The sequence below is a fragment of the Apodemus sylvaticus genome, chromosome 7 (genome assembly GCF_947179515.1).
Source record: "Apodemus sylvaticus chromosome 7, mApoSyl1.1, whole genome shotgun sequence".
Classification (NCBI taxonomy): domain Eukaryota; kingdom Metazoa; phylum Chordata; class Mammalia; order Rodentia; family Muridae; genus Apodemus; species Apodemus sylvaticus.
This window is the reverse complement of record NC_067478.1, coordinates 126827443-126971621: the sequence shown is the minus strand read 5'-3', so window position 1 is coordinate 126971621 and position 144179 is coordinate 126827443. Positions and strand designations below refer to the sequence as shown.

The 144179-nt window shown below is 40.1% G+C and overlaps 2 protein-coding genes across 2 annotated transcripts in view; one reads left to right on the top strand and one right to left on the bottom strand.

Annotated features, from left to right (window-relative positions):
* Positions 1-39717: 39717 nt before the first annotated feature.
* Positions 39718-99457, top strand: Pgr (progesterone receptor). The gene is made up of 8 exons (XM_052189740.1): positions 39718-41353; positions 42913-43064; positions 62363-62479; positions 78750-79055; positions 89087-89231; positions 91167-91297; positions 95953-96110; positions 99252-99457. The coding sequence occupies exons 1-8, from the start codon at positions 39738-39740 to the stop codon at positions 99405-99407; spliced, it is 2781 nt and encodes a 926-aa protein (XP_052045700.1). The 5' UTR covers positions 39718-39737; the 3' UTR covers positions 99408-99457.
* A 26829-nt stretch (positions 99458-126286) lies between these two features.
* The window catches only part of Arhgap42 (Rho GTPase activating protein 42), a 220999-nt gene continuing 203106 nt past the window's right edge, over positions 126287-144179 (bottom strand). The window contains exons 18-24 of the mRNA XM_052189140.1: positions 142020-142179; positions 140738-140882; positions 139043-139426; positions 138350-138506; positions 135295-135357; positions 130032-130111; positions 126287-129557 (exon numbers count right to left, since the gene is read on the bottom strand). Coding sequence (XP_052045100.1) covers positions 129469-129557; positions 130032-130111; positions 135295-135357; positions 138350-138506; positions 139043-139426; positions 140738-140882; positions 142020-142179 — 1078 coding nt within the window. The 3' untranslated portion in view covers positions 126287-129468. The remainder of the gene's footprint in view (positions 129558-130031; positions 130112-135294; positions 135358-138349; positions 138507-139042; positions 139427-140737; positions 140883-142019; positions 142180-144179) is intronic.

The window sequence follows — 144179 nt, the reverse complement described above, 5'->3', positions numbered from 1 at the left end:
AGCTCTCTTCTGGAGGGACCTGTGTACAAAGGGCTGTGGAATATCCCCAGCTCCTGGGTGCAGATGGAGACTGAAAGGATCCTGTCTTAGCTGTCCCTCTGTTCCTGTGCTCTGTGTGCTCCTAGCCAATTCTGCTCTGGACAGTTTAAAACAATGAACGGCCTCTTCTCATCTGAACCCCTGTGCTGGAGCAATGGAGTAGGTCTTCTTTTAAAGAGCTGCACATCTAATGCCCTGTAGTAGGCCTCTCAGACAGCACTCCTAAGCCAAGGCTTCAACGGAGCTAAGCCAGCCGACTGAGCAAGCCAAGGACTCTCCTGGGATCCAGCTGGGGTTCTCTCCTCCCCACTTTCTCCTGTCCTCCACACCATTTTCCCTTAGACTCTGGGCTAGAGCGTGCAGCCAAACTCCCTGTATCTGCCTTGCCCAGTGTTCTGAGCCCTGACAGGATGCAGGACACCATTTTGACCCACAATGGTTGGCATTTGTCATAATAAATGTAATTTACCTGTTTTAAAAAGTCAATATTCACTGTGATCATATATGTGTATATATAAATGCCTATAGCCTTTGGGGGGCATGTGATTCTGCATCTAGATCAAACCTCTATTTAATGTAAGGCCTGAAGGACAAGACTTGTGAAATGAATTAATTCAGCTTTCCTTCAACCTTCTAAATGCCTGGATCCCATAGGACATGTGTGCCCAAGGCAGGGACAGTGCTGAGCTTGTACGTCTGCTTCCTGGTGTCTGGTTATAGGGCGCAAGACTTTTCCATTTGAAGTCTGTCTTGACACCTGTATTCCTCCCTGCCTCCCTGCAAGTCTGTCCCAGCTTGTCAGCCCTGCTCTGACTGTGATACTCTAGCAGTAGATGGGACTGAAGTGTATCTCAGTTCTAGAGAATTATTACTTGTCACGGACTTTGTAAAATAATCCTTTTATTTTGTGTTCACACAATGATGACTTTAGCATGTTGATTGTCATGTTCCTATCATGCTTATGTTTAATCCTCCTCACTGCAATACCTAGCTCTTGCTTAGTGTCCTTATTTGAGTATCTGATCAGTGCTATGTAGCTGGGTTACAACAGTAATTTGAGATTCCTCTGTTATTCAAATCTTGGTATCTCTGATGCAATTCCTAGGCTTCCTCCTCAAAAACAAAACTATAAAACTCCTCAGGAACAGTGTGTAACAGAATGTGGTTGAATCTGCACCATAAATTCCCTTCTAATATCAGTGTAATTTACTTATGTTATCTCTACTTAATCCACCCTTAAGGCCATTAAAACGTAAAAGATGATTCAAATATTTGTTTTTCTGTAATTCATTATTTATTTTTTACTGAAGATGAATACAATTATGTTATCTCTAAACAAAATTAGCACATTCAACAGAGTACCATAATCAAGATCTACAGTTGGTCATTACATCAAGGACAAATGTTTTGGCATGTTTTAAAACTATTGATTCACACTCATGACACAAATCAGGCTCCTGTTTATGCACAGAGAATAGTTACTCAAATTAGATAGGGAGATATCTCTAGCTCAACACAGACACCAAGAACTGTATCAAATTCTGTATCAAAGCATATTTTAAATGATATATTACATAGCTTTGATAATGTTAACAAGACTAAGACTTCACTCCTACTATTGAGACTAATGTCCTATAGGATATGTGCTGGTAATATGCTTATTTTTCAGTAATATTTACCAATGACTTAATGACTCATTTACTAAAATGGAAAATATTTCCTCAACAGTATACACTTAAGTCAAATTTTCAAAAAACTAAGCACCATACAAAAAGTTATAAAATTTCCTTTTCAAATGAAATAATTCTGATTACGAGTGTATGGTAATTATCCTCATATTTTAAATTATTTAACTCATCACATAGTGATTAATGTGATTATTATTTGTATTTATAAAAGATTACCTAATGAGGAGTCATAAATTTGTATTTTGGGTAAAATTGATATCTCACGTGAAGTTGTAATGAATTATAAAATATGAAAAGTAGAGAATTTTGGAAATTATGCCATAGTAAAATGAAAAATTTGTTATCCAGCATTTACTCTGTACTTGATAAGTCTTAAAATTTCTCACTTAAGCCTATTATTTGGAGAAATAACTGTACCATTTACACAAGTGGGTTTGATGCTTAGTAAACAAGAGTAGCTGTTCATCTTGGATTTGTGTTTTGTGTTACAGCAAGATAAGGATACTGCAGAGAGTTAATCTAATTACACTTAAACTGACCTTGTTTGTAAAACAAAACAAAGCAACCCTGAAGCACATAGCACATGAGGAATGATTGCCTAATTGTTTGCAAACCCTGGCTTTTCTGATATGTCTCAGATGAAGTTCTGTGATGCACACAGGGTAGCAACTGCTTATCTTGGCATTTGAGTTTACATGAAAAACTATTACACATTCTATCATTATCAGCATGATGCTCTGTGCTGACTCAAACTCCAGCTTTTGAGATAGCAATACTCTATACCATCCATGCATACTCTATGCCCACAGGAAACTCTCCTCCCCCGATGCCAGCGTCTTTCTAGTCCTCATGATCTAATTTTTGGATCATGCCCACTGTCAAAATTTATACTTTTTAGATGCACAAAACACAACCTTTGTTATCTTTTGGTGGTCATCAATGTACTTTTTTCAAGCAGGCTAAACATTATTCTTATAACCTTTCCCATTCAAAAATAGTTCTATACCTGTATTCATAAGGCTGAGGCAGGAAGGGCTATGAAAAAGGACAAAACTTTTGAAACAGACAAACAAACAAACAAACAAACCAGATTCACTTTTGCCTGTGTTTCTAAACATCCATGTGTGCTCAAGGATGCACTGAAGTTTCCTCTGCCATGTAATTCTCCCTCTGTCTTCACTCACATCCTTGAGTCCTTACTAATCCACATGCAGTCATAAATGATATGTCCCATGAGCATTTCTAAGCATCACTTTGAAATCTTGCATCATGCTCTGGTTTCAGCCTTCATTTTTAAAAAATTCATTTACATGGTAAGTGTTCCTTGGAAATGTGGCTAATTTAAATAAGAGGATGTAGTAAAAAATGAACACAAATGATTATTTCCAAAGACATTATTAGTTTATTTTTCCAATATCTCTAGTACCAAAATATCAAATATGCCAAACAACTGGGGAAGAGAAAAATATGCAAGTTATATGACAATATAAAAATATTTATGATTTTATTTGAATTTAATTTGTTAGTTTGTTTTTAGTGGTAATACAGACTGAACCTACAGCCTCACATGTTTGGCTAATGTTTTACTACTATGTTTTAGCTCCAGCCCCAGTACCAGTGTTCTAGATTCTTTTTAGAAAAATATAGTGGAAGTGAAATAGATCATGAAGGAATAAAAATAACTGGCTTTGGAGATGTTATATACAACAAATATGTTGTGAGAATATCGTCAGTATGCCATGTGGCAATCTCTTGACTCTACTTTTCATCCATGAAATATCAACCACAGGACAACTCAGGTAGCATACTGTAACAGCTCTCTTTGGTGGCATGAACCTTCAAGAGCGAGTACAAAACTGAGGTGGATCAGTCAATAGCAGCTTTATTCAGGGCATCAGATTTATATTCCGAGGGCATTCTGAGAGCTACACAGGTCATGTAAGCAGAGTTCACTTCAATTCAAGGGTAAGGCCACATGACAAGCAATCTAAAGTAAACCCACTCCTATCTATTATACCTGGGAGGGACTCAAAAGCACACTCCAACAACAAGCCACATGATGGAGGAGCAGACATAGCAAGACTTTCTTTTCTTCCTCTGCAGGTTTCTCACAGGTTTTCAAGAGTTTTTTCTTACATAGTTTTATTCATGGACCATGTTCTAAAAACATGCAAAAACTATAGCAAGTGTACAGAATGGCTAGATGCCCCTGGTTCCTCCCAGAAACCTTGACATAACTAAGGATGTCAAAATGTGCACATACTTTTATTATTTTATAATAACTACATGGGCTGACAAAATGACAAAACAAGAAAAGCCACTCTCTGCCAAGCCAGAGTGCCTGAGTTCAATCCTCCGAACCTACCTGGTAGAAGAGAAGCAGCTCTCCCAAGTTTCAGTCTGACCTCCATATGTGTGTGTGGCTCCCCACAAATAACAAAGTGGGTAAGGTAATAAAAATTAAAACAATAAGCACAAATACAATTACACAGTTCCAAGATTCACTCACATGACAATGCACTACATGCCCTTAGCTTCCCCTGTGGGATTTTTCTTGGATTCCTCATTCTCTACATTTTATGTGTTGAAGAACACATTGTTATAATTTACTTCAGAAATACATTTTTTTCACTGCTTTGGCTATAATACTTGACAGTCACAAGCAGTACCAGTGTGTATATATATTTAGCCCCTCATGTTATTTGATGTTTTGAAATAAGTTTCTATTTGGAATGGCCAAGTTGAGCTAATTGACATGTGTTGTTTCATATGCTTGGCATAGAAGAAACGTTAAAATCTACCCTCAGTGATTTTTTTTCAAGGATATGAAATATTATTAACTGTAGTCACCATGTTACATAAACATATTAAACATATTCTTGACTCATTGAAGTTTCATATTGTTTATTTATTTTACTTTATTTCTTGTTTTTTTTCAAGATATGGTTCCTCTGTGTAACCCTTAATATCCTGGACCTCTCTTTGTAGACCATGCTCTCTCTCACCTGAGCTCCTAATTACAGATGTTCTCTTAGTTTCTGCTTATTTTTGTTCTATCTCTTTGTTAAAATACTTCACATCAGTGGGGTTTTATTTCATCCTCACCAACTGTAGAATAGATAAAATACGAAATTAAATATTTTTACTCAAAGAAATATCTAGGCAGCTTCACTGAGTTATTTGGAGTGGTAAGAAGCTGGAGGTAGTAAGTCCATGGGATGTGTAAAGCATCAACTGAGCCAGCAGTGCCCATGTGCCTGTTCATGCTCTCATGAGCACAAGTCCTGGGAAGCCAGCACAGTGGGGTGACAGTCCATGGACTAGTCATCGGATGTTGTTTCCCTCTTAGTTCAGTTTATCTTCTTTTCTAAATAGCAATTTCCTAGTTCCCCAATTTCATATTTTCATTGAATGCTTGCACCATTCAGTCTTATGGTGACCTGGATTCTTGATGTCCTTTTTCTTCGCAAAGGTGGTTATGATTAACACTATAAGCTGTACAGATGGCTTGAGTTGATTCTCCAGTGTTTGGAGTTTCATCTTCTCTGACATCTTACTCACATTTGTCTTCTGTTCCCAACTGAGAATACAGTCCATTCAGGTTCTGTTCCCACATCCTCCATGCTTCCATGGGTTTATGTTACCGACTCACTGTTTTCTGCATACATTAATTATGTGATTAGATTGCTGTGTCTTCCTCAGGAATTAGATGGTTACAATAAATTAAAGGACTTAGCAAAATTTTCATATAACTAAACATAAATTTAAAATGTAGGTTCAGAGTGTACTTCAGGAAAGAGTAAAAAAACAACCACTGGATAGCACCTTGAAATACTGAAAACTTTGATAAAGATTTCTTTTTGGATGTTGTAAATGTGGAATTGAAGCAATAAAGTCAGCTAATCTCATCACATATATTGAAGGTTGGTGTTCATTATTAACGTGACTGGATCTAGAAGCATCCAGGAAATAAGCTTCTAGGCATGCCTGTGATAGATGGGGGTAGATTATAGTGACTGGGTAAATTGAATTGGGAACTTTAACACTGGGGTCACCATTGGTGGACTTGGAGTTTGGACCGTAGAAAATGGAGAAAGCAAGCTAAGCACTATAGTCCTCATTCTCCAGTTCCTGATTGTAGATGCCTTATTACTAGTTGCCCCAAGCTCCTCCTGCCAGGATTTCCCTGCCAAGATGAAATTTAACCTTGAACTGTAAGGCAAAACTATCCCTTCCCCTGATAAGTTCTTTTTGTTAAAGTATCTTATCACAGTAGCAGGAACAGCCCAAAACAGACATCAAATTAAAACCTCACAGAAGAGCTATAATGTTCCCCAGGGATATACCTTGGATATACATAAATCAATTTATAATGCTAGAACTGATATTAAAAGATTGACAACATAATTAAACTTTATAATTAATGGTCACTTCTTATCTATGAGCAACATGCCACAAAATCCTCTAGTTGCTGCTTGAAACTAAAAACAGCACCAGGCAATGGATATGTGTGTGTGTATATGTGTGTGTGTGTGTGTATACATATACATGTATGTGTGCATATCCTGTATTTCATTTTAATTATAGATTTCCAGATCCACATACATTCTTTCTCTTAATTTTTTTATTTTTTTTAAATTTATTGATATATTTTTATTTACATTTCAAATGATTTCCCCTTTTCTGGACCCCCACTCCCCGAACGTCCCATCAGCCCCCTTCCCTCCCCCTGTTTTCCCACCCAACCCTTCCCACTTCCCTGTTCTGGTTTTGCCCTATACTGCTTCACTGAGTCTTGCCAGAACAAGGGGCCACTCCTCCGTTCGTCTTGTACCTCATTTGATGTGCGGATTATGTTTTGGGTATTCCAGTTTTCTAGGTCAACACCCACTTATTAGTGAGTGCATACCATGATTCATCTTTTGAGTCTGGGTTACCTCACATAGTATGATGTTCTCCAGCTCCATCCATTTGCCTAAGAATTTCATGAATTCATTGTTTCTAATGACTGTTTCTAATACTCCATTGTGTATATATACCACATTTTTTGCATCCACTCTTCTGTTGAGGGATATCTGGGTTCTTTCCAGCTTCTGGCAATTATAAATAGGGCTGCTATGAACATAGTAGAGCATGTATCCTTAATACATGCTGGGGAATCTTCTGGGTATATGCCCAGGAGTGATATAGCAGGATCTTCTGGAAGTGAGGTGCCCAGTTTTCTGAGGAACCGCCAGACTGATTTCCAGAGTGGTTGTACCAATTTGCAACCCCACCAGCAGTGGAGGAGTGTTCCTCTTTCTCCACATCCTAGCCAACATCTGCTGTCTTCTGAATTTTTAATCTTAGCCATTCTGACTGGTGTAAGGTGAAATCTAAGGGTTGTTTTGATTTGCATTTCCCTAATGACTAATGAAGTTGAGCATTTTTTAAGATGCTTCTCCGCCATCTGAAGTTCTTCAGGTGGAAATTCTTTGTTTAAGTCTGTACTCCATTTTTTTATAGGGTTATTTGGTTTTCTGGAGTCTAACTTCTTGAGTTCTGTATATATATATATTAGATATTAGCCCTCTATCTGATGTAGGGTTGGTGAAGATCTTTTCCCAATTTGTTGGTTGCTGATTTGCCCTTTTGATGGTGCCCTTTGCCTTACAGAAACTTTGTAATTTTATGAGGTCCCATTTGTCAGTTCTTGATCTTAGAGCGTAAGCTATCGGTGTTCTGTTTAGGAACTTTCCCCCTGTACCAATGTCCTCAAGGGTCTTCCTCAGCTTCTTTTCTATTAGCTTCAGAGTGTCTAGCTTTATGTGGAGGTCCTTGATCCATTTGGAGTTGAGCTTAGTACAAGGAGACAAGGATAGATCAATTTCCATTCTTCTGCATGCTCACCTCCACTTGAACCAGCACCATTTATTGAAAAGGCTAGCTTTTTTCCATTGGATGTTTTCAGCCCCTTTCGTGAGGATCAAGTGGCCATAGGTGTGTGGGTTCATTGATCCGCCTGCCTGTCACTGTACCAATACCATGCAGTTTTTAACACTATTACTCTGTAGTATTGCTTGAGGTCAGGGATACTGATACCCCCAGAATTTCTTTTATTGTTGAGAATAGTTTTAGCTATCCTGGGTTTTTTGTTATTCCAGATGAATTTGAGGATTGCTCTTTCTAACTCTGTGAAGAATTGAGTTGGGATTTTGATGGGTATTGCGTTGAATCTGTATATTGCTTTTGGCAAAATGGCCATTTTAACTATATTAATCCTGCCAATCCATGAGCATGGGAGGTTTTTCCATTTTTTGAAGTCTTCTTCCATTTCCTTCTTCATAGACTTGAAGTTCTTGTCATAAAGATCTTTCACATGTTTGGTAAGAGTCACCCCAAGATACTTTATACTGTTTGAGGCTATTGTGAAGGGGGCCATTTCCCTAATTTCTTTCTCAGCCTGCTTATCCTTTGAGTATAGGAAGGCTACTGATTTCCTTGAGTTGATTTTATAACCTGCCACTTTGCTGAAGTTGTTTATCAGCTGTAGGCGTTCTCTAGTGGAGTTTTTTGGGTCACTTAGGTAGACTATCATATCATCTGCAAATAATGACAGTTTGACTTCTTCCTTTCCAATTTGTATCCCTTTGACCTCCTTATGTTGTCTAATTGCCTGAGCTAGTAGTACCTCAAGTACAATATTGAAAATATAAGGAGAAAATGGGCAGCCCTGTCTAGTCCCTGATTTTAGTGGGATTGCTTCAAGTTTCTCTCTATTTAGTTTGATGCTGGCTACTGGTTTGCTGTATACCAAATACCAAAATTAAATCAGGACCAAATAGATCATCTGAACAGTCCCATAACCCCTAAAGAAATATAAGGGATCATAGAAAGTCTTCCAACCAAAAAAAGCACAGGACCAGATGGTTTCAGTGCAGAATTCTATCAGACCTTCAAAGAAGACCTAACACCAATACTCTTCAAACTATTCCACAACACAGAAACAGAAGGAACACTACCCAATTCCTTCTACGAAGCCACAATTATGCTGATACCAAAACCATACAAAGATCCAACAAAGAAAGAAAACTTCAGACCAATTTCCCTTATGAACATCGATGCAAAAATACTCAATAAAATTCTTGCCAACCGAATCCAAGAACACATCAAAATGATCATCCATCATGATCAAGTAGGCTTTATCCCAGGGATGCAGGGTTGGTTCAATATTCGGAAATCCATCAATGCAATCCACTATAAACAAACTCAAAGAAAAAAAAAACCTCATGGTCATTTCATTGGATGCTCAAAAAGCATTTGACAAAATTCAGCATCCTTTCATGCTTAAAGTCTTGGAAAGAACAGGAATTCTTTCTCTTAATTAAGCCTAGAGTTTTTGTCCTTTCACTCAAAAAATTAAAAGGTAATTTTATGCCTTTTCTCTACATTTCTAAATTTATAGCATCCTGCACTTTGATGTCATAATTTAGTAAAAATAAGAACCACTAAAACATAAGTCCTCTGGTACTTCAGCATTTAATTGGATAACTAAGAGAGCTATGTAGTGATATGCAGCTGTGTAGTATACACAGAGGGAATATACAGGAGACGGGAAGTGGGGGAAGGATCATGTCCTAGACAAGACAGAGAATGTGATTTCACTGTGTTCTTAGAGAAAAATGTCAATTTAAAACTTACTAATTTTTTATTTTTGGAACTTTCCTGGTAGTATTTTTGGATTATTGTTGACTGTGCTAACCAAAGTTATAGATAAATGGAGTCAGCTCTAGCCACAACTTACTTGAATGGATGGGATCTAAGCTATACACAAATCCTTTGATGAATCAAAAGCAAGGATTTTCAGTGCTCGTTTGGCTCTTGAAGAACTACTGAGGATGTGAATCACATTATCTTGATCCCATGCATCCAGCAAGGGATTCATAAGGATATGTTAAACTTCCTACTTGCTTCGAGGGCACATTAAACATTGGTTTCATCTTTAAAAGACTGTGATGTAGTTGACATAAATTTAAACACATTTTTGGTTTTCCTGTGACTTGTTCTGTGCTTAAAGATATAATTATCTATTGGCCACTATTACAAAATCCAAACAAATCAATATATATATTATCCAAAAAAGTACAGACTACCCAGGATTTAATCCATAAAACTCAAGAGGGTTAACAAGCCAAAGGGCCCATCTGAGGATGCCTCAATTCCACTTGTGAGGGAGAAGAAAGCAATCATGGGGGTGCAGATGGAAGAAGGAACATGGGTGGGAGAGGGGAGGTGGAGGGAAAGGGGAGATATGATCAGGTATTGGGAGCGGAAACATAAGTGAAACCCTGAGGGCCAGCAGATGAATGGAAATATGCAATCTTTGGAAGTGGGATGTGATGGGACCCTCTAGAATGTACCAGAGACCTGGGTAGTGAGAGACTCTCTAGACTCAAAGTGAAGGACCTTAGATAAATGCCCAACAATGGGAAGAAGGAACTTGTAGCATCCACCTCCAGTAGAAAGACAAGGCATCAAGTGGATGGATGGGGTTGCCATCTCACACTCAAAAGCTCTGACCCAGAATTGTCCCTGCCTAAAAGTACTGCAGGGACAAAAAAAAATGGAGAAGAGCCTGAGAGAAAGGAGGTCCAGTGACCAGCCCAAATTGGGATCCATCTCAAGGAGAGGCTCCAATGCCTTACACTATTACTGGTGCTGTGGTGTACTTGCAGACAGGAGCTTAGCATGACTGCCCTCTGAGAAGCCCAATAAATAGATGACTAAATCAGATGCAGATACTTACACCCAACCAACGAACTGAAGTCAGGGATCCCTGTGGTTGTACTGGGGAAAGGCTAGAAGAATCTTAGAAAGAGGGTAACCCCATAAAAAGACCAGTAATCTCAAAAACTCCAGACCCCTGAGATCTCTCAGACACTGAGCCACCAACCAGGCAGCATACATGAGCTAGTCTGAAGTACCAGACACATATATAACAGATAACTTCCTAGGCTGGCCTCAGTGCGAGAAGATGCACCTAACCCTTGAGAGACTAGTAGGTAAAGCCAATCAACAACCTTGACAACCTGAGTTTGGTTATTGGAACCTTTGTGATAGGAGATAAATAATTCCTACAAGCTATTCTCTGACCTCTATATCTGCTTCATAGCACTCATGCATGCACTCGAACCCATATGTGCAAAGACATGAAAAATAATAAAATGGGGTGGGAGAGATTCACCTAGAAGATTGAAAAACTGTTTAAAATATTTGCTATTCTCAACAGATCCATCAAGACATGAACTTTAGGGGCTGCAGAGATATCTCAACAGTTAAGAGCACTTGCTGTTCTTGTAGAGGACCTGCCCTGATTCCTCAACACTCACACTGTGGCTTGCCACTGTCTGGAATTCTACTTCTAGGGGGTCAGATGCCCTCTCCTACCTCCTATGCACCAGGAATGTGCATAGTGCACTTACATACACACAAACAAATACTCATAGGCCGACATAAAATAAAAATAAGTCCTTATGCAAATAACTAAACTATTACTCATTCTTTATTGAATCAGCACAACAATAACATAAGGAAGAAAGTAATTTTAGAATTTTAATGATCAATCAAAAGATTCAGACAGTCTTCTGTACTAAGACTTTGGAAGATGAGTTATCGCATTATCTGTTCTATTAAATCAGTGCACACACTTCACTTGCACCCCTCAGTCTGTTCAGTACAGAGAAGAGTGGATGACACATAAAAGAAATGTAGTGAATGGTTTTTGAATGACTTATGCTTATGCTTAGCTACACTACTTAACACAAAAGCATCTTCACATAGCATCATGCTTGTAGTTCAAGTGAGCAATTTGCTGTGCTTACAACTTTTGAAATAGCTAGAAGCTATTTCAACTAATTTAATAAGGTAGTATAGATGAGAGGCAATATATACCTGAGTACAGCAGGAGTGAGAAGAAGAACCTACTAAATAACTACTTAGGACATAAGCCCTTGATAATAGTTTAGATGTAAGTAGAAGAAGGGGGTGTGTTCTAGTTTCATGTTGCTCAACAAAAAGGCAAGTTGGTGACTTACAATTACAAGTTATAGTTCATCATTGTGGAAAAGTCAAGCTGTAGCTGGTCACATGACATCAAAGATCAAGAGCAGAGAAGAATAGATGAATGTATACTCATTTGCTCACTTGTTGGACTCAGTTTGAGATAGGTTTCTCTGATCACAGAGTCAAGGTCTTCTTGGCTAGAGCATGGTGCTGCCTACAATGTGAAATCTTCCTACATCAACTAATTTAATAAGATAATTTCTCCACAGACCTAGCCCAGAGATCAACTTAATGTAAACAACTTTTCATTGAAATTCAATTCTCAGGTCATTCTAGGTAGTGTTAAGTTTATAATTAAAGATAACAACTATAAGGTGTATTATAATTAAGTACTTATTGGTTAGCTCCCATATGCTGAGTGCTACGCTCAGTAGTATAGAATGGTGATCATATATTTTTAAACTTAACCCTGAGAGAGTAACGTTGAGGTAGGTAATTTAGTTGATGACATCTGGGTCTCTGGTATGTGTTGTTTTTAAAACAAAATCCACAACGTTTGATTTACCAAATGAGGACTTAGAAACCAGACACTGTGGTGAAAACCTGCTATCTCAGAGGCAGAGACTTCCTACTGGTGTCCCAGAAGGAAAAAGGCTTCCATTCAACTCAAAGATCCTCCTTTCTCTGTCCTGGGTTTTCTTAGCTCATTCCCTGTCAACCGGTTACTTGTTCTGACTCTTGACTTATAGTTGGATTTTTTACCCCTTGTTTATAGAAAGCTCTTGGGTTAAAGACTTGTTAGGGCTGAGACACACCACAACAAGAAACAACATTTCCAGTCTACAATCTCCAGATTCACAATATGATTAAATATCTTGCAACAGGCACAGATCACTGAATGGCAATGTTGCTAGCAGAGTTACAAAATACATGACACAGGCAGGCAAGATAAGAATATGAAGTATTTCTCATCTAAAGATTGCAAATCCTGAGCCAGAAAGTAGAATCTCATTATCAGGCTAGGCAGCCCTCTCACTACTGGCCAAAGCAATGTCTCTTTTCATATTAAGTCAAAATAGAATGTATCAGTCTATAATTTAGAGAACTTTAATCATAGACTGCCCTAAAGTTATCCCATCCCACAATCCATTATAATTCTGAATAAGCTCTACACTGATCCATCTGATGTCTGTTGGAGTTATTCTGTCAAAGCCCCCTCATTGTGCAAAAGAAAGACACTCAAGGCATTCTCCATAGCTTTTTTTTTTAATCAAGGGTCATTATCTAATTAATCCAATGCTTTACCCCTTACCATCACAAATGTTTCAACACATTTTGTTTGGGGAACACTGACATTCACATCACAGATCGAGTAACATGTAAATGGCTCATAATAGAACTGAAATAACTAAATGTAATTTCTTTAAATGGATGTTTAAGATAAAGTGTCCTTAAAACTAATTTTTGATGATAATATAATCCTTATTCACCTGAAAAAAATCGGAACAAACACTCCAAATTAATGGGGAAAAGTATTTTTTTCATTTCCAAAAGCATTTCTTGTCTTACTACATTTTCATTTCTATTATTTTTTAATTATTTTATAGATTTCCATTCCAAATGTTGCCCCCTCCAAGTCCTCCCTGCAGAATTCTTCCCTTATCTTCCTCTGGTTTACCTTCAAGAGGGTGCTCCTTACCCTGAGGCATCTCTACAGGATTAGGGGCATCCTCTCCCACTGAGACCAGACAAGGCTACATACATGGCTAGAGGGTGGGGTGGGGAGTATTTTAAAAACTTCATTTTTTAATGGATTTTTGATTTCTTAAAGGGAATAATTTCTACTGAGGTGGCTTCAAGTGTTGAATTCCCTGGATTGAATTTAAAATATGATCTGTCTTGTTAATTTTTGAGAGTTACAAATATCTCCATAAATCCAGCTCTCCCTGAACTAGTGTTAAATGCTGAGTCATAGCAAGGGTAGTGATTAAAATGGGAAGTACTGAAATGACTCTCCTATAGATAGAGAGCAAAGTGCAGAAACTAAAGAAAAAGTGCAAGGACTGAGAGTCAGGAGTCACATAGATCCATAAGACAAGATGGAACAGGGTAACTTGAGGTTGCCTACACTCACGTGGTCTAAAAGTACAGAAAATGTTATTCAATAGGAAAGAAGACATATCTTAGGCTGCAAGATGACTCAGCACATAAAGATGTTTCTTGCCAAAGCTGACTGCCTGAGTTCAGTCTCTGGGACTCCAAAAATTTGTCTTTTGATCTCTTTATACAGAGCCCTGATATATGTGTATACACACACACACACACACACACACACACACACACACACACTCATGTATATGCAGACATACCATATAAGAATAGTATTTAAACAAGGTATTTCTATGCAGTTGATAAAGGTGTGCCCTAAACATTGTGTTTGAGAAAGCTGTCATGACATTTGTGCAGAGAAGGGAGCATAAATAGGAAGAATATAGACAGGGATGCTGATGCTAGGATATATGCTCTAGGAATCAAGATATGACCATGCAGTGCAGCATGGGGAAAAGCAGAGCCTAAGGTGGGATTGAAGTGAAGTGTTCTGTAAGGCATTGCTCATCTTATAGTGCTCCCATGGGACTAATAAGAAGATGTCACTCTTGAGAGCTTTCCCTCCACACAGACTGCATAGCAAAGGATCAGGATTCTGAAATCATCATAAGCAGCCTCTAAGGTCTGAAACAGCATAATGGTAGAAAGAAAAGTGATAAATCCCACGTCTTAACACACTGTGTGTATATGAGAACCTTTGTAAGGTCACGGTAAATCTTATCATATTAACTAAAGTGTGGTACAGTCATCAGAATGCTATGACTGAATTATCCAGGCATAGCCATTATTGCATCAAAAATTCTAGCTTTTCCAAATTACTAAGAGAGGAAATGGAAACTTAAAAAATAAACATAAAACATAGCCTAGAAATAATAACATTCTCTCATGGCCAAATGTCAAACATCTGACATTTATGCGACTAAATTAAGCCAAAGTTCTCATTTAATCAAGTTATGCTTGTTGAAGGAGACACAGGGATCTAATAGACTATGTGTGAGAAAACTGTTTAATTTTAACAAAAATATGACTATAGTGATAAATGTTAGAACTACTCTAGTCAGGAAAATGCCTTTCTTTATATAAATATCTCCACAAGTAGTCAGCTCTAAACAAATACACAAGTGATGTTAAATAGAAGAAATAGGCTGTACTTATATGAATGTGCGTGTGTGTGTGTGTATGTGTGTGTGTGTGTGTGTGTGTGTAATAATAGTGAAGAAGGCATGAATTTGAAGGGACACAGGAGGTGTTGCAGGAGAGGAAGGGGTGACAATGATGTAAATATAGTACTCATGTTTAAAATCCTCAACCAAAAATTTTTTTGAAAAATAAAATATTTTAACTTTTTATTATTAGCAAAGAAACAATATAGGTAAATACTTGTGAGTACTTTTGAAACAAGATCAAATGAAGCCGTGTTTGCATGGGCAGTGTTGTTTAAACAGACAAAGAAGAAATGACACCATTCTGCTGCCCTTAACACAGATGGGTTTTGTGTGGGCCAAATTTATAATGTTCATAGCAGATGGGAAGAAAAAAAAAAGCTTTTAAAAAATTTCTGAAATAGTAGTATGATCATGTAAAAATATGTTTTACTAAAATATATGTGCCTCATGTGGCTACTTTTAGAGATCCCATTGAGTGTTCAAAGTGTAATATGTGTGCTCTTGAAATAAATCTATGTAACTAAAATTAAAGATGTGAGACAGAAAAGAATGTTCTAAAGTGGCTATTGACAAGCACATAGAATCACACTGTTGGATGTCTGTGGTTATGTCAGAAATAGTAATTGTCAAGAAATTCTTAATTGAAAATATTAATCTGCTGTCAAGTGTCATATCTTGTAAACATCTTTTGCCATCTTCTTAGCTGCTTCTTATTACACTTGTGTGTTTCTTAAATTATATAACAATTTCATGGGCTGATATAGTATCATTTATTTTGTCCCTGATGTCTACATTTTATGACTCTGAGAAAAAATTATTTTCCATATTTGTATCTTTTTTAAAGATTTATTTATCTATTTATGAGTATACTGTAGCTGTCCTCAGACACCACAGAGGAGGGCATCAGATCCCATTACAGGTGGTTGTGAGCCGTCAAGTGGGTGCTGGGAATTGAACTCAGGACCTCTGGAAGAGCAGTCAGTGCTCTTAACCTCTGAGCCATCTCTTCAGCCTCCCATATTTGTATCTTAAAGCACATAGTTTATTCCCATTGCATCATATCTTCTATATGGGTCTTCTGCCCATTTGGAGTTGATTTTTGTGTATTGTGAGAGAGGAAAGAGAGAAGTTTATGTCATTTATTCAACCAACCTACATTTTTTAATTAGGACATTTATTCTGGTTATGTTCAATGTTTTAAATATATATATATTCTATGACATGTGAGTTTCTGACTGTACTGTCCATGTGCTTCTTGTTCTCCGCTTGCTTGTCTTTGTGGTTTAGTGCTGTTCTGGATAATGTTTGCTTCCTTTTTTCTTCTTCATATTCACATTCTGAGACATTCTCATGCTTGGTAATAGCTCCTTGTTCCTAGATCCAGGTCTAGCATTGTAAGGTTAGTCCAATGGGAATGAAGCCTTCGATTTGCTTATCTTGTGAAGACTTCATGTCTGCTGGGTTTCTAAAGGGGAACTTTGCTGAATACAGTCCCCATTATTGCCATGATTTTCTCCTCTTCCTTTTTAGGGCTTTGACAATGCATCTCCTTGTGTCCTAAAAACTCTGTTTTGGTTTCAGTGGGGACCTTTGTGGGAAGTTGGAATTGGTACTGTTCTTTTGCTTAGCACTCTTTCTCTGTCTAAACTTTGAACAGTGCAAAATATTTTTGGCCTCCAGAAGCTGTTCTATTACTATTTTCTGTCAAGTCTTTGGGGTCTTGGAGTCTGAAAACCTAAATGGTCATAAGTGGGGAAGTTTGGAGATATTCCATTGCCTAAGATGTGAATGCCCATTTCACCTGTACTGGACAACCCATAATCTCTCTATTTGCTAAATACATCTTATTAGATTTGGGGATTTCTTCATTTTGCTTTTCTTTGCATTTTGTGTAACTGACATATTTTAGGAGTTTGCTTTATAGTTCAGGAAATCTCTCTTCCACTTGGGCTGCTCTATACTTGAGGTCCTGTGCTGTGTTTTTGAGTCTTATCAGTGGAGTTCTTCCACTTGAGGGCTTCTGTTTGGCTGTTTTAAATGATCTCTATCTCACAGCTGGATTTCTTATTTGGATCATGAATCACCTTCCTGGTTTACTTGAAATGGCAATCTTCTCAATGCAGCTCATTGGGTTTCCTTAGAATCATTGTTTTGGTTTTTATAACATAATTGTTCCACTTTCTCCCACTTTGGGGTCTGGGCAATGGTGATTCTTGAAAAGTTCAGCCTACCTTTCTTTTATTTTCATGTTTTTATGGTTTCCTAGTGATATTTGCACATTATGATCTATCATTTCTATTAACATTATAGTATGGCTTTTGTAGTAAAGACTACTACAACCTGTTTTGGAATGGCACATTGCTACAATGTGTTGGTCTACTTTCAATTGGGCTCAGTGGTGCCACCTCCATAAGCCTTCCTCACACTGCAGTCAGTGGCTTTGGAAGTGGTGAATGAGAGTGTGAAAGACCAGAGCAATGTGGAATGCATTTCAGCATCTTATGTAAATGTAGCATGGCACATACTACACCAGACCTTCCCTAAATCCCAATTCTGTGGGCTGGGAGATTCACACAACCCTAGAGAACTTGAGCCAAGGGTCAGGGAGGCTTAGAGAACTGAAAGTTTGTATGGTAAAATCTATGTCATCACATCTTGGAAGTCCCATTCTTCACTTGATCTTAGCCAAAAGGCCAAGAAGCAATTTGGAAGTCCCATTCTTTTCAATCATCCTTTGAAGTGCCTTCTTTAAAATGAGATTAGGTTGATCTGACATTCCCTGACCTGCATCTTCTAGCAATAATGATCTCTTTATGCTGCAGAGAAAACCCACAGGTTTGTACTCTGGATTTCAACTGACTGTAAATTGGTCTCAGCCTTTCCTTGTTTTGCCAGTGTTGAAGGAATTTGGCAAGAGCCATTTGATTCTTTTTTAAGTAAATTCTTTTTTTTCTTTTTTTTGTTTCATTCGATATATTTTTATTTACATTTCAAAAGTACTTCACAGAAGTCACATAAGCCCACTTCCCTCCCCCTATTCTCCCACCCACCCCTCCCACTTCTCTGTTCTGGTTTTGTCTTATACTGCTACACTGAGTCTTTCCAGAACCAGGGGCCACTCCTCCATTCTTCTTGTACCTCATTTGATGTGTGGATTATGTTTTGGGTATTCCAATTTTCCAGGTTAATATCCACTTATTAGTGAGTGCATACCATGATTGATCTTTTGAGACTGGCTTAACTCCTCCACTGCTGGTGGGGTTGCAAATTGGTACAACCACTCTGGAAATCAGTCTGGCAGTTCCTCAGAAAACTGGGCATGTCGCTTCCGAAAGATACTGCCATTTGATTTTAATGCCCTTGTAATTCCTTTCTTCTCCTCCTCCTTTTCCTCCTCCTCCTCCTCCTCCTCCTCCTCCTCCTCCTCCTCCTCCTCCTCTTTCTCCTCCTTCTTCTGCTTCTCAGATGCTTGGTATGCAGAGCAAGCTTCTTATTCTCTTCTACAAGTTTACAAGCCTCATTCTGGTGAGCAGAGGTTTTAACTAGCAGATCACTGTCGCATACCCAGTACCATGTTCCACCTACCTTCAATGATAGTGTTGGCCTCACATTCAGATATCAGACGATCTCATTCCCAATCCATCTTTCCCAGAAGTCCTTCTTTCTCAGACCACAGTTATGGTTGGTGAGAACCTCTGGCAATCAGGACCCAAAAGGAGAATGTTAATTAACGAGTATTTGGAACCTTGTTGGCAGGTTGGAGAAAACAAAAATTCACTTGTGATGTACATTCAACAACAAGGGCCAAGGGGATAAAGAAGCCTATCGTGTAATCTTAGACAGACTCCAGATAAGAAATGCTCACCATGATTCACAATTGCCCATGACAAAGACATGAGCATGATGTGTAATAAACAGTCATTGAATGTCTTTTTATTTAATAACTGCTAAATTAATAGAAGTGGAAAACCTTAAAACAAGAAGAGTCAGTGTCGTGAGCATTTACAAGCTGCTTATAATATTTACAGCCCATTTTTTTCTTGCACACTGAATTGGACCACTTTTCCCAGCCTGCACTGCAGTTTGATATGGCTAATTAGCTAAACTCTGAATGGTGTAAGGTCACTATAAAGGATAATTCCTGTTTACAGGCTTGGTCTATGTAAAACTGCCCATTTTCTTTACCTGGAGGCTAAATACAGAGGACTCATGGTACCTGCAGGACACAATGAGGCCCAAGGTACAGAAAGCCTCTGAGGGCCCCTGTTCACCAGCAATGGACAGACTTCCGGTGAGAGTGAAGTTTAGTTGGAGAATTTGGTGACTTGTTTTCAGCAATAGCATTTTCCTGATGCTTTCAAGGTCATGTATATTGTAAAGAGTGCTTTCTCTGGAGAAAATGTACATATAGATGAATAGAACAGAACTCATCAGGAAAAAGGAAAAAGAAAGCATATCTCTAAAAGAAGAATGAATAGTATATAAGTTAGTTTGAAATCATCAGGGAAAGACCCTTTAAGTAAAATGAATCCATTAAAATGGATTCATGAATGAAGTTGCCTACTGAAATGCATTAAGCAGAGACAACAGTGAAGAATTTGACAAAACTCATCTTAAGAGAGACATTTTCCCAAGATGAGAACAGAGTGGCAAGGGGGCACGTAGACTGAAGTCCTCAGTAAACTGTACTGTAGACTTCATTTAACTCTGGGGCAGGACCACTTTAAAATGTTTTGCCTAGTCAGTATATTACAGGATTTTTCTACACTGTGCAGGATTCACAATATCTCTGCAAATTTTCCATGCAAATAAAAGTAAATATGCTTCTTAATACCTCAGTGAAGCCAAAGGATGTGCTCATATCAGTACTAAATAATAAGATGAAGTAGATGATATGGAGAAAGAGGAACACTCCTCTATTTCTGGTAGGATTGCAAGTTGGTACAACCACTCTGGAAATCAGTCTGGCTGTTCCTCAGAAAACTGTACACTTCTGGGTATAGAAGATGCCCCAACATGTAATAAGGGCACATGCTCCACTATGTTCATTAAAGCCATATTTACAATAGCTGGAAGCTGGAAAGAACCCAGATGTCCCCCAACAGAGGAATGGATACAGAAAATGTGGTAATTTACCCAGTGGATTATTAAAACAATGAATTTATGAAATTCTTAGACAAATGGATGGAACTAGAAAATATCATCCTGATTGAGGTAACTCCATCACAAAAGAACACTCATGGTAGGCACTCATAAGGCACTGATAAGTGGATATTAGCCCAGAAGTTCAGAATAACCCAAGATATAACTCACAGACCACATGAAATTCAAGAAGTAAGACCAAAGTGTGGGTACTTCGTTCCTTCTTAGAAGATGGATCAAAATACCCATGGGAGGAGATACAGAGACAAAGTGTGGAACAGACACTGAAGGAAAGGCCATCCAGAGACTGCCCCAACTCAGGATCCATCCCATATACAGTTACCAAATCCAGACACTAGTGTGGATGCCAACAAGCACTTGCTGACAGGAGCCTGATATAGCTTTCTCCTGAGAGGCTCTGTCAGTGCCTGACAAATACAGAAGTGGATGCTCACAGCCATCCATTGGATTAAGCACAGGGTCCCCAGTGGAGGAGCTAGAAAAGGGGCCAAAGGAGCTGAAGGGGTTTGTAGTCCCATAGAAGGAACAATAACATGAACCAACCAGTACCTCCAGAGCTACCAGGGACTAAAACACCAACCAAAGAGTACACATGGAGGGACCCATGGCTCCAGCCTCATATGTAGCAGAGAATGGCCTTGTTGGACATCAATGACAGGAGAGGCCCTTTGTGAAAGCTGTGAAAGCTTGATGCCCCAGTGTGAATTCCAGGTCAGGAAAGTGGGAGTTGGTGGTTTAGTGAGCAGGGGTTGGGAAGATGGGATGGGGTGGTTTTGGATGGGAAAGGAGGAAAAGAGATAATATTTGAAATGTAAATAAAGAAAAATATCTCATTAGTCATTAGGGAAATGCAAATCAAAACAACCCTGAGATTTCACCTCACACCAGTCAGAATAGCTAAGGTTAAAAACTCAAGAGACAGCTGGTGTTGGCGAGGGTGTGGAGAAAGAGGAACATTCCTCCACTGCTAGTGGGATTGCAAGATGGTACAACCACTTTGGAAATCAGTCTGGCTTTTCCTCAGAAATCTGGGCATGACACCGGGAGGACCCTGCTATATTACCCCTGGGCATATACCCAGAGGATTCCCAGCATGCAGTAAAGACACATGCTCCACTATGTTCATTGCAGTCCTGTTTGTAATAGCCAGAAGCTGGAAAGAACCCAGGTGTCCCTCAACAGAGGAATGGATACAAAAAATGTGGTATATTTATATAATGGAGTACTATTCAGCCATCAGAAACAATGAATTCATGAAATTCTTAGACAAATGTATGGATCTGGAGAACATCATACAAAGTAAGGCGACCCAGTCTCAAAAGATCAATCATCAATCATAGTATGCACTCACTGATAAGTGGATATTAGCCTAGAAATGTGGAAAACCCAAGACATAATCCACATATTAGTTGATGTCCAAGAGGAACGGAGGAGTGGTCCCTGGTTCGGGAAAGACTCAGTGCAGCAGTATAGGAGAATACCAGAACAGGCAAGTGGGAGGGTTGGATGGGGGAATAGCGGGAGGGAAGGGGGCTTATGGGACTTTTGGGGAGTGGGAAGCCAGGAAAAGGGAAATCATTTGAAATGTAAATAAAAATATATTGAATAAAAAAAGAATATATCTAATAAAAAAGAAAACAAAAAAAGAAAGGAAAGAAAGAAAGAAAAAAGAGAGAAGTTGTTTGGGCTTTAGATATCAACACAAAAATGTTAATTTGGTCTGTGTTTTATTTTATTGTAAGAAGTCTGTTCTTGTGCAAGTATTGTCAGAACAAAGTAGTAATAAAGAAATTTTATGCTTGAAAAAATAGGAGTAGATGTACTAACAAAGTATCAGATTTACAGTAATTGTGTATTCTTTAAATTTCAATGCCAAATCCATTATTTACAAAAATATTCTGAATTTATTATTTACTAGTTTTTGGAAAAAATAGTTTAACTTTTTTTAATGCTTATTTATTCACTTTACATCAAAATCACATCCAACCTTTCCCCCATCCTCCCAGTCCACCCTTCCAAATCCCTCCTTTATTACCCTCTCCCGTCTCCACAGAGAAGGGGGAGCACCCTTGGGTACCACCCACCTCTGACAGTCCTGTGAATTCAATAGCAGAGAAGAGTCAGAGAAATCTCCCACTCCACTTTCAGAAGACCCACACGAAGACAAAGCTGCACATGTGTTGCAAATGTGTCGGGGTCTAGGTCTAGACCCTACATGTTCTTTGGTTGGTGCTTCAGTCTGTGTGAGCCCTGTGGGCCCAGGTGAGTTGACTCTGGAGGTCTTCTTGTGGTGTCCTTGAGCCCTCTGGATCCCTCAATTTTTCCTCTATTCTTCCACAAGACTCCCCACAGTCCACGTACTATTTGGCTTTGGGTCCCTGCATCTGTTTCCACTGGCTGTTGAATGAAGCCTCTCAGAAGACAATTATGCTGGGCTCCGCTCTGCAAGCACAGCAGAGCTTCATTAAGTGTCCGGGGTTGGCTTCACATGGGATGGGTCTCAAGTACGGTCAGTCATTGCTTAGCCTTTCCTTGAGCTCTGTTCCGACTTTATTCTTGAGTATCTTTTAGGCAGGACAGATTTTGGGTTGAAGGTATTGTGGGTAACTTGATGTTTTCCTCCCTCTACTGAAAGTCCCACCTGGCTACAGGGGGTGACTGCTTAAGTCTCCATATCCCTTGCTGTTAGGAGTCTCAGCAAGGGTCACCTCCACCAACTCCTGGAAGTCTCCATTTCCTTTCCTAGGTCTCCTGCTAGTCCCAGAGATGCTGGCCACCAATTTCTGTCCTCATTTCAAGACCTCTCAGCGCCCTCTGCCTGATCCCCATCCCTGTTCCCCTCCTCACCCCCTTTCCCATCCAGCTCCCTCCCTCCCTCCACCTCTGATATCTATTTCATTTTCCCTCTGAGTGAGATTCACACACTCTCCCTTGGGCCTCCTTATTACTCAGTTTTGTTGGGTCTGTGGATTGTAGCATGGTTATCCTGTACTTTTTGGCTAATGTACACTTACGATTGAGTACATACCATGTGCATCTTTATGAGTCTGTCTTACTTCACTCAGTAGGATATTTTCCAGTTCCATCCATTTGCGTGCAAGTTTCATCATATATTTGTTTTTAATAGCTGAATAGTATTCCATTGTGTAGACTATACCATATTTTCTTTATCCATTCTTCAGTTGAGGGACATCTAGCTTGTTTCCTAGATGTTGGCTACTATGAATAGGAATGGGGAAAACTAGCTAACTTTTAAATACTGGTTTGTATAAATTGAGAATGAGTCATTATCTCCTCAAAATACCCAAAATTATGGAAATCTAGAACCTTTATAGAAAGAAAATACCTTCACATTTATTTATTATAAATGGCTCCCTACAGATGCCAAATTTTCCTGGCAGAAGTAAGCCACAGGAGGAAAAGCCCTTGAAGGAAAGCACGTTTGTTACAGTTCATGGAAATCCATCTACTCCCCCTGCCTTATACAGCAGGTGCTTCTTAGTTGGGGCTGCATTTTGGGGGAGTGTAAAAACAGGTATTCATGTCTGTCAACCAAGCAACTAGAGGTTTGACTTCTCTCTGTACCTTCATTCAGAAACTCCACTTTGAGTTTTCCTCTATACATATTTCTTATTGTTCATCTCAAAGTCTTGAGATTTTTTTGGTTTAAAAAACAATAGGTCAGGCTGGTCTTGAACTCATGATCCTCCTGCCTCTGCCTCCTTCAGCAAATCCTACTGGCATGCACCACCACAACTGACAAAGGATGGTCTTGTTAGACACCAAAGGGAAGAGAGGCCCTTGGTCCTGGAAAGACTTGATGCCATAGTGTAGAGAAATACCAGGACAGGGAAGCAGGGGGTGGATTGATTGGGGAAGGGAAGATGGCTTATGGGAGTTTCAGGGGAGGGGGGACCAGGAAAGGGGACAACATTTGAAATGTAAATAAAGAATATACCTAATGAAAAAAAAATAAAACCAGCGCAAGACACTGTAAAGCAACAAACAAACAAACAAACAAAAACAAAAATCAATATGAATCAGATTATTAAGGAACTGAAGGAATAAAAGAAAAACTACATTATAAGAGACCTTAGTTAGGATTTTAATTGTTTTGAAGAGACACCATGACTAAGGCAACTCTTAAACGGGACACCATTTAATTGTGACTGACTTACAGGATGAGAGGTTCAGTCCATTATCATCATGTCTGCGTAAACATGGTGCTAGGGAAGATAAAAGTTCTACATCTTATTCCGAAGGGAACCAGGAGAAGACTGTCTCTTGTGTAGTTTTGTCAAAAGCATTTGACAAAATTCAGCATCCTTTCATGCTAAAAGTCTTGGAAAGAACAGGAATTCAAGGCCCATCTAAACATAGCAAAAGCAATATACAGCAAACTGGTAGCCAACATCAAACTAAATGGAGAGAAACTTGAAGCAATCCCACTAAAATCAGGGACTAGACAAGGCTGCCCCCTCTCTCCATATCTTTTCAATATAGTTCTTGAAGTTTTAGCTAGAGAAATTAGACAACATAAGGAGGTCAAAGGGATACAAATTGGAAAGGAAGAAGTCAAACTATCACTATTTGCAGATGATATGATAGTATACTTAAGTGACCCAAAATACTCTACCAGAGAACTCCTACAGCTGATAAACAACTTCAGCAAACTGGCTTGTTACAAAATCAACTCAAGCAAATCAGTAGCCTTTCCATACTCAAAGGATAAGCAGACTGAGAAAGAAATTAGGGAAATGACACCCTTCACAATAGCCACAAACAGCATAAAGACTCTTACCAAACAAGTGAAAGACCTATATGACAAGAACTTCAGATCTCTGAAGAAGGAAATCTAAGAAGACCTCAGAAAATGGAAAATTTTTCCATGCTCATGGATTGGCAGGATTAATATAGTTAAAATGGTCATTTTGCCAAAAGCAATATACAGATTCAATGCAATCCCCATCAAAATCCCAACTCAGTTCTTCACAGAGTTAGAAAGAGCAATTCTCAAATTCATCTGGAATAACAGAAAAACCCAGGATAGCTAAAACTATTCTCAACAGTAAAAGAACTTCTGGGAGAATCAGTATCCCAGACCTCAAACATCACTACAGAGCAATAGTGATAAAAACTGCATGGTATTGGTACAATGACAGGCAAGTGGATCAATGGAATAGCACTGAAGACCCAGAAATGAACCCACACACCTATGGTCACTTGATCTTCGACAAAAGAGCTAAAAATATCCAGTGGAAAAAAAGATAGCCTTTTTAACAAATGGTGCTGGTTCAATTGGAGGTCAGCATGCAGATGGATGTGAATTGATCCATTCTTATCTCCTTGTACTAAGCTCAACTCCAAGTGGATCAAGGACTGCCACATAAAACCTGACACACTGAAACTAATAGAAAAGAAACTGGTGAAGACCCTTGAGGACATCGGTACAGGGGAAAAGTTCCTGAATAGAACACCAATAGCTTATGCTCTAAGATTAAGAATTGACAAATGGGACCTCACAAAATTACAAAGTTTCTGTAAGGCAAAGGACACTGTCAAAAGGACAAAACAGCAACCAACAGGATCTTCACCAACCCTAAATCCAACAGAGGGCTAATTTCAAATATATACAAAGAACTCAAGAAGTTAGCCCCTAGAGAACCAAATAACCCTCTTAAAAATGGGGTACAGAGATAAAGAATTTTCACCTGAAGAACTTCGGATGGCTGAGAAACACCTTAAGAAATGTTCAGCATCATTTATCATTAGGGATTTGCAAATCAAAACCACCCTGAGATTTCACCTCACACCAGTCAGAATGGCTAAGGTTAAAAACTCAGTAGACAGCAGGTGTTGGTGAGGATGTGGAGAAAGAGGAACGCTCCTCCACTACCGGTGGGATTGCAAGATGGAGGTAGCACTTTGGAAATCAGTCTGCTGGTTCCTCAGAAAACTGGACATGACACTTCCGGAGGACCCTGCTATACCTCTCCTGGGCATATACCCAGAGGATTTCCCGACCTGCAATAAGGACACATGTTCCATTATGTTCATAGCAGCCTTATTTATAAAAGCCAGAAGCTGGAAAGAACCCAGATGTCCCTCAATGGAGGAATGGATACAGAATTTGTGGTATATTTACACAATGGAATACTACTCAGCAATTAAAAACAATGAATTCATGAAATTTTTAGGCAAATAGTTGGAACTGGAAGTTTCTAAGTGAGGTAACCCAATCACAAAAGAATACACATGGAATGCAATCACTGATTAGTGGATATTAATTAGCCCAGAAGCTCTGAATTCTCAAGACACAGTTAGCATATCAAATGATACTCAAGAAGAGGGAAAGAGAGGGCCCTAGTTCTGAAAAGAGTTGATCCAGCATTGCAGGGGAGTACCAGGACAGAGAAATGGGAGGGGTGATTGGGAAATGGTCAGAGGGAAGAGGGCTTATGAGACCGATGGGGAGGGGGGAACCGGGAAAGGGGAAAGCATTCGGAATGTAAACAAAGAATATAGAAAATAAAAAAAAAAGAAAAAGAAAAAAAAAGAAAACAAAAGGAAGAGGGTCTCAAGCCTACTCCCACAGTGAGCCACTTTCTCCAACAAGGCCACGCCTATTCTAACAAGGCCACGCCTACTCCAACAAGGCCATACTTCCTAAAGGTGCTACTCCATGAGCTGAGTGTATTCAAATTACCACAGTAAGGAAAGGATATCTTCTTTTTTATATTAAAATCTTCAATGAGATTTGAATTTAGCTCTGAACACAGCTCATATTTCCTCTCCTGTACATATTTGACATAAAAAGTAAAACTGGTCATGAATATTTTTGTGTTGTTTAGAGATTTGAAATGGAAATACATATAAGCATTTTGAGGCCAGATCAAGTAATCTGTTCACAAATCAGCTATCAAGGTAGAATATGGTATTTGTTAGGATTATGAATCAGTGCTTAATTGCCATCCTATAATGCACAAAGTCCTGTAATAATCAGTAGCAAAAAAGACGTATGTACATGATTTTTAAAGGAAAAGACGTGTGGTTTTGAAAGCATCGTGCTGCGACTTGTCACAGATCCGGATGGAGCAGACCAAGTGAATGCTGAAGACAGGGCTAGTGCAGCACAGTATACCTAAATATTCCTCACACAGTTGTGTGAAAATGGATTCGTGAATGAACTTGAACTTGATGTCTTGATAGCTCAGCAAGAACATTCTTCCTCTCCCTCCTCACCATTACAAGGAGGGCTTTCATGCATGAGAAAAGATTTTACTTATTTTAAGTCAAGCTAGTGATTGTTCTCTTCTCTTCGCTGATTTTAATCGCCCTTGTAGAACATTCAAACTGAACAGAAAACATTAACATTAGAATAATTTTGGTTACAATTTATTTATTTATTATTTATTTATGTATTCATTATTTATTCTCTTTCTCTTTCTCTCTCTCTGTCTCTCTCGCGTGCGCGTGTATGTGTGTGTGTGTGTGTGTGTGTATGTATGTGTGCGTGTGTGCGTGTGTGTGTGTATGTGTGTGTGTGTGTATGTGTGTGTGTGTGTATGTGTGTGTGTGTGTATGTATGTGTGTGTGTGTATGTATGTGTGTGTGTATGTGTGTGTGTGTATGTGTATGTGTGTGTGTGTGTATGTATGTGTGTGTGTGTGTGTGTGTGTGTGTGTATCATAGAGTGTGAGTAGAGCTCACAGTGGAGCTGGCACGAGTCAGTTCCCTCTGTCCACCAAGTGGGTCCCCAGGACTAAACTTAGGTGGTAGGTTTGGTAGGAAGCTCCTTTGCCTGCTGAGTCATCCTGCTGTCCCTAGAATATCTTGCATATCATTTAAATGATTGACTATTTTTCTAGTTATGAAAATAGTTAATATTCGCTTAATCTTATTGATCTTGTCATCCAGAGGTAAGCCCGTCTGCATAAACAAGGAGCTGTGCAGCTCAGCCCGCACACACTCTGCGGTGGTGAGGTTGGCACCACATCATTGTTCTTACTTTGCTTTAGCAATGATGCACTTTTATTTCAAAATTTAATAGTTGAAGAAAACGTGCCTAGTGAGACTGGTATAGGAAAAATATGTTAATATATGATATTTTAATGGCACCCATAGCTGAACACAAGCTCATTCGTCGGAGCTCCTTCTGGAAGGCTTCTGTTTTGAGGGATCCCTGACGCAGAGGTCTCTGCTAGCACCTCCATCTCCAGAGCTGCCTGGAAGTCATGGTAGCCAAAGCCAGAAGGTAACATGTTAGTTTTTAAGTCAGGACAGGAGTAAATCAGAAACGACAGGATTACAATCTGTGCGTGCCAGAAGAGGGAAAGGGGACCCATCAATGTGTGAAGGCTCGACTTGAGAGTTGCAGAATGAACAGGTAAAAACGGGGGTCCCACCATGCAAAAATCTTGGAGGGCGTGGGACAAAGATGGAGTTACAACCAAAAGTAGAGAGGGAGATCTACAAGGGGACGTGAAGGAGGCAGGAAAACTGTCACTCCGAGTGCAACACATGCTTCTACTGCACATGACATGCATGGGCTGACAGCTTTGATTGATTCCAAGTAGGTGGGAGAGAAAAAATGCAAATGCAAACCAAACACTGCTCACAGTAATTACACACTACAAGCAGGAGGAGATAGTGCCTTCTAATTGTGTTGGGAGGAGACTAGTCTTTTTTTTGTTTTTTTGTTTTTTTATTTTTTAATATTTTTATTTTCTATATTCTTTGTTTACATTCCAAATGATTTCCCCTTTCCCAGATCCCCCCTCCCCATATGTTCCATAAACCTTCTTCTCTCCATCCATTCTCCAATCACCAGCCTTCTTTTTCTCTGTCTTTATATTCCCTTCCCATGCTAGATGAATCCTTTCCAGGATCAGGACCCTCTCCATACTTCTTTTTGTTTTTTTTAAATTTTTTTTATTCGATATAATTTATTTACATTTAAAATGATTTCCCCTTTTCTAGACCCCCCCCACTCCCCGAAAGTCCCGTAAGCCCCCTTCTCTTCCCCTGTCCTCCCTCCCACCCCTTCCCAGTTCCCCGTTCTGGTTTTGCCGAATACTGTTTCACTGAGTCTTTCCAGAACCAGGGACCACTCCTCCTTTCTTCTTGTATCTCATTTGATGTGTGGATTATGTTTTGGGTATTCCAGTTTTCTAGGTTAATAACCACTTATTAGTGAGTGCATACCATGATTCACGTTTTGAGTCTGGGTTACCTCACTTAGTATGATGTTCTCTAGCTCCATCCATTTGCCTAAGAATTTCATGAATTCATTGTTTCTAATGGCTGAATAGTACTCCATTGTGTAGATATACCACATTTTTTGCATCCACTCTTCTGTCGAGGGATACCTGGGTTCTTTCCAGCATCTGGCAATTATAAATAGGGCTGCTATGAACATAGTAGAGCATGTATCCTTATTACATGGTGGGGAATCCTCTGGGTATATGCCCAGGAGTGGTATAGCAGGATCTTCTGGAAGTGAGGTGCCCAGTTTTCGGAGCAACCGCTAGACTGCTTTCCAGAGTGGTTGTACCAATTTGCAACCCCACCAGCAGTGGAGGAGTGTTCCTCTTTCTCCACACCCTCTCCAACACCTGCTGTCTCCTGAATTTTTAATCTTAGCCATTCTGACTGGTGTAAGATGAAATCTCAGGGTTGTTTTGATTTGCATTTCCCTAATGACTAATGAAGTTGAGCATTTTTTAAGATGCTTCTCCGCCATCTGAAGTTCTTCAGGTGAGAATTCTTTGTTTAACTCTATACCCCATTTTTTAATAGGGTTGTTCGGTTTTCTAGAGTCTAACTTCTTGAGTTCTTTATATATATTGGATATTAGCCCTCTATCTATTAAAGGCAGTAAGAGAAAAAGGCCAAGTAACATATAAAGGAAGACCTATCAGAATCACAGCAGACTTTTCACCTGAGACTATGAAGGCTAGAAGGTCCTGGGCAGATCTCATGCAGACTCTAAGAGAACACAAATGCCAACCAAAACTACTATATCCAGCAAAACTCTCAATCACCATAGATGGAGAAACTAAGATATTTCACGACAAAACCAAGTTTACCCAATATCTATCCACAAACCCAGCCCTAAAAAGGATAATAGGAGGACAACACCAATACAAGGAGGGAAACTTCACCCTGGAAAAAGCAAGATAGTAACCTTTCATCAAACCCAAAAGAAGTTAAGCAATTAAATTTAAAAAATAACGTCAAAAATGATAGGAAGTAACAATCACTATTCCTTAATATCTCTTAACATCAATGGACTTAATGCCCCAATAAAAAGACACAGACTAACTGACTGGATACGTAAACAGGACCCTACATTTTACTGCTTACAGGAAACACACCTCAGGGTCAAAGACAAACACTACCTTAGAGTAAAAGGCTGGAAGACAATTTTACAAGCAAATGGTCTCAGGAAACAAGCTGGAGTAGCCATTTTAATATCAGATAAAATTGACTTTCAACCCAAAGTCATCAAAAGAGACTCTGAGGGACACTTCTTGCTGGTCAAAGGAAAAATACAACAAGAAGAACTCTCAATCCTGAACATCTATGCTCCAAATGCAAGGGCACCCTCTTTCATAAAAGAAACTTTATTAAAACTCAAACCACACATTGCACCTAACACAATAATTGTGGGTGACTTCAACACTGCACTTTCCTCAATGGACCGATCAGGAAAACAGAAACTAAACAAGGACACAATGAAACTAATTGAAGCTTTGGACCAATTAGATTTAACTGATATATATATAGAACATTCTATCCTAAAACAAAAGAATATACCTTTTTTTCAGCACCTCATGGTACCTTCTCCAAAATCGACCATATAATTGGTCACAAGACAGACCTCAACAAATATAAGAAGATCGAACTAATCCCATGCCTCCTATCTGATCACTATGGAGTAAAAGTGGTCTTCAATAGCAACAGAAACAATAGAAAACCCACATACACGTGGAAATTGAACAATACTCTACTCAATGATACCTTGGTCAAGGAAGAAATAAAGAAAGAAATCAAAGACTTTTTAGAACACAATGAAAATGAAAACACAACATACCCAAATCTATGGGACACAATGAAAGCAGTGCTAAGAGGAAAACTCATAGCCCTGAGTGCCTCCAAAAAGAAAATGGAGAGAGCATACATTACCAACTTAATGACACACCTGAAAGCCCTAGAACAAAAAGAAGCTATTTCACCCAGGAGGAGTAGAAGGCAGGAAATCATCAAACTCAGGGCCGAAATCAATCAAGTAGAAACAAAGAGAACCATACAAAAAATCAACAAAACCAGGAGCTGGTTCTTTGAGAAAATCAACAAGATAGATAAACCCTTGGCCAGACTGACCAAAGGGCACAGAGAAAGTATCCAAATTAACAAACTTAGAAATGAAAAGGGAGATATAATAACGGAAACTGAGGAAATCCAAAAAATCATCAGATCCTACTACAAGAGCCTGTACTCAACACAACTGGAGAATCTGGAGGAAATGGACAATTTCCTTGACAGATACCAAATTCCAAAATTAAATCAGGACCAACTAGACCATCTAAACAGTCCCATAAAGCCTAAAGAAATAGAAGGAGTCATCGAAAGTCTTCCAACCAAAACAAGCACAGGACCAGATGGTTTCAGTGCAGAATTCTACGAGACTAGTCTTGAGAATATAAAACCTTCAGTGAGTTTAAGATGGCTGAGTTTGTAAAAAACCTGAGTGTAAACTGATAATTCAGTTTGCAACCTTTGAATGTAACACCATCTTATTCCCCGATCTGCTAGGGTTAAGTTTTCTTTCTCTTATGTTTCCAATTTCTCATCTCCATGAGCCTCTTTGCTTTACACATTTTTAAGTGTCTCTCTTCTTAAAAAAAATTACTATTCCATTATTAGTATCTTCTCTCCTCAATCAGAACCCTGGAGCCCTTTGCCTCTTCTGGATTGGATGTTAAGCACCTGCTGGGTGCTTGGTTGTGTCTTCTGTTGTGATTTTCTAGAACAGAGCCTTTTTGTATATTTTTCCCTCTGTGGAAAAAAAACAGGGTATTAAAACAGGGATGCAGAATTAAATATTTTTAAGGCAGTCCCAGCGTTGAAGGACATGTTTCCCACACATTCTCCTCTTGCTTTCAGCTCTTGACCTGGTAATATACAGGCCAATTCACCTTAATTTCTTATAATCAGCATTACTAATTTCTCAGAGCATCCTGTGAACACCAAATTTAGTGAAAAAAATCAGCCTTTGTCTAAAGTATGTGTGTGTTTTCTTCATTTGACATTATTATCTGTAAACACCTGCAATTTACATCAGTGGCATAAGTTCAGAAAGTGATATGACTCACAATATTTGATGACTTGCTATGCAGTATGTACACACACACTCACACACATATGAATCTACATATGTAATATACAGTTGAAAAGGTCATGCTCTATTTGGTATATGTTTGTATAAAAGTTCTTGCTTTACCTTCAAAAGGAGAAATGTACACAGAGACATCTAGAAAAAGCCTTCTAGTGACAGATTAAGGATAAGGATTCTTAGCGTTCAGAGTCAGTGGGGAAAACCATTGTTAATTTCTTCCTAGTTCTACTGACCCTCCTTCTCCTTCTCCCCCCTTCTCCCCTTTTCTCCTTCTCTTTCTTCCTCAGAACTCAGGCCACTGTCACAGGGCTCTGTGTCTATGACAGTTTTAACAGCAGAAATAAGGAAGCTATCTCAGCCCATCCAGGCTGCCATGTAAAAATACTCAGAGTAGTATGCAAACTGCAGAAATTCACTTGTCATGGTCGTGGAAATTCAAGGCAGTGGAATTTCATTTTTGAAGTCTTGTTTCCTGGGTCAGGTGATGGTAATTTCTAGCTATGTACACACAGGGCAGGAATAATAAGATCACTTCTACACAGATAATCAACTCATTCACAAAGCTCTGCTTGCACAAGCTCCACCCCCGGTTGATATCATGTTAATGAGGTTTCATCAGATGGATTTGTGGGGTGCTCAGGTGATCTGTCCATGGCAATTAGCTACAAATGCTAAGCAAGCAAATCCACGATGAGCTACTTTGTTGCTTTATGGAAACATATCTATTCGATGTAAATCTATTCAGTGAAAGGATATGAGTATGGCTGCAGAGGGGGTTTGAAACTTCCCTTTGGAAATGTCCTATTAACTCAAAATGAATCCTTTTACATCTTCAGGAAGATATGAACCTCTTGGATCATCATCAATTTCACTATTATTAGCAGATTATAGTCAAGAGCAAGCACTTTGTTATTATAAGAAATCATCCCAGACAAGATGACTTACCTACGGTTCAGTTCTTGTGCTTTGCACAGTCTGGGGAGGTTGCATGTTCAGGGCCATTGGGCAAAGGCTGGGTTCTTAGGAATCTTCACTTCCTGGATTGCTGCTAGCAACCATCTCAGTGTGTACTCTGCAGCTCTGTCTCTGTCTCTGTCTCTCCCCTTCTTTCCCTCTCCCTCTGTGTGTGTGTGTGTGTGTGTGTGTGTGTGTGAGAGAGAGAGAGAGAGAGAGAGAGAGAGAGAGAGAGAGACATCCAGTCACATTGTTGGTGAGCAATTCAACCTAGAACTTGGAAGGAAACACACTCAGGGAAGCACCTAACATTTTACCAATTCTACCAGGCATTACATCAGTTCCAGGCTCTCAGTGTGGTCTTATAGCATCTTAACAGATACTAACCAACCTACTTTGACAATAAGTAAAGCCTGGCAGAACACATTTAAATAGCCATGAAATATGGAAATAAAAGGTTATAAATGTTCTAATTCCCATTAAGATGCCAATTTCTGTGTAGCTATGAATCATGCCACTAGTTCAGAAGATGACATAGAAGGAAATAAAGATGATGGAATAATAACGGAAAATAATTTTTAAGAAAGGCAGAAGATGGAGAAACTACCTTTAAGGTACAAAGTTTGCACAAGTGCTTTTAAAAGCAAAGCTGGTTCACAGCTTTGCAGACAAGCCAGGGTGTTCGAAGTCCACAGCAAATGACAAGCTCGTGGGATGATCCCAAGTCATACGCTACATAAGCATGCGTGCAAGTAAACCCTCCTGTAAATGAGAGTGCGTGTCCCTGTCTGCTTGTCTGCTGTTGTCATAAAACACTGATGAAGAGCAACGCTGGGGAGGAAAGGGCTTGCCACATTCTAAGGGCAGTGCTCCTTCACTGAGGGCAACCAAGGCAGGGACTGAATCAGCAACCACAGACCAATGTTCATTACTGTCTTAGGCCATGCTCGCACTCAGGTACTTTTCTTGTATAGCACAGGGTCAACTGCTCAAGATAATGTCCAACAGACATGCCCACATGGCATTCTGACAGAGGCAATTCTTCAATTGAGGTTCTTCTTCTCAGGTAACCCTGGATTGTATCAAGTTGACAAAAACTTGATAGCCACAGACACAAGATGGGCAGAGGGATATACTTTATGTCCATATGAAAAGTCAAATTTAATTGTATCATAGATATAATTTCTACATGACAGAAAGCTTCAGAGTCTCACCTTAGTAATGATATTTTATAACTTAGTAACGATATTTTACATTTGTTTTGACCCTGAAATGTAATTCATCGAAACATAAATTGAACAAAATAATCTCTATCTGACAGTTCCAATTGTCAAAGAACTTAAAATGAACATGCCTGGAGATACTATGCCCCAGTCTTAAACATATCAATGAGTTGTATCAATTGCTAAGTGAGCTAAAAGGTATATTAGCAGATGGGCTTTAATAGCATAGTTGTCCTTTGACAAGTCCATACATGGATATAATGCTCTTGATCATACCCAAACACCCCACCTCTCCCTTACTAATGCTGGCTACCTCCAACAAACTTCCCTCCCACCTTCATGGTCTCTTCCTTTATTTTACATGCAGTGAGTTGAGTTGGTGCTTCCTAGATGTACATGGGTGCTGGGTCTTCCACTGGGTTGTATGTAACCTACCAGTGACCGTACACCACTCCAGTTACCCACTATTACCCAGCAGCTTCCAACTAGCTAGGAGTAATGCTTATGAGTCCCTCCCCAATCAATACTAGAAATCTATCTGCCAGTTTTTCTCAGGATTTTGAGCAAATGATTTTGTAAAAGCCAATAAATATATGATCAGACCCAGAGAAAACTGGAAGAAGATACACAGAAAACAAACACAGGAAAGGGAGGTGAACATCATAATTCTCTAGAAAACAAACAAAACCCCACTGAGATTCCATCACACACTTCCTACATTTGCTGAAATAAAAAATATTGAGCATCTGTTTCTCAGGTTATGGCATAATTAGAACTCCAACAACCTAGGGGGATGGAAAAATGGAGCAGCCACCATGGAAAGTGGTTTGACAGTTGTCTGAACACCTATGGTGTTGTGTGCACACCTAGGTGTAGGTCCATTGGGACTGCTATAATAAAGCTCCGTTTCCTCAATGTGTAGTTTAGCTACGCTAGAAGGATAGCTACCGTGCACAGATCAGAGCATCGTCCAAGTGGCAGATTCACTTTCTGGTGAGACTTTTCTCTCTGGTCCATAGTTGGACGTCTTACCATCTTATGATGGGGCAGGAGTGACTAAGCAACTGTCCTCTGTCCATCACCCTCTCAATAGCCCAACCTCCAAGGGTTGTTATGATGGCAATGCAACCAATGTATGAAGTCTGTGGAGATCACAAGCAGGCCACAGAACACATAAATATAGCTAACCCTTTCACTTCTGAATACTTATCTAAGAAAGACTAAAACATATGTATATAAAGACAAACATACACATAGTAAATTTCTAGCAAAGCATAAACCATACAGCTGTCAACTGTTTGTCAGCATAGGCAAACACAACATGTTATATTGTGTTGCAGGATTTTCTCTGTCCAATCACCTTAGGGCAGTGGAAGACCTGTGATTGGACAGAAACAGAGAGGCAGAGCTAGGAGTTGGGGAGACAGAGAGGTGGGAGGAGGAGAAGAAAGAGAACTGAGACACCTTTGGATACAGTCCTGCGTGGCATATACTGGCCACAAACAGCTATGTTTTTATAAGGTTAAAAATATTGGGATAAAGCTTTTATCATTAACAATTGGCTCTAAAATTATTATATTGACATCTTTTAATATTGTAATATTATTTATACATACTTGGATTGGATTATGGATAATTGGATAATTAAGTATAAAGAGTTCTGATTTACTTGGTTACGGGGATGTGGGTCCGCCGCTTAGAGGGTGTTTATGGCAGAGAGGAAACACATCTGGGAGGCTGTGGGAGGTATCTGGGAGGGAAGAGCTCAGTGGAGAGAACATGCAGAGCAGGACCCCGCCGGGACATGGTGTTGTGGCCTGGCAGAGCAGGAGAGAAGACTGGTCAAGTTTTTAATATTTCCCACAATATTCCCACAATATTCATTCACTGTATTTCTAACTTGGCAATAGAGTAAACTATTGATGTATAGTACAATAGAATTGAAACTCAAAGTGTTATACAAAAAAATAAGAAGAACATATTACATAAGCTGGAGCAGAAGTCTTTATTTCTAATAGCATTGTTTTCAAATGAAATAACTGGATTCCGAAGCGAAATGACTGATTCTAGGATGATAGCGGTAACGTGCAAATCATTCCAAAGAAGCTTTGGTTCCCAAAGAGAGGTTTTTTTTTTTTTTTTTTTTTTTTTTTTTTTTTTTTTTTTTTTTGGTTTGGCTCCAGAGAACCAAAGGAAAAGTTTCAAAATACTCTATGCCAGTGCATCCTTGCCACACAATAGCAAAGTGTGTCACCTGGCCCAGAGGATGGCAAAGGAGCCCCCTGTACTCAACGCTGAAAAGCACCTGAGGAACAACGTGTGTCCCTTGTGGTGTACACAAACGACAGAATAAAGTGGTAATACGGCTTCAGTGTGCGGCCCCAAACAGAACTACAGATAAGGCTTTCAGTTAGCTACTCCATCTCAGAGTGGAGAGTGTAACTTCTCCCACACGTTCCCTTTCAAATGTAATCTTTTTGCTCATACTGATTTCCGTCCAAAGTGTGGAGCTGGTACCCATGTGAAGGACCCTGAGAAACACTGCATCACACAGGTGCTCAAGGCCAACAGCATGCCGTGAGCTCTTGGAAAGAAACTCATGCCTAAGACATAGAGCATAATTTAACAGAACACCTAGTAAAGCAGCCAGAAACCTTTAGACATCCTAGTGTACAGTGATAGAATGCAGATCATCAGTTACTGTGTGGGTAATGCTGCAGAAAGGTGTGGAGAGGACAGTATTCAGAGATTGTGAAGAGAATGAGTGCGCTTTTGGAGACTAATGTTAAAAATCTCACTGTCTTTAGTCAAGGTTCCCCATATATATCATACATGCATATGCCTGTATAGGAGGCTACCTGCTAGCCGCATTTCATTGCTTCCCACACTTATTCTATGCATTGTCCAGAATGACCCTCCCCCTAGTTGCCACACTCCATTTTTACCATTTGATACCATAAGGACATACAGTAACTGCTTCTTTGAATTCTTTTCTACCCCCCTAATATTCATACATTTAAAATTAGTCAGCGATAAGTCGTTGCCGGAATAGTGCACACGCGAACGCAATGGTCCAACATAACAGAGCTTCACTTCTGTGTAGCACCTCCCTGATGATTCAGGCATCCGAGCACCTGCCTCTAGCAACCTCACTTGCTCTGCAGTTTTGGAGCCTTCCACTAACCTTCAAAACGTGGCAAGGTGTCAGCATAAAAAGAACCTGGACACACTCAAAGACATTTCCCAAATGACTAACTCAGTTTTGAACAGGGACGTGTCAGGACATGCATTGATCTGGGATTGACTTGGAACATTAGCTTATGACTGTATATAAAATATATCAAATTACTCTCTCATCTCCACAGTGTTCTCATGAATTTAAGGGTAATTTATTTTTAAAGCCCAATGATAATTATTTCTAAGAGTAGAGAATCACAGAGGGGAGAAAATGCCATTTAGCTCCTCCAGTGGAAATCTTAAGACGTGATGTGGGACATTTAGAAAGTCTGAAGGCAACTTTATGAAAACCTGGAGATTTATTCATTAGGACAAACAGAATATGATACTCAATGTCCAAACTCCCCACACAGACAGAGATGTGTTACCAACTGTCTTCCATCCTTAACTGCTAAGTCACATTGGTGGCCCACTTTTCACAAGACTAGTTTGAAGGTGTTAGATGCAGTCCGGACAGGTAGCCAGGACCGGTGCTTGGTGCCAAACTCAGGATGAGTTCTATCTCCAGAATCTGCATGTTTCGAGGAGAAAATCTGCTCCGTGTGGCTGGCCTTAGACTACCCTATGCACAGTGACACACGCAGGCACTCACAAGAATGCACACAAGAGCACTGCCACTTTTGGAGGACCCCGGTTAGCATCTCGGCACCCACATCAGACCCCCCCCCCACAACCACCTGTAACTTCACCTCTGAGGGCTCTCACCCTCCCTGCTGGCCTCCGAGCAACTATGTAACCATGTGACATACACTTACAGAGACGTATACACATAATAAAAATGAAAATATTTGGCATCATTTTTATTCCTTTTATACATAAAAAATACCACCATATGTTATTATGTTGAATATTTACAAATTTCAAATCCTGAAATCTTTACAATTTTGCTTTTTATAGGGTGTGGCCGGCATACTTCTTAATTGGCAATATAAATTCTGATATGTTTAGAAGATTTCTTCTCAAAGCATTTGATATTCCGGGTGGAATCAGACTGAGTAGCAAGAATGACAACGCCAGAGTTTTGGATCTAGCTAGTGATTGGCTAGGGAGGGGCTGGGGGCGGGCCTTCCTAGAGCGCGGCGGAGACTTGCTCGAAAGCGATTGAGCCAGTCTAGACTGTCACTATAGGCTTTGTAGCATTTACTGGTGTGAAGATTCTGCCATTCTGCTAGCTAGCGTCTCTTAGCTTTGCTAGCACAACCTGCAACCAGAACTCGCTAGGATTGTAGAGAACTCAGGGATCTGTAGAGGCTGTCGCAGTAGGAGAACGACTAAGAATGGGCTACTTCTTAGCCCCAGGGTTTTGGTGAGGATCTTAAGGCAAACTTCCTAAGACGTCCAGGTTTCAACCAACATAAGAAGTCCGGAGATAGTGGGAGCCCTTTTTGCAGCACTTTCAAGGAGAAACACTAAAAAAGTCTCTCGAATAACTAACTCCCAGTTCTCAGACCAGCTTGTTCCTGCTACTTCTTCCTGTCCTCACCCCACTGCCACCGGGACAGCGCGACTACCACCCTTCCTCTGCGTCTGGGTGGAGGGTAAGGACAGGAGCTGACCAAGACCGTCCCTCCCGCCTAGGAGGTGGAGATCTCACGGGTCCTGCGACTCAACACCCACTTCCCCCTCCCTCTGCCCCTATATCACCAGCACCCCCTCCTCCTTCCTTTTTCCCTCCTCCCAGGAGACAGGGGAGGAGAAAAGGGGAGCTCGGGTCGTCATGACTGAGCTGCAGGCAAAGGATCCGCTGGCTCTCCACACGTCTGGCGCCGCGCCCTCCCCCACCCACGTCGGGTCCCCCTTGCTTGCACGCTTCGACCCGGGTCCCTTCCAGGGGAGCCAGCACTCGGACGCGTCCTCTGTAGTCTCGCCAATACCGATCTCCCTGGACGGCCTGCTCTTTCCTCGGTCCTGCCAGGGTCCGGAGCTCCCAGACGGAAAGACACAGGACCAGCAGTCGCTGTCCGACGTGGAGGGAGCTTTCGCTGGAGTAGAAGCCACTCCTAGGGAAGAAGGCAGAAATCCCAGAGCCCCGGAGAAGGACAGCAGACTCTTAGACAGTGTCTTAGACTCTTTGTTGGAACCCTCGGGGACCGAGCAGAGCCACGCTAACCCTCCAGCCTGCGAGGCCATCACTTCTTGGTGTCTCTTCGGGCCAGAGCTTCCAGAAGACTCCCACAGTGTCACTGCTACCAAGGGGTTGTTGTCCCCGCTCATGAGCCGGCCAGAGAGCAAGGCTGGCGACAGCTCCGGGACAGGAGCAGGGCAGAAGGTGCTGCCCAAAGGACTGTCTCCACCCAGGCAGCTGCTGCTCCCGACCTCCGGGAGTGCTCACTGGCCCGGGGCAGGGGTGAAGCCGTCCTCGCAGTCGGCTGCGGTGGAAGTGGAGGAGGACAGTGGCCTCGAGACCGAGGGCTCTGCACCTCCGCTTCTGAAGAGCAAACCTCGAGCACTGGAAGGCACCGGCAACGGAGGAGGAGTCGCAGCCAACGCGCCCGTGGCGGCCCCAGGAGGCGTCACCCCAGTCCCCAAGGAAGATTCCCGATTTTCTGCTCCCAGGGTCTCCTTGGAGCAAGACGCTCCGGTTGCCCCCGGGCGCTCCCCACTGGCCACTACAGTGGTGGATTTCATCCACGTGCCCATCCTGCCTCTGAACCACGCGCTCCTAGCCGCCCGCACCCGGCAGCTGCTGGAGGGGGACAGCTACGACGGCGGGGCCGCAGCCCAGGGCCCTTTTGCCCCGCCTCGGGGCTCGCCCTCCGTGCCATCCCCGCCGGTGCCCTGCGGTGACTTCCCAGACTGCAGCTACCCTCCGGAAGGCGACCCTAAAGAGGACGCATTCCCTCTTTACAGCGACTTCCAGCCTCCGGGCTTGAAGATCAAGGAGGAGGAGGAGGGCGTGGATGCTGCTGCGCGCTCGCCGCGCCCCTACCTGCTGGCGGGAGCGGGCGCCGCCACCTTTCCAGACTTCCCGCTGGCGCCGGCGCCGCAGCGAGCGCCACCCTCCAGGCCGGGAGAGGCGGCAGTGACCGGCGGCCCCGGTAGCGCCGCGGTGTCGCCTGCGTCCTCCTCCGGCTCCGCGCTGGAGTGCATCCTGTACAAGGCGGAGGGCGCGCCGCCCACGCAGGGTTCGTTCGCGCCATTGCCCTGCAAGCCCCCGGCCGCCGGCTCCTGCCTGCTCCCCCGGGACAGCCTGCCCGCCACCCCGGCCGCCGCGGCAGCACCCTCCATCTACCCGCCGCTCGGCATCAATGGGCTCCCGCAGCTGGGCTACCAGGCCGCGGTGCTCAAGGACAGCCTGCCCCAGGTCTACCCGCCATACCTCAACTACCTGAGGTGAGCACCTGCAGGCGGCCCTGTCCTGCTCCAGTCCCCTGGCATCTCTGGGTGGCAGGGTGGCCGCGGGGGTGGGGGGCGGTGGGTGGGAAGCTGGGCTTTGGAAACCTGACACCCACGATCCAGTGCCTCCCTTTTTCTTACATTTTTGGGAGGGGTCATAAAAAGGGTGCAGATACACCATTTTATTGTGCACCGTTCTCCCAAACACTGCATGTAAACTTCCTGAAGTGGGAGCACCCGGGTTCAAAACCTGAGGCATCAGTCTAAGATCTTTGATTGTGCTGAGGGTTTGTTGGGGCTTCATTAAATACTTTGTAAGAAGGGTATTGCGCCCTCCCCCCCCCCCGTGTGTGTGTATGTGTGTGTGTGTGTGTGTGTGTCTGCGCGCGCGCGCGCGCGTTTGTGTGTGTGTGTGTGTGTGTGTGTGTGTGTTGGGAGGCTGAGGTGCAAAAGCCCAGTTTTTCCTGGGAGGGGTGGGGCTTAAGTGGCTTCAGAACGGAAATTAGAAACACCTTAGGGATCTGGACAGGTCTCTGGCCCACTTTTCCTAGGAACATCAAGAGTGAGGTAAACTGCAGGAGGGAAAGAAGTGTTTGAATGAGGGGTTTAAACATCTGCAGGGCTGCCAGAGCATGGAATCCTCACACTGGTGCAGAGGCCTTTACTTTCCTCATATTTGTTGTCAAGAGCACTTAGCCCACATACTGAAGTAATGGATGTGAAAGGGTAGAAAATTCTCAGGTTTTGGAGTCCCAGATGCAGTGACTAGGCAAAATAATGTCAGCCTGTTAACAATGCCTTAAAATCGCATCTATATTTCTATGTTGGAGCAATCAACCTTTCCAGGGCTGAGTTTTCAAACCGGAACCTGTGCTAACTCCAGTTAAACTCCTAAAGCATGGCCACATTTGTTGTGACCCAGCATTCAGGAAGGAGGTCATATTTCATCTGCCAAAGGCAAAATCACTTCTGTATAAGGACTCTTTTTAAAGGAGTTTCTAGCTTTTGTGAACATGAAAGGATGCACCTCTCTCCTTTTATTAAGCTAATGAATGTTAATGATATGTGTGTCCAAGGAATCCATTACTGGGAGTTTAAGATATCAAGTTTAAGATATCAAGTTTAGTCCACTGACATTCAAATATGCGTGTATACATATGTGTCTGTATATGTGTGTATGTATGTATTTTTGTATGTTTATGGTCCTAGGAGCTGGGGATGTATGTAGATCAGTTCCTAGAACCTTTGCTTACCTGTCATACCCTGAGCCCAGAGTTCTGTCCCCAGCACCTTAGGTACTGGGAACGGTTCCCAGCACTTGGAAACTGGAAATTCATGAGTTCAAGGCCAGGCCTTGACATGGAACAAATTTAAAGCCAATCCAATTACATGAGACCTTTAGCAAAAAAACCAAACCACAAATTAAAGAGCCTATAAATAAATACTATGGTTCTATCTAAAAAAATTCCCTGTTCTCGTCGGTACCAGTTTAGGAGAGCTTTCTTTATCAGACAGCAGGGCACCTAAAACTAAACAGAGTCTGTCTGCGTTTCAAGGCCAGATGCAGAAGCCAGCCAAAGCCCACAGTACGGCTTTGATTCCTTACCTCAGAAGATCTGTTTGATCTGCGGGGATGAAGCATCTGGCTGTCACTATGGCGTGCTTACCTGTGGGAGCTGCAAGGTCTTCTTTAAGAGGGCGATGGAAGGTAAGCAGCTTCCTCCCCATCCTTCTCTCCACCTCATTGCCGTGGAGACCACCTAATACTCTATACATTTTAGTTATGCTTGTTTCTAAGAAATGGTGACATTTCTTTACACCTTAAATTATGATGCTATTTTAACTGTATGCATTGCCCACAATACCCTAGCGTGAATGTGGTTGGCTAGTATAACTTTACGCTGTGACTCACACTTTCAACAGTACTCAAGTCATAACCCAGGCCAGAGATTCTGTTCGTCTCAATATACAGCTTTACTCTAGTGACATGCTCATATGTATCTCCTGTATAAACAAAACATATAGAGCTTATAGTAATTAAAGCTACATATGTGTGCATATTTGTATATTTGTGTATATATTTATATACATGTTATATGTTTACAGTATACATACAAATGTCATATACATCTATATATCTATATATAGATGTAGAGATATATAATATATAATGTATAATACAATTTCAAATTGTTTGTCCTTTTCATAAATGTATTTTCATATTATATTGATATAATCTAAACAAAAGTTTAGTTGATCTTTTTTATTTAGCATAGCTTCAAGTGTATGAGATGACAGAAATAATTGCTTTGAATAAATGAACAATCTTAATTTCACAGTAACACAATTTCCCTGAGACTATCTTCAGTAAATTACTTAATTTCAGTAAAATTTTTACTTAATTTCAGTAAAATCTGCACATTTTTAAAGAACATTTTATTTACATGCTTAACCAATGGTTTTGCAATCGTTTGTAGGGTATCTTTCAGACTTTACCTTCCATAGAAATATTTTAAAATTTCTTCCACCTCAGTAAATGCCAAGCCAAACATGTTTGCCTTTGAAGATAAGAATGCATTTACAAATCGAGTCACAGTTTGATGCTAGAGACAATAAGAAGCTGATATGCAGTGCAGAGATGGCGTGTGAACCAAACATCAGCCGTAGTTTCTGCTGCTCCCTTGGGTTCTGAGTTCCAACAGTCCCTACTCAAAAGCAGCTGCACGGGGGCTGGAGCCGCACAGGGGCTGGAGCCACATGGGGGCTGGAGCCGCACAGGGGCTGGAGCCACATGGGGGCTGGAGCATTCATACCTCAGAGGCTCGCAGGGAGGCTCTGCTGGAAATTCGTATGTTTTGTTTACTTTTAGAGGCTTGTTTGGGTTTTGGTTTTGTATTCTGATTAAGTAATTAAATTTGTAAGTGATATTGAATGCATGCAATTTCATGGACCCCAGAAGTCCAAGAAGACCCCAAATTTTCACTGTGCACCGTCCAAGAGCACATGTGAGAACAGGGCAAGTGGGAGACTTTAACTTTCTGGACTTATTGGTGGAGTCTTGGCTCCTTTCATGTCAGTATTCCTTGTGTTCTATAGCATCCCTAGTTATAGCATCCCTGTAAGCTTATAACTGACCAGCCCGTTTAGAATCTTCCAAAGGCCAAGTATTCTGTCCTACTTCTGGTTTACTTACTGTTCAGCAAGGCTCAAAGTCATAAATATGGGTAACTGGCAGCTGATTCTTAGTGGTTATACATTAATGGATGCATATTAAGTGGGTACATATTAAATGGATATTTATATTAAGAGGATATATATTAACTTCAATACTATAAGTTAGTTGGTGCCCACAATATGTGCTGCTACTTTTCAGAATTTTCTGCATCAAGTGTATACACCAAATGAAGATCACCTAACTGTCATTGTCATTGGAGTAGCATCTGAGTCTACTCTCAAAAGACATTATTAGTAAGCCCTATTTTAAAATGAAGTAACAGAAATGAAGCACCTGTATTCAACAATACATACAAGGAACAATTAAAGATAGATATTTATAAATCATTCATTAAGTTAGAGAAAATCTGTGAGCAAACCTATCTCTGTCGCAATTATTTATGTGCTTCCTATATTTTGAGAAAGGTGCTCTTCCGTGACCTCATTTCTCTCTGTCTTGTACACAAAATGAGGGTAATAATGGCAGATATGCTTTAGAGTGTAGATTAAGTAAATTCATACATATGGTATTCAAAGACTACCCTCAGTGATGGTTTCACCATTAAGAAGCATATCATACAGCTGAAGGGTTACTGTATGCAAAAATGAAGTTTCATTACAGATTGTCAGATATAAACAGTGGTAACATTGAGGAGATTTATATGGTTTCCTGTGGGAACAGAGGGGAGGAGTTTGAGAGCTCTGTGTGTGTGTGTGTGTGTGTGTGTGTGTGTGTGTGTGTGTAGAGCAGAGGACCACTTGTGGAGTCAGCTTTCTGCTTTGACTTTTACACAGGTTGTAAATATTAGACTCATATAGTGTCAGGCTTTCATGGTCAGCACTTAAACTCCTGAGCCATCTAGCTGGACTTTGAGCTGGGATTTGTAGGTTCTAGTGCAATAAGGTTGGCTTCATGTAAGGTATGAAGCTCAGTTGGCTCAAGGGCAGCTGAGGTATCTAAGCACTGAGGAGAGGTGTCTAATCACATACTCGGGGAAGACAGAGAGTTAGCTTGCTAAGATTTGGATGAATTGGGAATCAGTGAGCAAATACACTCACAAGTGAATAGAATAGACAGAGCCTTCTAGGAGTTTCCAGGAATGGCAGATAATCAGAGGACATTGGTGCCTGGGAAGAAGCTGTAACAGAGCTGGGCTGAGAATTAGTTCAAAGTTCAGGGTTACGTATAGGCCAGGAGGCCCAAAGAGGCATGGCAGGCGAGATGGCTGAGCCAATCATGTGACCTTGGCATTCCAAAGTGTTTCCTGTAACCCAGTGCTCATCCCCTAGGCTCCCTCAGGGCTCATCTCCGCCCCCACCACAGAGGCACAGCACACTGTTACTCACTCTTTACTCAGGAGGAAATCAAACTGCCCTCATGACAGTTAGGAAGTGGTAAAGTCAGGATTCAAACCCAGATGTTGTGCTCCAGGTCTCAGCCCTCAACCACAGTGCTTCCTTTCTCACAATAGGAAACACAGTTAAACATGTTTGCCAAGTGGGGAAACATCTAGAATGCTAAATATGAACATGAAGAAAGAATGTAAAGAACAGAAATATGTGATATAAAGATATATATCGCATTAACTTTACGTTTGGTGAAGTGCTCCGCGACAAGGCTCACCCAGGTGCGGAAGGCAGTGTTCTCAGTGTTCCCTTCCTAGGGTAAGAGTGAGAAACACGCCGGTCAACTAGGACAGCTGGTTTTAATTGGTTTTACTGGTTTTGTGTGGAAGAGAGAAGAGAGGGAGAATAAACATACCATTCAGGAACTAGAGAATATAAAGGAGGAGAAATGCCTTAGTACGCCACTCCAGTTGGTTGAAAAGCTATTACACGCCTTGGCAAGACATTGTCAGAGTCAACATGAACCAGGACATGGTCAGGAATTACACGGTGTCTATCAGAGGTGAAAATATCACCTGCAAATTCTACTAACTCAGGCCAGCAACTTGTTCTTGTGGGGGACAGAGACATTTTTATTGGCATACTTTAATATGCCTAATGTCCAGAAATCTATTAGACATTCCGTATATCAATATTTTCTTCTGTAAACTGGTCATCATTACTAATTGTGCTACATTCTTATTTGGATGGGTCACTGTGCAACAACACTGTGTGAGAGATACTGAATGCAGTATGATTAAACTCATACTATATCATAATAGAACTGTATTATTTACAGTACTCAAGACTATGTACCATGAGTGCATTTGTAATTGTTTTGTAATATTATAACACTTTCATTTGGGTATTCATTATTCATGAATTAATTACCTGAAGTGCCTTAGCTTATGCACTAATCTACTGACTACCTGTCATACCCAGGCCCCAGGCTAGGTACAAGTAGGAGATCAATGAATCAGAATATACACTGCTGGCCACTGCTTGAGAGGTGACATGCAGAAAAGGTTATGCCACCAATAGATAGCCACTCTTAATTACATATCTGCTAAGTGATTGGTTCATACAGTGCATCTCTGCCTGAAGCTCTGACCCTCTGTCAGAAACAATGGGGTTTAGAAAGCTTACAGGAGAATTGTTGTGGATAGGCCATAGTGAAAACAGGACAGAAATGAAACTGCTTTTATTTTATTAAGAACATGTTCCTTCCAATTGGTGATGATAATTGAGCATCTAAACAACACTGGCTTAGAATCAGACTCTCCCACAATATCATTTCATGAAGAGAAGTAAGAGTAGGCTGGCCACTAACAGCCGAGTAAGCTGGATCTTCCCTGTCTCTAAAGTTCAGGAATGCTTTATCTTCTGTAGTCCACAAAATTACCCAACAATCTCCTCCAGCATAATTTATGTAATTAGCACTTGGGCTCTTGAGGAGATAATTCTCCAATCATCGTGTTTGGTTTAATGTGCTCTCAGAAAGTTTACCCTGGGCAGTTTTCCCATTATCCTAAAAATAAATGTGTAGTAATTCACTGGACTTCATTTCAAAGCTCTACAGCCAATTTCTTCTCAGGCAGGAGGTCTTTCTGTCTAGCACTGAAAATAAAGGGACACAGGTAGAGCTTGACACACTGAAGTTAAGGAGGAAGTAGAAAGATACATTTTGTGGCACATGTTTGACAGTTCTTAATGGCACCTGTATGCCGTTGACACCACTGTACTGAAGAAAGCACAGCTGTCAGACATTCATATTAGCCATGGCAGCTGTGCTCCACTGAGCCCACCAAGGCCTGGATTTTCTCCTAACTACCCAGGGAGCGTGACAGTGCATCGTACTTACAACAATTAAATCATTATTGATAAAGCTGAAGTCCTCATACTCAACACTGTTAATCTCCCCTCATGGATTCTTCAATGCCTTGACATCAATGTTTTACAATATGTGCATATAAGATGAGGAACTGTGAAAACATAAGCAGTGTCATTTACTAGAATGTATGTGTCATTAAATCATTATCCGTAATGCTGTATTAATCTAATGATGTGTGTACACTTGCATATGTATGTATACATCTGGATATTGCATGTGCTTCTGTATGAATGTGTATGAACAATGTGTATGGGAGTGGAGGTTTCATGTGAGTATGCATATATATGTATGTGCTTATGTTTGTTCATGTATATGTATACATGTATGTTTTAGTCATGTTCTATTGCTGTGAAAAGACAATGAACATGGTAACTCTGATAAAGGAAAGCACTTAATTTGGGCTTGCTTATAGTTTCAGAGGTTTAGGCCATTATTCTCATGGTGGGGAGCATGACAGAACACAGGCAGACACAGCAGCTGAGAATTCAATATCGCGATCTGAAGGCAGCAGGAAGAGAGAGACACTGGACCTGGCTTGAGTGTTTTAAACCATAAAGTCCCTGCCCCAACAAGGACTCGCCTACTCCACAAGGCTACACTTCCTAATTCCTACCAAGAAGTAGCATCCTTGGTGACTAAGCACTCAAAGACACAAGCCTCTGGGGACAATTCATATTCATGCCACAGTGTGTGTGCACGCTCGTATTCATTCATATATGCATGGCATTTGCATGTTTATATATCTATATATTTGTGTATACACATATGCATGCTGGTAGGTGTTCATGCATGTGTGTGGTTTACACATACATTTGTATGTTTGTGTGTACTGTACATATGTATACATGCATGTGGGGGGTTCATGTACGAATAGATTGGTGCAGTTCTAACTTTATCTTTGAAGCTTTCTCTAATGATTCATAGAATTAAAATTCTTCTCTCTAGGCATTGCTGGAGCTAGCATTTCTTGTGCTTGGGAAATGCCTGCCTTATTCTCTGGGTTTAAGACCTTTGATGAAGCTCCTAACACACCAAATCCTCCCACTGCCAACATGACTTCATTCACTTTAAAGGTGTCTATTCATGTTACATTTAAGAAAAAAATTATATTGGGGCTACAGAGATAAATATGTGTGTAGGGCGTGTCTTCAACCACTGCAAATGTAGGAAGAGAAAACTCATATGCAAATTTAGTCTACTGAATGTACACACACGTGCAATGCATGTATGAATGAACACACATAAGCATACATACCCATGTACAAACACAAGCACATACATATTTATGTATGCATACAATCATGAACCTCTACTTCCAATAGACAAATGTACACACACTTTCACACAGAAGCAGTCATATGTATACATGCACATGCATACACATGTGCATACATACAGTTATATGAAAAGAAGATGAGAATGTTAATTGCAGAAGTTCAGGATGGATGCAAGATGTCCAACTCAAATGTCTGATGTGGCACAGCGGGGGGTCACTCATCTAACAGACCCTGTCTGGCCTTGACTATATCTGAGCACTTGGCTAATGAATGTTAACTCCTTTATGAATACAATAGAGATACTATGCTATATCTAAATTTTACCAAGAAATGCACAAAGAATTATCACTACCCATTAAGTGTGCCTGTAATGTCTCTGTTTTTTAACTCCTGCCTTCCTGATGTCTTACCAGATCATTTTGCATTTGAATGAAGATTAATCACTTTTTTGGTAGAAGTAAGCATGGTTTCTCCCTGGAGACTGGCTCCTTAACTCTATCCTGAACCTTTCTCTGCTCAGAGTGGCTCTGCATTGTTCCATTTATTTGATTTATGTTTCCACTCCAAAGTTTATTTAAACAAACTATTGTAAGCCAACACACACACACACACACACACACACACACACACACCTTCTATGACAGGAAATCCTTAGGTCTTAATTGAGTGATTGTGGTGCCAAAGCAAATCCTTGGCAGGTCTTTTTATGTATGGACATCTTTGACATCTGAAAATAAGATAGGTGAAGATTTAGCACCACCTTAAATACCATGCCTGAGACATGCAGCTGACACTTCTTTTCAGCAAAATAGTGTCTCCAATGATATCAAAACAGACTTTAAAGTAGACACATAGGTCTTTGTTTGTTTGTTTGTTTTTAAACCCTGTTGTCATTTAAAGTATTTGAAAATCATCTATGAAAATGGTCATTTACCCCTGTAATCTCAGCCTTAGGAGACTGCTGCAGGAAAACTATGTCTTTAAAGCCATCCTAATCTATACGAGAAGTCCCTGTTTTCTAAAAGAAGCAAGTCATATATGCTGTACTTGATCCACAGTTTCCTAACAACATATGGAAGAGAAGATGACTCCAAATCCCACTGTTTCTGGATATGTTGTGCATTTAAATATAGATGCATGCTCCATTTAATTTCTCTTTGGGAAGTTTGTCCCTTTCGAGTGAACCATTCTATATTATTTTACACTGTGATGACCCTTACAAAGCCTTTCTTGTTTCTCCTTCTTTTTTTCACTTTACCTTCTACAGAATAAAGAAACAAAATTTTATTCCCAAAAGTTTTAGCAAAAAAAGTTAATTTTAAATTTAACAACTGCTGCTATATCATCTGTTATTTCCTTGATTTATTTTCATAACTAAGCATTTTTCTGGAGGCACATTATACAAAATAATCATATTTTCTACAGAAAATCATATATAGACTTAACATATTCCTTATTGTTTCAAAATCAAGGGACTTACTTATACCACTGGCCGAATACTTAGTGGATGTGGATCACCAATCCAAAGCTGTTCTCAAATGTTTGCAGACAATATAAAATGGTTATCACTAATTTATAAATGAAGGAACTCTCCTTGGTCTCTCTCCATGGACTGACGTATGGTTAGCCATCACAACCAGATTCTGAGGCAGATTCTCTTTTTCTCCATATAAAGATGGCATTAAGGAGCCAGTGATCCCCTTCAGGAGGCCTGGGTTTGTATATTTGCCTCTGGAGCAGAAGACACTGTCCTTGGTTCTAAGGACTATGAGAGAGTGGCCAGTTAACACTCAGCTCTGCTGTGGGATGGAATGGAGACTTGGAGAACGGCAGTCAGTAGAAGTGCAGGAGAGTAGAAATGGTAAACAGCACTGTCTTTCTATGGTAGAAGCCATGCTATATACTTTGGATTTGCATCTTCTATCCTTCACAACATCCTTCAAGAGAATTTATCATTTCTACTTCAGAGGTAAGATGGCCAGGGCTCAGTTGTCAATCAAGTTCCCAAATAAGAAATAACACTGGAAGAGAAAACACATTTCATCTCACAAAACTTTATGTTTTTATTGAAGCAGAGCTTAGGAGCCACCAAAACTATGTCACGATGCATCTTATACTATTGTTCACCCAGTTCTCAATGGCTTCAGCTAGCTCCTGCCTCAAAAAGACAGAGGAAAGGCAAGTTGTGTAGAGCAAAAGAAGAGAACTCCAAAGAGTCAGTTTACCATTTTTTTCCAGGCAAACTGGCAAAACAGAAACTAAGCACACGGGTCCAGGAGTCAAGAATATTTTTTACTAATGTTTGGTCGTGGCCTGTGATTGTGGCTGAAACCAGGTGCATTTGGGTTCCTGTTCAGTGGGCCCCAGTTTTCCCAACTGGAGGTTGCCTGTTTCTATAAAGAAGCATATGGGGATGGCTGATGAATTAATGAAGGTGACATGTCCAGACAAGACACAATTCCAATACTTGTTGCTTCTTGTACTGTGAAGAGTATCTTTCGGATGCGACTGCAAAGAGTGGTGAGGTGCTGGAAGGCTGCAAACAGAGATTTCAAGCTTAGGTTAGGAGTCACTTGACATGGAATAATATGACTGGAATGGCAATATGAACAACATCCTCCTTCAGAGAAGTGCAGGCAGCAGAGAAGTGCAGGCCCAAGCAGGCAGCTTGGGCCTTGCAGGAACCATTGTAGTTAATTTTAAACAGAAAGCCAGGAGAACCATTGATGACTGTGATGCTAAATACTCTCTCACTCCACCCCATCCCGGCTTCTTCTCATAGTGCTTAGAATAGTTTTACATTTTAAAGCCAAGCTTTGTGTGTCCCTTGATAGAAGGATATGTGTTCCAAAATGCTGCTCTTTAGCAGACCTTCCCAGGAGACTGTTGCCTGTAAAATATTGAGCTAACAGCACATATAATAAGGCATTGAGATAAAAATTATATTTTTGATAGAAAAAAGTAACTCCCTATCAGGAGCCATCTTTGTTGAACAGAGGTTTTAAAAAGCGAAAGTGCCTGACCATGATTCCCTAAGATAGAGGTACTCCAAAATGTCACGTGTCCCAGAGTTACATGCTCAACCACTTGTAAACAGACATTCTAGAGGTTTAATCTGCCTAAGAGTTTCACCATTTAGGTTATGAGAAGGTTGAACAAGAGTGGCATTTATTAATACTTCCTAAATGCCAGGAACTTTCCCATGCAAACAGTGTAGAAATGGCAGTGCTAAGACAGGGGCTGGAGCCTTCTCTCCTAACCATGATGATATGTCTAGTACATCTGTAAAGTCCAGTGCTCATCCGCATTTATGATAAAAACTCATTGATGTCAAGGTAGGTACACTTGAGATACCTGAACTTTTGAGAAGAAAAATTTTAGAGGTAGGAGATATTAAAAATATCTTAACTAAGGATCTTTCCCTGTGAGCAGACCATTAAGTCTTCACATTGTCTGGGAGGTTTCCTTCCCCTCCCTCCCCACTCCTCCCCTCCACACCCTTTCCCTCCCCTTCCCTCCCCTCCCCTCCCTTCCCCTTCCTTCCATCCTTCCCCCTTTCCCTTTCCTTCTCTTTCCCCACAGAGAAGGCTAACTGCTAAATAAAATGTAAAATGCTGGGAAGTGTTCCCAAGTAGATTTCTGTAAATGACTTGGGCCCACATTCAGCATGTGTCTAAAATGGTCTCATCTGTTCTAACCACCTGAATGACCACATTGCTTTAATCCCCGGTGGCTACCCTTGGGATTTATTGCAGCAGCTAGAAACGGTCTTATGTCTACCCTTGCTTCCAGGTTCTGTTCCCATCTTAGATGACAAAGTCATGCTATTTAAACTGAAGTCACAACACACCATTCCTCTACCCTTCCCATCCTACTCCCATGTACTCTGCTTCTGCCGAGAGCAGTCACAGCTCTGATGGTGGCCTCCAGTCTGTCTAACAGTTTATGTTGTACATTCTCCCAGTGTCCTGCCTTGCAGCCACACAGGTAGCCATGGACCAAGCCTGCCTGAGTCTCAGTAGCTTGACAGATCTCTCTTCTCTGGTTTCTCTTCCGACATTTCCCTCTTACTCAGGCTCATTCAGGATACCAGCTTGGGTGCATGAATGGAAGTGTGTCAAGTTTTGGTGACCATGGTGTCATTCCATGTTCTCCTCTGTGGCAGGCTAAGAGGTTACATAGTTTAACACTGTTTCCAGCAAAACAGCACACTAGACCTTAGAAAGGCATACTTACTATGCATTTACTGGGAGAACCAGAAGGAAAACATAAAGAATAAATTTCAGATTACTATAAATGAGAACAGCATCTGAGTAAGAATTACAAAACAAGAACTGGATAAGGCTTAAAAAAAAAAAGGACTTAGATAAGAGAAATTCAACAGTAAGCCCCAATGATGAAATTTAAATCTATATGGAAGCCAGAAAGATCAGAAGGTGACTCCAGCTGGGCAGACCTCATAATGAAGGTGTTACTTCAGAATGGTGAGAAAATAGCAAAATGATGGAAATTACGTGAAATTATGTGAAAAATTATTGCTTATGCTACATATCAGTCTTTCTTAGCTCCTTTCATCAATACAGAGGCCATATAAAACATTTATATTCTTCTCTAATTGCATATGCAAAATAGACTGAGCAGATTATTTCCTTATGGGCTAGATATCATTTGAACTAAATTTGAGTAAAACTGTATTTGGCCTAATGAATGTGGTATGTTCGCTTTGTAGTTGGAGAACAGAACAAACCTGGAAAACAGAAAGTGGGTATTTAACTAAAAAAAACAAACAAAAAAAAAAAAAAACAAAAAAAAACAACCCAGGTCTTTAAAAGAGATAATGAGGACCAACTCCAGTAAATGCAATAGTTACAGAAAATAAACTTCTGGAAGTATTTTCATATAAAATTATATGAAATTATATAGGCACATAGTAGATAGTCAATAAGTATTTGCTTATTGAACCATCAGAATTACTTCCCAGTTTGCATTTGAACTGCATCTGCTGAGGTGTGGAAGGTTTAATTTACATCACTGTACACTGAAATGCTGTTTTATAGATAAGGAAATGAAATCAGAAGAAATTAAATTAGTTGTTCAAGTCCAAGACCTAATAGGTAGGAAGTTGAACAGCAAAAGTAAGTTTAATAGCTATAAAAATTGTTTTTAGTAGGTCAAAGAGACTCAGAACTTCCTAGAAATTTAATCATTATTCAGACCTCCATAGATTTGTGTGTGTATATATATATATATATATATACATATATATACATACACACACATATATACATACATATATATACACATACACACACACATATATATGTATATATATATATATATATATATATATACACATACATACACATATATACATACATACCCACCATATTAGAAACTAAAACATTACAGAAATTGGAAAGATGGCTCATTGGTTATGAGCACCTGCTAGGATAGGAGTTTAGATACAAGTACCCTCATGCCTGGCAACTCATAAATTGTGTGTGTGTGTGTGTGTGTGTGTGTGTGTGTGTGTGTTACTGTATTCCAGATGCCTGAAGAGTCAGAAGGGGGCACTAACTCCCCTGGAGCTATACTTAGAGGTGGGTGTGAGCTACCAATGTGGGTGCTGGGAGACCACCTCTGATCCTCTGGAAGAGTAGGAATCACTCCTAACCACTGTGCCATCTCTTCAACCCCATGATTTTGTATATTTTGAAACTCTGATTTTCTCATTTCAAACATAATAAGCCACCAGATGCTATTTTTTCTGAACAAAGAATCCAATGGCAAGTAAAATTATGCTTACAAGAATCTTCAATTATCAGCATGATTGTTTTGTTCACATTTCATGAATCTCTGACAGGATACATGCACAACAAACCCTACGTGTTTCATTTTAAAGTGAAATTAAGATATGTTTGTAAGCTGTAAGAAGAATGGAATTGTTTTACAAGTTTGTAAGTCATTTTAATATTGCCTTTCATAGCAGACTGATGGAGTCTCCTGTCTCCAAACACATCCAATCTGCTATTTTGGTTGAAGTCTATGAAGATGTGGCCCCACAAAGGCACGAAGTTGTAAAATGGATGACTGTTTTGATGCCCTTTTTAGGCATCACAAGGGGTGGTTATTTCTTTGAAGACAGTAAAATGGTGCTTTTCCACTTTTATTGTCCTTTCTGATTTTATCTCCTACAAATCACTCTCCTGTTTCTTTCTTCCAAAAGGAAATTTTCTATTTTTAAAATACAATTTATAATGGAAGCCTTGAGCTGGGCAGTTTTTTAAGTTTAATTATCAAATTCCAAAGTGAGTAATGTGTACCCTAAAATCTAGAATTTTCCAGTGAGTTTTGCGTCTTTCTCTCATTTGTTCCTTTTAACATTATCATGATATTTATACATTCAATATACTTTAAACACTTGAATTTATTTAAATTATGTTTAGCCACTATCTTGGTTCATTTCCTGTTGCTAACAACATAATACCACAGGCTGGATGGATGACAAGGAAAGTGATCTGTTTCTAGATCTCATGCCTTCTTGGTTTCTGAGTCCTGAGACAGTGAAGGACACATATTGAGACAAAGAGCTAAACTGAGACCCACAAAACTGGATACTACAGTAGACCCTCTCCTGAAGTAATCCATGTACTCACTGCTTTCCTAAGTCTTGAATGGCATGCACAGGTTAGCCCACTGTTATGACAAAGCTCTATTCAGACATCCCATCTGCTCCCACCTTTCCATGTCTGTGTTTCTTAAATATCAGGATGAACTCTGGAGGGAACAGTCTTTAAGCCGTAGCACCAGCATGGCTTTGGCACAATTTTCTCAGTCTCCCATTAAATCAAATTCTTTGCCACAAAAAAGCATCACATTTTCTCGCCTATTATTTCATCAATAATTTCTCCAAGGACTGAAGGTTATTTTAGATGAAAAGACTAGATTTGAGTAACTTATTCCTAGTATCTGTTGCAGCCAACACTGGATAGAAGTAGAAAGTATGTTTTTTGAAAAGTGATGGGGCCAAGAATTTATACAATTATTTCACAAAGCAGTTGTATAGCTATTTAGAAACTACATAGTTCTTCATTGTGAGAGATGTTCTATCCATTAAAGGATGTTTGGCAGAGTGTTAGGACCTTCCTCCATAAGCCCCTTCTTAAGTTTATGAACCAAAATTCTGTTCATCCATTGTGGAAAACCTTGCAAAGTGTTGAGGAAAATTGACTTTATCTGTTCCTGTTTCTCTTAAGAGCATATAAAGCTTTTAAATTCTACAAACTATGTGACTAAATGACTGACAGAATGACTTAGAGTGAATGGCTTGCTTTGGCTCACAGTTTTGGAGGGCTCAGTACATGGAAATTAGGCCCAAGTTGGGCCCCAAATCATGGAAGAATTGGAGATGAGTAAGCCATTCTTCACCTTGCAGAAAAGCCATGCATAGTCTTCCAAGGGAAGCGTCCAGCCACCCACTACATACAGCTGACTGCTCTGCGACCAATGATTTACTTTGTCTTGGTTTTCATCTTAGACAATTCGCCTTCTCATTTGAAGTTTGACTTCATTGGCCTTCTCCTGTTTCATGTATCTTCTCCTGTTTTCATGGTCATGTAGCTTTCTCTTGCTTTTTCAAACACACGTGCACAGACACACAAACATACACATCAAAAATAAAGTAATTAAGTAAAAAATATAGTAAGACAAAAAGGATATCCAAACAAAATCAACAACAACAAGATGAAACAAAATCCCACAGATAAAACATACAGTTTTCTTTGTGTTGGTCAACTGCTCTTGGGCATGGAGCTTGTCTTGGGGTGTGGTTGATGCACCCAGTGACACTCATCCATGGGCTCTAAAGCCCAGTGCTTAGGTCCTAGGCTCCACGTGTGCCTTTTGAGACTATATCTTTGCCCTTTTTGCTCTCCACTTCCAGGTTATACAAATTAAGTATTTATAAGAAGTAGCCCAAATTCAATAAGCAACATGCTTCTATTGAATTTTATGCAAGACTTCTGTGTCTCTGTGATGGGAAGACTTTCTCCATGTGCATCAATTCATGCCACCTCAGATTCCAATTCCTGGGTCATAGTTCCTGAAATATACTAACTACATGTACTCATATAGACTCATTTCTGTGTAGTTCCTTCTGTCTTAAAAAAGAAAACCATGAAATATGTAACTTCTCTTATGCACAAATGACATTTGGTCACTTGTTCTCTTACAAAAAGGCAGCTCAAAGGCTAGAAATGGCTCCGTGTTCAGGCCCATGCACTCTTCTTACAAATGATCTAAGTTTGCTTCCCAGCCTCTGTGTCAGGCAGCTTGCAACTGCCTATAACTCCAGCTCCAGGAACCTGGCACTCATGGCCTCTGAGGGCCCTTCAACTCATGTGGGCATCCTTCTTCCATAGTCAGATAATCCTAACTTTAAAAGAAAAGAAAAAAGTCTCTTCAAAAATGACCAACACCATACAGATTTTTTTATTTTACAGGAGATTTTTCTTCTAGTTTATAGTGTAAATGTTTCATTTCAGTGAAAATGGAACTATGTAAAATAATTAAAATACTACAAGCCACTAGGCAGTTATGTTACCTAGTCACATTTTTTATAATATGAATGTTTTAAATAATTGAAACAGCAGGGAGTTAAATATGGGGAGAGCTTAGAAACTATATGGAAGTGCAATTACTCAGCAAAACACATACACACACACACACAAATGTGCGCATGCGTGTGCGCATTCACAGGGGACAAGTGCAGTTGCTAAGTCTCTGTGACTTAGAGGGCCGTATTTCCCTCTAACTATTACACTCTTTCCTCCTGCTCTACCATGGGTTTCCCTGAGCTCTGAGGGGAGGAATTTGATGGGGACATACCATTTAAGTCTGCGTGTCTCAAGGTCTCTCACACTCTGTATAATGTCCAGCTGTGCGTCTCTGTATTTCTTTCTGTGTGCTGTAGGAAGAGGCTTCGTTGATGGTAGTTGAACAAGGCATTGATCTATGAGTACATAGAAATATTATCAGGTGACATTTTATCTCTACATTTTTTCCTTTTTTAGACCAGTATTATGCGGCTCTTCCACAATCCTTGGACTGTCTAGTCATAGGCTCTTGATCACCCAAGCAGTGTTACATATGGGCTACATCTGGTAGAGTGGGCCTCAAATCAAATTAGCCACTGCTTGGTTACTTCCAGAAGCTTTGTGGCACCGTCGCCCCAGCATACATTACAGGCAGTATACCCTTGTAGTAAAGAGGTTTGTTGTTGCCTTGGTGTTTACGTTACTCTTTTGGCAGCATGCAGATTGCTTTCCTGTACCAAAGAAGCATGGGGTGAAGGCTCTATGTAGACACCAGCTCACCATCATGTTCAATATAGGTATTGTCTTCAGCAATGGGTCCTTGCTATCAGTTTGTGGAGAGCAACCCCCTATAGTATTGGCAACAGACTGGGTTGTTCGGGGATTCCCACTAGCTGGCCCCTTTGGCCAACAACTTAATTAGATGTAACCTAATACCAATACTGAGAGCTTGGATGGGTGGCAAGAGATGGCCAGTGGAGATTCTGTCTCCTCCACTACTTGGAGATTTCATTGAGATCAACTTCATGCATGTATATATTTTAAGAAGTTTCTACTGCATTAGGTTTCCATACTACCCCTCAAATACCCCTTAATTTCAGCTCTTTCTTCCCATAATTCCTCCCACAACTCTTCATGCCTTCCCACTTCCCACTTTTGTAAAATGAGTGGGTCTCTGATTCCAGTGCCTTTTTTGGGGATCGTTTATATCTGTTGGTTTGTCTTGTCCAACTGTGATGTGATAATTTTTATTTTATCTTACTATTTTATTTCGTAACTTTTTTAAAAAAAATGAATGAATGAATGAATGAATGAATGAAAACCTAGCTATTAGGGTAAAAGTTGATGACTGGACTGTCATTTATACATGCTGGGAAAGAGAAAATCAGTTTTCTCTATTAGTGTGGACACTGGTCATATCAATCACTCCAGGACAACCCTTATGTTCAAGAGTAGTTGACCAATATATATGGACACCATGTGGTTCAGTGTAGTTTTCTTTTGTTACAGTTTGATGTTTTGTTTTTTCTTTTTTTTCTTTTTGTGTCTGATTTTATTTTGTTGTCTTAGTTTGAGGATTTGTTGTTGTATAGAGTGTTTGAGAAAGAACTTAAATCTGAGTGTGTTGGGAGGGGCAGAGGATTTGGAGGGACTTGGGAGATAAATATGATCAAAATATATTTAAATTTAAAAGTTGTTTTAAATAATAAAAATATAATTAAAAATCATCATGGTAAAAAACCAAAAGAATGTTTTAGACATCTACTATGATCTATGCTGATAGAATGAATGATTTTAAAAATGTGGAAGTAAATACATAATCAATTGTGAAAAATAAAAGCCAAAAGACACTGGAGAAAAACAAAGTTATTATCTTGTTTCCATGTGCATGTACCCACCCAGCAGCAATGGACACACACAGATGCACATGCAAACACACACACATACACATGCATACACAGACACACACACACATGCATAAACACAAATATACACATACACACACATATGTACACACGTATGCATTTATACATGCACAAACACATACACAAACACTACATGCACACACATTCACATATACACACAAATAGACACACACCTGTGCGTGCATGCAAAAGAGAGAGAAAGAGAGAAACTTACTATGTTATACATATAATTCATGGTTTAGCACTATAAAAGGCAATGCATTTTATATAAAATGGTATATAACAAAAATATTTGGAGAGGAAAAAATGACCATCTTAATAATACATACACTGCATAACAAAACATACAATTGTATAGGTTGTATCACTGTGTATGACTGTATTCAAATGGCCATGCATAAACAATAAGCATTAAGATGTATAGATTTATCCAACAAGTATTTATCAACATTTTATTAAGCAAACATGTTAAAGCATTAAAACTCAGCTTCTACCAGGAAGAATAAGCATGCAGATTGTATGAAACAAGCGTTTGGTCCACAGAAAAGCTGCGAAGGTTTTCTGGGCTCACCAGGTTGGATTAGGTGGGAGAGGATAAGCTGAACCTTGAAGGATGGGTCAGAGGAGATCCTTAGCATGCTAGACTCCGAAGAACATAAAAACCTATACAGAATCTAAAGGAAAAGGGGGCTGGTGTAACATAAGGACCCAGCCATGTGTGATGGTGGGAGCCTTTAATCACAGTGTTGGAGAGGCAGAGACAAATGGCCAACCTAGTCTAATTGGTGAGCCCCAGGCCTCAGAGGGAGATCTTTTGTAAGACACTAAAGGTTGACTTATAGCCTTTAAATGGACACCCCCACACAAACAAATACAAAGGAAAAGCAATAATATAACATAATGGTTGCTATTTCTTCCCTTCTTTTCCCATTCTGAAATGGATGATAAATTTCCCCAGGAGAAAGAAATATTATCATGTTGTGTCATACAGTTCAGGAAATTCTTCCTCGAGTTTCAACATAGACACATGCTGTTAACATTAGTTGGGACCTAGACAGCATCTTCTATTCGGGTTGTCATTGTGGCATGCATGTGATTAACTCCTGTTGGAGAATGTATGGGTAGATAGCTAAGTAGTTTAATAGATTGCCTTGCTATAGACTTGCAGAGTGATCATGTTGTATTGGAGCAAGGAGAAATTATGATATATAAGAAACAAGCAAATAGGCATGATCATGCTACATCTTAAAATTTGAGTATAAGCTGGGAATGATTATTTTTAGAAAAGTGGAGGCAACAGATGTTTTACTGGACTGTCACCCCCAAAGTTTAAGACTGTATAGATTTCCATACTAACACTGGGACAAAGCTAGTCCATTTATTCTTGACTTTTTAAACCTAAACATGCACCCAGGTACCTAAGGGAATGGTACCTATAATGCCGTCCCTTATACTCTTTTTTTTTTTTATTTTTTTTGTCTTTTTTTTAATTCGATATATTTTTTATTTACATTTCAAATGATTTCCCCTTTTCTAGCCCCCCACTCCCCGAAAAGTCCCATAAGCCCCTTTCTCTCCCCCTGTCCTCCCACCCACCCCTTCCCACTTCCCCATTCTGGTTTTGCCCTATACTTCTTCACTGAGTCTTTCTAGAACAAGGGGCCACTCCTCCTTTCTTCTTGTACCTCATTTGATGTGTGGATTATGTTTGGGGTATTCCAGTTTTCTAGGTTAATATCCATTTATTAGTGAGTGCATACCATGAGTCACCTTTTGAGTCTGGGTTACCTCACTTAGTATGATGTTTTCTAGCTCCATCCATTTGCCTAAGAATTTCATGAATTCATTGTTTCTAATGGCGGAATAGTACTCCATTGTGTAGATATTCCACATTTTTTGCATCCACTCTTCTGTTGAGGGATACCTGGGTTCTTTCCAGCATCTGGCAATTATAAATAGGGCTGCTATGAACATAGTAGAGCATGTATCCTTATTGCATGGTGGGGAATCCTCTGGGTCGTCCCTTATATTCTTAATGGCTGGAAGTTCTGGGCAGGCACTGAACTACAGAGGCAGTGTCTGGTCTCCATGCTACGTTCATATGCAACTCTTGTTGGGACTGCGTGATCGCCATGTTCCTTTAGTCAATCAGACTACATGGAGACGAACCTGTAACTGTACCTTGGAGGATGGTGTCAGCTTCACAGTTCTGATGGCCCAGCACTTAGTTTTAAAGATGCTCATCATTTAGAATGAGGTTCCAGGCCCTGTTGGATCCATTAATACCATTTGGGCATCCAGTCCAGTCTTCTGCAGGTGCCCATTGCAGTGACTCCTGAGAGGGTATGTGGGTTATGTCAACCTATTAAGATTGTAATGTTATGTCAGTGTGCTCAACTATCAAAATGCCCCTTGCCACTTAAAATTAAATGCTGGACTACCCAGCTTTTTACCTGCCATGACATAAAAATTGTATTCAATTTAATAGTCATGGCTCCCTTATTTAGAAGTAAACTGTTATTTAAATGTTTTTAGCACTCACTATTATCTCATTAGGCCCTGAACTCAAAGGTGAGGTACCAAGTGGGTCTGTCTTATTTCCAGCATACAGTGACTGTGAGCAAAAGGCAGTCTCCAGGGGCCAGCCTGACGCTCTGTGGTAGACCTTTTGACTCTGAGTCTTTAAAACTTGTGAATAACTTGTACTTTTTCACTTTTAGGGCAGCATAACTATTTATGTGCCGGGAGAAATGACTGCATTGTTGATAAAATCCGCAGAAAAAACTGCCCAGCGTGTCGTCTGAGAAAGTGCTGTCAGGCTGGCATGGTCCTTGGAGGTAAAGTTGATGTTTGCATCAATAGTATGGTGTGCCTTGCACTTCTATGATAACACGGAGCCAGAAGGATCACAACACTTTTACTAACTTACTTATTTATTCACTTTACATCTTAATCACAGTGTCTCTCTCTATTTCCCCTTCTCCCAGACTCACCCTTACAAATCCATCCCCCATTGCCCCTTTTGCTTTTCCTCAGAGAAGGGGAAGTCCCCCTTGGGTACCACCCTGCCCTGGGACATCCAGTCTGAGCAGGACCAAGCACATCCTCTCCCACTGAGGTCCAACTAGATAGTCCATTTAGGGGAAGGGATATAATGGCAGGAAGTAGAGTCAGAGATACCCCCTCCCTGTTTCAATTCCTAGAGGACCCCCCTAAAGACCAAGCTTCATGTCTGCTATGAATGAGTAGGGAGCATAGGTCCAGCCACAGCATGCTCTTTGTTTAGTGGTTCAGTCTATGAGCCAATATGGACCCAGGCTAGTTGACTCTGGAGGTCTTCTTGTGGTGTCCTTGGCCCCTCTGGCTCCCTCAATCCTACTCCCTACTCAAGAAGACTCCCAAGCTCTGCCTGATGTTTTGGTTATGGTATATGGATTTATTTCTGGGAAGCAGCTCTGCATATATATTTCCATTAGCTGCTGGATCATCCTTCTCAGGAGATGGTTGCCCTAGACTCCTTTCTGCAAACACAGCAGAGTATTGTTAAGTGTCAGGGGTTGGCTCTTTCCTGTAGGATGAGTCTCAAGTTGGGCCAGACATTGGTTAGCCTTTCCTCAGTCTCTACTCCACATTTATCCTTGTGAACCTTGTAGGCAGGACAACTTTGGGTTGAAGGTTTTGTGGGTGGGTTGATGCCTCCTCCCTCCACTGGACATCCCACCTGGTTACAAGAAGTGATCATTTCAGTCTTCATATCCTCCCCCCACTGCTAGGAGTCATCTCTTTCCAGGTAGGGTCATCCCCATAGACCCTTGGGAGCATTCTCCATTCTGAGTCTCTAGCTAGACCCAGACAAGTTTCCCACCAACTTTTGTTCTCACACCCAGCCCTCTCCCGTCCCCTTCCCACTTCTGATTCCCATCCTTGTTCTCTTCCTCACCCCCCTCTCCCATTCCAATTCCTCCCTTCATCCACCTCTGATGTCTATTTTATTTCCTCTCTGAGTGGGATTCACACATCCTCCCTTGGACCTCCTTTATTGCTCAGTTTCTTTGGGTCTGTGGATTGTAGCGTGGTTATCCTGTACTTTATGGCTAATGTCTACTTTCTGGGTCTGGGTTACCTCACTAAATGATATTTTCTAGTTTCATCCATTTACCTGAAAATTTCATGATGTCTTTTCTTTTAATACCTGAGTAGTGCTCCATTGTGTAAATATACCACATTTTCTTTATCCATTATCCAGTGGAGGGACATGTAGGTTGTTTTCCTACAAGTCCTTGCTATTGTGAAGAAAGATGCCATGAACAAAGTTGAACAAGTATCCTTGTGGTATAATAGAGCATCTTTTGAGTATATACCCAGGAGTGATACAGCTGGGTCTTGGGACAGAACTAGTCCCAATTTTCTGAGAAACCACCAAATTGGTATCCAGAGGGGTTGTACAAGTTTATACTGTCATCAGCAATGGAGGAGTGTGCCTCTAGCTACAAAATCTCACCAGCATGTGCTGTCACTTGAGATTTTAATCTTAGCTATTTTCACAGGTATAAGATGGGCTCTTAGGGTGGTTTTGATTTGCCTGATGACCAAAGAAATTGAGCATTTTTAAAAAATGTTTCTAGGTCATTAGAGAATCCACTCTTGAGAACAGTGTACCCCAGTTTTTAAGTGAGTTATTTAGTTTGTTGGTGTTTAATTTTATGTATTCTTTATATATTTTGGATATTCACCCTCTGTCAGATGTAGTGTTGTTGATGAAGTTTTTTTCCCATTCTTTAGGCTGCCATTTTGTCCTATTTATGGTGTCCTTAGCCTTGCAAAAGCTTTTCCATTTCAAGAGGTCCTGTTTATTGTTGATCTTAGAACCTTTGCTGTTCTGTTCACGAATTTGTCTCCTGTCCCAATATATTTAAGGCAGTTCCTCACTTCTTCATCATTATACTTAGTGTGTCTGGTTTTGTATTTGTGTATTTGTTGAAGATGCTCTTCCTGCTCCATTGTATGGGGTTGGCTTCTTTGTAAAAAATCAAGTGTCCACTTCTGGGTCTTCAATTCTATTCTACCGATTAACCTGTCTGTTTTTATGTCAATACCATGCAGTTTTTATCACTTTTGATCTGTAATATAGCTATTGTTCAGGATTGTTTTAGCTTTCCTGTATTTTTTTTTCTTTTTCCATATGAAATTGAGAATTTCTCTTTTAAGGTCTGTAAAGAGTTGTGTTAGAATTTTGACCAGAATCGCATTGCATCTGTAGCTTGCGTTTGGTAAGATGTGCATTTTTACTATGTTAATCTTACTAATCCATAAGCATGAAAAGAATCCCAATTTTTCCCTATTACTAGATTATTTATCATTCCAGGTACTTTCTATTCTTTTTAAAAAAATTTTATTGACTATTTTATTTATTTACATTTCAAATGTTATTTCACTTCCTGGTTCCCCTCCACAAACCCCTATCCCATCCCCCTCCTCCCTGATTCTATAAGTATGTTCTCCCCACCCCCACTGCCCCCTCACCACTTTTGTATTTCCCTATGCTGGGGCAACAAGCCTTCACAGGACCAAGGGCCTCCCCTCCCTTTAATGCCAGATAAGGCAGTCCTCTGCTAAATATGCAGCTGGAGCCAGGGGTCCCTCCATGCATATTCTTTGGTTGGTGGTTTAGTCCCTGGGAGCTCTGGGGGGTCTTGTTGGTTGATATTGCTGTTCATCCTATGGGGTTACAAACCCCTTCAGCTCTTTCAGTTTTTTCCCTAACTCCTTTATTGGGATCCCTGTGCTCAGTCAGATGGTTGGCTAAAAGCATCCTAATCTGTATTAGTAAGGCTCTGACAGAGACTCTCCAGAAACAGCTATATCAGGCTCCTGTCAGCAAGCACTTCTTGGCATCAACAATAGTGTCTGGGTTTGGTGACTGCATGTGGAATGGATCCCTAGATGGGGCAGTCTTTGGATGGCCTTTCCTTCAGTTTCTGATCCACTCTTTGTCCCTGTATTTCCTTTAGACAGAAGCAATTCTGGGTTAATATTTTTGAGATAGTGGGTGGCCTCATCCCTCAAACAGAGGCTGTGCCTAACCTCTGGCTATGATCTCTATGGGTTCATTCTTTCCTTTCTTGGGTATTTCAGCCAATGCCATGCCTATTGGTTCCTGGGAGCCTTTTGCTTTCCTGGTGTCTGGGACCTTTTGTTGGCTACTCCCAGTTCCCCATCCCCATTGCTACACACCATTCTTCAATTTTTCTGACCCTGTATACATCTGCCCCCATCTCCTCCCACACCTGATCCTGCCCCCTCTTCCCCTCCCCCTCCTTTCTTCCTCCAAAGTCCCTCTTACTCTCTGCCTCCCATGATTATTTTGTTTCCCCTTCTAAGTAGAACTGAAGCATCCACTCTTTCATCTTCCTTCCTGTTAGCTTCATATGGTCTGTGTGTTGAATCATGGGTGTTCTGAGCATTTTCCCTAATATCCACTTATCAGTGAGTATATACTATGTGTGTTCTTTTGTGGCTGGGTTACCTTACTCAGGATGGTATTTTCTAGCTCCATTCATTTGCCTGTGAATTTCATCAAGTCATTGCCCAATTTTTTTATTCATCTTTATTCTTGTTTTTTTCTTGTTTGTTGGTGGTGACCATTCATTCTCCAGATTGAAGCAACCAAAAATGCAATCTTGTACTTCTATGGATTTCCAGAATGCTAAGTTCTGTTGTGTGTGGCCCTGCCTTTAGGAAATATGGATTGGAGGCTAGCCACTGCTGCTTTCCACTTGTGTGATTTTTAAATGATTCTCAAGCCAATTGGGCATCCTAGGCTCCTTGAATGTAGAGTAAGATATCAGAAGTATTGTCAAGTTTAGAACTTGATCCTGAAGGTTTTTCAGATGCAGACTAAATGACCATCACCTCCACTGGACTGAAAATCCACTTGAGGGACATGTTGTTGCTCCCTGTACATGTTTTTGTTATTAGACTCCATACAGCTTTTAATAATATGGCAATAAATACATTAAGGTTTCACCTGGCAAATGACTGAGCAGGTGAAGAGGTTTGCCACTAATCCTAATGACTCAAGTTCAAACCCTAGAGCCCATGTGGTAGAAGGGACAATGTTCCATAGTAGTATTCCATGTTATCCATATATCCATATATCCATGACATATCAATATGCTACTCAATCAGACATACTGAAGTCATGAGCTGTAGAGATAGTAAAATTCTTCTCTTGCAAACCTGAATTTGACTTCCAGAATCCACCTTTTTAAGAAGCTTGGGTATGATAACTCTGACTTAGGACCCAAGTTCTTGGGAGACAAAGACCAAATGCCACAGAGGCTTGGTGGATAGCCACGGTAGCTTATTTGGCAAGCTACAGGTCTATTAGTTGACACCATCTCACAAAAGAAGAGGAGCAGCCTCCATGGTTACCCTTTGACCTCCACAAACACATGCACAGGAATGCATGCACACTCTTACATACATACACACACACACAAACACACACACACAAATATTTAGAGTCAGACTTCAAAATAATGGTTTGTTTATTCTTTGGGTATTTTATATATTTTGATCACATTCAGTCCCTCTATCACATTTCCCAGATTTCCCCTGGTTCCCGACCCACATAGTTTCTACCTGTTTCTCCCTTCCTCTTTCTCTCTCTCTTAAAAATAAAAAGATGTAGAATCCAGGGCCTGACCTGGTGTGTGATTGACAGACCCAAATAACATTCCATTGGGAGGTGACAGGTATCCTACATAAGAATGCTTAGGAATAAGCTTTGTATGTAGATAAAACCTGTAAAAAGCCCAATGGGACATGTGTTATATGTTGACATTAAAAGCTTTCTTCTTCCTGGTGCTGTCTAAGGCAAGCTTGCCTGTGTTCCCTCAATGTTCCATATTTCTTCCTTCAGGAGGTGCTATTTTTAAACCAATGTTCTTCAGATTTAAAACCTCACCCAAGTGCTATTTCCTCCCTAAAATTTTGCCAGTGTTCTTGGGCAAAATTAACATCCGCTCAACACTGGCCACTGAGCAGTAACTCACTGAATTAGAGCATTCCCGGTATTTTATGGTCTCATGGTTACTGACTATTTTCCCCATGTCAACGCCCAGGTCTCAAATGTGCTCATACAATGCCTGGCTGGGGAGGCACTCAGAAGGCAGTGACTACATCAGTACACCCACTTTTCAAGTCCTGCACCTCAATTTCCTCCTCCCTTTGTATCAATGTTATCTCCAGAAGTATTTCTGACCTCCCATGTTTTAGAAAGCCAGCCTTTCTCATAAGCCATGCGTCTGGTTTGCAGATGCTTCAGTTTCTCCTGCCTCCACCTCTGCCTTGTCTATGGCACTGGGATCTCTAATTCACTGGCCTTCCTCCACCAGGATTATAATAATTCATCAGTTTATTGACAATTTCATAATGGATTTTGAAGATACTTAACTCCAGCTCCTTTCCCAACTCCTCCTAGCTCAGTTGAGTCCTCTTGGGCTTTTCCCATCCAGATTGTCATGTTCATTGCAGTCATCTTTGCTCAACTCACATTTGGGCAGCCATGTTGGTGACACGTGAATAAGTGTTGCTAGGAGACATAATCTCACGGCAAACTCCCTGCTCTCTGTCGGTTGTGAAGATAAGTTTCCTTGATGAAGACTATACTTAACTGTGTGTATAAGGACAGTTATTTATAGATGACTGCTAGGGTTTATGCTGGGTTAGTAAATTGTGGATTCTCTTCCACCAACCATGGTTTTACTAGCGCTGAGAAGTTAGGTAGGTTTCTAGCACCAGGAATAGAGCAGGTTTTGAAAGATAATTTTGAGATTAAAAAACTTAGTATATTTCAGGGCTATATATTAGAAAGAAACATTGAAATGTATCTTTCCAATACACAGTGGCCCAAGAACGCTGTGAGGAACAGAAATACAACAGTGGCCTACCTTTTTACACCATAAATGGATTTATACAGAAGTTTATTAACATGGTCTACTGAGATTCAAACACAACAGATTAGTTCCTAGAGTCATTGGCAAGAATCTGTACAATAAATAATCCAACTCATGTCATATAGGAAGGAGGTCATTATTGAAAAGGATTAGATTCAAAGTGTCAGCACAGGTTAAGTTCAGTTCAAGTTTCTCCAGTAGAGGAACTCTCAAGTTTCTGTGAGCTGGGGGAGATGCGTCCTTCTTTGAGTGACATCTGAGTTATTCTGAGCTGGGTCCTCCCACATCAAGAGGAGAATCCTGTGGAATTAATTACAGCTTGCACACTGCTGAAGGGGCCTGGAGCCCTCTTCCTCCTTCCTTCCATCTTTGTTTTCTTCCTTCCCCTCCTCACTTCTTCCCCCCTTCCTCCAGTTAGTTCCTCTTTTCCAAGGTTTCTGATTTCATATACAGGCCTTCTGAGTAAAGGTGAAATATGAGAAGATAGTGGAAAATCTTGCCCAGAATTTAAAAACTCCTCTGGGGAACTGTCAGAAGAAATATGGTTTTGACATGCCAAGGCATAGATTCCTTTAACAGGCTGCTTGTTCCTCTTTGCTCCAATGACTGCTCTCCTCCTAGGAGGGGTGCTGAGCATTCTGATTTTCTCAGCGCATGTGAGTCTTGTGTTTATGAATCACTTCTGTGGCGATTCGCAGGTCACAGTGAACTTTTACATTTAGTTCACTGCTGTGCATTGCTGAGTAGGAAGATAATTCCTCCTAAGGATGGTAATAGATCTTCTCAGTAAGGCTTCATGTGCCTAAATTCTTGCCATTAGAAAAACATTTCTGCTTAATGACTCATATGTACAGGGTGGAGAGAGAGAGAGAGAGAGAGAGAGAGAGAGAGAGAGAGAGAGAGAGAGAGAGAGAGAGAGAGAGAGATTCCTTTTACATTTGTAGAAAGAATGGTATAGTACTGCGAATGTGACTAGTTCTTTGAAAACTAAGGAGTTTCTGCACAGAGCAATAGGTAAATGAACAAGTTACTAATTATCTGGATGTTTTGTAGACTGTTGTCGTAGCTAAGTTTCTTTTGTAGAAAATCATACACTTAATATATAGTAAGGAAACCAGTTTCTGTCTGACTCTCCTCACCTCTCCTCCACTCACGCTCACCCCACTTCTCTTCATGTAGAGGAGGATGTACTGGGATGAAGAGAATGAGTCATATGGAAAATTCTTCTACACTGCACTGCCATCCATACTTCCTCTGGATAATCCCCACATAGGAAATTCTGGTCCCAAAAATATACCTACATATTCAGAAGTCTAGGAGCTTGTTCTGTCCTTTTCTTTTTTTTTTTTTTTTTTTTGTTGTTGTTGTTGTTGTTGGTTGGTTGGTTGCTGGTTGGTTGGTTTGTTGTTTGGTTGGTTTTTTTGTTGTTGTTTTTGTTGTTGTTGTTGTTGTTTTTTTTTTTAACTGAATCTGCAATTGCCTTTTTAAGGCAAGGTACTGTGGATGATGACTACCTCCTATTTCTCTGGACTTCATCCCATTTTCCCCTCACAGTCAAATACTTTTCTACACTTTGAGCCAGCATTTCAGTAGGAAACCATCACATGGCTGACCTAACTCCCCACCCGCTATGCTGAATTCTGTAGCCTCAAAATGTCTTCTGATCACTGTATGGTGTGTGTGCTACACGGCCTCTCACACGTGTGAGCCAGAGACTGCTGAGCTGCAGTCTCAGTTTTCAGCTTCACATTCTTCCTGTACACATGGAGCCACTGTCCCTGCTGCTGTCTAGAACTGTGAGGAGTATCTACCAGAACTGTCCATCCTCCAGGTCCAGATTGAGTCAAGATACAAGGGTTCAAATTTAAATTTTTCAGGTGACATTGAGTGATTGAGAGAACATGTATATTTGTAACTCAACTCATATTACATTGATATCTTTGTTTTCTTTGAATCCATATAGGCACATTATTTGGGGACTGGAAATTGTAGGTGGATCCTGACATGAAAATGAGGGACTACGTGGTATCAGGACTAGTTGATGCCACGGCCTGGTCTGGGGCAGCATTCCTGACCTTGTACAGTGGCCATTGTGCCTTGTTAATCTGAAGTCATATACTTACCAAAAACATTCTTCCAAAATTCCTTACAAGTACTGAGGAGAGACATCTGTAAAGTGTCCCAGACTAGAGTGATGTTCATTACGATGCTCACAAACTCAGAGCACTCACAGTGACCCTTAACGCCTGCTAAGCCTCGTCCCTGTGTCCGCACCCTTTCCCAGGACCTCATCAAGGCTGCGCTTTAGCTTCTGACATCATTGTGGCGCTTCACTTCCTGCAACCACATTGAGTGTTGCCATATGAAGGTGTCACACCACACTTTCAAAATCAGATATTTCCTGCATGGATAAAGAACAGAAGCAGCAAGAGAGGGTGTGCAGGTGCACAAGTAAGCAAGAGGCATTCAGAGCTGTCTCCATCACTTATTGGGTTCAGTTATGCACTGCCAAGGAGTGTGAGGACCACAGCAGACCAGCATCTTTCTGACAGATCTTGCTGATTTGTCACGTCATCTCACAGTCATCCCTCCCTTTCATTTTCCAGTTATGCATGCCATTGCTATTGATGGCGTACTTTAGTCACTTCTGTATTTTAGTTCATGATTCTTCTATGGGTTGTGTAGTTTGGTTTTATTTTTTTCTATCTTAATGAGAATTTTAAAAATATGGGTGTTGGTATGTATGTGCAATGTGTACATGTTTGTGTGTATGCGTGTTTTTGTGAGTCTGTGGAGGCGTAAAGCTGATGCCTGAAGACATTCTTAATCTCTTCCCACTTAATTTATTCAGTGACATCTCTTATTGAACCTGGAGCTTCCTAATTCAAGCTGGACTAGCTAGCCACCTTGCCCCTAGGATCCAGTCTCTGCCTAAGTGCTGGAATTATGACAGCCACTTACATGCCTGGTTTACTCTGGAAGATACCACACTGTCTCTCCAGACCTAGTATTTCTATTATGTCAGACACTGTACTTACTTAAGAAAGTTGCCTCTTTTTGAGAATAGCTTTTATGACCTTGTCTTTTAAACATTTTATTAATGATATTGCTAACAATGACTCTAAGATTCAAATATTCAGTTATCTATTTAACACTATTACAGCATGCTTGTAAACCCACTCTATTTCCTATCAATGGTGATGTCAGTGTTCCATCTGGCTTCCATTGGTCACTTGGGAATTTTAACAATCAGCCCATTAAAGTTCTTGGATAACTAGCAATCAAGTCTTATATACTAGAGTGAGCCGAGGACAGCACAGTTGTGACTGATTGTGCTGTTCTCACTTATTATACTTTTAAATTTTTGGACCACAGGCTTGTATTCAGTAGAACCTAGTCCTGTGTGGCTTTAACTGAAGATGTGCCTTTCACAGAGCATTTACACTGAGCTATTCCAGGCATTTGGGGACAGCATCAGTGAAGGACAGCTTTTAGCACTTACTTTCTGCCCTTGGTTTCCCACGTCTTGGAAAAAGGATGATCACAAGCCTCAGATCTGCATGAGGGAGACTGTGGATATGAATTATGAACTTCTGCGTGTTCAAGTGGTGGAAGAAAGAATTGCTTCACGAACAGTCCCATTAGTTTTACAAAGTATCCTTTATTAAGGGCCTTTAGGCAACTTACTGACATTTCCAAGAGCTAAGACACACAACAATAGAGGTATTAGATTTAATGGTTGTTGGATGGTATACAGTATATACTTCTTCCCTCAAATTATATTTACATATAGAAGCATAATCTTAAGGGCAGTGTGTCCATTTTTCAAATGGTAGAAAAATTATGTAAATGAGTAAACATTGAAGGTCTTGTTTCCATTTAGAGGACAATGCCATACACATTTTTATTTTAGAAGTGCCTTCATGAGCTACTTGGAATGGAGTCTATGACTTCAGGAGCATGATGAAGTTAAGGTATTTGTTAATTTGACATACTGAAGAAAGGAGATAGGAATCTATGCTGCTAGGGAAGGGGCACACAAGGAAGAAGAAGTGAGGGTGAAATCAGCTGTGTGCGCATCTTCTTCAACCTCCCAGATCTTAAGTCAAGTTTTCTGGGAAGAACATGCATGACATTGCCCTTCCTCTGTCCCCTAGATCTGCACATTTGTCTAATACTAGTGAACAAACCTCCAGTAATCTATGTTGTTTTCTTTCCTTGATGATCTACTGTGTGTTATCAAATATATATATATATATATATATATATATATATATATATATATATATATATATATATATATATGTGTGTGTGTGTGTGTGTGTGTGTGTATTATGTATGTATGTATGTATGTATGTATGTATGTATGTATGTATACATACTAGGTATGTATATATATTCCTTGAAGTTCTAGAAGTGACTTTGTCAAGATTTTTCTCTGCCAGGCCTGTTTTTCTTGAGCAGTGATAAGCCCTTTTGATCTGAAAAATGAAGTCTTTGTAGATGTTCTAGCATCTGCCTTAAAGACAGGCCTGTTCCTTCTCCTTCTCATGGTCCGTGGTCAGAATCAGGGAGCTGGCACTTCATTGCTGACTCTACACCCATTGTTTTTCTTCTGTTCCCAAGAATCTTAGTCCTTCAACAAACTAATGGAGTAAGTTTTCTTCTTTAAAATTCACATGGCTGACACAATTTCTTACACTGATAAATTCTCATTTAGGTTTTTCAAGTGTGTTCTTAAATCCACGAGGGCTCCATGTTTTCCCTGCCACCTCATTTGGCCTTATTATTGTTTATAATTAATTTTTATTTGTTTCTCTTCAACAGTTAAGTGTCTCTTAACACTTAGATGTCACTGTCTCTTTGCCATGTACTGAATGATCTAGGTAAGGGAAAGATGGCTCCTCTAATCAAACATTGATCTCCCGAGACAAAAGATGCCACACTATGTGTGTTAGAGACAATTCATGAATAGGAAAATTAAAAACAAACACAAGTAATTTTCTGTCACCTCTCATTTCTTTCCCATCAAGTATCAAACAGAATTAAGGGTTCTGGGGCAGATGGCCTCAAGGTTAAAGCGCTTACTGCCTAAGAATAAGGGCTGGAGTTCACCTGCCCTAAACCCGTGAAAGCGCTGTAAAGGTGAAGCGACCCTGCTCTAACCCAGCCTCAAGCTGGCTGTTGAGAGTGAGAGACCCTACATCAGTGAACAAGATGGAGAGCAACTGAGGATGGTTTCAAACATTAACCTTGGGCTTCCATATGCATGTACACAGGCCTGCATAGGCACAAGCACACACATAAACATACATGCACACCTATACATGTATCCCTGTGTATACACTACATAACACACACCTATACATGTGTCCCTATACATACACACCACAAACACATCACCTTTCTATACATGTTTCCACACATACATAACACAGGCACAAATGCACACTCACACACACACATATATCTATCTATCTCTATCAATAAATATTGATAGAGATAGATAGATAGATAGATGATAGATAGATAGATATAGATAGATAGAAAGATGGATAGATAGATAGATATTTCCATACATGCACAACACACACATACATTCACAGTAGAAAAGGTGGATCAGTAATTGACTATTATTAGTGACTGTCATTATATATGAGCCATTTAAGATGCATAATTATACTTTATCCTGTGGAAAATATATACACTAATTTAAAAATGAGTAGCTTAATATTGATCAGGTAAAATAATGAACACTAGAAATCAAGCTTTTATAAAATGGCAGAATTCATATGCAGATATGGCCACTCCAGAGTTCATGATTTATTATGATATACTACTGCGACTGCAGATGAGAAAAGGGCCATCTCATCTCTTCTAAGCACTTTTGGAAGAACAGATAGATTGACACTCATAGCGGGAGGTAGATTTTAGAGTTAGGAAGATTCTAACAATTCAGCTCTTTAGGAAAGGATCTCTTAATAACACTATACTTTATTGTATATCTTAAAAATAATCTCCTGATCTTCAAAGTCCTTCCTTAGATGAATTGCTTGAGTTGTTCATGAGAGTCATCAGTCTGAAGGGTTCAATGAGGGCAATCTCAGTGGGGCCAAGCGCAAATCTTTCCCTGGCAGCATGAGCTGAAGCTGCCATATTCTTCTGCTCACTGTGCATTTTGCTACATCTGTTTTGTTTGTACTATGTCCAGTGTTTCTTCTGACATTCCTCTTTGTTTAAGGGAAATAAAATACCCATTAAAAAGGGCTCTGTATTATTTGATGCTGTGAACTTGGATTCTTGCTCAAGCGCATGGCACCACTGGACATTTCACTAGAAAGTAACAGGATAAATAAAAATAGACTTTGAGTGGAACATTTGCTCTGCTCAATATTTCCCTCATAAAGTTGGCAAATCACTGGGTTTCCATAAATCTCACCCCTGAAATGCAAACACTAATATTTCTTCAAAACTTTGATCTATTAATCAGGATCAGCCAGCTCGTCATTGGGTCACTCTGTGACTCATGAAGACTGAACATAACTATGAATGCTTCCTATATTTAGTCAACTTATATTTTAAATAATCAATATGTCAGGAAATTGAGATTTTTATTTGGGGAAGATTTAAAAAAACATCCAATCAGTGTGTAAAATATTTACTCTGGTTTTCAAAAAGGCACCAGCATTTTAATGTATTCAAATACTGATGAACTCGGACTGGGATGGGAGGAACAAGGAAAGGAGAAAGAGGGGAAACCTGCATTGTAGTAAAAAAGCAAAGGATTGTGGGTTGTCACAGGGAACAGAGTGGCTGTCACGGCAAAGGGATGAAGGTTTAGAGTGCTTTTCTGTGGCGCTGGCCACATTAAATATTTATCTTTTCATCTGAGTATTTACTTTTCTCTTCTTTTCTTTTTATTCTTTTTTTTTTTTTTTTTTTTTGGTTTTTTTGGATTTTTTTTTCAAGACAGGGTTTCTCTGTAGCCCTGGCTGTCTTGGAACTCACTCTATAGACCAGGCTGGCCTCGAACTCAAAAATCCGCCTGCCTGTGCCTCCCAAAGTGCTGAGATTACAGGCATGCGCCACTACCGCCAGGCCACTATTTACTTTTCAATGACCTGTTTTGCTCTACACTTTTCTTGTGTTCTTAGATAATAAACTGTAACTAAATACTTGGAAAGAAAAACTTAGGATGGTTGGTGCTGAGGATGGTTAGAGAAGAGATGAGATTACAGTGAGTCCCATATCATTCTTTCTGCCTCTCTCTCTCTCTCTCTCTCTCTCTCTCTCTCTCTCTCTCTCTCTCTCTCCCTCCCTCCTTCCCTCCCTTCCTCTCTCTTCCCCCTCTCTCTGTGACATACACTCATACACATGTGTGTACATGTATGAGTCAGTCTGTTGATCCATCTGTCTAGTGTTGTTCTTCACACATGCCAGACAAGTACCTTCCCACTCACTTGCCTTCCTGATGCCCTTATGTTTATATTCTGAGACACCAAAGAGTGTTCATTTGCTCACTAAGTTGGACTTGCATTCCAACATTTTATATTAAGAGTCAATTTGAAACTCTGATGTTTAAGCCATGTGATTATAATGTTAAGCATATAATTATCAATTATTATTGCAACTTTATACTAAAAATTAAGAATTCAGAAGGAAAAACACATGGGGTTATCATTAGAGTTGAGTGAGGGTATGTCATATTAGCTAATAACTATTGCATTGTTAAATTGGAACCAACCATTAAAAATTATTGGAATCAAATTCTGTGCTCTTGCTTCCAAATTCTTCCCTAAATATCCTCACCCCATGAGAACATAGCCCACAGTAAACCCCAGGGGGGGAGGGGCAAGGAGAGCCAGGGTGTTAATGTCCTGAGCTGAACTCGGCTCTCCTGCTCCAACCTCAGGTGCAAAGCCCGAATTCCTTACATCATCCGCAACCTACAAATGGCATCCTTCATTTTCACTTACGACTGTAGTGAGGCTAGATTACACATATGCCAACTTTCCAGTTTACTGTGAGGACTCAGTAAGTCTGACTTTTCTTCTCCTTACTGACATCTTCCTTTCCCAAGAACCCTGTCTGCCTTCTGCATAGGATTCTCAGGCTCTCTCTGTTGACTCTGGGAACTCCCTTCCAAGGTTTTGCTGACATTCATGGGTTTTCATAGAACAACTCTCACCCTTTGTCATTATGACAACATCCAAAATAAGAACTAAGTATACTGGTAATGTCTACTGCTAGTATATAGTAGGAAGTGGGACATTCATGTCTCACCACAGACAGAAGTAGCTTCCACTCAGGTCCCCCAGTCTAATACCTAATTTGGGTGGGGGTGGTGTTTTCCTAACTCAGTGCTGTAGGAGCAAATAAATGTCTGAGTCACACCAAGTGCAAGAGCCAGAATACCGCCATCTCTGCTCCAGCAGCATCCAAGCCTTTGTAGACCTGTGTTGTGTGACACTATCCCCAGGGAGACATGAAGAAACACCTGCTTGTCCCAGAAAGGAACTGACGACAGACAAATATAATGATGCTTTCAAAGTCCAATTTGTTGAACCAGTGAGTTGGTCATTGACAATCCAGTTGCAGTTGCATCACCAAAGGCCACCCTAGCATGGTAACAGCTCAGGAAAAATGGAGCCCTAAAGTACTCTGCATGACTTGCAGGCACTTCAACAGGTGGGAGAGTCCCTCTTCAAGGTAGGTAGGAAGAGCTTCCTCCCTGGCACTATTCATTGAGTCTAAACCTTGGAGGTGTCCTCATGAATCTTTTAAGTATCAGTTCTCTCTCAAACTCACTACTATTTTTACCTCCTCAGTGTCATGAGCCTCCTCCAGAGTGGAATGTTTCCACTTAAAACAAATTGCTGTGCAACAACCTGCCATCTAGAGATGTGCTTGGATACAGTGATTGCTATCCCAAACACACTGGCCAGAAGTGGACATGCCCATTACCAGGCCTCTCTAGAACCATGGCCCTCTCTAGAACCATGGCCCTTTCCATTGAAAATTATGCCTGATTCAGGGTGACTTGAGCTGAATTCCAGCACTTCCTCAATCACAAAGTCTTTCTCTGATTTACTCTCAACATGTTGCAAAGCAGCAGTCTTCATAAGCATCTAGGTACCAATCACTCTGTTCTCCCACCCAAGCATTACTCAGTACCAACCCTGTTCAGCTTCTGAGATCAGATGAGTATGAGTACGTTTGGGTGGTTTGGCTGCCAATAACCAATCTGCTCTCAAAGCTAACTCCTTCTGAGCCTCGCCCTTATGGTTTTTCCTTCTGAATATACAATGATTTACCAAAATAGGAATTCTATAAGTAGAATAGAAATACATATATTCTACAAGCACAGATCACATGGTAAAAAAATTGATGTTTTCTCTTAATTTAGGAAAGATACTCTGAATTTTGGTTATTTAGATCTTGTAGCGGTATGTGGGTTTATTTCAAGAAACATAAATCTGCTGAAATTGTATGAAAGATGTTGTGGGGTTTACATAATGGACATGAATTATAACAGACGCACAAAGAATAAAACCCAAAAGAAGACTCACAATAGTAATGAAGCCTGCTTACATAAATGTAGCCTGGACCTTCAGCTTTGGAAGGCAATCCTGTTATGCAACTCCTGGTGCTGGTGTCTTCTACACACTACTCACCTTGGCACACATCTTTTTACTCAAGGCTTCCTAACCTCTGCTTGGTCCTGATGTGACTACAAACAGCCTGCCCACCCAGAGAGTCCTGTTATTATTTAATCCAAATGTGATGTCTATCATTGACATTCTATTTTCTGTCTCTGTGTCTCTGTTTGTCTCTGTCTCTCTGTCTCTGTCTCTCTCTCTCTCTCTCTCTCTCTCTCTCTCTCTCTCTCTCTCTCTCTCTCTGTCTTTTCTGAGACTAGGTCTTACGTAGTCCAGAGCGGCATTCAGTGAGGGTGCCTGGAGCTGCCACTCTCAAGCTCTGGGATGACAGGCGAGCGTCACTGTGCTTGCCTGGCTTTGTTTCGTTTCCAGATTGACAATGAGCTCCATACAGCACAGCGACTATAATGGCTTAAAACAATACCCTGCTAGGATAGTGAATGCCTATGTGTTTACATGAAGTTCTTTCCTTTTTGTCTTCTCTGTAGGTCGTAAGTTTAAGAAGTTTAATAAAGTCCGAGTCATGAGAGCCCTCGACGGTGTTGCTCTCCCCCAGTCGGTGGGCCTGCCTAACGAGAGCCAGACCCTGGGCCAGAGAATCACCTTTTCACCAAGTCAAGAAATTCAGCTGGTCCCCCCACTCATCAACCTGCTCATGAGCATCGAGCCTGATGTGGTCTATGCAGGGCACGACAACACGAAGCCTGACACGTCCAGCTCTTTGCTGACCAGTCTCAACCAACTAGGCGAGAGGCAGCTGCTTTCAGTAGTCAAATGGTCTAAGTCTCTGCCAGGTAATTTGTACATGGTATCATGCATTAAAAGGTACTACGTTTGTGGCACTATCTGAATGGGAAAATCCGTCTGTACAAAAAGTCACCCACCATGTAAAGAACACCATATGTTTTAGTGGCTCAAAATGCTTGGTGCATTTCACATGTGTGCTTGGTTTAGTTGGTAGAGCCCTAGGTTAGCATACGTACACCCTCGGATCAATCCCCATCAACACCTGCACACAGGCAAGACTCAGATAGACTATGGGAACTTAGAGAAGTTGAAAGCACACTAAGGCTGGCTGATTGCTGCCTACATAAAAGAGCTAATTGTGTGTGTTAAATCACAAATGCAGTAATTCAGAGACATGTTGCCATCTCCTGGGAGTGTCTAGTTCATTCTAAAACTTAACTGAAGCTTTGAGTCTGTTGGAGATAAAATCAAACGTACCTACTCATGTAACAAATCATAACAGCACTCAAAGTACCTACATAAAGTCAGTGAAGAATACAGAAGTCCTGAGGTTAATAAGGAATCTGGAAAGACAGGAAGACCTCCATCCCTGACTCTTCTCATCACACCAAGAGAAGGATATGGCTCAGCAATACCGAGAACCTGTGTGTTTTTGTGGCAGTGTTCACTGACTTTACTGGCAATATGTGTCCCTCCGTGAATCTCTTCAGCAGCCACGTGGCTGGTTACGTTACAAGGATGCATTTACTCCGTTGACCTTAGATGGCAGAGACAGGTGAAGACTGGCAGTTGTTTGTCTGGGCCTTAACCTCATGACTTGAAGCAGAATAATTCTTTCAAAAACACGTGTTCCTCACACCAATAACATCCTTGTGATGTTCATTTTTCTGACACGTGGTCAGAAATTAAACACATTATGTCCTTTTTGTCCTGGAAGAGATTCATTTAAGTTTTCTTTTTTTTTAAGATCCCTTTCCAATTTGCCTGAATACATCTCTTGGCTATTATTCTACCTGAAAGGTTTGAAATATAATAGATGAATTGTTACTGAGCATACAAGGTTATATGAAACAGAAAACAGACTCTTGTTTGTTAGACCTTCAAAAGGACATGTATTGAGAAAGCTTAATAGAACTTGCTATGCTAATGGAGATGAGATAATCCTACAGAGGGTCAGACTACCCAGCTTTTCACTCCCTTTACTGCAGCTGACAGGCCTTGGAAAAGTAAAGTTTTCCTTCAAAAGAAGTTTTGAATATTGAAAACTTACCGTGAAGTGGCTATCAAATTTGATAGATCTTTACTAAGTAAATGTCATAACAGAACTGATAAAATAATTCTGGTTTTCAAATTGGTGTTTAGCTGTGCTTTTGATTTTCTGTTTCCATTATTTGGAAATGCTGATTTCCTGGGCTGCCATTGCTATGGGTCATTATTTCTCTCCCAGCTGTTTTTGGAAGCTCTTTATTGTTTAAGAAGATTTACTGTTAGCTAGTAGATTTTAAAAAGAAAGCAATTAAAAGAACATTTATTCATTTAATATAAAAGCTGTTTTTAAGTTTAAATGTTTATAGATATTTTGATATTTTGACCTTCACACATCTTTGAAGAAATAATGAGAAGAATTAAGTGTATTGAATTTGGTAGCAACTTTTTAAGTGCTGCAGAATATAACTTATATGTGGCAAGTCAAAACAATGCTTATACCTTTATGATTCCCTCAGTTTCTATTAATAATGCTCAAAAGCAACATTGAGATGATCAAAAATTAGTGTGGACTGTGCTCTTTTTTTTTATTCGATATATTTTTTATTTACATTTCAAATGATTTCCCCTTTCCTGGCTCCCCACTCCCTGAAAGTCCCATAAGCCCTCTTCCCTCCCCCTGTTCCCCCATCCACCCCTTCCCACTTCCCTGTTCTAGTGTTACCCTATACTGCTGCACTGAGCCTTTCCAGAACCAGGGGCCACTCCAAATTCAAAAGGGACACTATAAAGTGGATACAGAGATGCTCAAGGAATATAATTAATTTTCCTCTAAGAAGAGCTGAAAGGGACATAAATTGAATATTGTTCATTTTGCCTTTCTCATCACTGTGACCTGCTAACAGAAGTAACTTAAGAAAGCAGAGGATTGTTTTGCGTGTAAGGTGGTACAGTCCATCACAGAGGGGCAAGCGTGGTGGAAGGAGTGCAAGACGACTGGTCTCATTGTGTCCAGTCAAGAGGGAGAAAGAGATCAACGCTGGTGCACAGTGAACTTTCACCTTTATGTGCAGTTGGAAATTCCAGGCATGAATGGTGACACTGATGTTGGGTGGATCTTCTCTTTCCAGTTAACACTGTGGAAATGTCCTCATGGGCAGGGCCAGGGTTTTGTTCTCTAGTTGGTTTGAAATCCGGGCAAATTAGTAAGAGCAACCATGACACTGATCCAGTGCTATTAGATACTCTGAACTAATGCCAGCTTTCTTTACACAAGGTTGTTTCTTATTTAGTGACTAAATGAATGCCTACCACATGGGTACTGAGTGCAGAGCTTAGCAATTAAATCGTGCGTTTAGGACAAAAGCCAGCATGAGCACTCACAGCGTGAACACATTAGGTGCTGAACACCTTTGCATCTGGGCACCGGTTTTGCAAAGAAGAGAAATGTATTTGTTTCAGTTACTCATGTACAACAATACTATTAATTTTGTGGAAAATGGACTTTTGTTAAAGGATCCTTAATAATAAGCCAGATTGTGGAATTGCATGTTAACAGTGAAAATGTAGCTACATTTATTCATATGTATACATATGCTGTTGGAAAACCTACTGACAGACCGGCTTACTCTTTTGAGGCAGTAACGTATACATCAATGTCTGATGAAAAGAACAAGTTCAAAGACAAATGAGTCAGTGAAGACTCTGGGCACGATGCTGCAGTGAGCAGGGGTTCTTCACTTCCCAGGCACAGAATCCTGCCTTCTTCTTTGTCTTCATTATTGTTGTCATTGGCCTGTTACCATAATTACAACTAATTTTACTTCTCCCCAGTAATAATTCAGCGATTCTTCTTAATTTATTGGAAACACATAAAATGCCATAGCCTCAAGGTGTTGCATTTGTAGATCACCTCATAGACACTCTCTGTTTGGCATTTAACATCCGTGTCTGAATGAAAGTGTAGGTTTTTTTGGTTGGTTTGTTTGTTTGTTTTATTGTCTTGAGTGAGCACTGTATTCCTGGTTAGGGCATGAAGCATGGCATTACCTATGAAATTTTAAAACTTAACAGTACACATTTCCTCTATTAAGGAACTTTCAACCCAGAGAGAGTTCTGAGACACCTGACAATAGCAACAGACACAGAAGTTATGAAAACAGGGGCAGACAAATAGCTTTAACATTGGCTTCTAAAGGAATGGACAAGGAGACTCATTAATGGTGTAAAGAGAAAGCACTTTAATTAGAAGAATAGGAAAAGAAAACTGAGTGAAATTTGGTTAATGATAAATGGAAAATCATAGAAGGCAGTCAGTTGCTCTGCATCTTTCAAACATGGGGATTCTTAAATAACATCAGAAGTTGAATTATTCAGTTACCCAAAGAACAGCCATAAAAGGCTATTAGTTAGTGAGAAAATGCATCTGCGTAGATGAACTCTTGGATATTGTTGCAGTAAGTGCTGGCCTTCTAAGGATTTCACTACCAATTTACTCAGAAACAAATGGCAATACATTTATTTAGGGACTAGTAGCAGAAAATAATGGCACAGATGGAAATCATAGGTTGATCAAGTAGGGTCTTAAAAGTCATAGTAAGACAAAAATTAATAAGTACTTATTCAAAATGCAAGATTACCTTCTCTACCAGTGAGTTGTCCAAGATTTAAAGCAATAGAGGAGTACAGAGCAAACATTTTCTTGTGATGAATTTGTCACCCCGTTTCCTTATACTTGGTGAAATATTCATCCCGGGCCATGCTGTGACATTCCAAATATTGCCCATTTGAGTGCATTCCTTCCGGCTTTCAATTACCCATCAATTGCCATGATGAGGACCTGAAGACAGGGACAACCTTTCCTTCATTCTCTAGCTTTGCAGCATGAGTTGGCAGCAGTGTGAAAAGGGAAATGAATAAGGAAAATTGTCACGTTCAAAGCGTGAGGAGAGGAGTAAAGTTAGACCCGCTTGGAGTTTCTATGACAATGGTCAAAATTCACTCCCTAGCTGTATTCCACTGAAATTACCATCACTAATGTGGTGTGTTCAAATTGTCAAGTTGTCTGTCTGTCCTCAGTCATGACACACATCAGTGCCTATTGGCAGAGTGATCACTTCCCAGTGAAACTCATCCTTTGCTGTTCATCCATTCCTTCCAGGTACATGGTTTCTCCCACAAAGTTTTAGTCGCTGTACATTTGATCTTCTTCCTACACTATACATTTTACTGTCCTGAGTTCTGTCCTCTCTTACACTGGCTCTCATGTTACATATTTTGGGTCAACAGATGTATATTCTTGGTGTTCTCACTCTGCTCCAATGACATTTAAATAATAGCATCAGTCCAGCTCCTTCAATCATGTATTCCAAATGCTCTTAACACAGCTCACACAGGTGACCTCTCAAAGCAACAGGACCTTACTGCTCATATGCCAAAACCATTTTTCTGTATTCTGAAACAAGTTCTCAGCCAGACCCTTCAGAACCACCTTTAGCTCTCTCCTGTTTTGTTTCCTGCCTGGGCGGTTGTCAGTTCTTTCAACACCTCTTATTCAATACACAGCTTACTACAATGCTACTTCCATGGCTGCAGATGCAGCTTAGTTTGGTCACCACAGTTTCTTTGTTTATCCAGGTTTCAGCTCTCATACATTCTAACCCAAGATTCTAATCCCAGAATCATCTTTCTAAAAGTAATTGTAACCAATGATGTTTTCCTTTTTCCATTTGGGAACAAACTCTAAACTCTGTGGCCTTACATCATAAGGCCGTTCTGTAACCCAGGCCCTAGGCCGACTGTGCCCCACTTCCTTCCCTTCAACCCGGGAATCTGCTGAAAGGCTCTTTGCTCCTCTTCCCATCTTTTTCTTCTCATTTTGGTGTTGTTTTCTGTGTAGACAATCTTCACACACATATCCTGTCTGGCTCCTATCTACCCTCCAGCATTCGTACTAATCTAATCTGCCCTGCATCTTCCCAAACTGAGTGCCAACACTTGGGAAGAAATAGAGGCAAGGGAAGGTCTTAGGTTTAAGACTAGCTTCGGACACAAGTAAGACCCTGTCCTAGAAAAGACATGTTAAAAGGTGTAGAAATCTAAAGAGTGGAATGTATAACAAAAAGCTATGTCATCCTAGATGAACTCTGACATTCTTGATCAGACCAAGCCACTGACTGTGTCGGTGGTGCATTGCGTGTTTCTTCATTTGATCTGAACATTTACACACATATTGATATTGATGTCTTATATTGCAAGGTTCTGAGATGTGTAATTCTCCATCTAGGTCAAGGCTCACCATTTCAACTGTAGGAAACTTTTTTTTAAGAACAGAGATGGAACTAATGTATTTTTATCAGAACCTTAGATGCACAGCAAGTCTCAGGAATCATCTTTTGTCCTCTTCTTTATCTTTTTTTTTTTTTTAAGTATTGTCAATTGGAAAATTCACAGCCATTTTTTTCAAGGATTATTAAGCCAATACACTTACACAAAAGTACATTTTTTATACTACTTGTGAAGCACAATTGGGGATCCTCCATCACTTCCCCCTGTGCAGGTTTTCCAATTTGATTAGCATCTCAAATGTGTGAAATCTTTCTAATCATTATCACCACAGGAATGTAATCTCCATTTTCCTGGCTTCGTTTCAGTATAAAATGACTGAATGGTGTCACAGTCAGTGGGGAGAACCTTTATTTGTGAGCCAGCCATGTTCAAGTTATTTAACATTGGACTTTCCCATAGCTACACCTCCAAAGCATGGACGAAGGAGGTTCTTTTCTGAGTTCTTTTCTGTTAGATGGAAATATATGTTCTGCTATGAATGTTAGTAATTGAGTAACTTTTGAAGCATTTCAATAAAAGTTGCCTTTTATACTACAAAAAAGTAAGTGTTCCTTTATTTCAAGACACCGATAAGCCTAGAATCCAGAGAACAAGATAAAAACAAGGATAAAGTGAGTATAAACAGAGCCTGAATTTTCAGAAGAGAAAACAGAATCATGTATGTATAACTTTGTAAAAAATTTTAAAAGTAGTCATAAATTAATATAAAACAATGACTTAAAATGAAAAACTCTATCATAGTTATGTCAAATATGTAGATCTTTTAAAATATATTAGAAAGCTTAGAAGTTAGAACCAAATATACAGAATAATGAATCAGTTACTAGAGACCATACTGAATATTCTGTTAATACTTTAATATGTCTAATTAATTGAATCTCACTTTCTACCTACCTGTCAGTTTATATATGATGAAATTCATACTTGCATATGATACAAGCTGATAAATAAAATAATATATATGAAATGAATATTCTGAAAATATATTAAATATATATTTCTTTACTGTTTAATTGTACATATATGTGTCATTTGTAAGAATCTATTCATATATTTATGTCTATGTACACATAGAAGTGTATGTGTGTGGAGGTCAGAGGTTGCCACTGAGTGTCTTCCCAGCTGTTCTCCACCTTACTTTATTTTTTTTTTAATTTATTTTCTAAATTCTTTGTTTACATTCCAAATGCTTTCCCCTTTCCCGGTTCCCCCCTCCCCATATGTCCCATAGGCCCTCTTCTCTCCACTCATTCTGCAATCACCTCCCTCCTTTTTCTCTGTCCTGATACTCCCCTACAATGCTGGATCAAGCCTATCCAGGATCAGGACCCTCTCCTTACTTCTTCATGGGAGTCATTTGATAGGCTAACTGTGTCTTGGGTATTCATAACTTCTGGGTTAATTAATATCCACTTATCAGAGACTGCATTCCATGTGTGTTCTTTTGTGATTGGGTTACCTCACTTAGGATGATATTTTTCAGTTCCAACCATTTGCTTAAAAATTTCATTAATTCATTGTTTTTAATTGCTGAGTTGTATTCCATTGTGTAAATATACCACATTTTCTGTATCCATTCTTCCATTGAGGGGCATCTGGATTCTTTCCAGCTTCTGGCTATTATAAATGAGACTGCAAGGAAGTGGAGCATGTGTCCTGATTGCATGCTGAGGAATCCTCTGGGTATATGTCCAGGAGTTCCACCTTACTTTTAAGGGCAGGGTTTCTCACTGAGCCTGTGGCTCATGGATTTGCCTCAAGCAGCAAGCTCTGAGGATTCACTTGTCTTGTCTTGTCTTGCCCTTATCTCTGGGATTGTACAACACAACACACCTGGCTTTTTGGTGAGTGCTGGGAATGAAACGCTTGCTCCCCTTGCTTCCTTGAGAAGCACTTTGCTAGCTGAGCTGTTTTCCCAGGCCAGTGGTGCCTAATTTGTCTTCTGAATTTATTGTCCTTTGTAGCATTTATATTTTAATTATATGTATGTTTTCTGTAACAAAAGGATAATGCTTTCTAGCTTATAATTTTGATCCCATATTGTTTGGGTGCATGTTTTTTCTTTCTATTTTCTTTATATTATTACTTTGACACACGTTACTCTGTAGTCAAGAATAAACTTAAACTCTTGACCTTCCTGCCCTCAGCCCCTCGGTGCTGAGATTATAAGAACATACTACTACAGTGTGGTTCATTTGTTTTAAGTTGGAGATTTTTCTCAATTTGATTAGTGGTTTCCCTATAGTCATTAATCCAATTAGTGATCTGTTACAGGATTCATGGTTGGAATAATAAATATTTGCATATTCCTCAATAAAATGTATAGTTATCCTGAATCTTTAATTCAGATATATTTAGTTATGTCTGTCCACAGGGCCTAATTTGTTCAAGGCAGCATTCGGTTCCTAGAGTCAGGAGTGGAACTTCCTGTACAACCCTTGAGGTCACACCAGCACACAGGGCTTCGTGGGCCTCCACAGGGTAATCGGAATATTTTAAAAAGAATTGATTTGTTCATCATCTATTGATTATGAATTTTACTAAAGAATTATCCATTTGCTCAATATTCAATGACAAGCAATACTTATGCTCTAGATGAATTGTGTTAAGATTCACACTTTTTCTAAAATAACATACCATATAGACATGCACTTGAAGGAGTAAAGTTGTATGGAAATATGAAACTTAAAAACAACACAAGCAACATTTTTTCTTCGCAAGCTGGAGTCTTTCTACCAGAAGGTAAATTAGATTTGTGGATAACAGTATCAAAACAAAGGAAAAATAACTATTCTAATCATAAAAAAGAAAACCCTGGGCTCTCAAAATAGAAATGAAAGAAAACAACCTGTGGAGGGCACCAGGAATTCACTCAGCTGGAGTGAAGGACAGGTTTGGAATCCAGCACAAACTGAGACATGTGGTGGGCGGGGCAATGAATGAGTGTCCCAGATGCAACCCTTGGATGCAACCCTCTACCCTCGTACAGTAAATAACCACACCTTGTCTTTGCTTACTCGGAGTCAGAGTCCTGGTAGTGACTGCTTCCCAGACCTTTCCCAGGAACCACAGAGGGCAGCAGGGGTTGTATGCATTTCTCCTGATAGCAGCATTTGCTTCTACCAAACTCCAAACAGAGGTACCCACTAGTCAAGCAGAAACAGGAAGGAATAAGAAGAAATGGTGGTCAGACATTGAAGAGTGTGCCTCAAAAATCGGGAGGTTGCTGGGCTGACATTAATTAAGGAGGCACGCTTGAGTTTTCATCTCTAAGGAGTCTAAGAAACAAAAAGACAAATGCCATTTCCCAGCTGATGGTGGGGACATCTGGAGCATGTGCAGAGCATTTCAATGTCTAACAGATGGAAATGCCTTCTCTATTATCAACAGCTAAGAGATTAAGTGTTACTCTGGCTTGATTTCTGAATTAGGTTATTTGTTAATGGGTAGCAGTGGACTTTTAAGGAAAATAGTATTTTTCAAAGAGCTTCTTGGAAAGGGTTTGATATTCCCATTAAAACATTTATTTTTACTTAATCTTAAACAAAATATTAAATCCCGTTTCATTATTCAATTGTTGTAAGTTACTGTGACATCCACATTCAAATTCATTCCTTGATATATCCTCAGGTTCAAGTTTATGTACCCAACTGCAATCTATACTTGTAAGGTCTCTCAAATATGTCCAAAATGTGCTACTTTTACCCTAATTTGGTTTTTTGCCCTTATTTCAGATTTGGGGAGAACTACTGAAAGAATTGCTTAAATCCTCCTTACCTCCATAGGAAAACCAAGTATCTTGTATTTTCTTCTTTAAGTGTTTGGATGATGCAAACTCAATGCCTAACTCCTCCACAACCACTCCCTTCCTTCCACGGCCTTTCCAACACTGTGCCCTCTTTTTGTTTTCTTTTTCAATAATAACCCACTTGCTCAAATTTGTGCTGCTCATATGCTCATTCTCATGGGAGCAACCACTAGAATAAGGTTGAAATCTATCAGGGACCACAGCCTTAATGAAACTGGCCCTCCCTTTCCCAGAAGCCATCAGTTGTCTATAGGTCCTCAGCTAGTGGTAGGCTTCTGAGTCCCTCCCTCTCCATGCTGGAATGCCTACAGGTTTGCTCTTGTACAGGTCTTGAATAGGCAGCACAGAAACTGTGGCTCACGATGAGAGAATATCATATCAAGAAGACACTGAATGATTAATGGCGCATGGTCTCATCCAAGTGTGGATTCTAGCATTTATTTCCATCATGTTAACATAGTACCTAGCATGGAAATGGGTATTACATGAATCCAGATGGGATAGTTAATTCAATTAATGATTCTCACCAGCACTAAATCACAGTGATTGTGTACACAACTTATAACATGACTATCCACTTGTCTCCTTATAGGCTGTCTTATTATGATCATTTTCTGAATTTTAGGGAAACATGCCAGTATCTAATTTCTACTTCCTACAAAAGTTTAACATGGTTCACGTGATTTCTGTCATTGTTTTCTTTCAAAACATCTGTAGGTTTCCGGAACTTACACATCGATGACCAGATAACCCTGATTCAGTACTCCTGGATGAGCCTGATGGTGTTTGGCCTGGGCTGGAGGTCGTACAAGCACGTCAGCGGGCAGATGCTGTATTTTGCACCTGATCTAATCCTAAATGAGTAAGTTGTTACTTTTGGTGCCACTGTTGTTATCACAGGTACATCCATCGTATGATTTGGAGAACTGCATTGTAATTGGTAATCATGTGGCAATACCTACTGATGCAAGGGTCTCTATAACGTGTTGACTTGGGCCTTTGGGTGAATACTCAGAAATGTGAGAGGTGGGTAGTAGGTAGATCCATTTTTATTGTTTTGGAAAGCCTCCAGACTGAGCTCCATGGTGGTCAGGCTGGTTTACATCCCAGTGGCGGTGTATAAGGACTCTTTCTGCCTACATTCTTATGAACATGATGTTAGCTAACTGCCATTCTGACTGTGGTAAACTGGATTCCCAATGTAGCTGTAATTAACTTACTGGGTGACAAATCAGGGTGAACATTTTTATGTATTTATTGGACATCTGAACTCCATTAGGGAACTGTCTGTTCATTTCACAGTAATAAGTTCATTAACTAATTTATTGATTGAGTTCTTTCATTTTTTGATTTTTTTTAGTTTATAATCCTTGCATATTCTAGAGATTAATCCCATTAAATGTTTAGGTAGCAAATATGTTTGCCTATTTTTTAGGTTTGCTCTTCACTCAATTAAGTTTTCCTCTTGCTGTACAGAAGCAATTTTATTTCATATAATCCCATTTGCTAACTGTCTTTATTACTTCCTCAGAATTTGGAGACTTTTCCAGAAAGTTCTTTGTCTGTTTATTTGCTTGAAAATTTTAGTTAAATCCTTTGATTGTTTATTTGATATTTGGAGCCCATTCCTCTTGTCTTGAAAACTTTTATCTCAAACTAATATTTTTCTGATATGTACAATTCAATATATCATGTTATCATATTAAATGCTTATCATATTAATTTAAGTTTTCAGACTTGTACTTGTGATAATGTATTTGAGATAATGAAATCAAATATTTTTGCTTGACAGTAGACTTAACTTTTAGAAGTTAAACAAAAAATATTCTATGACTATTCCAATTTGATTTATCCTATCTAAATAAATAGTTTTCAGCATGTAGTGTTTAGATGTAAGAATTTGTCCAAGGTACTGTCTACAGTGTTCTAATGGTGAATGTCAAGTTGTGAGCATGGCTAAGTTAATTATTGACACTGTCTAATATCTTCACAGTTGACCAACTCCATGCTTCCTTCATTTTTTTAACTGATAGTCCCTTGACATAGGCAAGGACTCAGCATCATTCACTTCAGCAGTCCAAGAAACTGGGGCCTGGGAGAACTGGATCCCTGGCACAGAGCTGAGGGGCCAGGGTTAATCTTAACCCTTCAGTGTGGGCATCTTGTCTTCCTCCCACTCTCCCTACTAGCTACAGTGACTAATGCTGGCCTTACATAATAGCACATGCTGAGAGAATCCCTCAAATCAGGCAGCCTCTACAGAGTCTGTACTATCCTTCTCAATTACATTCACTACCATTCTTTTGTTTTTCTGTGTCACCACACATATCACCCAGGAAAAGTCAGTGTTGTAAATTTTTATGAACTGAAGCAATCCATTAACTTGTGCACAAAATTATACTTACACATACAAATACATATACTAGTCTGTCAAAAAAGCTGTTTCTAGCTCCAAATGTTCCAATTCCTTCAAGACTGCTTTCAATAGATTAGGTATTCAAGTGTTGTAATAAAAGCAAGAAACAATATGAACTCTGATCAATGTGTATAGAATATTATTTTTGAAGTCTAAATTTTCTTTGCTTTAAAAATCTAGTGCTACCATGTAAATAAAGTTTAGAGACTTGAAAATTTCCAAATATCAAGTTTGTTTATTAAATATATCAGTAAATTCAACAATAGGAAAGACAGTTCCTGAACTCTTGTTCACTGACGAGTTGTATCGCTGCCTGGCTGATGGTCGACGGGTTTTCATGCTTGTGCTGGTCTTTCTCTTGTGTGCTGTGTGTGGCGCAAGGCAGAGGATGAAGGAGCTCTCGTTTTACTCGCTGTGCCTTACCATGTGGCAAATCCCACAGGAGTTCGTCAAGCTCCAGGTGACCCATGAGGAGTTCCTCTGTATGAAAGTCTTACTACTTCTTAACACAAGTGAGTACCCAAGGGTAAAGACACTTGGCACATTACTCTTGAATTCCCAAGGTAAACATCAAAATATCATCATACGGTCACATACCAGGTATACAATTTAGATTGTTACTCTGAAGGAGGAAATTGCAATGTATTTGCTACCGATTTGGCATTTTTAATAAAGAGCCACGTAAGACTAAAATAGCATATCTAGTTTCTTTGTTTTATATGAAATATGATCACAAATGTATTTGCTTATTCAGATTTTACAAGCTAGTTAGTACAAACTCAAGCTATGCCTCTCATTAAACCTACCACACGTGCTCTGAGGCTCTGAAACACGGACACTCTTGTTTGGAACTGTTTTCAGTGAGTGAGAGCAGGTTGACTCTTCCAGCAGATGGCCTCAGGGATCATTGACTTGGAACATCAGAAGAGTGTGCGTTACTCACACAGTCCCAGAGGGAAACAAGAACGACTCAGCCTCCTCCCACATAGTGGCCACACTGTGTCATGGGGCCTGCAGTCTTTTGTTGCCTCTGACTAGAAATGAGCAGGTAAGGAGTAGGTAGAAGTTTGTGGGTAAGACCTGAGATGCACAGGACAGACATGGGGAGAAGGCAGCAAATGAGATTGTGCATGCACTGAGCCTTTCTGTGTCCTGCCCACACATATGACACACGCATACACTGAGCCTTTCTGTGCCCTGCCCACACACATGACACATATATGCACTGAGCCTTTCTGTGTCCTGCCCACACATATGACACATGCATACACTGAGCCTTTCTGTGCCCTGCCCACACACATGACACATATATGCACTGAGCCTTTCTGTGCCGGCCTATACACATGACATATGCATGCACTGAGCCCTTCTGTTCCCCACCCACACACATGACACATGCACTGAGCCTTTCTGTGCCCCCACACACACATGACACATGCATGCACTGAGTCTTTCTGTGCCACACACACACACACATGACACATGCATGCACTGAGCCCTTCTGTGCCCCACCCACACACATGATACATGCATGCACTGAGCCTTTTGGTGCCTTGCCCACACACATGACACATGCATGCACTGAGCCATTCTGTGTCCTTTTTACACACATGGCAAATGCATGCACTGAGTCTTTCTGTGCCCTGCCCACCCACATGACACATGCATGCACTGAGTCTTTCTGTGCCCTTACCATACACGGCAAGTTCAGCCTGCAGCTGTTTGATTGATTCTTTGATTCGCAAGTGAGTCACTGGAAGCTAAGACCTTAGAATGAGGTCTCCTAAGTGTTTTTCTCAGCAGCATCTTTTCAGGGACTTCTTCTAGTGGCACAAATCTCAGATGGCTGAGGGAGGGAGCTTGGAATGGGAACCAAGAGCCTTGGTTCCTTAAAATGCAAGGTACTTTTGTGGAATCCACATAAATGTACCTATAGAGCCTATGTATCCTAGTGAAAACATGCATAACATTTTGGCCAATGGGGAGAACTATGCAACATCTCTGGAAAAGCGTCTTTAAATCTAAGAGGATAAATAAGCATTACTAGATATCAAGAGAAGTGGAAAGCCACATCCTTCTTACCATCTAGGAGATGGATGGGTACATTCAATTGTAAAGTAGAAATTTAAATACTTTAGCGAGCATATCAAAATTAAAGGTGTTTAGAGGAAATAGCTTTATATATCAAGAAAATTAGTTTATTTAGCTCAGATGATATCTTTATATAGCCAGATAATTAAGTTAAATGCAAAAATTAAAATTATTTAAAAGCTATTGAAGAAATATAAACTTTTCAAACCTCAGGTAGGAACTACCCTTGCAAAAGCAAACAAAAAACTATGGGTCTAGAGATGTGTCTTGGAGTTTAGAAGTGCTTGTGCCCTTGCAGAGGGAGAGTCACAGGTTGGTTGCTGGCCACTGTAATTCTAGATACAGAGGGACCCTACATCCTCTTTTGGTCTCTGCAAGCACTCACACACAGGTGTAAATACACCTTCAGATACACACACACACACACACACACACACACACACACACACACAATTAAAAATAAATGAAATGGGAAAGTTGTAAGGGGAAGTTCAATAACTTTTTTTTTTAATTCTTTTTTTTATTGTTATTTTTTATTCGATATAATTTATTTACATTTCAAATGATTTCCCCTTTTCTAGCCCCCCCCACTCCCCGAAAGTCCCGTAAGCCCCCTTCTCTCCCCCTGTCCTCCCACCCACCCCTTCCCACTTCCCCGTTCTGGTTTTGCCAAATACTGTTTCACTGAGTCTTTCCAGAACCAGGGGCCACTCCTCCTTTCTCCTTGTACCTCATTTGATGTGTGGATTATGTTTTGGGTATTCCAGTTTTCTAGGTTAATATCCACTTATTAGTGAATGCATACCATGATTCACCTTTTGAGTCTGGGTTACCTCACTTAGTATGATGTTCTCTAGCTCCATCCATTTGCCTAAGAATTTCATGAATTCATTGTTTCTAATGGCTGAATAGTACTCTATTGTGTAGATATACCACATTTTTTGTATCCACTCTTCTGTTGAGGGATACCTGGGCTCTTTCCAGCATCTGGCAATTACAAATAGGGCTGCTATGAACATAGTAGAACATGTATCCTTATTACATGGTGGGGAGTCTTCTGGGTATATGCCCAGGAGTGGTATAGCAGGATCTTCTGGCAGTGAGGTGCCCAGTTTTCGGAGGAACCGCCAGACTGATTTCCAGAGACGTAAAGCTCCTGTGTGCCATGAAAAGACAAAGCAAACCTCTCCACCCCAGGAATAGGAATCAGAGTCACACAGGCTCTTATGAATTTCCTAATGATACCAACAAAAATAATTTCATGTTCTCCTTCCTGTCAGGATGAGTAAGCTGTGGGCATTAGTTTGGAAGCTCTGGAAGTACATCGATTTGAAATAACTAGAGTCTGAAGTAACTGGAGAGAGGAGACTGTAGGTATTGTAGGCACGCAAGCCGCACATCCACAGAGATGTGTAAAAAGAATTCGTTCTTCATTGAATTTTGCAAGAATTACTCCCGAGAAAGCCCTGTATATTTAAGGTCTGAGCAGCTGCAAACTGAAATCCAAAACGTTATTTCTTTGATTTCTCTTTGGTTTGCATTCTTATCCCAGAGGTATAGAAAGCATCTGACATTGAGATGCAGGGGAAGTTGTGGGTTTTAAAGTTAAGTACATACAGTGTCTTTATCCTAAGTGCATGTCTTTACAGAAGTAGTGCAGAGTAAACATCACTAAGGTGGAATGCCATCGATTGAGGAGGTTTTCTAATTTTCACTTATCCATGGCATCAGAAAAAGTTTGCTTGAGGCTGAAGATTTGTGTGTAGGAATGCAAAGGAAGAAGACGTGTCAGCTGTGGCCTCTGGAAGTAGGGGCTGTGGTGTGGGGAGAATGGATGACGATGCTCTTGTATGTGAGATCCATGGAGTATTTGGAAGGAGAGGAGCTAAAACTTGGAGTACAGCTGAGGAGTAAGAGCAATGCTCATCTCAGTCCCAGCACACAAATGCACATGAAGGCAGACCAAAGGTTAATATCCAAATTGTTAGCTAGTGTACACCACAAAGTTAATTCTCTTTAAAATAAATAATCAAACATGCAAATCTACCATTGCTATTGTTAGATCATAATGTTATGTGAGTATTGAACAGTGCAAAGAATTGATTGACAAGTGATAGAAGAGCTGAGCGTATTGGCTCATGTTTATAGTCCAAAATTTGGGAAGTAAAGGCAGGAAGATCAAGAACTCAAGGTTATTTGCAGTTACATAATGTGTTTTGAGTGCAGCCTGGGCTAAATGAGACCTTCCCTGCCAGGAAGGAAGGAAGATAGGGATGGAGGGAAGGAGGGAGAGAGGGAGAAAGGAAGGAAGGAAGGAAAGGAAGAAAGGAAGGAAGGAATGAAAGGAAGAAAGGAAGGAAGGAAGGAAGGGAGGAAGGGAGGAAGGGAGGAAGGGAAAGAAATTACAGCTGACAGATACAATTACAGGAAAGAGGACAATAGAAACACTATTAGAAATATACCAAGAAAACAAAGTGGCCGGGTATGAGTCAAATCAATATAAAATAAATACTCAAATATGATCAACATTTTCCATAGCAGCAGGAAAGCCTTAGTAAGTATAACAAAGGAGTGTTAAAATTATGACAAAAATAAAGTTTCCAAGATCAATATTAATAAAAAATATTTGAGATTTACATGACGAAGACAAAGCTATATAAAGAAACACAAATAGTTGCTTAAAAGAGAAAAATAAAATAAAATACAAAATAAAGTCATAAATGAAATAAAACTTGATATTTAAAACAAGACCATATAGTAATGTCAAGATCTTGGAGCAAACACTGCATTAAATGCATAGTTCATAAACAAATGTGAAATGTAAGTTGTTCATATTCTCTGGAAATTAAAGATTTCTAGGTCCTGGTCTTTCACTATTGATTTTCATCCCAAATTGTTTGTATTTAAATTTAAATGTGTGTGTGTGTGTGTGTGTGTGTGTGTGTGTGTGTGTGTGTGTGTGTGTGTATAAACTTAGAAATTATGTATAAAATGTTAGTTACCTGGCTTAGAAAAATATTCATTGGTGGTGTCATTTTTTATAACATAACTGCCACTTCTTGTTAATTTTGTACAGTTCCTTTGGAAGGACTGAGGAGTCAAAGCCAGTTTGAAGAGATGAGGTCAAGCTATATCCGGGAATTGATCAAGGCAATCGGATTAAGACAGAAAGGGGTGGTCCCCAGTTCACAGCGCTTCTATCAACTTACAAAACTTCTTGACAGCTTGCATGATGTAAATATTTTTGGTTTACAGATTATTGGTGAAAACTCTTGTGAATTTCTTGTCTTTATTGGGGCTTTATTGCTGTGAAGAGACACCATGACCAAGGCAACTGATATAAAGGAAAACATTTAATTGGGGCTGGCTTGCAGGTTCAGAGATTCATTCAGTTATCATCATGGTGGGGAGCGAAGCAGTGTCCAGGCAGATGTGGTGCTGGAGGAGGAGCTGAGAGTTCTACATCTTGAGACAAAGGCAGCCAGGAGGAATGTTTCTTCCACACTGGGCACAGCTTGAGCTTAAAGACCTCAAAGTCCACCCCCACAGTGATACACTTCCTCCAACAGGCCACACTTCCTCCTAATGCTGTACCTCCTAATAATGCCACTTCCCATGGGCCAAGCATTTGAAGCAACCACATTTCTCTAATCTCTGGTTACATGATGGTTCATTTTAGACAGTCTAGGATCCAAGCCTAGGAAATGGTGCCAGTAACCTAATCTCTCACAGCAGACCTAAAAACTAATATAAAGCAGACAATCCCTCTTAAATGTGTCCAGAGGCTTATCTTCTGGGTCATTCTAGATCTTGTTAGTTGATGACCAGTGTGAGTCATCACAGTGGGGCTTCCTCAAATTCTTGTTTGTAGTTGAGTTGGCTTTAAAAAGACAATATCATACTGTTGTGTTAAACTTTGACCATATGTTGACCATAAAACCATGATATACATATATATTTATACTATATATTTATACTATATATACATATATATATGGTTATCTGAATCTGAGACATATTTGCTATAAGCTTTTATTGCTGGCAAATAAAAAACACATAAAATGAGAGTCAAAGTCATAAAAAAAATGCTGCCCAATCACCAGGTCAGCTTGTGAGCATGAATTATGAACGCACTGCAAAGATGATGAGCTGCTTGAATTAAACCTTTACAATGAAAAGCAGAAAATAACCTTTAAAAAATCAACTTGAAGAATAAAGCAGCAGTGCTGACGACAGAAGAAAATCCACAGAGCCTCAAAGAAACACAGTGGTTCTGTGTCAAAGAAAGAACAGAAAGCCTTCAAAAAGGGCCTCTTAGCAAAAATAGATAGATAGATAGATAGATAGATAGATAGATAGATAGATAGATAGATAGATAGATAGATAAAACTTTGAGATTATTAAGTTCAAAATAGAAGACATCAAAATTCAACAAAAGTCATGAAATACAAAGGACATTCTCAGTAGAAAATCATTTAAAACCTAAAACATAAATCAGACAGGAAAAGGCAGGAATCTTAGGAGAGCAGTCATGCAGATTTCTTCTTCAAATTCAACTTAATAAGAATTTACAGAAGAAAACCTACAGCCAGAGAAATTCTTATAAACGTTGCTGAACTTGAAGGAGCTGAATTCTCTTTTCTCATTCTTTGAGACACGAATCTGTTTGTAGCCTGCTGGTCTTCAGCTGGTCCCAGTCCTCCAGGCTCACATGCCTGCTCTTTGCTAAAGATGCGAGTTTTCTAACTATAAGGGAACAGAATATGGCCACTGCATAAGTGACTCACACGCTATACGAGTTCATCATACCGAGACTGAGAAGACTATTCTAAGCATAGAAATAAGGAAAGAACAAGTCGTATGTAAATCACCAGCCTTCTGACTGACATTGGATCTATAACAATGACGTCTGACAATTAGCAGTATCTTCAGAATCCTGATGAAAGCAAATCATCAGCCAAATAATCAAACAAATTGCAAAGCCACCATAAGAGTCTTTTCATACTTGCAAAGTCTTACAGAGTTTATCTGAACTATAACCTTTCCTAGAAACTACATCACGATGTGTTACAATGGAACAAACTGCTGGAGGCAAAGAGGATTCAGGCAAGAGGGGGATGTCTCTGTGTAATAACAGGAAGGATCAGTCAGGAGCCTGGGCTGGACCAGTAAAACTTCACCAGTCTCCAGAGTACCTGCTCCCTCCAGGATAAAACTGGAGCTAGGAGATATGCATAATCATATTGGGCTGATTTTTAAGACTTTCAGAGAAGTTGATTACGGCTTTGTGACAAATGAAGAGAAAATGAAGATACAAGGATATAAAATAAAATAAAAATGATCAAGGAAAAAAGTGAAATGTCATGCATCAAGAACCAATACCACCTTTTCTAGTAAAAATGTTGGAGACTGATTTAGCCAAAAATGGAAATATTATAGAACAAGACGCCTATTGAGGAACTTCTGGATTTTGCTTCTTCTGTTTCTTTTGTGATTCATCTTGAAGTAGTATAATACTTTTAAAAGTCTGCTGTACACAACTTATTTCATTAAACTAGAAGTTGAGCCTGTTGGTGTAGGCCTGCAGTCCCCAGCAAGCTCACACGTTCACAAACCCCTCTGAGCTATAGGCGAAGATTTCAGTGGCCTGGGCCACTTAGCAAATCCCTGTCTCCAAAATAAAAAGTCAATATTAAAGACAGGCTATGCTGCTCAACAATATACTGCTTAGATAACATGCCCGAGGCCTTGGGCTTCATGGTTTATGTTGGGTCTTGACACAGAAGCAGTAAATTTGTGAAAAAGTCTGATTAACAAATAGGATTTATGAAATAATTGCATTTCAAAAATGTATAACTTTAGGTATTCGATGTTCAGTATATATCTGCATACATGCATTGAAAAGAAAAAGTATTAAAAATTAAATCAAAATATTTACTTTAGACAATGAGAATGTAGCTAATTTTATTACTTTAGAATACCACAGATTTGGGCCTGTAGAGAAGACTCGGCAGTTAAGGGCCATTGCTTCTCTTACAGAACTAGGTTCAGGTCTCAGGACACACATGCTGGCTCAGAGCATCTGTAATTCCAGTTCGAGTGAATCTGATGCCATCTGCTGTCAACTATGGGCACTACATGCAAGGGATGCATGTCTATACACCTAAGAAAAAATAAGTAAATACCATATTATCAGCATGCTCCATTATGCATTTAAAACATTGTCCACATTACCCTGGAGCATGGAGTTATTTGCATATTGGTAAGAGCAAGCATCTAGACAGGTATTTACAGTATTAAAAATGTTATCATATTTGAACAGTGTGTGATTTTATTGTTTTTCTCCTGTTTTCTACCCACGTGTTGAACCAACAGCTTGTGAAACAGCTCCACCTGTACTGCTTGAATACGTTCATCCAATCCCGGACACTGGCTGTGGAATTTCCAGAAATGATGTCTGAAGTTATTGCTGCCCAGTTGCCCAAGATCCTGGCAGGCATGGTGAAGCCTCTCCTCTTTCACAAAAAGTGATGACTTTTCTTTGTTTTCTTTGCGAAAATTGAATTTTGTGGTGTGTCAAATTTTTTTCAGTCAGGACGGTCAGGTCTTGTGTCTTTATAATGTCCTTCTGAAAGCCTTACATGTATACATATCACACTGTAAAGTTAGGGGAAAACCAATGAGACTCTGACTTTCCTTTGTAATGAATGTCTAAGAGTTTTTAAAGTGTTTTGTGCACCCATATTTTAAGAGTTTACATGGTTTTTAAAAAGGACTAAAAATGATTGTATAAGCAAACTGTATCTCACCCACGTTGTTTCAAACTTTTCGGATGAGGATCTTTGAGTTTCGTGTCTAGCAGATCTCCATGAGAAGGGAAGACACACCCTGCCTTTAGTTACAGCAGGCTCCCACATAGGCTCCCATGCAGGCTACGGCTACATGATTCCTTTGGTCTCCCTGCTTATATTTCCAAAAATGACCCCTAAAATGGCAACCAAAAATGTGATGTTAAGCACATTCTCAGAGGGCATTTAGTGAGGAGCGAAGCAAAACCAAACCAAACAAACAGAGGTGAACTGCACTGATGTTTTTAACGCTAGGTAAACTGTGCCCACTTGGAAGTAGATTTATGACAGAATTGATGGCAGCTATACAGTTATGACATTATTGAGGGTGTGTTTAGGGGAAGGATGTTTTTAAATAAGACTTGTGAATAGACAGAAATGATGAGGTCTGTTCTCTGATTGGAATCCCTGCTGTCAGCTGACCTTACAAAGTCAATCTCCATTGGGAGTTCCATGTCCTTGCTTTTAAGAATGATAGGAGAGCATTTCTTTGGGCAAATGTTTCATTTGGCCATATAGTCTTATTGATGTTTACCAAAAAAGCCTGAGGGGTGGGGGAAGGGAAGGAGGGAGAAAGACAAGGGTGGGGGAGAAAGACCATTCCTTTCTTGGAGATAATGTTTTTCTCTGGGTAAATATGTAGACTGAATCTCAGGTGGAAAGTATTTTTAGTGCCTCTAAATCTGAGAGAGATGCTTTAGAAATAGACAAGTCTCAGGTGAAAAATTTTGAGTGCCTATGACCCAATTCTAATTGAGATGCTTCAGGAAATCCTAGATACATGCTTAAAATCATACAGCCATGTACCGTGATGATAAAACACAGTTCACTTTATCATTTCTACTTAAAATATTCCTTTGAAAGACAGATAATAGTTCTTTTCTAAGATGAGTTACTGGAGATATATTAGCTTAAAAACAATTTAAGCATATAAACATACACCATTATGGTGTATCCATAAACAGTGAGTTCTTTAGTACATTTGGAATAGGGATTAAAGTGAGATCTAAGGACCCTTGATGTGTTCCATTCATGCATGTGCAAACCATAATGGCTTTCCTGCACAGCAGTACCTTGGATAGAGCAGTCACGTACTGCAGTGGTCAGGTACTGCAGTGGTCCCCATTAGTGATTAGATGCTCTTCCTACTGGTCTGCATGCCTTCTTCTGCAATATGTCTGAAATGCATTATGTTCTCTATTGCTGCTTGGCTCTTCATAAGCTCCATACACACAGTCACACTTCACTTTTCAGGCCAAAACAGGATCAGAATCCTTGGGCTATATCCCTAACCATTATTCTTTAATTCATCAACTTATTCTGCGCCTGTTATGTTCCAGCTATGCCAGTCTTTATGTAAGAAAAAGAAAGAAATTTTCTGCCAAAACTTGACTCCAGACTCATGCATGTGTCAGCCTTCAAGGTCCACCTTATCATTGCTGAAAAGCCTTTCTCAGGCACTCATACTGTGATTTGATCCCTCTTCTGTTTCCCAGAAGTTGTTTAAATTGCAATCATATGTAGCTGCACCATTCTAATGGTTCATCTGTCTAGGGCTTATGCTAAGGAAAGACCATAGTGTTTTGTGACAGAGCTGACTGTAACATTTGTCCTGCTGAAGGTCTCCTGGGTGACATTGATAAACCTTTTCTGGTGTCTTTATCATTCATTTTATCTGCACCTTTCTCTTCATTTCCAAGCTATATTTTCCCTATCCTGTGATAACTTGCCTTTTATTGACTGCACCATGGGAGCACATTTTACATGCAATTAGAAGAAAATGGTCTGTTTCCTGTTCTGAACTGAATGAATGGAATATTCTTTCCTTCCCTATAAAAGATTCTGTAGACTCTGACATTGTTTTGTGTTACCAACCTCAATGTAAAACTTTCTCTGCATTTTTTATTTTATTCAACAAATATTTTTGAGTGGCTAATATGAGCTTAAGAAAACAAGTGAATAAGCTTTAATAGAACCTGGAACTAAAGGAAACTGTGTATAACTCAAGAAGTTATGCCCAGGAGTTGTACAAATCTAATGTCTGCTAAGTGCAGGGCCACTAGATGTTTGCCGTACATAAACTGCGTCCTTAAGGTTCCAGAGGTGCGAGTCATGACTTAAGTACAACTTGAATGGGATAAGTACTAAAAATAATATTTTAAAATTAATAATTATTTAATCTAGGTAACTGCCAGCAATTCATTTGCTTTAAACTTTTGTCTATTTGTATATTGGAAAAGCTTTTAATACCACCTTCCAAAAATCTAATTACAATAAAATATTTTTAAGATCTCTCATATAGGATGCCTAGAGAATTTTTGTTCTGTGGCAGTTGTATTTTTTGGGAGAGATTGGTGAATGACCGTAGCCAAGAATAATGCCATGAGTCCTTTTACTAAACTAATGGACCCTGAAACACTGGATACAATCATTATTCAATTATTCATCATTCATTATTCAATCAGTTTTCCTTTGAGTTGGAGGACTAATTTAATAGTAGTTATCTTTGTATTCTAGCACAGTTTAACTTTCAAAATAATGAAAAGTTTCTAATGTCATTTAACAATGGGGAAATAAAGCATGTTGGCCCCAGGACTGTATTTTGTAGTGGTCCTTGTTTTGCAACTGTCTAAAAACACTTGATATTCTTGATCTTGACCTCCATACATAGTTTAAATGTCTAAACACCGGGTTTTAATATTTAAGGCTAAGCTTAGAAAGAGAAATATTCCCAGAAGAACATGACATGAGCAAATGGAGTTATCTCATCTCCAAATCTTCAACTCTCCAATCCCAACTGCATGACTCCAAGCCTATGCAGTCATCATAACCTTAATCTCCATTCTGCAGGTCATGTTCTTTTGGTTGATTAAAGTAAAATAAAGACTTAGGAACACAGGAAATACTTGAAGCTTGATGGTTTTGCTTAATAAGTTATTTCATTTTTAACAGTTAGAAAAACGATTTGTGTCTAAAGAGATGCTGTGTCCAGTATCGTTTTGTGGAACTGTTTTGTTTCTGGTGTTTAAAAACATGGCATGTTTAGTTAGGAGATGCTTTTCCATTGTACTTTTTCACACTTAACTTTAAATTTTGCTATTGTACATGTATGAAATAAAATATTTTTAAATAGCTGCAAGAAATCAACTTGTAACTGCTAAATTATTGCCAACTAGAGTGATAGACTTAATGATATATATGAAGGGCTATCCCATAACTGCTCGCTTCTTGGTCACTTGCTGGCCACATGAGTAAAACAGAGCTATTTCATTAAACTTTACCCAACTGCTTTGCAAATAATAGGCACAGGTTACATATTGGTACAGATAATATACAGATGCTCAGAAACAGCATTTCCACAATTTCATCTTCATTGTGCCATAATTTTGTTATAACTTTGTCATGCTAATCTGTCCTAGTCTCTAGTGAAACCAGGAACCTGGAAAATCTGATTGTTTTCCTCTCCCACTGTTTACTATGAAATATTTTATTAATTCGATGTGTGTTTATTTATTTTTCCTGAATCAAATGTAGTCCTTTAAGTTTAGGGCCTGATTCATAAGAAATGTAAAGAGAATATCACCCTTTGCTTATAATATCTAATAGCAATAGTATTCATTCTTTTGACATTTCCCAATTATTGTTAAATATGCAGACAGCTTGCACAGACTGCAGCTCTCTTACAAACCTATGTTCTGTATTAAAAGTTACTCTTGTTGTGGCTCTCACTTCATCTGTAACATCTGACGTGGGGTCCAGAACTTACGATACAATCAACGCCCCAAATAGCATTGCTATTCTGATTATAAGGACACTCCCTGCCTACTTGATCTGATAACTTTGATAACTTGATATCGGATAGCTTTGATAACTTTGATAATCTGATTACTTTCATAACTGCTACATTTTCTGTTTTTGCTAGGAACAATTGGATCATCTCTGTTTGCCCTTGTTAATCAGATTTCAGGTTGGAATATGAACTCTTTAAATCTCTTTAAAATTCCATCGTCTCATGTCTAAGAAGCACTCAAGACAAGAATATGTTTTCACAATTTTTTACTCCATATTCTTAAAATATATATTTACTTTTTATTGCACAATTCAGCAACCACTCTCTTAAGGATGAAGGGGTTGGACAAGAGGAAGACAATGAGGAAGGCATAACTTTCTCTTTCCTAGGATCTGCCTTTCAGACATAGAAAACATATTCATCTCTTAAATTCCAAAAGAAGTCCATAGGCGAATACTCTAGGAAAAGACTGCCAACTCCCACGTTGCTCACACACACTACACTAGGTTGTGCCATAATTTTCATTAGCAGAAGATCACCAGCAGTCCATGCTGTTACTTTTGTCTTCATTTGAGGTTGGGCACAAAGTTCAATGTCTACCTCTTCCTTCAGCCTTCTACTTGTTTAGCATAACATCATTTCATACCCTCTGTCCTTTAAATTAAAAATGGGTAAAACTCCAGAGAGCAGCTAACTGTCCATCCACAGGATGGAATACAAGTGCATAGGAATTGTGCTCCACATCATGATATGAATCCAAGTCGAACAAGACCTAGACAACCAAATTCAGGTGGAATCCCACGTTTAATTAGATTTGGGGATCAGAAGAGATCATGTCGACCACCAGTTTCTCTGACCCACCCTTCACCAAAATTAGTTCCTCAAAACTGAAGGTAAATGTGTGTGTTGACGCCTTCCTGGACCCCCGGGACTGTGTAGGCTGAGGCAGTATTGCACAATCTAAACAGGCCTGGGCCACACAGTTAGACTGTGTCTCCATTTTAAGATAAAATGCAAATAATAGTTTCTTTTATTCTTCTCTTCCCTGGAAGAATGTAAGAGTTTATGGGCTATTAATGACGCGTTAAATAACAGCAAGAGCCTGTTACTGCGAAGGGAGGAGAGCAGAGTCTTGCCTCCTCCTGGAGTTGACAGCATTCCAAAGCAGAGCTCTGGCCATGACTGGAGGCTGCTCCCAGGCCTGAGCAGCTCTGAGCAGCTGCGGAGTCTGGAAAACTCTTGCAGGGTTGCTGGATGAGTCCCAGAATGTCGACCTCATTTTCGATTTACTGGCTCTGGTTGCCTCGTGTCACGCTGACCTTATTGTTAAACACAGGTTTGTTTGCCTTCTTACGACTCATGGAGAAATGGGGAAAAGCATTACTTTTAAGCTGGTTGAAAGCTTTTAACTGACAGGGCACTTTCAGAGAAATGTGAAGGGAGCAGCCATGAAAGGCCATTCTGCTCATTACTTCCAGGAAGCTGCAGTATTATTAACTCGCAGGGTGACATCAGTGTCACTGCCCATATTTAGACCAATATAAGTAAAATATGGAAGCCGCATTGTAAATAGTTTTCAAGAATACATTGTACTTTGTTTTTTAATTGTCTTTTGAAATTGCTCAACCCCAATAGTAGCCAATTTTCCAAACATTATTGTAAATGGATCTCATTTAAATATGATTTTCTTTTGTAGGGTACATAAGAAACTTAATACATGGCTACTTTTCTTTTGAGTTTTCATGATTAGCTATTTTATCCATCAGTGGCTTAAAGTGAAGTTTGCTCACTGAAGTAACTTTTTTTTATCTTGCTTGCTCTGTTCATGAAACTGTGTTTCTATTACATATACAGCTGTTTTGTTTTCTTAATGTCTTCTTCAAATGCATACCACTTAGAGTTACTGAGCCATGCTGCAATACACTTGGTGTGATTGGATTTTTAAATATAGACTTAAACTTGGTAAACACAATTTTCAACTTTTTAAAATAGGAAAATGACCAATAAACTCCTATCATAGTTTTCCTGACCTCAGTTGGCAACTAGAGATTTGAGGCTATAGAACATTATAGAGGGTTAGCTTTTGTTCCTCTGAGGGCATTATGACTTATAAGAGAGACAGAAAGAAAAAAGCCTATGAGTGAACAGCAGTGTACTCTGTAGCTGTCAAAAACAAAGATGCACCGTGCTCTGTTTCCACTGGGTAGAAACTATGCCTAGAATTTCATATGGAAAGCAGTGATAGACAGAGTGACACAGGCTGCCCTCTGGGACCATCATTTTCATCAGTATTGCTTCTCCTTGGATCTAAATATTCTGTTTATTTTAACTCTTCTGGGGTGCTCATTGTCCCAAGAAATATCAGAGAGGTATGGCATCTAATTTTAAAGTATTTCAAAAGAACAACAACAATTTAAAAAAAAAAACTAATTTTTCCAAGTCGATGCTTTGAACAGACTGAGGAAGCAGGTAAGAGCTTGGAAGAAAACTATGGCTTGCTAGGTCAGTTGGAAAGTTCACTGACATAAAAGCAGATATCGCCCTCATGATTACTGAGCAGCATCCTTGACAGGATGTTGCAAACTCCAAAAGGTAATGTGCCAGGTCAACAACACAGGAAACGTTCAAAGAATTACCAGTCATTATGCAAACATAAAATGTAAATATGCACAGAGCATGCCTCTGTGGTGTTTAAGGATCTCATTGTTCTAATTGGAGGCTACATAGTTTAGGGAGAAGTCACCAGTCACCAATCCATACCTCTGTCTAGATGTCAACTAAGGTTTGTTTTTGTTGTTGTTTGTTTGTTTTACTTTTAAGACCTTAACATTTCTCCTTAAAACAAAGAGAAAATGTCTACAATCAAATTATCCATTCCGACTCCTACAGTCAATCAAAGTACCAGGTTTAACTCTGAAACTACCAACTTTCTAAAGAGTTTATATCAATGTGTCCTGACCAATTCTGTTTCCCTACATATAGTGAAAACTTGGCCTGAACACAAAAACAAATTGGTGGTGGAGGTTGTGGTGCTGATGTGATGGTGGTGGTAGTAACAATAGTGAAGTTGGAAAGTAAGTGTTACTTTAGGTTTCATCCTGGTCTCAACTGCAAGATATCACCCTGCTGGACAGTGGCAGTACCCAGTCCCTCTTCTCTGGTTTACAGTTGGTGGAGAGGAAATATGGATAATTAGAGAGCTGGGTGTTGCAGAGTGAAAGAGGGAAGAGTGGGGATCACACAGGAAATTTGTAAAATATCAGATTCCAAAGCGAGTCAAGACATCCTGAAAAATGTTCTATGTAAAGTGGTTGAGGAATTAGCTTAATATTCAGTCAAGAAGGGAAGAGTCCTCCAAACTTGTAAACAGTAGAGGCACAAGCTAAAAGAAAGAGCACATGGATATGGTGCTGCCAGAGAGCATGGAGCCAAAGCTGATGTGACAGAATGAAATCCAAGTTCCAAATATCCATGGCCTTGTGCACCATAGTAGCTCATGAAAATGTGACTCTATGTGAAAGAGTGTCCTCTATGTGATGCTCTAGAAAATATCCTTCTGTGGTGCAGACAGTGTGGTTGGGGAGGACTCCTCCTGGAAGTAGGGGAGTTTTGAAGGAAGTTGCAATATTCTGTGCAAATGATGGGTCATAAACATAAAGAGCTGGGGTGATCGTGACCTCCTTAGTTTTCCAGAAGGCTTCGTGAGACATTACCAAGAGGCACTGACACAATGACGACAGTAGATGAACACACAGATAACCTGCTGGACACCAGGCCAGATGCCTCATTCTTTGGCTTCATGTTGAAACCATAAATCCTTGTCATAAAAAAATATAAAAACTAAGAAACTTGGTTTTACCAACTGCTAAAATCCAGATGAGCACCCAAACAAGCACTGCCTCTCCTCCAGCATCCCCAGAGATGCAAGTACTTGCAACCTCAAGGCCCTGGTGTAGGCACTGTGGTAAGGCCAGAAGAACTCCAGTCTCAGACGATGGGAAATAGGCGATTTGTCAACAAATACAGAACAAGCACATCCAATGCGTAGCTACTTCTTAGGATGCCTCTACCTAGCAGTGTGGCAGTATAGGGTAGGAATAAAAAGATCAAATACCTATATGGTATCTTACCTCATGAACCATTGGGGGAGTCTGCGGGGTAAGAAGGAAGCTGGGAAGGAAACTTGTCAGTTTAAGGTGTGTCCAGCTCTCTTAGTTTAATATATCCTGCATTCTGTTGGTTTCTACCAAGGACTCATCTCCCATCTTATCCCTACTAACAAGAGTGTAGTGAGGAGAGGGAGAAGGTGTCTGTGAGCATGGGTCCAGCGGGAAGCAGGGCTCCCCAGCCATTCTTCTGCCACTTCTTCACTTCCTGACAATTGCCAAGCCTGATCATGAATGCTACAGGGTCATGCTATGTAGAATCCTATGGCCTTTGAAAGTCTCAGGAACACTGGCACTACAGAGCCCTTTGACTACTGGCTTGATTCTTTCTTTTCTTTACTGGCTTGACAAATTTCTGCTATAGGAGCTGGTTTCACTGTCTGGCCTCTACTAAATACAGTCATTTTGTCCTTTCAAGAGAACTGTGGCTCTCAGTACATGCTATATCCTCACTACACTGGCAGCAGGCAGAATGTAGGTGGCTCTGAAACATTGCAGAATTTACAGCTTTGTAAAACACTAGTCACTGTGTTCTTGGACTCCTCCTGCCTGATCAAGATTATCTGTGTACCACCATTCTTCTTCAAGATTAGTAGAATCTGAATCTGAGTGTAGAATTCTGACATCCCTGCCACACCTGTGGCTTCTTCTTCTTCTTCTTCTTCTTCTTCTTCTTCTTCTTCTTCTTCTTCTTCTTCTTCTTCTTCTTCTTCTTCTTCTTCTTCTTCTTCTTCTTCTTCTTCTCCTTCTCCCCCTCCTCCTCCTCCTCCTCCTCCTCCTCCTCCTCCTCCTCCTGCCAGTCACAGGATTCTGTTTCTGAGGCTGAATTCTTGCTGTATCTCTAAGAGCTGCCCGTGCTCAAGCCTGACTGTTTTCTTTGAGATAGGGTTTCACTATGGCTGTCCTTGAACTCACTGTGTAGATAAGGTCAGTCCCAAACTCAAAGAAATCCACCTGCCTCTGCTTTCTGAGTACTGGGGTCATCACGCCCAGTATTCAAGTCCAATCCAAAGCCTATATGCTTAACATTTAGGAAACCATATAGTTTATTTTAGAAAGCCTTGCTCTTCAGACTTTCCTTGTTCTGGTCCACTCAAAGACCAACCCAGGAAGTCAGAAGATGAACGTTGGCTTTCTTGAAGCATTTCTCCTCCAGTGTCCCTTGAGAAGGACCCATTGCCAGAAAGGACCAACACAGGTTGATGCACTTCTGTGAGATACCTCACAGTTCTTTAGGAATTTCTGTCAAGAGGGTGAAATATTCCCTTCATCTGTAATGAAGCTTTACCCCCGTGTGCTGAGATGTAAGACGCTGTGAAAGGAGGGATGACTTTAGCTAACTGACACTGGTCAGATACCCTTTAATCTCATGGTTTATGCTTCCCTTGGAGTAACTTTACTGCTTCGAATGTTCACTTCCACAGTGTATGCTGAAGTTTTTTTTGTTGGTGACACTAGTGCTCACAGTGACCTGGAAAGAGGACCTCATCAATGCTCTGTCATGCCCAGACCCTTTCTGAACCTTTTGCTATTAGTCTACTTTAACTAAACAACAGGTCTCTAAGTATATTCAGCACACATAGGTACATAGTGTCAGATCCTTGGGTATATTTTTTTACCTGTGACTTCTAATTGCTGATTAGGAAAGATTGTATTTTAAAATATATTGAAATTTGAGGGTCTTTGCTAGGAAGGTGCAGTAGTCCCCCCATTTGTGGAAGCCTGTCTCTGTTTCCCCGGAGTTGGCCAGGGAACTGTGAGAACCAAGCCAGTAGGGCCAGCATCATCATGCATTTATTTCAACCTATTTCAACCCTCTTAGTGTCTTAGCGGACTTTTCCGCCATGCGTGGATTTCAGAGGAAATGTTTTGTGGTTCCCACAAGAAAGTTGAGTCAGCCTATCCAGCTTGAATTATTTTCACGTAAATCATTTTTCAAAAACATTGGGAATGTAAATGACTTCTAGTATAATACCAAGTAATGTTAAAGGATAAGATCTTTCTTTCTCAATGAATAAAAGCACCACAAACCTTGCTATAATTACATACGAGATACACATGAAGAGTCAAGACACTGCTCACATTTTTAATTCTAGTCACTATTTCAGCTTGCATATGACCTTATATGACATAAGGTAGGATGTTAATATGATGTGGTGATATGTGTTTTTGATAATCTATGCATTTTAATAAAACAAGAATTGATTCTCAAGATAAAGCAAACTAGTCCTTTTAATTATAAATGTAAGACAAAATATCTTGTATCTTGTGAGACATAGTAATATATATGTATTGATTACAGTGGTCAAAATGTGATATTTATTCTACAAATATTAGTTTTCATAAGAAATTGTGTACTAAACATTAGTAAATTAGAGATGTGTAATCTAATTGTCAAGATTGTTAGTCTGCACTAGTTTCATTAAGTAATATAATTTAGTACAGTACTGTAAATAAATGGTAGTCAATAAATAAAATATTGTGTATGTGAAACTTGCAGGGGAATTCAAGACAAAACTATAAAAAGGTAGTTGGGGCTTTTTTTCTGTGTTTCTGCTTGATTGGATGACCGATATTTCAAATTGTTTGTAATACATTTATTTGTTTAATTTCCATCAAGCAATAAGTTGGAGAAAATAGATGTTTTATTTAGTTATTTGACACACAAAAATGTTCTGGCACTAGAAACCATGTATTTTCTGCTTAGTGTAATGTTTTCAAATTAAGCATGTCTCCGTTTCAGCAGGTAAACGTCTCAACAATATGGAGAAGCTTCCTATTTACCTATGAAATCATGTGCCATGTATTTTGCAAATTCTTGATGACAGTTATGGATAGTGTGGTCTTGTTTTAAGTTTACTAACCCATAAGAGGAAACTGGGCTGCTGGGTGTGCCGCTGACACATGCTGGCGCTCGCGACACTGGGAGAGCTGAGGCTACGTCATAAACCCTTGGCTAGCCTGAGCTTCGGCATAACAATCAGCCTCAAATTAAAAAAAAAAGAAGAAGAAGAAGGAAGAAAGAAAGAAAGAAGGGAGGAAGGAAGGAAGGAAAGAAAGAAAGAAAGAAAGAAAGAAAGAAAGAAAGAAAGAAAGAAAGAAAGAAAGAAAGAAAGAAAGCAAGCTAGAGTAAGTCCCAGAGAATGGGTCGGGCAAGGCTTTGGTGCAGCATCAGAAATGCTACCCTCTGGATCCCTAACCAAGCTAGAGCCTTGGCCTTGCTCTCTGTGCTATGGATACACAAGGTCAAAAGAACTGCATCTTAAAACAATGTTTATCTACATGGTATGATGTTATTTCATTTGATCAGAAGTGGTAAAATCCCATTTTATACATAATCTAATCCTACCAGGGTTATTTGATAAAGTACAGAAGCCCACTGTGTGTGAGTAGTTTGGAATTCAAAACGCCTATACGTGGAAACAGTGAAAAAACTAAGCCCTCTTGTGTCCAGCTTCTGTCACTTGAGTGTGATAGGGCTTTAAGAGAGGAAAACTCTGTGGCACAGCACTGAGGGGTCTCACTTTGACACTGCACTGAGGGCACACACTGTGACAGCTCTGAAGAGACACACTGAGACACAGCACTGAAAAGACACTGAGACACAGCATTGAGGGGACTCACTGTGACAGAGCACTGAGGGGACACTGTGACACAGCACAGAGAATACATACTGTGACACAGCACTGAGGAGACACTCTGTGGCACAGCACTGAGGGGACACTGTGACACAGCACTGAAGAGATACACTGTGACACAGCACTGAGGGGATTCACTGTGACATAGCACTGAGGAGATTTTGTGACACAGCACTGGGGGGGTCACTGTGACACAGCACTGAGGAGAAATTGTGACACAGCACTGAGGGGTCACTGTAACACAACACTGAGGGGACATACTGGCACAACACTGAGGGGACACACTGTGACACAGCACTGAGGGGACACTGTGGCACAGCACTGAGGAGACACTGTGACACAGCACTGAGTGGACACTGTGACATAGCACTGAGGGAAACACTGGCACAACACTGAGGGGACCCTGTGACACAGCACTGAGAGGACACTGTGACACAGCACTGAGGAGACTCACTGTGACACAACACTGAGGAGACACTGGCACAGCACTGAGGGCACACACTGTGACACAGCACTGAGGGGACACTGTGACACAGCACTGAGGAGAAACTGTGACACAGCACTAAGGAGAAACTGTGACACAGCACTGAGGGTACACTGTGACACACCACTGAGGGGACACACTGGCACAACACTGAGGGGATACATTGTGACACAGCACTGAGGGGACACTCTGTGACACAGCACTGAGGAGACACTGGGAAGCAGCACTGAGGGCACACACTGTGACACAGCACTGAGGGGACACACTGTGACACAGCACTGAGGGGACTCACTGTGACACAGCACTAAGGAGACACACTGTGACACAGCACTGAGGGGACACACTCTGACACACTACTGAGGGCACACACTCTGACACAGCACTGAGGAGACACTGTGACACAGCACTGAGGGGACTCACTGTGACACAGCACTGAGGGGACACTCTGTGACACAAAACTGAGGAGACACTGACACAGCACTGAGGGGACTCACTGTGACACAGCACTGAGGGGACACACTGTGACACAGCACTGGAGAGACACTCTGACACAGCACTGAGGGGACACTGTGACACAGCACTGAGGAGACACTGTGGCACAGCACTGAGGAGACACTGTGGCACAGCACTGAGGGCACACACTGTGACACAGCACTGACGAGACACTGTGGCACAGCACTGAGGGGACACTGTGACACAGCACTGAGGAGACACTGTGACACAGCACTGAGGGCACACACTGTGACACAGCACTGATGAGACACTGTGGCACAGCACTGAGGGCACACACTGTGACACAGCACTGAGGGGACACACTGTGACACAACACTGAGGACACACTGTGACACAGCACTGGAGAGACACTGACACAGCACTGAGGGGACGCTCTGTGACATCACACTGAGGACACACTCTGACACAGCACTGAGGGGACACTGGGGAGCCACCTGGAGCCATCCGTTCTGTGACATTTGCTCATATATCATTCAACCTACTTCATCCCTTCTCACCGTTCCCTTCTTTTTCAGTAAGACAGCCGGGTAAGAGGATATTGAAACCAGACATGGCCCAGTAAAACCCTTACTAGCCATACTTTTTAATTCCTGTGCTTGAAATAATCCCAAGTGGGGCACGTTGAAGGAATAACACATAGATTTCATACCTACACATCTGATCTCCCGGTATATTATATAAGTGTTTATAAAGAAAATACAAACAAAGGAATTTGAGTTTATTAAAGATATTTAATTAAAAAAGGGGAAATCTGCTTATTAAATAGCCAAGATTAAATTATCAATCCAAAGCTTTATTTTGTTGTCCTTAAAGGTTTTTGGTATTATTTGAAAGTCAAAGATCACTTGGGAGACTCAGAAACTAAGAGTTTTACTGTGAAAAGTATTCTTTTGTGTATTACTTGTATCACATGATAAACATTCTGAACATTGAATGTTTTTCTAATAAAATGTGAATGAAATACGTTTAAAGGAGAGAAAAGCAGCGTGAACAGTAACTACTGTTGATGAACCAGTTGGCAATGGTCCTTATCAGTGGAAGGTGTGATGTGAGCAGTATAGCTCTTTATTTCCTTTTCATGGTCCGATTTCTCCCCATCAAGAAAGCCACTGTTAGCTTTCAACATTGCTTTCAGTCCTCGTGGATTCTAAACCAGCTTGCATTTTATACCATTGCTTACAGTCCTAAATGGCACTAGTCAAGAGGAAATCCTGCACCTCTGTGCAAAAACCTTTCCTTGTAAGCCTTCTTTTGTAGCTCACACCTGCACTCGCAGCACTTGGGAGGCAGAGGCAGTGAAAAGTGTGCTAACTTGAGACAATTCTGGTGTGTATAATAAGTTCTAGACTAATCAGGGCTGCATAATGAGCTTCCGCCTAGTTGCAACCTGGCAAAATCACGAGGCAAAGCCAACACCAAAGCCCAGTCAGTGAGGGTCGATGACAATGCTCATCCGCCACTGTTCTTGCACACTTGCTGTTCTGTAATAACAGTGCCATATGTAATAGACCAGTGATGAATTTTGATGTGGGTATTGGTTGTATTGATTTAGGAAACACTAGTAATCACTGAGAATTTCTTTTAAAATTGCAAGACCCTTTAAATAACCCAACTATGGCATAGAAATGAAAAGACAGGACATCAGAAGTACATGGATACTTACGAATCACCCATAGACAGCCTATCTGCCTCAGTAAATCTGCACAGTTATCAATAAACCCTATTGAATTGACTTGAGTTAGCTACCAGTGGAAATCTTTTTTTTCTATATTCTTTGTTTATATTCCAAATGCTTTCCCCTTTCCTGGTTCCCCCCTCCCCATAAGTTCCATAAACCCTCTTCCCTCCGCCCATTCCCCAATCACCCCCCTCCCTTTTCTCTGTCCTGGAACTCCCCTACAATGCTGGATCAAGCCTTTCCAGGACCAGGACCCTCTCCTTTCTTCTTCTTGGGAATCATTTGATATGCTAATTGTGTCTTGGATATTCAGGGCTTCAGGGCTAATTAATATCCACTTATCAATGATTGCATTCCATGTGTATTCTTTTGTGATTGGGTTACCTCACTTAGGATGATATTTTCCAGTTCCAACCATTTGCCTAAAAATTTCATGAATTCATTGTTTTTAATTGCCGAGTAGTATTCCATTGTGTATATATACCACATTTTCTGTATCCATTCCTCCATTGAGGGACATCTGGGTTCTTTCCAGCTTCTGGCTATTATAAATAAGGCTGCTATGAACATAGTGGAGCATGTATCCTTATTGCATGCTGGGGAATCCTCTGGGTATATGCCCAGGAGTGGTATAGTAGGGTCCTCCAGTTTTCTGAGGAAATGCTAGACTGATTTTCTGAGACTAAGTTTCCAGGGATGGGATAGGGGGTTTTTCAGAGGGGTTATGAGGAAAGGGGATACCATTTGAAATATAAATAAAGCACATATCTAATGAAATACAAACAAAGGAAAAAAGTTTCTTCAATCTTTGTTTTCATTTTTTAAAAAAAACTGCAATATGATATTCTCTGTATGAAGAATGGGTTATATGAAATATTCCAAAAATAATTTGTTTTTGTAAACCACTGAACTAATTTTAACTGCATTTGTTTAAACTTTAAATGCTTGATGCTCATACTGAAATCTACACAATAATGACTTAATGAAAAATTTAATAGATTTCATTTAATTTCACCTGTAAATTTCTCTTTAAATCTGTGTGATTATATTTATTGGAAAATGCTAGAAACATTTAATTTCTTCCTAATTTCCTATATATCTACAAACAATCTGAAGTTATGTATGATACTCAACAATTATTCTTTAAATTAAGTTTATAATCATTTTCTCCATTATGTTATAAAATTGGATGCTCTCATACTAAGACATAAAACACTTAAAATATTGATATTTTGATTTGTGATGCTTTCAAATCCAATGTAGTTTTTTCTTCATTTTTTTCTGAATTCTGTCTTTTGTAAATTTGATCTGGTTTTTAGATTAAAAACTGTTTAATCCGAAAAAATGCCTTTTGTCTTTCTATTCCTTCACCCATCTTCACTGATAAAATTTTGGCTCAGAAAAGCAAGTAACATTTCCCACTACATGTTTCTAAAACTGATTTTGGCATTACAATTCAAAATATCAATCTGTATTTTAATTCTTCCCAACTATATTTAGAAATTTCCATCTTTTAATTGTTTGAAAAAAAAAGAGTCAAATGGCTTTATATTGTACTTCAAGGTGAAATTGTCAAACATAAATTTTGAAGTTTTATTGATTAAGAATAATTGTGAAATAATTGCAACTGAACATTAAACAGTGTGCCTGGCATATATAATAAACTAGTTATTTAATAGTGGGCCTGGTGTACGTAATAGACTAGTTATTTAAAGCTTGCCCAGGTAATCCCAGTACTTGGGAGATAGAGACAGGAGAATTGAGAGCATAAAGCTGCCATAACTACTTAGGTTAATAGGTGAGTAGGAGCTCGGACCAGCCTGGGCTACGTTATACTCTGTCCAAAAGAAAACCCAAAATACATATTTTAAATGGGTAAGTCTTCTGTATTGAATTGAAATATTGTGTATTAGTTAAATTAGTGTTACTCTAGATGAAATTTTGAATAGCATGTGAAAATCATGGCTGAAATAGTTGGTCATATAATGAATTTCTATTGTAATTGCAAGAGCTCTTGTAAAACTGCATTGCTTCCTCTGATAGGTCTTCTACAGCCTATTCATTGCAGAATGCCAAATATATCACTTTGTATCAAGTTCTAAAACTGCAATTTAGGATTCAGATTGGCATTTCTTACCTGAATATGTGTTGCACTTGAAATACTCTGTTTGTAAATATCGTTCCTTTCTTTGTGTGGCTCCTTAGCCTCAGTACACTGTTGATACAGGCTTCAAATGGTCATATGCTCAGAGAACCACAGGACGTGAGGACACCATGAGCCTAAAGATCACGTGGTCCGTGGAATCTTCATACTGCTTCATTGAAGCAGTAGAAATCCTATCTCACTCTAGCACATACTTAAAGTCTGGGTAACAGATAATGTTTTCCACTGTTTTCATGAACATCTTAGAGAACAACAATGAGAACTATCTCCATCACCCATGTCACAGAGATTCTGAGATTGAAAAGAGTCCATCACTCATCTAAGGTCAGAGTGGATAAGGTTGTTTGGATGTAGGAACTGAGTTGTACGTTATGAGGGATGGAGCAAGGTGTTTTTCTAGCAGAGCTATGTGCATCTGTTTGCATCTAGCAAAAACATAAAAGATTTTCTTCCGCTTTCATCTTTCAAATTCATTGTAGACACAAATAAGCAATCGTTTGATTCAATGCACTTCTAACGCTATGGACCTGCAGTTATTCAGTCCTTACAAGTTGCAGTTCCTTCACAGAAGGCTGCTCCCGCCAATCCAGGTGCTCCAGGTGCATTCAGGTTACTTCAAACTCCTGTACAACTTTCCTACAGATCAGAAGATCCCAAGATTCTCCCTTATTTCTCTAAGGCTTACAGAACACAGGAAAACATTTATTTTCACCAGCTTAGCATAAATACAGCACCCAGATGAAGGTCTAGGTTCTGAATTACACTGGGTGAGACTTATCAGGATCCCAAGGTCAGGAGGGATGCTTTCCCACTGAGCTGAGTTCCATATCCTCTCACCATGTGGGCTCACAAGCAGAGGCTCTCAGAATGGGGCCCTTGGTGAGGTTGTGTAGAAACCTATTCGATAGACACACAACCCATTAATTCACTCTCCAGTCTCCTCTCTCAACATCCAGGAGGGCAGGAGATAGGGTTAAAAGTTCTAATCCTCTACTCATGGATTGGTGTTTTTGCAAATAAGTTATAAATATTAAGGAGGCAGTTTGACAGTGTGATCATTAAGCAAAATAACAATGGCAGGTGCTACCCTAAAGCCTATGATTTTCTCAGCTTTGGAGTTTTGACCAGATATACAGTACCAGACATGATGTTCCCTACTGCACAGGCCTTAGATTCGATCAGAAAGTGCCTCATTATCCCACAACAATCCTGCCACTCTTAGAGCATTCGGTACTTCTCACCAGGCTGGTCAGTGTAGCATGTGCAGGGTCCAGCAATGGGAAGACCCCACTGTGGACTGACTGCCCCAGCACCCAGGATAGCACTTCCCAACACTATGAGAGGAGGAAGTTTCTGTTAGTTTGAGTTTGATTCTAAAGTATGAGTTCTAAAGGACTGAGTTTTACCTAGGGCCTATGAAGGTTAACCACAGGCAAAGACAATATCCTGTATTGTTTTGGAAACCTGATGTCAGGAACTTAGAAAGGAGGTATCTATGCCTTGCATTGTGATTTTAATTTCATAACCCATGTCTTCTAGTAAGGACACAATCCCCACATGCAAGATAGTTTCTTTTTCTCAAATTCTATCCATTGGCTTTCCTTAAGACTTTTACGAACCTCTGAGTTTGGGTCAACCTATGCTCTGCTTTGCCATGTTCTTTTCTATAATATATATATATATATATATATATATATATATATATATATATATATATATATATATATTCTTTGGAAGTGCCATATATGTATACACTGTATATTGAGATTGATGTACCATTACCAACCTACATCTCCTTTTAATTCTTCCAAGCTAGTTCCCTGCCAGCTTCAAGCCAGAAGGAGGAGCTTCTGAAAGATCCTAAGTCCAGTATTTGTTGCATCTACTCTGGAAGATGAAGTTTAGCATGTGGAAGTTACCCACATGACCAAGCAATTGCAAAGAAGTCATATGAAATTAACCCAAATCCCTAAATTTAAGAGAAATAAGAGCAGCATAATTACTGATGAAAGTCAAAGTTTAGATAACTATCTGGCCACAAACAGTAGTTTTTAAACAACCACAAGGAAATCCCTTACTGTGAGACTAAGATTTTAACTTAGGATGTTTTTGCTCTCCCTAGTCCCACTTTCTCTCAAACTATAGTTGAACCACTAATAATCTCTCAAATTTTCTGGAGACAATATTACTGCATAGCCCAGGCAAGCCTCAGACCCTTGCACATGTGGCAACTGATCAATCCTACACCCTTTACCTCTCTCCCCAGTACTAGGATTCAGGGTATGTTATCCACAAGGGGCAACTTGACCCCCAACATCTCCTGAATAGACCATACCACAAGCATTTAGTCATGTGGAAAAGCAGTCCTGAGGGAATGCAGGTATCTGCCACCTCTACACCTCCCAGGTGTAAAAATGAGGTTCTTCAGTCTTTGCACCTATCAAAGGAAGCACGGACCCAGTCTGTCTCCTGGCCCATTCCCCTGAAACCAAATCTACATTTGCCTTCTGAGTTAGACCTGCTTCTTCCCTCTTAGAGGAGGTCAGTTTGGACATGAGAATAGCATGCTATGACTTATTGGAATACTAGCTACCACTCAGGCTGCTTACTGAGGAAATAGAGGCATTGTTATATTCTCAAACCCATTAGCAGCACAACAAGTACAGAGAGTAATATCATTATCCACTAGGACATGAAGTTTTAAAATCTGGTCTGTGACACCCTCCTTCTTCCTCACTGCTGTCACACTCAGTAGGGATGTAGGAGAGTCCCACCTGTGATTCCAAGTGCTCCTGGAAACACGTCTGTTAAATACATGCTGTGAAATGTCTTTCTTAGCAAATCAACTGGTACAACTAAGAAACAGAAACTAAGAAACTGGTACAACTAAGAAACAGACTGGTCTGGTTCAACTAGGAGGGAAGATTGCTTCACATGCAATGTCCTCAACATTTGACAACATACTGGTCTTAAGTAACTTTGCATTCTCTTTAAGGATCTCCTAAAAATCTCATCATCTGACAAAGAAGCTAGAAGGATCCAGTGGAAAAAAGACAGCATTTTCAGCAAATGGTACTGGTTTGACTGGCAGTCAACATGTAGAAGAATGGTCTATGAAGAATGGAGTTGGAATTTTGAAGGGGATTGAATTGAAACTGTAGATTGCCTTTGACAAGATGGCCATTTTTGCTATATTAATCCTGCCAATCCATGAGCATTGGAGATCTTTCCATTTGCTGAGATCTTCGATTTCTTTCTTCAGAGACTTGAAGTTCTTGTGGTACAAATCTTTCACTTGTTTGGTTAGAGTCACACCAAGATATTTTATATTGTTTGTGACTATTGTGAAGGGTGTTGCTTCCCTAATTTCATTACCATCCAGTTTATCCTTTGAGTATAGGAAGGTTACTGATTTGTTTGAGTTAACTTTATATATATATATCCACTTTGCTGAAGTTGTTTATCAACTGTAGGCAATCTATGGTGGGATTTTTGGGGTTATTTAAGTATACTATCATATCATGTGGAAATAGTGATATTTTGACTTCTTCCATTCCAATTTGTATTCCTTTCACCTCCTTTTGTTGTCTAATTGCTATAGCTAGAACTTCAAGTACTATATTGAATAGATTGGGAGAAAGTGGGCAACCTTGTCTATTCCTTGATTTTAGTGGGATTGCTTCAAGTTTACCTCCAGTTTTAGATGTTGGCTACTGGTTTGCTGCATATTGCTTTTACTATGTTTAGGTATGGACCTTGAATTCCTGATTGCTCCAAGAGTTTTAATATGAAAGGATGCTGAAATATGTCAAATGCTTTTTCAGCATCTTATGAAATGATCATGTGGTCTTTTTGTTTGTTTATGTAGTGGATTACATTAATCAATTTCCATATATTGAACCATCCCTGCATTCCTGGGATGAAGCCTACTTGACCATGCTGAATGATTGTTTTAATATGTTCTTGGATTTGGTTTGCTAGAATTTTACTGAGTAATTTTCTGTTGGTATTCATAAGGGAAATTGGTCTGAAGTTCTCTTTGTTGGGTCTTTGTGTGGTTTTGTTATCGGCTTAACTGTGGCTTCATAGAACAAATTTGGTAGTGTTCCTTCTATTTCTATTTTGTGGAATAATTAGAATAGTATTAGTATTAGGTCTTCTTTGAAGGTCTGATAGAATTTGGCACTAAAAGCATCTGGCCCTGGGCTTTTTTTTTTTTTTTTTTTAGTTGGGAGACTTTTAATGACTCCTATTTCTTTAGGAGTGATGTGAGTCTTTAGATGGTTTATCTGGTCCTGATTTAACTTTGGTATTTGGTATCTGTCTAGAAAATTGTCCATTTCATCCAGATTTTCTAGGTTTGTTGAATATAGGCTTTTCTAGTAGGATCTGATGTTTTTTTGAATTTTCTGTTTCGGTTGTTATATCTCCCTTTTCATTTCTGATTTTGTTAATTTGGATGCTGTCTCTGTGCCCTCTGGTTAGTCTAGCTAAGGGTTTATCTACCTTGTTGATTTTTTCAAAGAACCAGCTCCTGGTTTTTTTGATTCTTTGTATAATTCTTTTTGTTTCTACTTGGTTGATTTCAGCCCCGAGTTTGATTATTTCCATCTGTCTACTCCACTTGGGTGTATTTGTTTCTTTTTGTTATAGACCCTTCAGGTGTGCTGTCAAACTGTTAGCATAAGCTCTCTCCAGTTTCTTTTTGGAGGCACTCAGAGATGAATTTTCTTCTTAGCAATGTTTTCATTGTGTCCCATAAGTTTTGGCATGCTGTCCCTTCATTTTCATTAAATTCTAAAATGTCTTTAATTTCTTTATTTCTTCCTTGACCAAGTTATCATTGAGTAGGACATTGTTCAGCTTCCATGTGTATGTGAAATTTCTGTTGTTTTCATTGCTATTTAAGATTAGCCTTAGTCCATGGTGATCTGATAGGATGCATGGGAATATATCTGTTGAGGCCTGTTTTGTGACTGATTATATCATCAATTTAGGAGAAGGTCCTGTGAGTTGCTGAGATGAAGGTATATTCTTTTGTTTTAGGATAAAATGTTCTATACATATCTGTTAAATCCATTTGGTTCATAACTTCTTTTAGTTTCACTGTTTCTCTGTTTAGTTTTTATTTCCATGATCTGTCTATTGGTAAGAGTATTATGTTGAAGTCTTCCACTATTATTTTGTGAGGTGCAGTGTGTGCTTTGAGCTTTAGTAAAGTTTTTTATGAATGTGGGTGTCCTTGCACTTGGAGTATAGATGTTCAGAATTGAGAGTTTTTCTTGATAGATATTTCCTTTGATGAGTATGAAGTGTCCTTCTTTATCCTTTTTGGTAATTTTGATTGAAAGTTGATTTTATTCAATATTAGAATGGCTACTCCAGCTTGTTTCTTGGTACCATTTGCTTGGAAAATTGTTGTCCAGCCCTTTGCTCTGAGGTGGTATCTTTGACACTGAGGTGCATTTCCTGCATGCAGCAAAATGTTGGGTCCTGATTACATATCCAGTTTGATAGACTATGTCATTTTTTTCTTTTTTCTTTTTTTTTTTTTTTATTGAATATCGTCTTCATTTACATTGCCTATGGTAAAACCTTTCCCAATATCCCCTCTCCCCTAAGACCCCCCAGCCCTCCCCTTCCTCCTTCCCCCTGCCTCCACATACATGCCTCTCCACCCTACACACTACCTCCCCCCACCCCCCAGTTTCCCTTAGTTCGGGCCCCTGTTGAGCCTTTACCTGATCAAGGACCATTCCTTCCACTGATGCCCATCAAGGCCTTCCTCTGCCACATTTTTGGCTGGAACCATGTGTGCCCCTTGGTTGATGGTTCAATCCCTTGGAGTTTTGGGGCATCTGGGTGGCCAAAATCATTGTTCTTCCCATGGGGCTATTGGGGAATTGAGTCTATTGATGTTAAGATATATTAAGGAACAGTGATTGCTGCTTCCTGTTATTTTTTATGTTATTTTTATGTATGTGTGGCTATTTTCTTTTGAGTTTATTGAAAGATTATTTTCTTGCTTTTTCTAGGGTGTAGTTTCCCTCCTTGTGTTGGCATTTTCCATCTATTATCTTTTATAGGGCTGGATTTGTGGAAAGATATGGTGTAAATTTGTTTTTGTCAAGGGATATCGTGGTTTCTCCATCTATGGTAATTGAGAGTTTTGATGGGTATAGTAGTCTGGGCTGGAATTTGGGTTTTCTTTGGGTCTTTATGAGATATGCCCAGGATCTTCTAGCTTTCATTGCCTCTGGTCAGAAGTCTGGTGTAATTCTGATAGATCTGCCTTTATATGTTGCTTGACATTTTACATTACTGCATTTAATATTCTTTGTTTTGTGCATTTGGTGTTTTGACTGTAATGTAACTGGAGGAATTTCTCTTCTGGTCTAATCTATTTGGAGTTCTGTAGGTTCCTTGTATGTTTATGGGCATCTCTTTCTTTAGGTTAGGGAAGTTTTCTTCTATAATTTTGTTGATGATATTTATTGGCCCTTTACATTGGAAATCTTTGCTCTTTTTTAAACCTATTTTCCTTAGGTTTGGTCTTCTCATCGTGTCCTGGATTTCCTGGATGTTTTGGGTTAGGAGCTTTTAGCATCTTGCATTTTCATTTGCTGTTGTGTCAGTGTTTTCTATGGTATCTTCTGCACCTTAGATTATGTCTATCTCTTGTATTCTGTTGGTGATGCTCGTGTCTATGATTCCTGATCTCTTTCCTCGGATTTTTATGTCCGGGATTGTCTCCTTTTGTGATTTCTTTGTTGATTATATTTTTATTTTTTGAACCTGGATGGTTTTGTTCAATTCCTTAACTTGTTTGTGTTTTCATGTAATTCTATAAGTGATTTTTGTGGTTCCTCTTTAAGGGCTTCTAGCTGCTTACCTGTGTTCTCCTGTATTTCTTTAAGGGTATTTATGTCCTTCGTAAAATCCTCTATCATCATCATGAGATGTGACTTTAAATCAGTCTCGCTTTTCTGGTGTGTTCGGGTATCCAGGGCTTCTTGTGGTGGGAGAACTAGGTTATAATGCCAAGGAGCCTTGGTTTCTTTTGCTCATGTTCTTGCCCTTGTGCCTCTTGCCATGTGGATATATCTAGTGTTCGTTGATCCTGCTGTCTCTGACAGTGGCTTTTCCCTCCTACAAGTCTCTGTGTCAGTACTCCTTGGACACCAGTTCTCTCCTGGAGGAATTTGGGTATGGAGAGCTGTGGCACAATGTCACCTCTGGGGTGTAGATGGAAACTGGAGGGATCCTGTTCTCAGGTGATCCTTGGTTCCTGTGTCCTCATGGCTCTGGGATGGTGGTCCCTCTTGGGCCAGAACTTTGAGCAGAAGCGGCCGTCTTACCTGTGCTCACAAATGTGTTGACACTCGTGGAAGATCAGTTCTCTCCCAGTGGTATTTGGGTATGGAGAATTGTGGCAACAGGTTGAACTCTGGGTGTAGACGGGAATCATGTCCCAGGCTGCTCCCACTTTTAATTTCTATTACTCCATAACAATCCACACTTTGAGTTTAGTTGGCTTATTACAATAATTCATTATGTTTTGTGACTTTGCCAGGAACTTGAGACAACTTGGCTGAGCAGATTTACAAATGAGCTGTCTGGGGCAACTCACTCTGGTGAGTCCTTCAGGTGACCCCTGAGATGACCTGAAAGTTCCAAAAATGCCATTGTTCTAATATCAGTTCTCTGGAAGATATGCACTCCAAACCTTGAGCCATCCCTCCAGCCATACGGGGATACTTCCTCCATAGTAAACTGTTGACTGCTTTTGAAGATGTGGTATCTTTAAAAATAAAATCGGGCGCAGGCTGTTATAGTTACCCTGGCCCATTTCTTTTCTTTCTTTTCTTTTTTTTTTTTAATTTCTTTTATTCGATATATTCTTTATTTACATTTCAAATGATTTCCCCTTTTCTGGACCCCCTCCCCGAATGTCCCATAAGCCTCTTCCCTCCCCCTGTTCCCCAATTCACCCCTTCCTGCTTCCCTGTCCTGGTATTCCCCTACACTGCTACACTGAGCCTTTCCAGGACCAGGGGCCTCTCCTTCCTTCTTCTTGGGCATCATTTGATATGTGAATTGTTTCTTGGGTATTGGAGAATGCCATCCTGAGTGAGGTGACCCAATCACAAAAGAACACACATGGCATGCACTCACTAATAAGCGGATATTAGCCCTGCCCATTTCTGATTTCTCCTCATATATAGAATTATTAAGACCATGAGAAATATTTTCCCAACCTCTCATTCTAGTTTATAAAGAGGTCACCAAGCATTCATAACATTTCCCACTTAACTAAACCCCATATAATAGTTTACCAAATTGAATGAAAAGCTTGGTCTTCCTCAACATGAAGTCCAGAATAGTCTCCAATGGAGTGGGTCTTCAAGTGCAAAGACTAAGTTAGAATGTGCTTATATACAGCTTATTTTCAAAGTCACTAAGACACAGATCCAGCAAAGTACATGCTATTTTCCTCAAGAAGTAGGTGGGCAAGGACATACTAGAATGTCCTAGAATACAAGGAACCTCTACCAGGCTGTGGCACAGAGAACAGTGCACAGTCTTCATCAGAGGTATATGGATTCAGCCATAGCTTCCATTTCAACCATGGAAGAGCACAGACTATGGGAGCTAACAGTCTGAGATGGCCAAGGGCAAGAACACCACCATCTAAATGAGGTGTCCTGGGACCATCAGTTACAACTCCCTCCCACACTTCATTTCCTCAAGTAGACCTCCTCATGAACTTCCAGATTCATGAAAAATGCTTCTTGTCTGTTGAACTTGATCAGTAAGCACAAAGACTCAACTTTTCCCTATGACCCGAAGAAATGCCCGCCCACAACTACAGCCTGTCTGTCATGAATAGAGAGGCATGACATCATACCCTGCCAGGCCGCTCATCCATAGGGAAGTTTATAAACACTGTTTGTACAAATACTGATATTGTTTCCTGCCAAGTGCTTTCTAGTGAGTACTGACAACATTCCTACTGTGGTTTTCTGAAAAGATGGATACCACTGTCTTAACATTCTTTTTAAAGTATCACTCAAGTGTGTGATGCACTGTGTCGTTCATAAGCCTGTTTTTCCAAAGGTACTACCACTTGAAGCAGGAAGTTAATGGTAATGATGAGTGAACATGCCAAATCTGGTCAGGAAGTTGATAAATGCCTGCTATTAACTGTGAATCAACAAGTCAGAGGCTGGCTGGAGCCAGGCTGTTCAGAAATACTAATCTCATTTTTAAAAGTGTTTTGATTTTGGAAAGCAAGAGAAAAACAAAGGAAGTGAAATTTGACCCTTAGGGGAATATCTACAGTCAAGAGGGAAGTAATTTCTGGATGGGAGTCAAACCTCTGTTTTGGTCTTTACTGAGAGATGATTTCCAAAGTCTCACACAGTGACATGAGCTCATGAAAAGAGCTATAAGTAAGAAGTGTATTGTGAATTCATAAGACAAAGTCTGTTCCTAAGGTGGAGTGCTTCTGGTATTAGTTGATAAACTGGACAATAAATTATATCAAGCTCTAGCTACTGAGGCATCCTTAGCACAAACGTGGCACACAGGAAATCATCTCATCTACAATCCTTAAACCTACAATATTTTGAGCACTTACACGATTCTGCAACTGGAAACTTCCAGTCTGTGAAACTTGCCTCTGCACGTATTAAAAATATTGCCTGAAAGAACTTTTAAGCTATGTATAGCAAATATATAAGCCAGAAAGGAATTTCTTGATTTGAGCTAGGTCCTATCCCTGCAATCTTGCATGTTTTAGATTATCTGTTAGAATACAAGGTATCTTTTTTAACCAGAATATTCTACAATCTAAAGACTCAGGCCTTTCTAGATAAAGAATGCTCAGGCTGCACTATCAATTACCGTTCTGAGATGAAGTCTGAGCAACTTTTCTAATTAGCCTCTGTGGAAGAGAAAGATGTGCAGCTGGGAGAGAAGTTAACAGCAAGGATTCTTCACAGAAGCACAGAGAGATTTCATGTATTCCCGACCTAGCTCGTGTTCTGAAGGCACCATATGGAAGGGTAACTACAAAAGAGAAAATGGAGTAAGTCTCATGTATTTTTATTATCACTACTCAGGGGTCTCAGTAATGAGGATTAGCAGAACTATAAAGTGTATCTTTCATCACTTTAACACACCATCTCTCTGACAAAGTCTGTCAGCAATGGGGCTATTGGTGAATATTTCAGTCCTGCCTGTAACACAATAAGCTACATCAGCAAGCATGGAGACAATGCTTCTTCACACTGCATGGACACTGGAGAGACTGAGAGTTTATTTTACTTTTCAGATACTGACACACTACACATTAGGAAAATCGTTCAGTTGAATGACTAACTTGTATGAACCAGATGGAGCGGAACGGCAGCCTAGGCCAAGAGTCACCTGTCTGTCACACACATCAGTATTTCAAACTCAAGGATACTTGCATAGAACACTCAAGGGATTACATCAACCCCCAAAGCCATCCTCACATTCATCAAGCTATAGGCATTTATTTGGGTGCATATTGTAGCTTTCAGAGTATGGATATGAAAGTTCCAACACATCTCAATGATTCTGAACAGGTAATGTTCATCATGTTGCCAATAGTATCATAGTTTGGGACGTGACTCTTCCATCACCAGCAATGCTCTCCTCTGTCCAGCACACATTCCGTGCACTCCAGAGCACACATCTTCATCTTTGTAGTGCTCCTGCATGCTTCATCTGTAGGATACTTACTTTGGGGGAAAGCACCCTTGGCCTCTCTCTCATATATCATCAAGGTTTCCTTACATATATAATTAACATGAAGAAAAAATTCTAAAAGGTTACAATTGCAAGCACAAGTGCAACATAAACCAGCATGTTTTATGTCTTTTTTCAGGAAAAGAAACTCAACAAATAATGACACATGATCAGAAAGCAGAGCTGAATTTCATACCCATGTCCTACTAAGCTCTAAGTCACCAGTAAGCATCTGTGGGTTTAGCTCGAAAACAATTGGGAGGCAAGAGTGCTCTGGTCTACATTAAAATAAAAGGGAAAGTTGGGATTCCTTTGTGTAGCAGCAGTGGAGAAAGATACTGGATCTCTACTGTCAAGTTGATCTTTGAGAGCAAACCAGCTTCCCTTCAGGGGTCCTGATCTAACAAGATGCAAGAGGTTGGTGACAAAGGGCTTCAGCAGAAAGCCTTGTAGAAAGGCTACTGGTGCATTATAAAAGGCTACCTTTTGTCTCAGAAAATGGTTACCAAAGACAGCAATGTTATTAGTATACTAAAAGTCACCAGGCTCCACCACGACCAAGGGGTTTAGAAATACCTCACTGCACTGTACAGGGACTAGAATCAGGAGGAAAGAAAAAGATAAAGCCAAACTTTCATCGGTTTCCTATCATGTCATAATCTTTATGAGATTCTTTCCACCAATTGCCTTCAGTTTACTGGTGTTATTTCTGGATGCATCTGTCTGTCAACTGTTACTCTCTACTTGTTAGTTCTATCCAGTATCTTCTTTCATTTAAAAGCACAGATCACAGATGCACAGCATTGTGCGTACTCTGCTTATTTTCTCTAGAAATTCTGATGTAATGCAGAATGAACTGAGACTATAGGCTATAACATGCAAACTCTTTAGCCATTTGAGTGACTATGAACTAGAGAAAACATTAAAGAAGTCAGTTTGATAACAAGGGCACATGGAGAGGTTCTGGGGAGAAAGGCTTTTTGTGATTATAAATATTCATAGGAATTTTATGTTGGAATTATTGAAATAAGTTATAATAGAAGAAGTGGCTGATATAGAGCCCTTTGTTGATAACATAATAATGGAGAGTAAATACCTCCCTGCTCTATTAGGTTTATAATTCAAATTCAGTGGAATTCATAGGAAAGGCTATGGCTGAATGTCATAGAAGGAAACCTGGTAAATCCCATTCCTGTTAATGATGATGGCTTGCTTTCAAACTCTGTGATCTGGGGCTGGAGAGATGGCTCAGTGGTTAGAAGCACTTTCTGCTCTTCCAGAGAACCCAATTTGAATTCCCATTAATAACTCAGTACCCTCTGCAACTCCAGTTCAAGGCTATCTACCGCCCTTTTCTGACCTTCATGGGTAAAAGGCATACACGTAGTACACATACACACATGTGGACAAAACATTCATATAAATAAATAAATCTTTTTTAAAAAGCAGACTTTGTGGTCTAAGAATCGAGTACATTAGTGTTTGTTTCCTGTTTCCACTAAAAAAAGGTATAGAAGGCACGGTTTCCCAATTCAGATTTGCAAACAATGACTTTATCATTTGTACAAGAGTGTCTGAGGCCCAAACTTTCCCATCATTAAAATGCTTGGAGGCATTTCAGATGGGCTGGCTGTATGTTATACCACACCTTTACAATTCACCCACAATGGTCACTACAATGTCACCATACAGATAGGAAGAGAAAGATATGCACATGTGATTTATTAACACCTGTGTTTTAATGGAAATTCTATAAAAGTCCAAAGATAGGTTTACATGACTTTTAAAAAAAGGGTTGTTCATCTGTGGTTCACAAGTCAAATCTAGCCTGCAACAAATTATTTACCTACAGGCTTATCGACTTGTTTCTCTTTGCTTGGAAGCCAGAGAAGACATTTAATATTTGGGATGGACTGCTTATGGCAGAATCAGTGTTCGACTTACACTTGGCATACTTTACAGACTTCATATACACTATTGCTTCAAATACTATCATTTTAGAAAACAAATAAAATATAGTTATGATAAAACAAAGACTGATTTTCTTGAAATGTTTAGGACCAGCAAAACAATCACACATAAAAACAGTATATTTAAAAAAACAAAAAATAAATGAAAAATTTAAATTACATTTTTAAAGTAATGATTTCAAGGTTTCCCAGAGACTATCAGGCAATAAGGAACAGATCTTAACATGGCTACAGCAGATTTCTGACTTCCAAATTTTGGGCATGCCGAATTGAGCTCAGGATCAACTGCTAGAGAGAGCAGACTCTGTTGAAAATCACTTCTTATCCAAAAAAAAAGCAAGCATATTTTAAAAGTAAGAAAACAGCCAACAAACAGAATGGCTATGATGTAAATATTTGTGTTTCTCTTTCCATCATGGGAGCTACATAGTCTGCTGGTGAAAAACTTGAGACACATAGATGTTTCTTTTAGTGGCTGGTCCCTCATATCTGTGTCAGATAAAATTATAGCACTTATTATGTGTTACCATGGATACCATGAAGATACTGCCATCCACTAATACTATTAGAGGAAGACAACGTAGTTTTCAGGGACGAGTCCTGTTCTGCCTTCATAAGTTGCCTTTAGCCACCCTGGCTCCACCGATGGGTGTACTGGTCAGAGAAAGAAACAAATAAATGTTACTCTTATGACACTGGCTTCAGATAATTACTGCAAACTAAACAATCAGCTAAGAATCTATGCATTCATATTATTATTGCCCCCCTAAAGCTGGAAAGTTCTTTGTACTCACACAATCAATTGGACAAACTATATTCATCTGAAATAGCCCCCATCTGTATGCCTTTGTAAACACAATGTGCTTACTGGGCTCATCTTATAAGACTCATTATGTAGCCCTGGCTGTCCTCAGACTAGTGCTCCTGATTGCCAACTTCAGGAGTGCACTGCCCTGTCTGCCGTGTGAGTAAAGTCTCCCATGACGGAGGCTGGGATCTAGAAAGATGTGTTCACTGAGACGGATCTGAGAACCTGAGTTGGGATGGAATCTGAGCCCCGTCCAAACTGTGCCACCATGCCTTTATGCTCTGCCAAAAGAGTCATTTCAGGAAAGCACAGATACTTACCATTGCAAAAGATGGCCCCCTGGGGGAAGGACAGCTCGTGACTGTGCTCTGCCTTGCAGGAGTACATGGCTTTGGCTTGGCTGAAAGAGCAAAGCAGTTTATAAAAACAACATTCGATTCAAATATAACTAAAACTACGTTTTAAAACTAATTTATTTAATGACTTTATATCACGAAAGCAGCTTCTGCTTCCTCCCTCCTCCCTTTTCCCTCTCTCACCTTACCCCACCCCAGTCCTTTTGTCTCCTCAGAAAAGGGGAGGGCATTCTCAATATGCAACCTGGCATGCCAAGTTGCTAAAACTACTCTTAATTAATGTTAGCATAAAGAATGTAACAAAGACAAGTACAAACGGGTCCACATCATTGTATTCTTCATAAACTGTGTGTGATCCTGCTGTGATCAGATCATACCGTGTGCATCACTGACACGTTGGAAATGTTTCTTCTGTTTCTATACAACACATCCTAAGGAGGCAACACCACTGGTAACCAACAGCCTAGGCTGATTCTAAATATATTTTGTGATCTGGCTGGGCAGTGGTGGTGCATGCCTTTATTTCTGCACCCAGGAGACAGAGGCAGGCAGATCTCTGTGAGATCGAGACCAGCATGGACAACTGAGCTAGTTCCCTGATGGCCAAAGCTACAAAGAGAAAATCCAGTCTTGAAAAATGACAACAACAAAAGGATGCTGTGGTTTGTTAGAAAGCTGCTGGTTATGCTGCTTTTGGTGTGGTTTTGTTTTTGCTTTTGTTGTAGTTCTGGTTTTTACCCCACTTTAATTTTCAGGTTACCTTATACTCAGAAGATACAGTAAATGCATTGAGTATGTGTAATATTAGAAGAATAACGGTGGAGGTTGTTGATGAACTGCCAGCATCTGTGACCTCATTGGGTGACGGTGGACGCCAGTGGATTAAAAGTAACACTTCTTAAAAGTAACAAGAGCAAACTTGCACAGCCAGCACCAAATGCTCTGTGCAGGCAGAGCCTATGTCTTCCAGCCAGAATTGGGCCTTTTGTATGAAGTCTGGTTTCGAAACGCCAGAGTCAACACTAAAGCTCTGTCAACCAGTGCTGGTCAAGGAGGAAGTCACCAGACAAGTTGCCACATTCTCCTCTGCCACATTCAGTTATATACCAAAAGAATGGCCACATCCCTGACTCCATCCTCCATGTCTTCTACCAGCAATGCCAAAGACAAGGACGTTTCTGGCTTTATTGACTTCATGGCTTCCCTGGCACCCTACAACCTCTCAGCTTCCTGTTCTGGTCACAGCTATCTTATTATCTACAGAGCAAGTGGAGGGCAATCCCACAGTCATCAGAACCTTCAATGGTGTTCTGGTGATCTTGTCGTTCTTCACAACTTCTACTACTATAGGCTAGGCTTTCTGCCTGCCACTCTCCGTTGATCTTTGCCTGGCTCAAAGTGAAAACGCTTTCCCGAGACCACTGCTGCTCTTCCCTTTTCACTCTGTACGCTCTGGCAGCTCCCTGTATGCAGAGCCACTACTGGCTACAGGTTTCTCTACTCCATAGAACCCCATTCTCTCTTCTCCCAGCACCTGTTTGCAACTATCTCACCTTAGCCTCGGATGCTATGCATCCTTGTCTTCCTACCTATGACTTGTGTTCTCCAAGCATGTGACCATGTTGATCACAGCCCTGAAAAGTCCTGCTAAGAAGTTTTGGGTCCTCTTGAATCTCAAACATTCCAACCAAGAATGGTCAACTCTCCCTTCCTCCCTTCCTCGGTCTCTGAAAAGCCACTGAGTGATTTATGGATTTTTGTGGCAGCCAGAACCCCCATGGTTCTTAGAGGTGAAGACGTTCTTTAGTTAGTTTGTTCATTCATTCATTTGTTTGTTGTTTGGCACAAGGACATTCACTAAAATGATGTCTTGACATGCCCTGCTTCTGCTCACTCTGTTAGCTCTCTGTGTCCACAACAGGGGTCTCTCTGGGTTCCTTAGAAGGAACACCAAGCAGGCATGGGGGAGATACATCAGGGAAAGGGTCTCATGTGGAATTCAGTTTCATTCAACAGAACATAAGAACACCAGAAGAGTCTGATGTGTTTCAAGTTCAGAAACACAATCATTAGCAGCTTGAATATTTCATACAACTAACTTCAATAATTACAACAATAATAATTATTATTGAAGTAGAGATTGCCTCCAAGGCATCAGCCATATATTTCAGATTTGTTGTATATATTCCCAGACATTTTGGTAAGGTCAGAATTATGATCTTCATTTTAGATGGGAAACAAAGACATCTGAAATACATAACTATGCAGCACTACAAATGATGACCCAAAAGTTTGAATGAAAGTCCATCTAACCCTGAGAGTAATGTGTGGCCTACAGTGTATAGGTCTCAGTCAAAGTTAACAACACAGTCCATAATAGGTATTTGGATTGGTTGACAAAGGAAGCCTAGAAATCTCTGTGAAGTTGATTTCAGCTTTAGAATGAATGTACAGAATTATTGCAAATGCAGAGGCTTCTCATTAAACATCTAAGTGTGTCTTTATCATAGGACAGTCCTCTGATTCCACTAACAGCTTGCTTTACTAATGCTCATGGGTTATCTTTATAATTATAGTCCTGGCCAACCTCTGTATCCTTAGGCTCCTCCTCAAACACATATTCAACCAACCACATGGAAGGATTCAGAAAAAAAATGTATCTGACTTGAACACATACAGATATTTTTCCTGTAAGCATTTCCTAGTCAAAACAGATATAATATATGTTTACAAAGCATGTGTATATTAGGTATTTAAATATTCTAGGGATGGCTATATCAAGGCAGATATAAGTAGGTATTATTGAAATCCCACACATGGTACATGAAAGGTCAAACAGCCATGAATTTTGTGCACTGGAGGAAAAATCTTAGAACCAATCTTTTTATGGAAAGAGACAGAGGCTTGCTGTTCAGTTTTTATTTAACATGAAGACTACTTAACACTTCATAATAGAAAGGCTCCATCTAGTGGAGCAATTCCACTACTGGTTCTTAACCTTCCAAATACTTCGATACAATTCTTTATGCTGTGGTAACCCCCAAACATAAAATTATTACACTGCTACTTCATGACTTCAATTTTGCTACTTTTATGAATCATAATGCGAATATCTGATATGCAGAATATCTGATATGTGACCCTTGTTGAAGGGGTTGCCATTCACAGGTTGAGAGCCTCTGCAGGCCAGACAGGTAGAAAAGTACAAGGTTAAGTCTCTACACTGAGGCCTGAAAGCAACAACAACCTCAAAGAAGTGAAAATGATGTTTGCTGTGGCTTGGTGTCTCAGTATCCTGTGCCTTCTCTGGAAGGAAGCAGGTGATACCTAGACAGATGTGTGCAAGCATTCTGGGATGGAATCCATGCAGTGCAGCAATTATCCTACAAAAGTAGCATTGTGATTCCACATAGGAATTCAAACCAGACAAACCCAAAACCAACATGCAAATTGTATTTCAGGCTTTGGCCAAGAAGGTCATTGTCACCCCAAATAATTATCATGTGCCTACAACCATCCAGGCAGAAAGCACCCTAAGGGGAACACTTGCGTTCCTTTTTGTTGTCAAACTATTGAAACAATGGGATCCCAAGGAATTGGAATTCCTCTACACAACTTTTACAGGAGATTGGAAAAGCAGAAGTCTGGTATCCCCAGAGGGGCCCTTCTCCTCTTGGGAGAAATTGTACACAGTTCTGACAACTTAGTAGACCAGTGACTATCTGTAAGAGATAGTCAATGATGGGGTAGGCCATTCCTTGACCAGGACTGATATATATATATATATATATATATATATCTTGCCCTCTCTTTAAACACAAATCTTTTATCACAACCCAAAGAGGGTCTTGTTGGGGGATGTCACCAGGCCTCTTTGTTTGTACCTCTTCCCAAATGTGTCCACATTGACTAAATCTCATCTTTCTGCTTTTCTCTATTGCCTGTCTCTTTAATTAGCCAACTGAGAACTGGTGGACAAGCCTGGCCTATTATGCTAAAGCTCTGTGGAATGACTTGCAAGAGCATGACCTTTGACTCTAAAAGTGATGATGATATCATAGGATTGTGTGTTTAAGATAGGCTTGTTGGAAGTTCACACACTTTTGTAAAATTGACTAAAAAAAAAAAACAACCAATAAAAGCATGAGTATAATCAAAAATTAAGGCAAAGAACCTTTGGTTGAGTCACTTCCAGAAGACACATACACATACACACACACACACACACACACACACACACACACACACACATACACATACACACACACATGCACATACACAGCAGCTATCCAGTTGTGGAAGCTCAGAATTGCCCTAGTACATCTGCAAGGATCAGGAGGTGAGGGCAGATTTGTTCTATAAGCAAGCTCATTATTTATATGCTTATATGGAATACCTCTTCTAATAAGAAAACTTTGGGAAACTGACTACTCTCAAGCAATTCTATTATTCAAGTTAAAACCAAAGTACTCTGCAGATTAGAAGAATCTGGAGAGACAGAGGAAACTGGACATTGAAACAGAAGTCCCACGGAACAGACCCACAAGACTGGAAACAGAGCCAAGTACTGTCCAGAAGAAACAGAGGCTCCTTGACTATTTGGCTCTGCAATACTGCACTAAATTATGCAGCATTTTCTGGAAGATTCTTTCAGAGCAGCAATAACTTTTAAAAATCAAAAATATGTTGTTTACAATTGACTCCAAAATTACTATCATTAGATACATACTAAGAGGCAAGTTACAGTCATTTCCATTCTGAGAAAATTTGTTAGCAATCCTTTTGGAGAAGAGTGGGAGCAGGACCTCATGTATCCCAGGCTGGCCTGAAACTTTTCATGTAGCCAAGGATGATCCTCAACTTCTGATCCTCATGACCTTACCTCCTGTGCCCTAGGATTATAGGTGTGCACTACCACATCTAGTTTATGGTGGGCTGGATCAAACCAGGGCCTGTGTATGACAGACAAGTACTCCTCAACTGGGCTACAGTACAGTTAGAATTCTTTTCCAAGGATTTTAGAAGAAAGGCCTCATGGTAACAATCTGATACAATGCTGTTTGCAGACACACTGTTCCTGGTGAAGGCCACTGGACACTGGCTTATTTCATTACCTGAAAAACTGAGGTTGTACCTGTCACAAATTGTGTTGTGTCAACACAATGCAGTGCCCCCTCAGCCCGCACCATTTAATTCAGTTAATGTGTTAATGCTTTTGAGAACGTACCGTCCAGAAGAAACTGGCTTGAGTGACCCAGCATTTTCAAACAGTTGAGCCTTTGCTGCCACTCTGAAAAATAATTTTAAATGTATTGAGTAATATTTTAAAAACAATATTTAGAGAATTACAATATTTTCATATTTTATGAAGCCAATCAGAAAAAAAGGCATTCTGTTCAATGGGATATTTAGGATTATTTGTTTGTTTTTCAAACAAAACAAAACAGTTACGAACTGTCATCCAAAATGGAACCACAGTGGAACTGCTTTCTCTTTCAATGTGAAAGAGTCCTAGCTCACAGAGCCTGAGACTATAATAGACCTACAGCTTGCTCCCTGGGCTCTTACAGTCCTCATCTTTTTTACCTCTGAAAACCGAGGTCACAGCAGAGAGAACATGCTCTCCCACTCAGCTCCCAGCAGGAAGCGCGCTACTGGCCTCTATGAATCAGCAAGGAAGACTCACAGTTGACATGACTGGAGGAGCTGTTGTTCTTTCTGACTGCAGAGGGAGGTTATTTCCTCTGTTTGTAAGGTGGACGCTTTGCTATAATGCAAATAAGAATATAAAAAAAACTCTAAAAAATGTCTACTAAATGGATGTGCTGGTTTGCATCCTGAGAGTGAGAGTGTTTGTTGGAGAGTGGGGAGGGCAAGATGGAACTTCAGTGCTGGCTACAGAACAATGGGAGGTGCAGTTAAAGCTAAAGCTTGCCTGGTAAATTCACACACAGGAATTTGAATTCCATGAATGAGGCTCTAAATTTGCCTTTAAATAGCCTTCTTTATAATCATCCTAATTAAGTCATTAAATTATTATTAATTAAACAACTTTTTGCATGCCTGGAGAGGTCACAGGGCAACTTTTAGGAGCTGGTTCTCTCCTTCTACCAGGTTTGCCGTGGGGTGGAATTCAGGTCCTGAAGGCTTGGTGGCAAGCCCCTTATCCACTGAGCCACCTCACAGGTCCCAACCTTCAATTAGTACTCTTCACCGAACTGTAACATAATTCTAACGACCACTTCCTATCTAACCTAGAAGACACTGCCCCCCAAAAACTCCCCAGAACATTTTCTGTCTCCTAAAGCATAAAGTATATATTCTATCATCTCCCCTGACTATTCACCTAAATTTTAATTTCTTTTAATAGCTTTAACTGAGCTCTAAGAAAACAGGCTTGCAAATAGATTTCTCTAGCTGGACTTCTGGAGACTGGCAGGGATGCTGGACACACTCTGCAGTTAAAGATTCAGAAAGACAATGGTGGGTGGAACGATTCATGAGACCATTCCTATGGAGATGAGCTTAGAGAGTAAAATGCCTTTCTAAACCTTCAACAAATAATGAAAATGTCAGGAGGACCCGTATATGACAGATGAATACTGCACAGGAGACCACACATGTGAAGACATCCAGTGAGGGCTCACAGACACTGGAAATGCTCAGCAACTGCCAGGAACACCGAAGCAGAGGAAGAAGAGCTTCCTCATTGGATTTTTTCTACATTCTTTGTTTACATTGCAAATGATTTCCCCTTTCCCAGTTCCCCCACCCCATAAGTCCCATAAGCCCTCTTCCCTCCGCCCATTCCCCAATCAACCCTCTCCCACTTCTCTGTCCTAGTATTCTCCTACAATGCTGCATCAAGCCTTTCCAGGACCAGGGCCCTCTCCTTCCTTCTTCTTGGGAATGATTTGATATGTGAGTTGTGTCTTGGATGTTCAGAGCTTCTGGACTAATATCCACTTATCAGTGACTGCACTCCATGTGTGTTCTTTTGTGAATGAGTTACCTCACTTAGGATGATTTTTTTTCCAGTTCCAAGCACTTGCCTAAGAGTTTCATGAATTCATTGTTTTTAATTGCTGAGTAGTATTCCTTTGTGTAAATATACCACATTTTCTGTATCCATTCTTCCATTGAGGGACATCTGGGTTCTTTTCAGCTTCTGGCTATTATAAATAAGGCTGCTATGAACGTAGTAGAGCATGTGTCCTTATTGCATGCTGGGGAATCCTCTGGGTATATGCCCAGGAGTGGTATAGCAGAATCTTCTGGAAGTGTCATGCCCCGTTTTCTGAGGAACCACCAGACTGATTTCCAGACTAGTTGTACCACCTTGTAATCCCACCAGCAGTGGTGAGTGTTCCTCTTTTTCCACATCTTCCCCAGCACCTGCTGTCTCCTGAAATTTTAACCTTAGCCATTCTGACTGGTGTGAGGTGAAATCTCAGAGTTGTTTTGATTTGCATTTCTCTAATGACTAATGATGTTGAACATTTCTTAAGGTGCTTCTCAGGCATTCAAAATTCTTCAGGTGAAAATTCTTTGTTTAGCTCTGTACCCAATTTTTAATAGGGTTATTTGGCTCTCTGGAGTCTAACTTCTTGAGTTCTTTGTATATATTGGATATTAGCCTTCTGTAGGATGTAGGGTTGGTGAAGATCTTTTCCCAATTTGTTGGTTGCCATTTTGTCTGATTGACAGTGTCCTTTGCCTTATAGAAACTTGCTAATTTTATGAGGTCCTATTTGTCAAGTCTTGATCTTTACCTGTTTCTTCAGGCTCTCATTCATCTCTCCTTACCTATTTCTGCCCAATGTTCTACAAGCTTTATTCTCTGGGCACTGTGTTGAAAAGAAGTGCCCTCTTCTGATTGTCTTTGTGACCCTCTTTGTCTCTCAACTTGTGGAGGTAGAAAACCCTCACATGTGGGAAGAAATCATGTTGGGGGAGCTCAAAGTTTTAACAGAAAGATTCCTAGCTTTAAGTGGCATAACCACTTTTATACACACACAGACACACATATGTGCATGCACATTCTACATTAAGTCATGACTCTGAATGTAGACTAGCCTTTGAAGCAATAGCCCATGAGATTAGTGATACCCTAAGCTTACAGTAACTTTTGCATTCCTTACTGAAGTAGACAGAGTCTTACAGAAGATACCAGCTCTATAGATGAGCTATTTAACTATACAACTCCCAAATTCTTTTACTACGGACTACTACCCCTCTGTGCCATTAGGAGACACAGTGAATACAAACTCAATCTAACTTACACTGAGCCGGGCCGCTGGTAGCCATTGCTGGAGGCGGTGTCTAGCCTTAATCTCCTGCACATTTTTGGAGGCAGCTCTGGGTTTGGTGTGGCTTTGGGCGACTCTTTGGAGCCTATAGAAGTTAAGCTTTGAATGGATCCACTGTAGCTCTTGTTTCCTACAAAGAAAGCCCAAGAAAACAGGCAAGGTGCCATTAGCCAAAATAATAGCAAAAGCACAGCACAGCACATAACAAAAGACAGCATTTTCCTCAAGAAACAGGAAGGCACAGAATGTGCTTAGGGTACAGAGGTCCATCACTTAGGGAGATCAAAATCTACAGCAATTACAAGACCTCCCCCTACAAAGATGGGAAGGTGCAGGGTGGGAAATGTCACAGCACTGAGAAGTTAGAAAACCCAATTGATCTAGCATTGGAGGGGAATATAAGGACAGAGAAAAAAAGGAGGGAGGTGATTGGAGAATGGATGGAGAGAAGAAGATTTATGGGCCATATGGGGAGGGGGAATCCGGGAAAGGGGAAATCATTTGGAATGTAAACAAAGAATATAGAAAATAAAAATATTAAAAAAAAAAGAACACAGCAGGCAAGCTCAGATTTGCCCATTGACCTTGTCCCTGATTAGGCACCCTGAACGGGCCAGTCAGCCACACTGGGATGTGTCATCCAGCATGGGCTTCTGACTCGCTCACCTTCAGCTGCAGAGATGGATCTGAGAGAGGAAGAAGCAGAGGATCTTTTCAGTCCAGAGAGCCCATAGGGCCCTTTTTTGACTAGGTCTATGGGGGGAGAGACATCCCCAGGGCTGGTGACGGAGGCCACACTCTGGCAATCTGACTCCACGTCTGTTTTGGTTGCATCTTCTCTAGAACTTGATTCTGGACTAGTTGTCCAGAGACCCAGGCTTTTCTGTCCATTAGAAGATGATGGGGCTGCGATCCAGGGAATTCCTCCTGACTTCTCCCTGGGCTGACAGGAAGTAGATTTTGTGGTGCTGTTTTGTTCAGAGGAGTGGGAGGAGAGTGACTCTATGCTACCCATGGGTGTGCTGTCTGGGCTGCTGCTGTAAGAGTCACCTGAGGAGGAGACAGAAAAAAAGCAACAGTGACTAGGGGTCATTAACACGAAACAGCACCACCAAAGCCCCCGTGCAGTCTGTCTGTCACGCCTTCATGTTCATCTGACCCCAAAGGCTTGGTGAGCCTTTACCTGGCATGGTAGACTATTCCTCAGTCCTAGAGAAAGGCTTTAAAGTCTTCCTCTGATGGTGGTTAATGTGACTTTCCATACATTCTCTAGGATGATTTCTTTTATGCATCGCTGTGAGCTAACTGCCCCTTAAATGTGAATCTTTGAAGCATTTTTGGACTCACTTAAAGTTGAACAAAAATTGCCTGTGACACAGGACTCAGAAGTAAGAGAAATAGGCTCCCTTCATGACATTGTGTAGTTTTTTAAAATCAAAGGAAAAGACATATTTCTATTAGAGACCTATTTTTGCCTTCTTTTATTTTCCTGATCACAGGTGGCTTTGAGTTACCAGGCACCAGGCCTGCCATTCAAAGGCACTATTGAATTTCACCATCAAATAACAAGCTGCTCCGAGCTTAGGAGGGAAAGATGACTTTTCCTTCTCCTACAATCAGGATAGCAGCACAAGAGACTGGCCCCTGAACTGGGATAAACTCAAGGGTACAATGTTTGTCTAGTCCGCCATTTAACTAGGTTTATTGTTTATTGTTTCTAAAAGTATCAAAAGTCAGAGACATTACACCAAATCTTGTAAATATATCTAAATCAAAGTTTACTAGACAATTTCCTATTTAATATGAAGCACAGGGAAACACTGGGGGCCTGGCAGAAAAGTATCAAATGAGAATCTCCATTGTTTAATGCCTGTCGTAGGCTCAAGCAGTGGTCCACCGCACCGGGAGGCTTAGCTCAGAATAAGCTAGTGATTTCCTACCTGCTGTTGGCTTTCTTTTTATTTCCTTATGCTCTTTGGGACAGTCTGACATCCAAGAGCTGATTCTTAAGAACATAATGTGAAAGAAAGCTGGAAAACATCTTTTCAGCCTGACATCCTCTAGCTTCTTATCTGCTGCTCTGACAACAGGACAAAACCTGCCACAAGTAGCACCCAGTGTCCTTAATCACAGCCACAGAACAAGAGCAGTGAGCAAACTATTTCTTTTTCCCTTTGTAGCAATAATAAATTTGCTTGTCCAAGGAACCTTACCATGAACCAGACAGGGACTGTCTCAGTTCTAGAAGAGGGGTGCTAGGGAATAAAAGCACCCAGAAGAACACCTATTTATTCCTAATTACCAAAGAAGTGAAGTCAGAGTAAGTGGCAGAATGAGAAAAGCCCCTCCCTGCACGCTTACTGTCCGGCTCTGCCAGGCACGGCGTGTACCTCCCTCTGGGCTTCCGGGAGCCCGTGGACAGGCAGATGGCGCGGGTCCTTCGGGATCCAGATCGAGACTGAGGCTGAGGAAGAGGAATGTTTGGGTCTGGGGCAGTATGAAAAATCTGCAGAGGAGAAAAATGGACTGAGGTCAAGAAAGATGAACTATCCAGTGCATCCATACACTAGCCGCTTCAGTGACTCTGAAAAGCATCCTAGCGGTGCAGGAGAGGCATGACCTAAAAACTGTTCTTTCTTTTGTATCTACTGAATAACCTCTCTGGGCTTTTATCTTTGCTGTTCTCCTTAGCTTGTGGTGAAAATGAGATCTGATATCTTTAAGGAACCCATCAAATATGAGCAAATGTCTACACTGAGGACCTCCACTTGTTCATAACACACAGTTCTTTCCTTTTTGCTTTCATTTCAGGAAAGTATAACCAGAGGGAAGCTTGGTTCTATGTGCCTTCCCATGGAGTCTCCTTGCAGTGCAGGGGAAGGTCCTGAGATGCTGAAGGAACTGGGCTGCACCAAGACAGGGCTAGCAGTCAGAAATAGAATGAGTACAGCCTTCGGATGTGGCTATTTAACGGGACTGTGATCTTGCAACCTTATGTAATGACAAAGGACATCAGTGTGACGTCATTAGGAAGGAATGGGTTCATTCTTTTAGAACAAGCAGATCAGACATAATGGGCTGAATTTGCTAAGATTCTACCTAATCTGGCTTGCACAAGTTCTCATTTCCATAGCTACTCCAAGAACTTATAATTTTATGGGAGGCTTCAATTATCTAACACTCCGCTTTCTAAGCCTTCCCCATCCCTCATTCTGAGACAGGCTTTTGCATGTATCCCAAATGAGCTTCAAACTGAAAATCATGATTTGGATTCATATGTATGACCACGTCTGATATCATTTTTTATTAAAAATACTAGAACTACTACACAGATAAGAGTCTAATTCCAGAGCGATAAAGAGAGAAGACTAAATCACACTGAAACACAAGTAATGCTGCAGCTCCTTCCTAATCCACGCATTGAGCTGAGTACACCTCGCTAAAGCAGGCAACATTAAACAGCCACGGCTGGGCTCTGAAACACTGAAGAAAGAGTTGACAACAAGAATCAAAGTCCCCATAGAGTAATTTAAGGGACTGACAAGATGGGTGCTTTACGGAACTCTCAGATCACAAAGGGAAGCTCACAGACAATACGAGAGTGTCCCTAAGAGAGTTGGCAGTGTGAGGAGGTCCCGGCTACCTTCTCGTAGTGCTCGATCAGGATTTCCACCACTATGTTCTGAAACTTGATGTTCATCATGGCAGCCACAGTTTCTTCTTGGGCTCTCATCAGGGTTGGACCAAATATGACTCCGAGATTCGAGATGGTCATGAGATTTTGTTGGCTATGCAGTGATACTCTGAAAACAAAGAACATCAACTCTTAATGTAAAGTTTCAATAGGTATGAAATATTCTTTTTCTATCAGTATTAGTGCACAAAAATATTAAGTCATATATGCCACTAGAGGGCAGTTTCCCTGGTCAGTACTGCTTATTCCCAATGTGTATGAGTAGAAAATAGATCAAAAGGGGAGAAAGGTATTTATAAGATTAATGGCTAATTGTTTCACAGCAGGGGTCACATTGCTGTGTGGTAGAATGAGACTTATTCCCACTGGATTTGGCACCTCTTACTGAGCTTCTCTTCTCGTCTTCTCCCTAGGCTCCCTATGAAATTGACAAATGTTTAAGCACATAGAAATAATTACCTTCATCTAATAGTTCTATACTATGTATAAAAACTCATTGAGTTATCTCATGGCACAATGTGCTATGTTTAATTATGTCAACTGAAAATTTAATGGGGGTCTGGCAAGATGGTTCAGAGGGTAAAACATTTCTGATATGCAAACTTGATGACCTGAGTTAGATACCTGGGCCCCAGGATGGATGGAGAGAAGGGATTCTGGAATGGTCTTCTTTGACTGCACAGGTGCATCATGCATGCCCACGCCATCCCCCATCGTAATACAAATATGTATTTTTAATGATATAAAGAAAAATCACAGGATAACACTAGACAAATAAAAGCTAATAACTATAAAGGCAAAATTACTGAAGGATTATGTCATAGTTTTTTTTTTCCTGAATTAGATGCAATTTCCCTAGAGAAACATTAGACTCTTTGGTACTTCTGCATTGTACTTCTAGTATACCAACAATTAAGAGTAGATGAGCTGACACTATATTTTGATTCAAAGAAATTTCTTAAGAGTAGTTCTTAATAAGCTTTATATACTCGTTTTGCTTTATTTGAAAATTCTGGGGATTGAATTCAGAAGAATCCAGGCCTGGTGACACAAACCCGGTATTCTGGGCACTCAGGAGCATCAGACAAGCAAATGTGAGGTTCAAGCTCTCCCACGGAGTTATGCCACCAGCTCTAACCAAAGCAATTCATCACTACAGTGAGTCATCCCATCATACAAATAAAAAGTCATCTACCATTTATCTATCTATTCATCCATCTATCTACTTATTCATCTATCATTCATCTGTCTGTATCTATCCATCCATAGATACAGACATGTAGATGCATCTATCTATCCACCCATCTACCCATCCACCCATCCATCCATCCATCCATCCATCCACCCATCCATCCATCCATCCATCCACCCATCCATCCATCCATCCATCCATCCACCCATCTACCCATCCATCCATCCATCCATCCATCCATCCATCCATCCATCCATCCATCCATCCACCCACCCATCCATCTATCCATCCACCCATCCACCCATCCATCCATCTATGTATCTATCTATCTATCTATCTATCTATCTATCTATCCATCTATCACATCTATCATCCATCCATTTGTCTATTCATTCATCTATCTATCATTTATCTATCATCCATCCAACTATTATCATCTATCATCTACCTATGTCTATCTATCTATCTATCTATCTATCTATCTATCTATCTATCTATCTCTATTATCATCTGTCTATCATCAATCTATATCTCTTTACCTATATATCTATCAACTATGTATCATCTATTTATCATCTATCTATATTTGTCTATCATCCACTTGCCCATCATCTCAGTTACATATCTGCCTTCTTACTTACCTGATAATAAGTGAAATAAAATCTTCATGAAAAATTGTGAACCCCAAGGAATAATCTTCAGAGTCAGTATGACCTGTGGCACTTGTGGACCTTAGTCACATCTAGCACTGGCCTTTGAACTCACTATTCTTACACATTTAAAAGAACTAGCAATATTATAAAGTAACATACATTCCTTCACACATTTCCAAGTTGACATGAAATGTTTTATCACTAGTTTAATTGTCACAGTGCACCCGATTATCTGCATATTGAAGACATACATATTGACACATA

What these genes read in the sequence shown, in the direction of transcription:
- Pgr (XM_052189740.1), top strand. Translation starts at nt 39,738, where the DNA reads ATGACTGAGCTGCAGGCAAAGGATCCGCTGGCTCTCCACACGTCTGGC. An exon ending in CCTGATCTAATCCTAAATGA is followed by an intron (nt 89,232 to 91,166) that starts GTAAGTTGTTAC and finishes GTGTGGCGCAAG; the next exon opens with GCAGAGGATGAAGGAGCTCT. An exon ending in CTTACTACTTCTTAACACAA is followed by an intron (nt 91,298 to 95,952) that starts GTGAGTACCCAA and finishes AATTTTGTACAG; the next exon opens with TTCCTTTGGAAGGACTGAGG.